Raw genomic sequence first — 144,179 nt, 5'->3', positions numbered from 1 at the left:
TTTGTTTTGGAAGTTAAAATTATCATTGTTTCCTAACTGCCCATTGCAACCAGAAAACATGGTACCAAAAAAGACTGGGACAGGCTGGCCCACTGGAATAGGTCCTCCTAGGCCCTGCTGCCTACCACCTTGATGACTGTCCATGTTCCCTCCAACTGCCACACTGAATCAGTTTCTGAATCAGTGGTAGGTTCTAAAAATATAGATGGCTGTGCATTCCAGTGTGAAAAGCACAACTATCTTTAGTTTTATGGAGGCATTTCAGTAATGAGGCGAGCAGCACAAACACCGTGGAAGACAGAAAGCTTTATGGTCATTTGCTTGTGTGGGTGGGTGAGTTAATGCTTTTGATTTATACATTTCCTCAAGTAATTCTGCAGTTAATATGTTCATTGTCCCTTTCCTGCAGTGATCTTGCTGGCATGTCTGGACTTAATGTGCTCATAAGTTTTTGTTATAGCGATCTTACTGGCATGTCTGAAGTTAATGTGCTAAACTCATTTCTGCGGTGATTTTCATTCCATGTCTGGGGTTAATGTGCTACTGGGTGCCCTGTGTTAATTGTGTGCTCATCCATTTCTGCTGAGATTTCACTGGCATGTCTTGGTTTGCTATGCTCATTATCCATTTTCTGCAGAGATCTTACTGGCATATCTGGGTGATTATGGTTAAAGAGAGTGGAACATTTTCTTGACAATTTGCACTGTGTGTGTGCATTTTTTTAAGCCTCAGACTTCGCTTTTGTCCTAGTTCCTTATTTTGTTAAGATAGTGCTGCTCATCCATGTATATCGGGGGGTGAGCGCCAAAAGTTATGGCAGCAACCACAGCATGCGGTGTCCTTATGTGTTTGGGGGACCCTTGGGGAAGGTTCACTGATGGGCCTCGGGTACACTGGCAACAACTACAATATATATGATCATGGTTCTACCCACGCCCCAACAAATCCACAAAATAATTTCTATATATAGGAATGTCATCAAAAGTAGACAATATTTATCTACCAATATTTGAATAAACTCCTTTTATAATATATAATATGAAGGATATTACATCTTCAAGTTTTATGCTTATAAAATTGAACAGCCAAGCTTCTCTGCAGTACATCTTTACTGTTTTGGAAACCAGTTTGAACAATTTTTCTGATATTTTTTTAAGCCTGATTATTGTATACTCACCTGCAGAATACTGTCCTGCAGCAAGCTATGTATACATACATATCACCTTTATTAATACATTATATACAAATGTACACAAGCAGCAAACCACAAGCCCTTTTGAAGCAACATATTCTGTGGAAAACACTGTCATTGTGTAAACAAATTTGGCTCAATAAGAGCACACTCCCAGTGTAATGTAATAAAATGTGGAGAGTTTGCTACAGGTCTAGTAACACACCGCAAACAAAGATAGTCTTTAACATTTAGTCAACATTTAGTTTATACATTTCTCAGTAGCATCTCTGGAGTATTATCAACTATTGTATCAATTCTAACAGCTGTCTGTAATGAAACCCAGGGATTCTGCTCAGCAGAGACAAAGATAAGAATGTATCAATTAAATGTATCAATTTAGAACAGTTTAGAACAGAGTCAGCGACCAACGTACCAGAGTTGCTTTGGAAGGTGAAAAATAAAACTTTACACTGTAATATTAGAAAAACGGACACATATAGAAAGTAATTGGAAAAAGTCTTTATTTCTGGTGAACAATCTGAAACCAACTGAACTGAAAAAGTTTTGAAGATTTGAATTCAGTGTCATTCTGTGGCCACTAAAACAAAGTTCTGTCTTGCATAAAAAAGAGCATAAGCTCAAGGGATGAAAACATAACTTTATAGGTCCCTGGTAAAGCCTCACCTGGCATATGGAATGCAGTTTTTTGCAGGGATCCAGTTCTTAAGAGAGATATAAATGGAGAGATGTGTAACTAAACTGGTTAGAATAATGGAAGACAAATTGTGAGGGTAGCCTAAAGGTTGGGGTTGTTTTCTCTGGAAAAAAGACACTTGAGAGGGGACATGATTACACTTTACATGTATATTCGAGGACATTCTAGACAAATTGCAGGGGTCCTTTTTAACCGTAAAGAGGATCACCGCACCACAGGACACCCCTTCAGACTAGAGGAAAAGAACTTTCATTTGAAGCGACATAGCTGGTTTTTCATAGTGAGGTTGTGGAATACACTGTCGGATGATGATGTGCCAATTCTGTTAATGCGTTAATGAGTGGTTTGGATGATGTCTCAGACAGACATAATATCAAAGGCTATTGTGATACTAAAATCTATTCACCCATGCTGTGTACCACAGAAGTTAAGGATTTATACATCAAGACCACATGATGAAGGAATCAATGCAATGAAATATTTAGTAAAAAAAAATTATCAATACACAAAATTATCTTTTTGTGTAATTGTCTTGAGCGGATATTGAAACAAAATTATTTCCATTTTGATTCTGAATACTGTCTATAAATCCAGGCTACCAGTGCTAAAATGGCTCCTGCATATGCCAACATTTTTAATTGAAAATGAGAACATCAACACTCAACTTATAAAGACTATATTGCATTAGGGAGATGTTATGTGGGTGACATGTTTCTGAATTGGACAGGCTCCCTTGAGGTATTATCTGATTTTCTTACATATTTGAACAACATACATGACACTACCAAATTTACTATATGTATTGGCCCACTAAGTGTTAATTACCTTGATTTTCAGATCACCTTTTCTGATGGTAGAGAGCAGGGATTTTTACTTTTTGCAGCTGTGGCCACTGTAGTAGCATTATAAAATAAAGAAGAAGGGACAAACAAAAGAAAGAAAAAAGAGACAGTCAGTGGCGTAACTAGATATTACTGTGCCCCACAGCAAATTATTTTTCAGGCCCCCACAATTTTTAGCAATAGACTTGTTTTACCAATATTTATTGAAACTGTATTATGAATTAGGGCCTCGTGGGGCCCATATACCTCCTGGGCCCCCCTGCAGGTGCAGGGTCTGCTTCCTCTATAGTTACGCCCCTGGAGACAGTGAAGAAAGGGACACTGCTAGCAAAGGTTTTGTGAACAACAGCATACCGTATCCCAGATAAGATGGCACATTTTTCAGAAGATCAAAGAACCAACAGGTAAGGATACTAAGGGGTATATGTATCAAAAAGTGAAGTTATTGATTGCCGCAGTCCTCTACAGTGAAATTCCATTATTCTCCATTCATTTCTATTAATTTATCAATGGGTAAAAGTGAAAGTTCATCCTTTGATAAATATGCCTTTCAAAATCCCATAGAATGAATGGGGAGTGGCGGAATTTCACTCTAGAGGACTGCGGCAATCTCTAAACAACTTTTCAATTGGCCTTCATTTCTTTCTTTTTTTTAAAGGTGAACAACCCCTTTAAATGTTGTGTATTATGATTGTACACCACATTTGCAGACTTCTCTCATTCCTGTTTGCAACCTTCTATTAGTCACAACTCACTCATATATTCTGCCTGTATTTGGAACCTTTGAGTGCCCCTCAGCTCTTACTGAATGTTGTGCTCCCTGTGCAATGAGCATACACATGTTGTGAAATACTGTCAGCAATGTGCCCAAATCAAATAAACATGTATAAAAATAAATACAAATGAGATTTTTAAAAATCTCATATATAATTTACGCATATGCCTTGAAATGGTAAACAAATATGTACAGGTATGGGACCTGTTACCCAGAATGCTCGGGACCTGGGGTTTTCCAGATACTGATCTTTCCATAATTTGGATCTTCATACCGTTAGTCTACTAGAAAATCATGTACACATTAAATAAACCCAATAGGCTGGTTTTGATTAAGGATTATCTTAGTTAATGTCACGGCCGGCACCCAATACCAGAACAAATGCCAAGTACCCTGGTCTCGGCTCGGCTTCACCAGTTGTGTGACCACCGTTGGGCTTTGGGAGGAACCCTCAGCTTACTTGGGTGCCACCTGGACTTAACGAGGGGTACAAGGCAAGATGTTCTGGCTAGCAAATGGGCACGGCTGGTAGCAGAGTCTTTTGGGCCGAGGGTCACGGTACAAAACAGGAAACAGAATCGTAGTCAGGCAACTTCGGGCGACTTCGGAAAACGAATCGCTGCGTGTGATTAGCGCAGGCGATTTTTCATTTTAGCCAGGCGCAGAGAGAGGGGAAGCATTCGGGGAGAAAAGTCGCTGCGATTAGTCGCCAGGCAACTAAATCTCCCCAAATCGCCCAGTGTGTCCCTACCCTCAGAGAGGTGACATCTGAAAATCACAGAGGTGTTAAGTCTGTGTAGTTACTGTGATAGGATTACCAGAAGCAGCAGAACGAAGCTCAGTATGTTTGTTACTAGATTTGTGCCTTAAACTGGCCATAGACGAAAAGATCCGATTGTACGAATCATCGAACAATCGAACTTTCCCATCTCCCGACCTGCCACTAACCATTCTGAACAAATAAAGTACAAAAGAATAGATCAGCCGATGTTCTGCCCCTGACAGCAATAGTGCGAAAGTTATATCCGACAAAAGCTAGGGACAGTCTCCCTCTGAAAATCGTACGATCGGAAATACATGCAGATATATTATCTGCAGCCGACAGAAATCTTTTAACCTGTCGGATCGACCAAATGACCGATCTCCGACGGATGAAATATCTCGGGACTCTCCACACACGGTCCGATCTTTGCGTTTATGGCCAGCTTTAACACCACATTCTTCCCTGGACCACCAGGGCAAGTAATATTCACTACAGTTAAGCTCAAGTACAAAGTACTGTTTTAGGATTACAGAGAAAAAAAGTAAATAATTGTTAAATATTTGTATTATTTGATTATAATGGGAGATGGCCTTTCCATAATTTGGAACTTTCTGGATAATGGTATAATTGTCAGATAACAGATCCCATACCTGTACACAATCCCATTAAATGCTAAATAAATAAATAATTATATATAGCTGTCCTTCCTGTTTAGATATGAACCCAAACACAGCAGACCATTAAGCTCTTTGAAAGGAAATGCAGAAAAGGCCAGACCAGATAAATCAACAAGAGTTAACACTGCTCCTGACAGAATTAAAGACAATAAATCATATGTTTTTTAAAACGATTTTAGCAATTCAAAGGGAGCCTAAAAATTTTGCTTGCAAATGGACATTTATGTGAATTGTGAATCTCTTCTTTGTTCAAGCCGATATAATTTTTAACCCTTGACTTGATACTGTTATTTTTGGAGCTATTTTAGGGGAAATTATCATAGAATGAATACCAATGAACTGCCTGCGTATCTATGGCAACATAGTGTTCAGTGGCCCATAGAGGTCGGAAGGTGCTCTGCATGATCAGTGTGTTAAAAGCCATTTGCAGCTCTACTATGGTTGACAGTCCTTTTGTTGTGATATGAGCCAAGGTCTTGCAATTCTGTCACATAAGAGAAAAGACTGGGAAGCTTTCAAAGCTCTTGGCTCCTGAAAAGATTGACATATACAGTCATAATGAGTTTTTTGTAATAAAGAAAAAGTAACATTCACTGGTATATTAAAATTTCTCCAACCTGATAAACTTTTGGGTATGTTTTAAAAGAATTGGGTATATTTTATTAGCATTACTGCCTTCCATTCCAAATCAGGTGCTGCTGCACCTATTGATGCAGGGGAACCCTGCCTGGAGCTACTGTCACCAGAAGAACAGGCAGTATCTCCAGGGTTCCTACAGTGCTCTGCGGCAAAAGAATAGGGTGCACTCGTACACCGAACCCCGGAATTGGCGTTTGACAGACTGTAAAAATATTTGGTGCAACTGTGCCTGATTTGCCATGATGACTGTGCTCAAATTGCACTTTGCTCACTGCACTTGCAGACTTAAAAGAACAGTAACAACAAAAAATGATAGTGTTTTAAAGTAGTGAAAATATAATGTACTGTTGTCCTGCATTGGTAAAACTGATTTGTTTGCTTCAGAAACACTACTATAGTTTATATAAACAAGCTGCTGTGTAGCAATGGCAGAAATTGAAAAAAGGTTAAATAGCACAAATCTACTTAAAGGAGAAACAATCCCTTTACCAAAAAAACCCCTACCTCCCTCCCCATTAAGACCCCCTCCCCGCCAGCCTAGCTGCCCCCCCTTCCGGGTCTTCGGTAAGCTGAGGAGACTGCTCCGAGGGGTAAGTAAAACGTTAGGTGCATTTCCCCGAGGGCAGCTAAGCTGGGGGGAGGAGGGAGTGGGGTCTACGTGGGGTGGGGGGTAGGGGTTTTTTGGAAAGGATTTGTTTCTCCTTAAAAAAATAGATAACAAATAATATTATGAGTTAGTCTCAAAGCATGACACATTTAAGTGGAATTGTTACCATTATTAGTTGGGACATAATTAGATACAGATAATATTGCAACATTTATAGTGAAATTGTTTCCCTTCTTTTGGAAAGGATATATATATATATATAGATATATATATATATATATAGTACTCAGAGTTGCCGGCACTCACTAAAAAACAGTTCAAGGGCATGCTATTATCCACACAGAAAAGGATCCGCACACACAGGTCTTAAAGGAAAAAAACAATTTTTTTTATTTAAGACCTGTGTGTGCGGATCCTTTCTGTTTGAGCTGTAGTTGCCTTCATAGCTAAATGAGTGTAGCAATTTGTATAGCATGCTTTTACATACCTCTCAGGGCCAACATTTTTTAATAACTTTGTCTCCTAGTAATTTTCTCTAAAAAAGAGGCAACATAATCAAGGATTATGTTGGTTTGGTGGCTTCCTTGTATAGCTGTTCTTTAAAGGACAAACCAACTTATTCTATATAATGGAGATTCAGTTTAGTTTTAGAATATTAAAAGCCAGTATCACAACATATATACCATTGGTTTCCATAAAGTCACGGTTGTAACTACAGAGGAAGCAGACCCTGCGGCTGCTGGGGGGGCCCCAGAGGCCCTTGTTAATGAGCAATTTCAACAATCATTGGTAAAACAGGGCAACCATGAGATATTTTGGGGCCCTACAATTAATTTGCTGTGGGGCCCAGTAACATATAGTTATGCCACTGCATACATTGATTGGGAGATTTGACCTTTCTGTCTTGATAGTTAGAGATTATCAGCCTGTAATTGTTGTGTTGTTGATTCAGGTCTGGTAGATAAGAATTCCATCCTAGTGGCAGTTCATAGTGACAAGATTTAGGGCAAATGTATAAATTGCTCCATAAACTGCCATATCCAGAGGATTTGTGTGACACTGCCCTAGCAAACAAGGAGGAAACATGCCTTGGGTGTATTAAAAAATTTTTTGGTGAACATACAGTAAATTTAAAAGGGCACCAGTCAAACTCAGGCATGGGCATTAGCTGGTTACTATGTTAAAACAAGTTGTTTTCTTTGTTCACTTTTCCAGTACAGTACTTTAAATTTAATTTGGCTAATTCTTGCTTTTTGGCAGGGACCAAAACCATCAGAGTTCTTTCTGTGAGACTCCTCGGCATGACACCCACTAGAATGTCTTGTCATACTGTTCTGTTGATTTATGACCAGCCTCCGACAGCTTTAAAATATTGACCAGCGAGTGAAATCAGCCTGCCAGTTGGCAGAACGCTAATTAGGAAATAAAAAATTCTGATTTGAGGGGACTTTGAATATGATTGGGATTGTTAAAACTTGTTCTTTCATTCAGATATGTTTCAGAGGATTAAGATGTATTTCCATATCCAAAACGGTAAAGATAGACGACGAAGAGTGATGATAAAGTAAGTGACCATGAACCAGTATAATGGGTTAATAATAATAAGAGAGTTTATGAGGCAATATTGACATACAACCACTGCCCGTTGTCCCTAATTTTTAGCAGCTTTTGACTGCCCCTGATTTATTTTTGTTCATGCAACCTGCTTCAATTTAGATGGGAATGCTGTATGCAACTAATCACGTCCCAGCTTTGTACAAAGCAAATACTGTGAAATAATAGTTGCTGTTTACCAAATTCTTAACATATTGTATCAACATAGATAAAAGAGTCTTTTTACTTCATGCTCATACAAGCACACTTACTAAGTAAGTATGTTAACATTAGCCCTATTTGTACCTACTTTGGTGGGACTGTCTAGTTTGGGAAAGTAGGCAAGGATTCAGCAGTATTGGGGACGGGCCATGACTTGTGAAGTTTAGAAGCACTTACTTAAATTATGGCAATGTTTCATTTTACTTTTTCATATGTATGCATCAGTCAGTACATTAAGGGAATATTGTATTTGTTCTTTAAAGAGTCAAGATATAAGGAACAGTACTGATTTTCAGGGCATGGAACAACTGCAATGTTCCCCCACGATACCTTACCTGATGGAACGTGTGTGACATAGTTGATAATATGACCAGCCATAGAGAAACCCAAAAGTTAAGGCAATGGTTAAACTGCATGTATCACATACCTAAATTTAAGGGAAGAAAGGTCAAATATTTATACATCTAATGTATAATAATTCCATTTGATACATACAACTTGAAAATAAGCAATGAAGGTATGGTGTTTCTTTAATTTTATATACTGTATGCTGTTATGAGAAATTGAGAAAAGAAGTTTTAAACCCAAATATACCCAAATAAAATGTTGCATAATAAAAGCAAATTATATAGGGAATATTGTACCCATATTGTAAAATATAAGGATATAAGTCACTGAGCTGTCCCATTGACTAGGGCCAATTCTGTTTTACAGTTCATGAAACTCATAGTTGATTTCTAATATACACATATTCTACAACAGAGGGAACATTATTTGTTACGCACAGTTTTAGTTAACACTCAACTCTATATGTAATAAAAGGCAGTAAGGCACTAAGTACCCGGTAGCAAAAGTGTAAAATAAATAAAACGCAGAAGCAAAATATAGTAAGAGGCAGCCAGTAGCAATTAATAAGACGTTTGCTATTAAACAAGTGACCAGTAAATTCTACCTGCTGATTGGTTGATAGGGGTTAATACTCCTGGGCACACTTGGGAGCCTATTTATCATGCTTTGTAAAAAGTAGAGCATGATTTTTGTTTTCTACCTGTTGAAATCTAATTGCTTGAACTTAAAGGGGTGATTCACGTTTAAGTTAACTTTTAGTATGTTATAGAATGACCAATTCTTAACTTTTTAATTGGTCTTTATTTTTTATTTGCTATAGTTTTTGAATGATTTGCTTTTTTCTTCTGACTCTTTCAAACGGGGATCACTGATCCCATCTACTGTAAAACAAATGCTCTGCAAGCATTGTTTACAAACGCATGATCCAGCATCTCACTCACAACTCCCTCCTCGACCCATTGCAATCTGGCTTCCACCCATCACACTCGACTGAAACTGCACTCACCAAAGTAACCAATGATCTTCTATTGGCAAAGTCTAAAGGTCATTATTCCATTCTAATCCTACTAGATCTCTCTGCAGCCTTTGACACAGTTTACCATACACTCCTCCTTGACATTCTACATTCAGCTGGCATTCGGGACACTGCTCTTTCATGGTTTACATCTTATATGTCTGACTGTTCCTTTAAAGTTTCCTTCTCTAACTCTACTTCTACTACTTTCCCACTCTCTGTTGGAGATCCTCAAGGCTCTGTTCTTGGCCCCTTGCTGTTCTCGCTCTATACAACTTCACTAGGAAAACTTATTCAGTCATTTGGACTTCAGTATCACCTTTATGCTGATGACACCCAACTCTACTTGTCTACTCCTGATCTTTCTAATTCTGTCCTTTCCCAAGTCACAGACTGTCTCTCTGCTGTCTCCTCCTGGATGTCACAACGCCACCTGAAACTGAACCTTTCTAAAACAAAACTCATAATATTTCCTCCAAGATCTTCCCCTGTCCCTCAGATATCACTCACCGTAAACAACACCACCTTTCATTCCACCACACAGGCACGCTGCCTAGGAGTCATCTTAGACTCTCATCTGTCTTTTTCACCACACATTCAAACACTTGCAAAATCTTGCCGTATTCAACTGCGCAACATTGCTCGAATACGACCCTATCTCAGTTCAGAATCAACTAAAACACTGATTCAGTCTCTCATCATCTCCCGCCTTGATTACTGCAACTTACTCCTCACAGGTATTCCAACAAGTCACCTTTCACAACTCCAATCTGTTCTAAACGCGGCTGCTTGACTCATTCATCTAGCTCGCCGCTCAACATCAGCTGCTCCCATATGTATGTCCCTTCACTGGCTCCCAATCTCTTCTAGAATCAAATTCAAATTACTTACACTCACATTCAAGGCCCTTAATAATGAAACCCCTCCCTATATTTCATCTCTAATCTCCAAATACACTCCTTCACGAAACATACGCTCTGCTTCTGATCTTCGCCTCACTTCTCCTCTGGTCACTTCTGCCCATTCTCGTCTACAAGACTTCTCTCGGGCTTCTGCTTTTCTCTGGAACTCTCTGCCACAAGCTGTCAGACTTTCTCCTTCTTTCCAAACTTTCAAGCGCTCCTTAAAGACCCATCTGTTTAAAGAGGCTTATTCGATGTACCTTAATTAATCATTGCTGTATCAAAAATGACAAAGTGTTTATATAATCCTAATGTCTCAATTGTACCCTAACCTTTTAGTTTGGAAACTAGGTCCTTCTAACCCTATTGTACTCTGTAATCCTTGTTTGTTATCCACCATTTATTCCCTGTTTGCTATTACTGCAGTAAAGCACTGCGTATCTTGACAGAGCTATATAAATAAATGATGATGATGATGAATGCTGATGACTGCAAATTTAATGTTATTGCTACTTTGTATTACTCATCTTTCTATTCAGACCCTCTCCTATTCCTATTCATATTCTAGTTACGTATTCAAATCAATGCATGGTTGCTAGGGTAAGTTGGACCCTAGCAACCAGATTGGTAAAACTACAAACTGAAGGGCTGCTGATTAAAAAGCTAAATAACTCAAAAACCACAAATAATAAAAAATGAAAATCAGTTACAGAATATCACTCTTTACATCATACTAAAAGTTAACTCAAAGGTGAACAACCCCTTTAACCCTTTGCCTGCCCAGCACTCCGTAGGTGCTGGAAGGCAAATGCTCAGGCTGCCAAGAATGTACCATGTACGTTCTTTAGCAACCGAACTGTTCTCTCTGCGTCGGCGGCTTCTGCCCCCTGGGCAACGAGGCTGGGGAGCAGTCACGTTGGACCTGCAACGACATTGTCGCAGGTCCGACTTCTTAGTAGCAGATGCGAGCACATTGCATGTCTGCTACTTCCCATACCTCTTCCTCCCTGCAGAGCCGCCCACGGTAAATACGCGGTTTTTACTCACTTACATATATGTACATACACTTACATTACATTTATACACTTAAAAACACATTTTAGTAAATATTGCTATTTTTTTTATTTCTTATTTTGCAGACTTGCTCCCTTTTGCACACTTATTTACATATATTTACACACTTTTAGAAGTACACAAACTCACAGACAGGTCTTTTTTTTTTTACTTATTCATTTTACTCTTTTCTTCTTATTTCATTGATTTACACAATTTTTGTGGTTTTATTGCAATTTTATCCCTGCATTATTGTTTCTTGTGTATCTTTAGTATAGTTTAATTGTTTGGTGCTTTCGTATAGAAAGATGTATTTTACCTTGTTTGATCCGTCAGAATATGTATTTTCCAAAAATATATGGTTTGCTGTGGGTCATTTTCCAGTTTGGGGGTCATACGGCACATAACGCACAGTCGTGGCTCTGTTTTCAGCAGCTGAGTTAGCCAGCGTGAAAATTCATATGCACGTTTTCCATTTGGGGTCTGAACACACCGCATACTTTGGTAAATTTATGCATATTGGGCATCAAACTATTCAGTAGACCTCTGATGTCCATATTTAGGGGGATTACATTTTGTACGTAAAACATTGTGTTAGATAAATGCGGCAAACTGCAACATTTTTAGGCGATTTTCAGCAATGCCTAAAAACCTCTATGTTTAGAAAAGCTTTGCAGTTTGGTAGTTTTGTGAAGAAAGACGCCTTGATCTTTGTTGGATTCGTGGGAATGTGTACTTTCCAAAAATATATGGTTTTGGGGGGTCTTTGTTATGTTAGGATGGTCTTGTGGCATGTAATACGTAGTCACGGGTCTTTAGTCACAGAAGGCAAATCGGCAGCAGAGAAAATTCATATGCAGTCTTTTTATTTGGGGTCCGTACATGCCAGCTGCTTTGGTTTATCTATGCATATTGGGCATCAAACTGTTCCGAAGACCCTTGGCATCCAATTGTATGTAAGAAATTCAGTGAGATAAATGCCGCCAATTGCAATATTTTTAGGGTGATTTTCAGAAATGTAAAAACTGCTGCCTTTATCGCCAAATTTAGGAAAGATTTGCAGCTTGATGCTTTGGAGTAGAAAGACATGCATACCCAATTTGAATTCAGGGGAATGTGTACTTTGCGAATGTATATGGTTTTCTGGGGTGAACGTTCTTTTTTCTACCTTTGCCCCCCCCGTAACTATGTAATTATGTTGATTTTGCAGTACCTGAAATGACAGACCATATGGGGGGTCTTAATTTTGGGGCCCCTATATGCCATGTGCTTAGTTAAACCTATACATATTAGGCATAAAACTGTTCAGAAGACCCCAGGCTTTAATACTTGGGGTGATTTGTCATGATACCTCAAAGTATATATGGAAATACGATGCTGCAGGGTGGAGATTTTGAGGTGATTTTTGGAAATATCACCAAAATCGCCAAATTTAGGAAAGGTGCTTTGGAGTAGAAAGACATGCAAATCCAATTTGGATTTGGGGGATTGTGTACTTCCCGGAAATATATGGTTTTCTTCGGTGAACGTAGTTTTTTCTACCTTTGCCCAAAATGATGTAAATGTGATTTTGCAGTATCTGAAATTACAGAACTGATAGCTCAAATGGGGATTCTACATTTTGGGGCCCCTATATGCCACATGTTTGGGTAAAGGTAAACCTATACATATTGGGCATCAAACTGTTCAATGGACTCCTGGCAATCTTATTTAGGGTGTTTTATATTGGTACCTAATGATGTGGGGGAGATATGAAACTGTAGATTGGAAGATTTAGGAGTTAAGAATTGCAACTTGGTAGTTTCCCGTACATAGATATAGTTACCCATTTTTGATTTGCCTGAATCTGCTCTTTCTAATAATCTGTAGTTTTCTAGGGTAAACCTACTGTTTATGGAGTGTTTGGCCTTGAAATCAGAAGTATGCAGTTTTATGGAGCAATGCTTTGGAAATTTGGTAGTGTACTGCCTGGAGATTTTGATCTGTACAAGTGAGAAATCTTTATAAAACTATATATATTTGGTATTTGCTCATTCAGGAGACATAGAACTTTCCAAATCGGCTGTGTTCTCGTACATAAAATAAATTATATTTCTGATACGTGATTGTACTATGTGAAACATGTTTTATTTTCATTTTATTGGACTCTTTTTACCAAAGTGGAATTACACCAAAATTCTATCATATTTTGAAAGCTCAGGTTGTCCTAAAAAAAACATATATTGTTTTTCAGGGTAAACTAAAAGACCCCCCAGGAAAGGCTCTTAAATTGAAATAGTACAACATGTCTAAAAACTGCTTGGCAGTAGATGTTCACATTTAGGACAAAATGGCTGGCAGGGAAAGGGTTAACTTTTTTTTTGTATTTATTATGAAAAGCAGCATTGTAGAAATGTACAAAAAAAACAATTCCCTAGAAAAGCTGCTGCTTGTGCCCTAATCATTAAAATGTCCTTTTATAAGGGATGTCTCTCCTTTTAAGCATTATTCCATTTAAAAACTTCCAAAACAAGGATTTTAACATGTAAGAAAGTAGGCCAGAGAAAAAAAAAGCTTTTGCACTCACATTTTTGTGAAAGTTGTTTTGTGCAAAGTACAGGGTTGTTGTTGTTTTTTTTTTTTGTTTTTTTTTTTTAAAAAAGTAAAAGGTAAACTCCCTCTCATAATTAGGGTTCTGTTTCATACACTCAACTTATCATGTCATCTTGACATGCTCTACTGCACTGGAAGTGAAAGAGCTTAAAAGGTTTCTCAAATTTATTCTTTTTAGCATTCTTAATAGCACCAGTCTACCGCCTGTATAGGTCCGTGAAAACTTTAGTTTTGTGTTCATTTTCTAAAATGTTTCTAAGCTGTTCTTGTTTACTATTTTATATTTTTTTAGTTTCAGTCCTGGAAAATCTCATTATTACATGGTCGTGCTACAAATGGGGTACATGTATTATATGGAAAAATATACAGAAATTAGATAAGGATGTCTCGATCTACAGAGCTTACAGTGATGGGAACACTGCCATTGCATTAAGTTTACTGACATTATTAAGCTTGATATATATATTATGGCCAGAGAGGATGATTGCTACGTGTTGGGTGGGTATATTGCAGGGGACCCAGTGGCTAACAGAGGGGTACTGTAGTTCAGACTAAACAGGACAAAAATTTAAGCCTTGCAAGTAATAAAGCTAATAATTAGGAGGAGTTCTGGATCATTGTCAAGAGAAGGCTCCAGATGCAGTAAAACAAACTCTACAGCCATTTAAAGCCAAAACCCGTGTCTCTCCTATGAGTATAAAGTGGTTCTACATCTGATATATTGTGACTTGTATATGACTTAAAGTGTTAAGCACTAGACAGGGGTCCCCAACCTTTTTTACCCGTGAGCCACATGCAAATGTAAAAAGAGTTGGGGAGCAACACAAGCATGTAAAAGTCCCGTGGCATGCCAAATAAAGGCTGTGATTGGCTATTTGGTAGCCCCTATGTGGACTGGAAGCCTACGGGTGGCTCTACTTGGCACTATACATAGTCTTTATGCAATTAAAACTTGCCTCCAAGCCAGAAATTCAAAAATAACCACCTGCTTTGAGGACACCGAGAGCAACATCCAAGGGTTCGGAGAGCAACATGTTGCTCGCGAGCTACTGGTTGGGGATCACTGCACTAGAGGTTCAATGATATTTTCTACTTTTATGTTGAAGGTAATGGTTGGTAAAGGCTTGGGTGTATTCTAGATTCTCACTACCTAATACCTTTTCTGGTATTTGTAGTGGTGGCAATCTCTCTGGTTACTTCATCTTTAATATGCCCGCCACTCCTTCAGATATACAGTATTTGTTGGGGGTGGCCATCCATTTGAGTAATTGATTCTTTGTACGTATTAGTATGGTTCTCAACTAAGCATGCAGGATATTCAATCTTTCCTTCCTTCAGTTTATTGGAAGAGTTACCAGCATACCAATACTGTTCATTCCCAATTTGGTAATAACTTCATATACCCTCACATCATTTACTGCCCAGGTCTTTCCTTTTCCGATTATTAGCAGTGGTTTTTTTCACCCTGGATGCAACTATTACTTTTTGGTCTGTCATGTACAGTACAATTATATCCTGTAAGGATTGGTTTGTATGGATATGTATTAAACACATAATGGGATGCTCCTTTTAGATTCTATTTTTCATGCTGCTGTACTGGAATGTATGTAATTAACTGTTGAAAATAAAAATAAATTAATAAAGAAAAAAAAAAGAAAAAAAAAAAGAAAAGAAAAGAGAAAAAAAAAAACATATAAGTGTTTAACACATTCACATTTGTAAATCATAAAGAGAGAGAGATATACATTAAGTAAAATCCTGGAAGCATTTCTCTCTGTGCTAGATTGCTACAAATTGGCTAGGTTGGTGGCAAGCCATCTTTATGGTTTGTATTGCCTGGCTCGACCAAACAGCATGTGGGATGAGATGCAGCTCTAGCTACCGTAAGTAGGAGGCCTGAAAGCTGCTGGATAGTACTAGAAATACATATCTCACTTAGAATTTTATACCTAAGCTTATCGAAATCTGGTCATTCGCATGTATTACATAGTCACCATGGCAACATAGTGACCACATTTTCTTCAGAGTAATAATTTTCTCTATGTGACATTCTAGATATTGTTTGCCATAAAGACATTTTTGAAAGCCCTGTATCTTACGTGTACACATTTAATGACTGAATAAATATAAACAATTTCACTGACAGACAATTTTAATACTAACTCTCGTGGCTGTGTTATGTCCCAAACATTTATCTTGTAAAGTAAATGAAACCATATGTACATCTGATACTAAGCAATGTTAATGTAATCTGAACCAGGCTGCCTTATTCTTTGTGTCTGTGCCCCCTAGTTTCATATATACATATAGCCCATTTGGGTTTAATAGGCTCCCTTAGAATCAGGGGTTTTAATAATTGTGGTTAATCACTCAACATAAGATTTACAAAGAGGAACAGTAGTTTCAACTCTTCAAGATGCTCTGGACAGACTTCTGTCTCCAGAAAGATTCAGGGCAGACTCTTGTCTCCAGCATTTTCTTATTTGAAACAGCACAATGGTACAAAATTTATTGTGTATTGCATATTAGAAATTTGGACTGAACATCCACTTTTGATTAAGGTAATCATTGTCAGATGCAACAGTACAGACAATATATTATACTGCTTGCTTTGTGCATCAATGTAGAATCTATGGATGCACCAAAACCTGTACCCTTGATTGTATATTCACAAATGTCCCCTGATTTAAAGGGGAAGGAAACCTCGTCGGCGCTAACCCCCCTCCCCCCCTCCCGTGTGTTACCCCCCCTCCCTCCTCCCCCCTGGCCTACCCCTCCCGCGGGGCAAATGCCCCTAACTTGTTACTTACCTTTCTGCGCAGGCAGTGTCGGACTGGCCCGGCGGGAAACCGGGAAAAAACCCGGTGGGCCCCGACCCTCGTGGGCCCCCGCCGGGCCAGAACCCGTCTCTAAATATTTCCAATCACGGGAAAAAAAAAAATTTCCGGCGATGCGCAGCGCGTCAAACGGCGCTGTTGCGCATGCGCCGAGCGGCGGTGTTGTTGGGCAGACGCAATTTTGTAGGGCTGCGGGGGGCCGGAGGGGGGCCCTTGGACAGCAGTCCCGGTGGGCCCCGGGCCCCCCAGTCCGACCCTGTGCGCAGGTCCAGTCCAGGGAGTTCACAGCCGACATCTTCTTCCACGCGATCTTCTTCCTTCTTTGACCGGCGTTTTGGCGCATGCGCAGTCGGAGCATTTCGCTGGTACGGATCTTCTGCGCATGCGCCAAAAGTCACGCGCATGCGCAGTAGATCGTACCGGCGAAATGATCCTACTGCGCATGCGCCGGTCAAAGGAGGAAGAAGATCGCGTGGAAGAAGATGTCGGCTGTGAACTCCCTGGACTGGACCTGCGCAGAAGGGTAAGTAACACGTTAGGGGCATTTGCCCAGCGGGAGGAGGGAGGGGGGGCAATACACGGGAGGGGGGGTGGGGGGTTAGCGCCGAGGAGGTTTCCTTCCCCTTTAAAGATTTACCCAAATATAAGTTTTGCAAAAAGTGGTGGGAATTGGCAGAATCCTAGGTTTAGTGCATCCCTGGTGGAATTAGAGACTAAAATGAGAGCTTTTGGAGCATATTTATAAAGGGACAAAAAATAAGTGGGAGAATTGCAACTGGAATATCGACAACGTCCCAGGATTTTCTGTTAGGATTTCTTGTTTGCGATGAGGCTGGTATATTTTCATTGGGAAAACAATTAGAACAGAGGGGACAGATCCAGCTTGATCTGAATAAATGACCTAAAATGATAGTGTGCAAATCTCTAATCTGCATTAAAGATTTGTATGCATATATATATATATATATATATATATATATATATATATATATATATATATACACATACACACAAACTCTGAAACGTGGTCAATTCAGCCTTTATAGATTACAATTATAAGGTTTACATTCTATTTCTCTAGTTTTTATTTTTACACTGAACTGTTCCTTTAAGAGCATTAGAATACATTCGATTTTACCACATTGTTTTTAAAAAAGCCGACCGCCACATAAAAACGCTAACCTAGTGTGCCATTGCCTAAGCTTAAAACCGCTTAGTGTATTTATGCAGCGGTAGGCTTTTGTGAACACGCTTCATGACGTGCACCTGGTCTGAGAATTGAACCGAAGAGTAAGTGTGGTTTAATTTGAATTGTGAATGAAAACAAAACCCACAGGCATCATAAAGTTAGTACAGAGGCTATGCTATAAAAGTTATTAAATAAAATTCTGCATATGTCCAGTACAATAATTCAGGGAGGGGGCTGACAAGAATGCACTCCATGAACATACTGGAAGGTCCTTTAATAAATATCACACGTGCTCAAAGGGCAAGTGAAACTACTTGAAAATACATGAACTGGAAATGCAATGAAAAGAAACGGCGGCTGCCAGAAAATGCAATATAGATATGGCTAAAATGAAAGCCTGTCTCCCATAGACTCCATTATAATCAAATAATAATGATTTCCTTTTTCTCTGCAATAATAAAACAGTACCTTTTACTTGATCCAAACTAATATAATATATATAATTAATCCCTATTGGAATCAAAACCAGCCTATTGGTTTTAATTAATATTTACATGATTTTTTAGTAGACTGTAATACAAATTACAGAAAGGTCCATTATCCGGAAAACCCAAGGTCCTGAGCAATCTGGATAACAGGTCCCATACCTGTACAATTATTTTGTGAGTTTTTAAAAATAAACACAGGGTTTTACATTTTATTATAGTTTAACCTGTTATATTTAACTTACCTGTTTAAATCATTATGTATTCTTACTTAGTGATGTCACATAGACAAAACATAGGGGGCTTCATGAAATTCTAGGAAAGGGTAATACACTGGGACATATCAATATGTTAAGCACCCCTTATTGTAAAAAAATGCACCCAGTCCTGACATCTTTCTGACTTTATGCCACCCAATTTTTAAAATTTACCAACTGTCATGGTGCAATTTTATTCTGAACAGGAGCACCAGTCTGAGGAAAAGGTTAGTAGTTTAATACACTGGAGAGTGGCTAACATTTTGTCAGCCCTAGTTTATTACCCATGCTTTGTCCTGTAATAGCTTATCTTTATTCCAGTGAGCTAGTGTTGCACATTATCATTGCCGCAAGCAGAAAAAAATATGCAAACTGCGTCCATGTGTTATAGACAAACCTACACACTCAGGGTTCTGAAAGAAGTATTGTTACGAGCATGAAGGTACTTTATTATTCTGACACCAGTCTTTTCCATTAAAAATCAAGTATAAACTGAAAGGGGACATGTTTGTGTTTCAGTTTAACATGTAAGCTGAACTTCCCCTGTGTATTGTGAATGAATTAGAAACTATTGGAAGTAGTCATATTGCATTTGGAACGATTCCTCCAAGATGACTATCCTGTGCAATCATGGCACGCGATTCCAGAAAAGCTTCCTTGTGCTTTTTATTCCTATAAATTATTAATATAAGTGTAGTCAGCCAAGGAATCAGAAACATTTTGACATATACACAAGTAGTTGTGTTAGCCTATGGAAAAAAATTTAGATCCTGCTAACTATATAAAACTTTATATGGGTGAAGGGGCAGACAATATATTAGGTTTATTCTAAGTAAAGGGCAGGTAGGCCAAGCATAACGACTCGATACATTTTTCACCTTTTCTCAGCAATGACTTCTGGTCTATGATGGTACCACTCCTAATTTATAGTGGATGAAGGTAGAATTGAGTATTGGGATGTAGGTTGTAGGTCCAAATGCTGGCTGTGGGTTGGTGGCGAGTCTACCCAGTCCAGGTAAATCGACCAGTGGAAGGGTAGATTTACGACACACAGCATTTTTTCTAGTAAACGATGGGCATCCCCTAAATATAACAGGTTGTTGTCAGCATAGAGAAAAAATGTAAGGTACAGCTTCACATTGTACTATGGTTATTGTGTGGCAAAATCAATACCTACAGTATAAATGGCACATGCAACATCACACTCCCAAAATGTCTGAACTTTATGTCTGTCTTTTATGTCACACAACATGCACTTTCATATCAACTTGGAAGTTCAGAATTTGTGCTGTTTAAATGCATTTGCATTGTATCAATGGCTTCTTACAGCACTAGCTTGTTTTAGAGTTGTTTTATGAATGTGAAACAACCCTGTCTGAGATGCAGAAATGCTTTGTTCTGTTACAAAATGTTATGCTGTGGGCCTTGTGACCGCTACTCATGTTGGATTAATGTCAGCAGCCCTCGAAGCACTTGAGCATAAGTGAACAGTGAAAGTCACAGGCAAAAGGTTAACATTGGGAAAGACAACAGAGCAGCGGCGAATGGATGCACAGCTGATGAAAACTGACCAATAACATTGAACCAGAGATTGTATGTGAATTTCAAAGGGTCTTAGATTAGATTACACTGCCGAAATACTGATAATTATTGACCTGTGTGCCTGCATGCTTGGTAGGGATTTTAGAAAGTAAATCTTTGGAAAAGTTACATGGTTTAAACATTTTTACATATATACTGTGTGTATATATATATATATATATATATATATATATATATATATATATATATATATATATATATATATATATATATATATATATATAGTGAAGGGAAAAACCGGCACTCACGAAAATGTCATCAATTATGCCTGGGTGCAGTCCTTGTTGAAGTTTGAATGTAAAGCTGGAAATGGAGATTGCACTCACAGGTCTTAGAAGTGTTTAAATGTCTTTATTCAGTGGACGATCGCTGACGTTTCGGCTGACACGACAGCCTTTCTCAAAGTGCCACTTTGAGAAAGGCTGTCGTGTCAGCCGAAACGTCAGCGATCGTCCACTGAATAAAGACATTTAAACACTTCTAAGACCTGTGAGTGCGATCTCCATTTCCAGCTTTATATATATATATATATATATATATATATATATATATATATATAGACTTTCCAAGGGAGAATGAGTGCACACTGGGAGCATTTAAATTAGTTTAAGACATATTTTTATTTAGTTAATTAAAAGCAGGCCGACGTTTCGGTCCGCGTCTAGGACCTTTATCAAGACGCGGACCGAAACGTCGGCCTGTTTTTAATTAACTAAATAAAAATATGTCTTAAACTAATTTAAATGCTCCCAGTGTGCACTCATTCTCCCTTGGAAAGTCTATTGTTATTTGCTTTTGAGTAGCACCTGGGTATGTTGCTTTGCTCAGTGGTGTGCGGAAACCACAAGTATTTTTTATATATATATATATATATATATATATATATATATATATATATATATATATATATATATATACACACAGTATATATAATAGAGCACTCAGTTTCTACACTGTAGTAGTAGCGAAGAATTAACATTTTTTTGTAATATGTACATACAGAATGGTCTTTTAAAAATGTTGGCAAAGTTAATGTAAAATTCTGCAAAATTAGATGGAGTATGTTCACTTTCAGGTAGGCTTTATTATTTAATCTTCTTGCCAGTGTTTTAATATCTGATATCATAATTCTGCATAGTTGGAGGGTACCTACATTGCCTAACATGTTTGAATTGTATGATGTAGTAAGTAGAAGGTGTTATAAGTTAGTTGATGCTAACTTTCTCTGACATTTATTTTGTATGAGTGGAGAGGAATTGTTCAGCATGGATAACTCATGATTGATTATATATAGTGTATAAGATTATTTTACATGATATTTGGAAGCAAATTTCTTCCCCCATGGGTAAATATCAAAGACATGATTTTAGAAATATTAAATATCATTGATTATAGACTGAGACAGTATTCACAATGTACATATATTTATAAGTATAAAAACCAAATTCAAACTTAATTTTTGTATCATTTTGTACATGCAGTGAAGCAGAGAAACCAACCTGGTTAGGGTGAGATGGGCTGAAAGGAGCTAAAAAGCCCTTAACATATAAGACAGGCAGTGTAACACCTTCTGAAAACTGAAGTTATTTACATGCACTATGCATACTACATACTAAAAAGGAGATTTAACTCTCCCATAAGGCATTATGGGTGGAGACATGCAAATCACTCACTGTCCCTGTGGCCAACTATGCATCCAGAACCGCTGGTTTTATAGCACAGATACAGCCTAATAGTTCAGTTAAAATCTAATATTTGGTATTAAGGCAGTATAGCATGAGGCATGTACATACTTTCTGTTTTCAGAAGGTTTTAGAATACATGCCGTGAGAAATTCTCTCTGTAATTAATAATGGTTTTAATAATTCTACTACAGCTATGCATGCTAGTGTTATCCCATATCAATTACATTTTCTATTTGTTCTGCAAAGTATGCCAGTGTGGAGAAAGATGGAGAGAATTACATGACACCATCAGACTTTGTGCGGAAATACCTTGGACTGCACACTGATCCACATTATAACCCTATGACTGTGGAGTTATTGGGAGGTATAGCTGATCCCACCAAAGATGGGTAAGTACATTACATGTCTCTAGAGTTCATTTCCATTTTACAAATGGGCAACATAATCCTTTGGTTATCTAGGAAACTGAAATGTTTAATCCTCTTTAGGTTCTGAGAACTTTTGGTGAACTTTTTCCAATTCCAAAGTTGATGTTGGCCAAAAACCACATCCTTGGAAATAACAATGTGTGTTTACAAAATGTAGCTGTCGCTTACTGCTTCCAAGACTAGAGATAGATGTTCCTACCAGAGGTGGCTCTGTCTCCAAATAAACCAAGAGAAGAATAAAGAAAATTTTTTATGCAGGTGTCCAGCTTTCCCCTCTTATGTTGAAATTTGTTTTTCAAAAGAGCCACATACTACAATTTGGAAAGTTTATGAAAATGGCTGTCAGCAGTAGAAGTTTGAAGTTCTCCATTGGAGTGCATGTAACTTTAGTAGCTGAACTTCTGAAGGAAGACCAAAAGTTGGAAGAATAAATAAACTTTATAGGGACCTGGGGTATTCTGGATAATTTGGATCTTCATACCTTAAAGGCGAAGGAAATTAATTTTTACTTGGGGGTGCCAAAAGTTAGGCACCCCCAAGTGATCGCATTTACTTACCTGACACCCAGGCTGTGGTTCCTCCAGCAAGCACCACATACTGATTGTGTTCTTTACTTCTTCTCTTTTCAAATTTCCCGGGGCAGATGCATGCACAGTAGAACGAAATAGCCAGCTTTATGGATAACGGGCAGCCGGATAACACATCCCATACCTGTATAGATATTTTTAAGATGTGAGATTTTGGGCACCATAAACCAGCCCTGATTTTCTTACTAAGTCACAAAGCATTAGTGTTCCAAGATATGTGGTTCCCAATCAGATAGGGCTTCCAACATAATGTTAAAAGAAAAAGCAAGAGCAGGGTTATTTGAGCCATATATTAGCTTTTCAGCTCCACTGCTTTGCCTTTTCACAACTCCCATCTGCTTAGAACTCTGTCAGCACTAAAACTTTGACACAAGATAACACACTACTATATGCATTAAGCAAAATGTGAATAGCAAAGATTACTGGCTAGATAATAATACTGTACTGGAGACATGTGCTGTGTATTGCCTTCTCTGATACCCTCACAGTGCATGTTATTTTGTTATCCGCAGGTTAATCTCCATTTAAGAGTTTTTGGCTTGTGAGTCAGTGTTGTGTGCCATGTTCATTGTTGCTTATCAGTTATTTGATAAGAGCGGCATTGCAGAAGTAACATTTGATAAGTATTGCTAATTGCTAGTATGGGAGGAAATTGCATTTGTAGTGTAGCATGGATGGATGGATGCATGTATGTAAAACTATATTATGATTGGTTGAATTCATTTTGGGAAGAGTATAAGTTTTTGCTCCTTAACATGGCGATTTTTCATTCATTAGTTCTTGATGATGAGTGTAAAGTCTTTGGTGCAAACAATATATACTGCACAAACAAATATACATATACTTAAAAAATGTATCTCCAGTTAAAATTTTCAGACAGAATCCGGCATGCAAACAATTTTGTGTTTTACGATTTTAGTGCTTCCTGGCACTTTTGACCTTAGTTCCTAATGAGGGCACGAGTTATCACAAAAATAAACACTTACCTTGCAAAAATATGATGCTTAACAACTTTTTACAAATCTTGTTTTTGAGCAATGACATTAACCCATTCACTAATTTGTAGATGGGTCACTCTGTTTTTTACATGCTAATGGTTGCTCATTTAATGTTGTTGGGATGTGCATACTTGGTGTGGTACCCAAGAACAAAAGACTATCAGCATATGCTCTTTTTATTTTCATCAATTAATTTTTTCCACCTCTAGAAACATTAAAGTGGACTGGTCACCTTAAGAAATCATTAAATATCCTACTTCAGGGCTGTCCAACTGGCGGGCCGCGGGTCTGTTCCAGACAGAATCACTCCCCAGCTCCCTTTTGGCAGCTGCTGGCACAGGTACATATTTGTGGGCAATATCTTGGCTGCTACTTGCACAGGTAAACAGATGATATGATGGATATTTGGCTGATGCTGGCACAAGTACATATATGGAGGCAATAGTGTGGATTTTTGGCTGATGCTGGCACAGGTTCAGATTGGGGGCAATATAAGGGATTGGCTGCTGCTGGCTCAGGTACATGGGGCAATATGGTGGCTGCTGGCACAGGTACACAGATGTTTGAGGGCAATATGATGGATTTTTGGCTACTGCTGGAACAGATGCAAATTGGGGCAATATGATGGATTCTTTTGGTTGCCGCTGGCATAGGTACAGATTGGGGGTAAAAATATGATGGATATTTTGGCTTATGCTGGCACAGGTACAGATTGGGGCCTAGGGGCAATCTGAGGGATTGACTGGCAATGGTATAGATACAATGGAGGCAATATGATAGGTGCTGGCACAGGTACAGGGGGCTATATGACTGGTAAGGTGGGAAATGATAATGCAGGACTGGGTGGGGGGGGCACTGATTGAAGCCTTTGCCTAGGGTGCAAAAATACCTTGGCCCGGCCCTGCCTCCCTGTGTGTGCTATTCTCTGCTTGCCCAGTGCTGCTTGCCCTACCCTACCTGTGGGATGTAAGCCTGTTAGCATTTGGAAATTGTTGTTAAGGACCTCTAAGGTGTTAAATCATGTGTTGGGGGGGTTGTTGTATTATCCACAAGGGAGGATGAGGCATATGGATTTAAGGGAATGTTTTTAACATGACTTCAATGTTTCACATATGAGTGATGAGGTATATGTCTGCAGTGAGCACCAACCATTTGGTTTTTTGGTGTGCTACCACCATTAATGTGGATACGATCTTAAAAGTTCTTGTGGTAATATGGCTGTCGTTTACAGTGGGTGTGGTTTAAAAGGGGGAGTGGCCAACACTGACTTCTATTATTGGCCCTCCTCCACATAGGCCAGTAAAATTTTGGCCCTCGATACCACAGAACTTGGACAGCACTGTCCTACTTTATGATGTTAGTCAAGCAAAATAAACTTCACTCATGGTATAAACATTATTTTAATCTTGTTTTTTTCACATGAAGCAGGAAAGAGTCATTTTGTGGACTCTATTACTGAGGCAAACTTTACATCATGCCAAAATCTTGTTTATGTGCCAGAATGGGGCACCTGATGCCAATTCCCATGCACTGGCTACACCATTAGATGGTGAGGAGAGAGAATGAATGTGGGGAGAGCAGTGACATCTAGGAGGTGCAGAATAGAAAGTGAAAGTAATTCCCTGCTCCGCCTCTATGCCTAAAGCTAGCCACAGACGCAAAGATCCGATCGTACGAATCAATGTATGATCGAACTTCCCCATCTCCCGACCTGCCAATTTGCTGATGGTGGCCCTGAGCAGAAGAGAGCCAAGATATGCTTCAGTGTAAAAATGTGCTGATTTATCAAATACAGAATTTGATGAATTCTGACTGATTCCTAGCAGTTCAATATTTTCTCTGAACTTTAGGAACATTTTCATGACAGTCAGAACTGTTTTTAACAAACTGATGCACATCTGTGGCTTATCTCTGGTATATCTGTGCCAGTTTGTCAGAATGGGATCTGCTACTTTCAATAGTCAAATGTCTAGGCGGTTGTGTTGGGCGGTTGTGCTTAGCAGTGCTCTGTGCTGCCTGAATCTATGATCCCCTACAGTATATATACACATATGGACAACTTGGATATTTGGATTTGGACAATTAATTTGATAACAAATTTTTACTTGTTAATAAACAAGTAGTGACTAAAATTAGCCCTGTAGTGTTGTATTTATTCATTGACATGAAACACCAAACACACATTTGTTATTGCTAGTATAATTGCCGCTCCGTTATTATAGGAGAATCTACCTTCCATTTAAAAAAATATTTTAAAAAGGGCAAGAAACCCCAAATTTATTGGGGATACCATTATGTTAGACACTCACCAATTCATTAATTTTTTCCCCAAGCTGGTAATAGTTTTTGGAAAAGGGATGTTCATCTTTAGGTTAACTTTTTGTATTTTATAAAATGACCAATTCTAATCAACATTTCAATTGGCAGTCATTGTTTTTTTTTGTAGTTTTTTTATTTGCCTTCTTCAGGCTCTTTCCAGCTTTCAAATGGGGGTCACTAACCCCATGCAGTGTCTGACTGGCCCACAGGGATACCAGGAAAACTCCCGGTGGGCCCAGGTGTCAGTGGGCCTCTTGCGTCTTACCATTTAGCCTGTTTCATGGTCATTCCCTATTTCTTTATGGGAAAAAAGAGGCTTAATGATGGAACAATAGAGTATAAATAATAAAGAGGTTAAGTGACGAGAATAAGAATAATAGTTTGGAGAGTGGGCCCACAGTCTAAGGTTTTCTGGTGGGTCCCTGGCATCCCAGTCCGATACTGACCCCATCTAATAACAAATGCTCTGTAAGGCTACACATTTATTATTTTTTCTACATGTTATTACTCATATTTTTATTCAGACCCTCCCCTATTCATATTCTAGTCTCTTATTGAAATCAGTAAATTGTTGCTAGGGTAATTTAGACCCTAGCAACCAGTTTGTTGAAAATGCAAACTGGGTAGCTGCTAAATAATTCAAAAAGCATAAATAAAAAATGAAAACCAATTGCAAATTGTCTCAGAATATCACTCTCTACATCATACTTAAGGTTAACTCAGACGTGAACCCGTAAACCAAACATTTTTTTTTAAAAAAAAAATTCTAATGAAAGAAAAGAAACATTTCAGTATATTTTTATTATATGTTTCAAAGTTATTTGTAAAATATATATGTGATTTTGAAAAAAAAATCTGTAATTTTCTGTTTGGTGATTCTGACTTTTGAAACAATGTAACAGAAGTCAGCGGATTTACAGCCCCGTAAAGAAGCCTTGATTTGCCCTACATTGTTTCAAGTAGAATCAGAAAAGTACTCTTTCGAATTACATTTACAAATAGCTGTAAAACCTCTGAACAATTTTAATGAAGTGTAATGGAAAGTTGCTTAAGATTACATGTTCTTTCATTAGGCAATATTTAATTTTTTGGTTAATATTGCCTTTAAACTCATTCTTCCTCACACATGTTGCTGCAGGTGTCACCTGTCACCCTTAACCAAGGTATTTGTTATTCATCTCCCATATCCCCCATAAACCTAAGGGTATCCTTGAAAGCAGTAAGAATGAATGGGTTAGGCAAATACTTTGGACTGAGTGGCAGAGCATAATTACAGAGGGTGAGATAATGATTCATCTGCTTATGCTCAACATCTACGTTATGGTTCACTACACTAGCCGTTACCTTGCCACAACTGGTCTGTCAAAATGATTGATCCACCACCAATCCATATAGTTGTGTTTAGGCAGGAAAACCTTGGCCTTTAAATTGTGCAGAACTGATCTGTATTGCAACTGGAGTGCCCGTGTTGCTCATTTCACCCTTCACCTTAGCATGAATGAGATCATTTATGTATCTCATTTAATGATTACCATCTTTCAGACGCTTATCTCCATGAGCTAGTGCTCAGCTCCATTTGTGGCTTATGAAAGCAAAGGCTTAGAAAGAATATACTGAACAGGTAATCAATTTGCTGCTGTATAGTTATTATGTGACTATATGTTTCATGACACATAGCCATTGTCTTTTTTTCCCTTTCAGAGGAATTTGGCCATGCTGCAAACAGATCACTCCACTGGAGATTGACTTCCTCTACCAGCTCTCTGATTTGTTCAATGCTACTGGGTGCAGTTTGGGAACAAAGGACACATGTAACCTAGCATGTCTATTTTGAGTACAGCTCCTCATATGAGCCAATCTGATGGACTGAAAGCTTAAAATGGCAGTGTTTCAATAAAGGATTATCTAATAGTTGATACTAATAGAAAAATATACCTATCGTGAAAAGTTATATATGTGAAAGTGATATGAAACAGTGTTATAAATATAGTCTTAGGGGCCGATTCACCAAGGGTCGAATATCGAGGGTTAATTAACCCTCGATATTCGACTGGGAATTAAAATCCTACGATTCGAAGTCGTAGTCGAAGGTCGAAGTAGCCCAAAAAACACTTCGAAATTCGAAGTTTTTTTTACTTCGAATCCTTCTCTCGAAGTTAGTGAATCGGCCACCCTTAGTGTTACATGATCTAATTTTATGGAGATCTACAATGTTCAGGGGTATAGTTTACCTTTAAGTAAAAAGTGTCCTTTTCAGGCAATACACAAAAGTGACATTACTTACATAAAAATGAAATAGAAAACAGAAAAAATAGGGGAGAATATTAATGATCATATCCCAAGGAATAAAAACGAAATATGTTTTGCCTTTATGGTTTTTGTTTAAAGAAGATTGATGCTGGCAGATATTGAAAGAATAGCACCTCTAGAGGAAGGGGCATTGCCATACGATCTTGCTGAACTCCAGAGACAGGTAAGTAGTCCGTTAAAGCAGCTATACTCTCAGTAACTCTGACACCTAGGCAGCCTTACAGATGTGTATTTAATTTTTTTTTTTTTTTAAGGCATAATAATGTAACCTAGAGTGTCAATTCTCAGGTAACTCACTGATGTTTTGTTATGGAGTAAAGAGGGGCAAGGGCCTGTAACACCAATGAGTGAATATTACTTAACTGCACTTACCTGTTCACTTAACAGGTAATTTCTAGAAAGTGTAATATTTATATATTATTATTTCTATTTAAAAGTACATGTAGGTACTATCTAAGGTTCCACTGAGTAAAATAGAGTTGGTAAGGCTTTGTTTAGATACCTGATACAAGATCAGATGAAAAAAAGTAGGGATGAGTTGGCACCTGAAGTTTAGGTGGAAGATTTCTAGCATTTGTTGCTTCAGAATTTTCTTGCTTCATGAAGGGGGGGGACAAAATGCTAGAAATCGGCAATAACTATTTTGCACCAGGCCCTGTCTAGACAGGTATATTTCCCCTGAGAATGTGTGGTCAGCCACCTCTCCTTGTGTATTACCAAACTAAATCCGTTGTCCCTTTCAGTATACCACTAAAAGATCAAAATGCAACAGCTGTCGGTAGAAAGATGTTAAGGCAGAATTGTCAGATACATAGTGATATGTAAGTCACAAAAACTATGACCGACACTACTCAACTCCGAGGAAACCCACACCCGCTCAAGCCCGTGGACCTTCATTTAAACTGAAGCTGCCCCTGCTGGTGATGTTTAAGAAAGGTAGGGGCCTGCTGCTTATAGCAGCAACAAGCAGGGCTTCTACTTGCCCTATCCCTCGCTAGTAACCTCACTGACCTGTAAGTATCAGATATACCCGCACATCACTAGTGTGCAACCACAACATGGTCAGGACTATAATATAATAGAATATAATTAAAAGTTGCTTAGAATTACATATTTATTTACCCTGTAAAAACAAAATTGTGTGGGACATTTTAGGACACCCTTCAATTCCTTTCCACCCATGTGTAAGACCTGAATCACTCTAAATATTCTGCAAATCTATTGTACATTTCCCCACACTTACCGATCAATATTTATCTCAGAGGTTGCTGCATCTGTGGAAACTTAACTTGATGATATGTAATCTTGTCTTTAAAAGTTACAACTGTTCACTAAAGTCTGCACTCTTCCTACATACCAGAGAAATAAAAGATTGTATCTTTTCTCCAATGTGTAACTGAAAGGCTAACAATAACAGTACCACATGAAGTGCAAATTTCTAACTCTCTGGCCACACTGGGGTCTCCCCGCTGAATTCTGTGAATCTGAAGGCACATACCTGCCAGGCCTGTTCTGCACAGTGTAAGTGTCCCGAACAGATGTTCAGGAAGTTTGTGTCTTTCTTATTTAGAAATTACTCAAACCTGTCGCTCCAGGCTGGTGAATGTCACAACTGTGAACTTCACCAGCCCACCAACAGAGACAGATGAAGCCCAGGAGAAGCTTTATTTTTTTAATTGATGTTCTAGTTAAAGGCAAGACATTTAGCTGAGTCATTTCGGGGCATGTTTTATTTCTTGAAGAGCTGAGTGAGCTTGTACCACAGAAGCTGGTTGTTCATGTTTTCCTTGACTAAATCTCTGCCTTTGCCTGTTTACTTTATTTATTTGTATTATTATTACACTGACAAGTCTTCTGACCACTGGTGTGTTGTATTCTGTTGGCAAATAATGAATATATTGTTTGTTTTAAAATCCACTGAACAATAAAATACTGTCATCAATAAATGTTTTAGTGTTAGCAATGTTGAGAACACAACTGTATTTATTTATTATAATTCATAACACTCACATTTTCATCTTCCACTGGGAAAAATATGTATTCTGTTTTTCACGGGTCTGTCTTTGCTTCCCTGATGTTGTGTCATGCTTTATGACTGTTTTTTAGAGTTTCACATAATTCACACAAACCCTAATGATCCAACATATCTGAAAGGTTTCTGGAGCTTGGAGAATCAATTCATTTTAAGTATACCCCTAATACGAGAATTCCCGATAGTAAAGTGTCCGGGGTTCAGCCTGTGGTCAGAAATTATTACTACAATTTTGTATACCATAAAGTGCAAGTCCTTTGTAATCTTAATATTCTGTAAAGCTGGCCATAAAAGAGCAGATATAAGATGCCAACACTACACTTTAGACAGATTCAGTGTAGTGATGTGCAGGCCGAGAAATACTCGATCTATCCCAGACACTAACCCAACCCCAGAGAACTTGCACCTGACCCTAACCTGCTGTGGGCTCCTATTTATATACCTGTGCCCACTCAGCTGTGACATCACAAAAGGCGTTGGACATGCCAGCACGCGAGTATATAAAAAGGTTGGTCTGCACATCACTAATTCGCCAGTTTATTGGCCTGTGTGTGTGTGTGTGCAGTCTCCCAACAGACTATCCAATCAATATCTGGCTGAAAATGGATCAGGTGAGGACCACATGTTGATGCAGTCCTTGCCCGATGGGTCTATGCCTGATATATAACCTGATTTTTCACCCTATTCAAATTCACACATCTGCTTAATTATATTTCACCTAGTAACTTACACAGCCGTGATTGTTGTTTATATTATATCAAATCTATAATTGTATATACTGCTGAAAATATCATACACACTGTACAGCTGAAGGGAAACATATTTCTAAGATCACATATGGATAAAGATCAGAGCAAATTGTCAAAAAGCATTTGTGACATCTAAAGTGTGTTGTCCCTGACCATACAAAGAGCAATATGAGGGAGACATCTGTTTCCAACCAGATTGCTTAACCATAGAAATCTTTCTGTGTGTTGGTAGATATAGGCTTTCCACATGGGTGGTCATAGAAAGTGGATTTGCTTATTAGTCTTTTTCTTTCTAATTTCTGTGGGTTTATGTTCAACTTAACCTAATTGCAAGCCCATTTGTTTGTATGTTAGGCTTATCGCTCAGGTTGGAGGTATACAGCTTTATTTTGACATGCGACGAGGAGACTGATAAAATGGTGTCACTTATGCCTCTCTGTGCCAATCTTCTCATTTTTTTTTCTGAAAAGATGTTTATAAAGCACCTGCTAGGTCAGTAAAATGAGTTAGTTCAGTAAACTGAAGCAAAGCAGTCTGATGATTCAATTTTTATAGAATGATTATGATCTGATTGTGTTCAGCAGCAGAGCATTTCTTTCTGCTTATTTCTATAAGGTTGATAAATCAGTATATTTGTGATTGGGATCCTTGTACATAGAGATTAACCCCAAGTTATTTCCGGTAAGTTGCTGTCATTGAGACCTTATAGCCTGTTTGCAATAATAATTTATGGAGCGCCTTCTGAGGTTTTCCCATAAGTGAGAACATTCTTTATCTTTTCTATCCATATCTATTGGTGCCGTTTTATTATCTATTTAAAGGAAAACTATACCCCCCAAACAATGTAGGTCTCTATTAAAAGATACTAAAACAGCTCATGTGTAAAACCCTTCTTCATGTAAATGAACCATTATCATAATAATATACTTTTTTAGTAGTATGTGCCATTGGGTAATCATAAATAGAAAATTGCCATTTTAAAAAATAAGGGCCGCCCCCTGAGATTGTACGATTCACTGTGTACTCATACAAACCACATGTAAGGTCACATGAGCCAATTAACAGACAGAGTTGTGTCTTTTGCTTCCTCACTTCTTCCTGTTACAGTTAGTGTTGTAGTATTTCTGGTCAGGTGATCTCTGAGACAGCACAGATAGAGTCACGAAATGGTGGTTCAAGGCAAGAGATGTAAAAGGGCAATATTTATGTAAATATATATTCCAGTTTGGTAAGATTCTTTAATATGTCATTCAATTTGATATAAACAATCTGTTGCGTAAGTATTCATTTTGGGGGTATAGTTTTCCTTTAAAATTGAGTCTTTTGGATAATGGGTTTCTGAATTAGGGATAGCATGCCTGTAGTATCATCCAACTTTTTTTGTTGTATATTAGGAAATTCGGTGCAGAATCCACGAATATTTAATGAACACTAATTTTAATATGCTAATTGATGTAAAGAAGGGTTTAAAAAAAAAGATAATTCCTTGTTAATGTGATGAAAAATAACATGATTTTAAGGATTCAAGCACTTGTATTCGGCTGAATCTAAAAAATGACAAAAAAGATCGAATCCCGAGCTGAATCCAGGATTCATAATAGATAATATAAAATACATACATAATAAGCTGTTGTCCTCCAGTTAGTTAATTTCATGGGTGGTAAGAGTTTTGCAAATCTGTACTTTTACTCGCCTTTTTTGTACCTGTCAGCACTCATTCTCACTTGTGTTTGATACAATTAATGTAAGACTGATGGCACATAGAGTGCTTTTCAGGAACCGAAAATCACACTTTATAGCCTCAAAATGCTGTTGTGAGCAGCCTGAGAATTGTATGAGCATTGTTGTATTATACAATAAAATGCTAAATGCATACTAAGAGGTAAGGTTATTGTATTTTCCAGCATATATATTAATAACCTTATATTCCTTACCTTGAAAGCCAAAATTATAAGGTGCTACGCTTGCGAATATAATCACCCCTTGGGTTTTTATATCAGAGGCATTTAGCTAAACCCTACGAACAGGATATTGCGTGCTACTCACTCCTATTTTATTGGACAAAGGAGAACGATCTTTTAGAGAAAATTACAGTATTTAACAGTACAAAAGTTTTAGGCTTGAAAATGTGCAAATGCTTTTAGATAAAGCATTGTGTAATCCTTTCTGATTTTGTGCATCTTCAGAAAGCTTACAGGGAAGGGAGCCGTCTTTTAATGGGATAAAGTTTAGCTGGTGCTTTTAAGACTGAGAATCCTAAACAGAGATAAAGGGACCAGAATGTCTGCTTTTCCCATCATCTCTCCCAGCTATTGTATATGTATAATCACACCATCAGGAGACAGGCATATTTATGGTGCATTTTTTGTCTGCACATTTTTATCTGTGTCCTTTTTGATCTCTAAAATACAAGTTGTTTGTAGGCTCTCTTTCTAACATTCTCAGATAATATCCATATGTACCTACAGAGTTCATCTGGCTGGAGGAAATAGCCTCTCCTATCCATATAATTTCCAACTTTGTAGCCTTTGCAAGGGTACATCCAACCCTCAGCTGCTAATAAACAATACTGGTATATGCAGCATCATATATTTCTACCTGATTTGCGTGATTTAAGGCTTTAAACATTTGTGATCTTTATAAGACTGATGTGTACGTTCATTTTTACTTAAAAGGGTTGTTCACATTTCAAACACTTTTTTCAGTTAAGTTGTTTTCAGATAGTTCACCATAAACAAAGACTTTTTTCAATTACTTTCCATCTTTTATTTTTTTATTTAATGTCTGGCAGCTCAGTGATCCAGGAACATCCTGAACTGTTACAATTTGCTACATTTAGTTGATACAATTAGTTGATACCTTTACCAGCAGGATATGTGGAATATTAGCAACTATTGTATCAATTCTAACAGCTGCTTTTAATAAAGCTCAGGGATTCTGCTCAGTAGGGATAAAGATAAAAAATGTATCAACTAAATGTATTAATTTAAAACAGTTAAAGAGCCGGCAACCTCCTTATCCAGAGCTGGTTTAGAAGGTGAAGAATGAAACTTTACACTATAATATTAGAAAAACGATCACAAATAGAAAGTAATAGGAAAAAGTATTTTATTTCTGGTGATCTATCTGAAACCAACTGAACTGAAAAAAGGGTTTGAAGGTGAACAACCCCTTTCATTGAAATGTCTAAAATACATGCTGTTAATATATAGAAGAGGAAGGTAGGTAATGCATTGATTTATAGATATAGTGCAGGTTTGCATACATAGTTATACAGTGTATATGTGTATTACTAATTATAAATGAGTAATGAAATAAAAGACAAAATGGTCATAGCCCAGTAATGGCAATGAGTCATGTTTTCTTTCATACAGCTGACCTGCAGAAGCTAAGTGCTTTGGGGTAATCTACACATTTTGCAATTGTTAAATATTACCCCTACCAGAGCATTCTGGTGGCATTAGGCGCAGAAACACCACTGACTCATACATAGACTGACATTGTCAGCTGAGATTGTGAATTTTAATCTAGTTGACAGTCTATCAGTCCTTGTATGGAGCCAAAACAGTACCCTCCTTAATCATTATTTGGCCAGGGTCTCTTTAAATTGGGCAGGCTTTTAAGTAACGATGGCTGAGTGAGGGCCAAGGATTTGGTCTTCTGTAGATGGTGCAGTTCCCTTTGCAATCAGGTACTTTGCTTGGAGGCTGAATGAACCATTAACTTGTATTTGTTTGTAATGGAGACAAAACTCCATTAATTTGGTGACCTGACTAAAGATGCTGACCTCCCTGTACATAACTAGCTTCATAGTAATTATGGTATACTGTGCAGTACTATTAGCCTAGGGCCAGACAATTGTGGATCTTGACCGGCAGAGAAATGCAAGCCAGAAAAGAGGAGAGCAGCAAGGCAGCAGATTCTTGCAGAGAACATGTATCATCTGGCCCTAGCCTAAGATCAGTCACATCAATGCCCCCCCCCACTCCAGTGTTGTTTACTCTATAATATTAGGTTGCTACTGTGAGTTGTGATTTAACAACAAATGACAGTTGGGCAACACAGATATATATACGTCTTACTGGGGTCATCTTACTATACCATCTCTATCTTGATCTGCTATTCCCCACCCTTTCTACCTTCAACTGCTACTCTATGAGACCCTAGGCAGTAGTCACTATTTGCGCCCTCTAGAGCTGCGAGGTGTTTTGCTGTGCTGAACGATTCCCTTTAGATTTAATGAATCTGAGATATCAGCATGAGATTTTGCTAGGAATAATAGGAATGGTTTTACTGCCTGTAAAATTAATGTGCAAATCTACATTTTCACATGGATTTTCTTTATATAGAATCTGAAACAAATGTTAATTAATTAATTTGCAAATTGTATGTGATAGTCGTCTTATTATTTTACCTTACTTTTTTAGCATTTGAATATAGAAATTAGTTAAATCATGTTTTTATCCTGAAAATTTTATAACTGTAAAATAAATACAGATAATCATTAGAAGCTATTATTAAAGCAAATATAACATTCATTATATGCAGTGAAAAGGTCTTAATAAAAAAAGCCTAAGAGGCACATTTACTGTGAATTTTTTCTTCACCTCACTTCGCCAGATGTATTTATTTTCACAACACATTTCCATATTTACAAAAAATCGTAAGTTCACTTTTTCAAGAGAAATGTTTTCTCCTGGTGTAAATTCTCTGAGAAAATGTGCCAGTATATTTCCCCATAGTATTGTCACTGGAAAATTTGTCATAGAAATGTCCAATATTTTTAAAAAAGTTTAAACTGGCTAACTGCACAAAAGTAATACAATCTTACAGGCCAGAAATATCAGATTTTAGTGTTTCCATTAGAGGAACAGTAACATAAAAAAAATTAAAGTAGTTTTAAAGTAAAAACACTACTTTGAGAAACACTACTAAACACACTAAACTGTTAAAATATAGAAGCACCTTTGAATGGGGACAGCCATTCAAAGGAGAAAAGGCTCAGGTTACACAGCAGATAGCAGATAAGCTCTGTAGAACATAATGGTGTTATCTGTTATCCACTATTTAACCTGTGCCATATAGCCTTTTTTCAATATCCGCCATTACTCCCCAGCAGCTTGTTAATATGAACTATAGTAGTGTTTCTGAAGCAATCAGATCAGTTTTACCAGTGCAGAGCAACAGTACACAATATTTTCATTACTTTAAAACTCTTTAATTTTTTTGGTGTTATTGTTCCTTTAATGTTATAACCTGAAAAGTGTTGCTTAAAACACAAGTGAATTGTTGTAATAATGAAAATTAGCCATGTTGCATATGGAATGTGACGGTGTAACTCATTATGACCCTTTTACATGGGCACTATTGCCCTGGATATGATTCTCTAGCTTACTATCCTCCAACTATACTATATTTCATGGAATCTAGTATCTGGAAACCTATTTCCCAGAGAGCTAAGAAACATGCCAGTGTCATTTCCCATAGTTTCCTATTCAAACCGTTTTTAAAATGTTGACTGCTTAAATACGGTTTTCTGGCAACTCAGCAATTGAGAGGTTAACTTTATTTGTTGCAAGGGGTTTTATTATTGGTGTGGGGGGGGTGGTAGGTTGACAACAGACTCTATAGTACATGTACTTCATGGGATGACGAGCTGTCAGCTCTGTACTGAGAAACAACGTGCACAGATTGTTGTTGTCATGACAACACGACATGCATTTTTTTTCTTTTACTTATTAAAGTGTGCCAGTAATGCTTTGGCCATGAATACTGTTAAATGATTAGTTCTTCGTTTAGGCCTAGAAAACATTGTGATTGTTTAGCCACTCAAAATGTTGTGCTCTATGGGAGCATTTTTATCATAGTCTAAAAAAAATTCTTCACAATTGTTATCAAAAAACTATACTAAGGAGCTTTCGAAGTAATGGGAGTTTTTTTTAACGCCCATATCTTCGGAATTCTAATTAAATTAATTAAAATTTAAATTTATTTTTCTGGGTGAATAGGTCCGTTTTCGATCGAATTTGGATTGTACAACTCGAAGTAACAGCGCATTCGATTGAATTTGATTCAAAGTTTTTCCCAAAAAAACCTTTGATTTTTTAAAGTCCACCAATTGACTCCAGATAGGTTCTAGGCAGTTGCCCATAGGCTAAAACAGCAATTTGGCAGGTTTTAGATGGCGAATGAACGAAGTCAAATTTTTAAAGAGACAGTACATGATAAATTTCGATATTCAAATTTTCTAATTTTTTTATAATTTGAATCGAATTTGGACTATTCCGTAGTGGAGGTACACAAAAATAAGCTTGAAATTTGATTTTTCACATCGACCTTTGATAAATCTGTCCCTAAATGTCAATGCAATGAGTTGGATTTTATAATATTTTATAGATAGTTTTTGGACTTGTTTTCACATTTTAAATACAAAGCAATGGTGCAATTTCATCTCACATTTGGAGGCACCATGCTTCTGATTTGTTCCCTACTCTGTAGGTGCAACAATGTGCATCTACAGTATTGGACCAACATACAAAGGGAGCCTTGCACATCCTCAAGTCAGGTGTTCACTACAGGGCTTCCTTCAGTTTTTGGCACAGAAGCTAAGTGCATGGCTTTTTAATGTGTTTAATTCTGCACCCATAATTGTTCCTTGTGCTGAGCCTACTGATCTCTTAAATCTGTTGTGGTACCCAGTTGTAGAATTTTTTATACATGTTATTGTAGTGCTTTGAATTTTTTATACATGTTATTGTAGTGCTTTGTTTTTGAACTGTGGGAGGAAACCAAAGTACTCAGAAGAAACCCATGCTGGCATAGGGAGAATATACAAACTCCCAGAGACATTTTGGCAGTCCATGAGGCAGTTTTTTTAGTGAGGCTACCCCTCATGTACCTCTTCTGCACTCCAACTGCAAACCTCTCAATGAAAAAAAATGCTCCAGGCCCCCTATGATCCCCCACCTATAATCTGTCCAAACCTTGCCACTTCTTATAGCCTTGTGCCTTTCAAGAGCCAAGATTTGCCCTTTTACATCTGTTTCAAGGGGCATGTATTTTTCACCCCATGATAAAATCTTTTTTCTTTTTTTTAAGAAAGGTCAACCAGTTGCTGGACATAGAAGGATAAAATAGCCCTTGGATGCTACTAATCACATTCTTGCAGATTCATTTTGATTGGTTGCTGGCTAAGGAACGCAAGCTACAAACTATACTGGAAGCCTGTAAATTGGATGTGGCCCTACAAAGATTTTTTTTTATTCCCTCCCCCCTCTGCTCTGCTCAGACGCTCATTGTATGACATCATCATTTTTTTTTTTTAACATCATAACCTTTATTAAAAGATAATAGGCATGACATGTATCGAAGAATGCAACATATGAGGGTTAATAGACAATGTAGGAGACGATATATCACATAAAATTCTCATACCAGTCATACAAAGTTATACAAAGTGGTAATTAAAAGAAAAGAAAAGAAAACAATAAGGGAAATAAAAAGAAAAGAAAAAAAAAAGAAAAAAACCAGAGAAAGTGCATATAGTCAACATTGTCCAGAAAAACAACAATATGATGATCGGTCAACAATAGTATATACGGATAAGATCTCCGAATGCAGTAAACAATTCTGTCCATTTGCAAGAATATACCTTACACACAATAGCTCAATCCAATCATCGTGCCTAAGGGGCTGGCCACGATCCCCAAATCTTATCAAATTTGTCAGAGGATCCCCTTTTAGTGTATAGGTAAGACAAACAGTTAATAAAACTAAGCATTTGTCCCATCCACATCTGGTGGGTTGGGGGATCAACATTCTCCCACTGTTGAGTTAGGCATTTGCGAGCATGGAATAGGCTCTGACGTATGACAACTAATTGATCCTTATTGAATTGGGAGTCATCACAGGCACCCAATATGGCTAATTCAAGGGAAGGGACTAGAGGGGTCCCCAGTACATTTGTTAAGGTAGCAAACACTTCCTCCCAGTACATCTGTAGTTTCCTACAATCCCAAAACATATGTTTGAGCGTTCCCATCTCTGAGGTACATCTAGTACAGGTAGGGGGGTTCTGGGAGTTCATTCTGTGTAATCTCACCGGGGTGAAATAGGCTCTATGCAGAATGTACCTCTGGATCATTTTGTGGTTGGCGTTGGGGGACACAAACCCAGGTGCCTCCAGGGCATCTAGCCATTCCTCATCTGTAAGTGAAGGGATGTCTAATTGCCAGGCCCTGAATAAGCTAGCGTTGGTTTTATCAAATTTACTGGATCGCAAAACCTTATATAAATTGGAAATAAGATGCTGGTTGTCCTGCAGTTCCAGTATTCTGCAAAAAGGGGGTTTCCCAATTTTAAAAGGGTCCTTAGAAAATGCATGCTGAACCTGCCTATAATGTAACCAGTGAGAGGCTGGTATAGCAAAGTCCCTTTGGAGGTGCTCAAATGGTATGATAGCATTAATATGAAATAGATGGTGCAACAACTTTATGCCTTTACTTTCCCATGCCCGACTCATCGGTAGCAATACAAATTCCTGAAGTTGTGGGTTATGTCAAATAGGAGTATCCGGATGTTTCAATTGATGAGTGCATACAGCTCGTGCTCGCTCCCACACTTTACGGGCTAAATGTATAAGGGGGCTACCTATGGGTTTTTTCCTATCTAGTGAGGGTCTCAAAAGCACGTGGAACAATGGATGCGCTAGATTGTGGACTGCCATCAACAATAGGGAGGAGGGGCACTGCACATCCAAACGAGCCCAAGGTTTGACATGGGCTAATTGGGCAGCTAAATAAAATAACTCAAAGTCCGGCAAAGCCGCTCCTCCACTATCGGTCGCTTTCTTAAGAGAGTCAAGTTTTAGCCGAGTCCTCCCAGACCCCCATATGAAAGGGCACATCAGCCTGTCCAGTTTTCGAAAAAAGGCCTTGGTGAGTACTATCGGTGCCTGCGTAAGTACATATAGGATTTTAGGGAGTAATGTCATTTTGATTAAACTAATGCGTCCCTGTGGAATAAGAGGCAACCCGGAGCATTGCCTAAACTTAGCTTCCACCATGTCTAGTAGAGGTAGAACATTTAAAGATGACATCATCATTTTAATTAAATTGTGCCCTCCAACATTCTGTGTGACATATAATCATTTTAATTTAATCTGGTCCTCCAAACATGCTGTATGAAAAATAATTGGCCCGCTACATGTACTAGGTTTGACAGCATTGATCTAGAACTAGTGTTCGGCCATGACTCCCAAGCAACCTGTGACAGCTTTCAGTTGATTGGGGAATAGCAGTCTGTCAACTAAGTCCACAGGCTGCACATTTCTCTTCCCATCTTATACATCCCAGTCTATGAATGCCTTTAGTTGCTAGGGTACTCATATGCATGGCAGCATAACTGTCAATCTCTTGCCTGTTGGGCTGTTTCCCTTTGCTAGAAGGGTTAACTCATCTCTCTAGCAAGCAAGCAATAAAAGGGCAAGCTTTGATGCTATCATCAGGAGAGTAAAAGTTTTAATCCCTCCCTGAAAACATAATTATAGGTAGCCTTTTGAACTTTGGCAATTATCTTTGTTGGTTAGCAAGTGCAGGAATAGGCTTTTCCCTTATTGGATCTATTCAGCTGGCAGCCTGTCTTTATTGAGTGAATTCCCTTACAGTTGAACCCCTGAAGCCTGACATAGAACCAGTCAGGCATAAGCAAAGGTGCTGTCATCACTCAGATCACCATGATAGAAAGTACAGTCAGGGAGAGCAAGCCTATAACTATGTACCCATTATACTTGCTCTCCTTCCCAAGCAGGGGGACAGATGTTTGACGTCTGCTGAGGAGTGATGCATTTATACAGTTATGCAGAAATATATTTCTTTGAATATTGTATATAGTGACATCTATTGTGTGCTATATCATGGCCGGGACTCACCCATCTAAAACACTACTTACTCACTTGTTTTATAAGCTGCAGAAAAATAACTATTGTTTATAAGCTTTTTTTGAGTAGTTATAGCTGATGCTTCATTAATTTGTAATGCTGAGGCTCATAGTGAGCAAAACTGGGCAAATTTCCACCTGAGAAATTGGCTATATCAGCCAATCAATGTTCAGCGAGCTGCAAATGGAACAATGGAAGTAAATATGGCTGGTGTGCATTACTGTACTAGTGCAGACCAGTGTTAACAAATTAGCCCCTGTATGTATATATCCCTAATATGTTTTTGCCCATTTGCACACCAGCACACAGCATATAAGGAGCATTGGAGTATATCTGCTAAGCTGGCACCATAAACATAAACATAGAGGTTTATGAAAAGGCAACTGTAGAGCATTAATGGTAGAATATAGCAGAGCAAGATTGCAAAGATATGGCAAGATCCAGATAGAAACACTTTATATCAGTTACTAAGTTTGTAGCTCCTTAATGTTGAAGTAGAACTCCCAGAACCCACTGACAGATGCAGGTTCATACTGGCAGCCCTTGCAGCTGTTGACTACACAATTACACATGGTTCAGTTCAGTACTAGGTCAGTGGGATTTTCCAGCCTTCCCAATTGACATCTGACACTGATCAGATATTGATAGGTAAGAACATGATTCTTGATCCAACAGGATGGCCACTTGGTGAGGAGTGTAAGAGTTGGTAGCTAGTATCTGCCCGTATATAGCCACATACATTGGAACTGAAGTAATCCCTTTGTTCTGTATACTGTATCTGATTCCTACTGTAGCCTTCCTTATGCAACAACATATTTGTTTTTCATTTCACAATCCACATAATATATTGCAGCATATGGAATTCTGTATTATCATCTAGCATTAAGGGCCTTTTTAGCCAAAAAAAGCAGGTTTGTATTGTTTGAAATTTTTGTTAAAATTCTATTAAACAATTTTATTGAACTGTGCATTTATGGTATTTTCATCTGCTGGTGTTACAGTCTCTATCAAAGCCTTGTATAACTGCATCTCAGTCCACCTCCTGTGAGTGCTGGAACGCCTCTTTTTGATATATAGTTAAAGAGGGCTTCCAGCACTCGACGAAAGATCAACATTTTGGTCTGTATCCCAGACCTTTATCAACATCTTTAAGAATTTTGATAAAGGTCTGAGATACAGAGCAAAACATCGATCTATCTTCAGTAAATAATCTTGAGAGCTTTTTTACAAATCCTGTGAATGCTGGAACTCTTCTTTTTGATGGCTTGTGTGTATATTTATAGCTTCATATACAGTGTATGTGTATATATATATATATATATATATATATATATATATATATATATATATATATATATATATATTATATACACAGTATATGGAGCTAGGTAATAATGCATAGGCTGTTTGGCACCTTTAACTTGTTTTTTTGCTCTGAAATGTTGGTTTTATTCCTTTTTCATAGCAATCTTACAGTGATGCATGGAGGGCTATCTGGCTCCAGGTTGCTGAGTCTGGTTACAGATTTACTTTGGGTTCAATTGCTGGAGGTGAGTGATATGTCGTGAGCTACATTCACTGTCAGCTTGGTGTAATACTATCTCTGGGCAGCAGAGATTGGCCATGGTGCGGTGCATTGTTCTGTAGAGCAGGAACCCGGAACTCCAAGGTTCCCTCAAATGCTTTATTCTCTTTTGGCAAAGATCAGAGACCAGCCAGCTTAGCAGTGGCACCGCTGGCTCCAGACAGTCTTCAGGGCAAAAACTTTAAGAATAAAGTAGAACTCACAGATCTCATTAATTATACTTAATGGGACTGAAACATGAAAAGTGCACAATAAAAAGTTGAGGGGAATAAAAGTTAAGATTTTATGGAATTTAAAAGAATATGGAAATAAATCAGTGTTTCATTGGTTCATTCTAACTGGCTGCTTTCTGATCAGCTGAATCCAGCACAATACCTGCTAACAAAGGAATGGTGAGCTGATTGTACTGAAAGTGTTAAAGTTCTTTTGTATTTGGGGACTGGACCATTTAACCAGTAAGCTACCAGAGGTGGAGTGATTATAGATTTGCACAGTAAATTGGATGGTAGGGATGGACTAAATTGTGCTAGTGTAATGCAACAGTTAAAAGCAGGGCTTTAATTATGCATACCATGTATTTAATACCCAGCTTTGTTGTTAGTCAAGCGAGACGCGACTTGTCCTTCCAACGAGTGTCTCCATGAAGCCATCAAACAGCATCATTCTGATACATGCCTCTTTGGGCAGGACTGGTCCCTTGTAATTGATATCCTGCTTCAGATATAATTACTATAAATTACTCCAGTTAACATCTTACTTAGAAGAAGGGTTGGCTGCAATCTAAAGAAGCCCCTCTGATGGAGAGTACAAGTCTGTTTTTACTGCTGGATGCTGTCATGTTCCTGCTCTCTGCATTCTGGTGGTGAAAAAGATCAATAAGCAAAAATACACAAACTTAACACAATCACGGTTTGGTAAAACAACAAAAGCTTGCCTTCATGCTGTTTTGAGGCCACTGAGAGCAACATCCAGTAGTTTGGTGAGAAGCATGTTGCTCATGAGCCACTGGTTGGGATCACTGCCAGTCTCCTTTTCTGTCTCTCTTCACTCTCATTTGTTTCGTTGTACACACTATTATCTGTTGCTTGTTGGTTTCTTACTGTTGTACTAAGCTAAGCTAAGACTTGTTTTGTTTTATATCTTGTTTGTCATGATACTTAAAATGGTGGTAACCCTAAAACAACTACCATTGTTGCAAGTCTGCAGTAACTGAATAACCATGTGACCCTCAGTCATGGAAACTGTGTACGTTTGCTTATTTGCTAAATTGGTCTGTCCCAAGGTCAAGGTGCCACTGAATGTTTAAACCTCTCTGTGACTTTGCTCTGAGATCCCCTGTGGTTCTGAAAGGGTTTATTTGCATTTAAAAGACAAGAAAGGAGTCTGCTGTTGCTTTGTGCTACTTCGTAGTATACAGTGGGTGTTCTTTTGGAACGGAACAGAGACCATGGTGGGAGTAACGCTTTCATTGTACTCTCTTCAACTCCCCTTGCATTTAATAACTACCTTTCTGCAACATAGAAGCTTTTTTAAATTCGAGACAGAGGTTTGGAAAGGAACACTGTTTCATTAGCTATTGGTTGGTTTCATTCGGGTGAATGTTAAAAGCGATGCATCATCCCTCTTATACGTTGGACATGGCACAGCAGACTTTTGTTATTTATGAACTTTTGGAGTGGGAAGAATTAAAAGAAAATGTTTAATGTCACCAAACAACCTTGCTACTCAAAACTGTAACTAATATGTGCTCAGTGTAATAATTAGAGCCATGAGGATGATTTACTAACACGCAGTGCATTAAAAGCCTACTCAGACCCTTAACAAGTTCACTCATTTACTGAAAAACAAATGCTACACTGAAATGGGTTCTCTGTAATTTCAAAGCACTCAAACTCATATTCATTTTTTATATGACACTTTTTAATATTAGAAAAATTCTTTAAATACATTTAAAAAACTAAATACAAGATAGAGATGATGTAACACAAACAAATAGAAAAGGAAAAGCTACAAACAAAGACACAAGTGGTGAGATGCTTGGTAGGGTGCAAGTAAAAAAAATATGTGGCCCTTCCTGTGCGCCCACAAATTTTACATTGAAATTCTAGCAGCTGTAGACGATTATTAAAGGCATTCTGTGATGGGAATATTTTTTTGGTTTTTTTTCAAAATGCATCAATTAATAGTGCTGCTTCAGAAGTGAAATCAGTTTTTCAAACAGATTTTTAATATTTCATTTCAAAACCAGATAACAGCTCCTTGACACAAAATAACAGTTCCCTGGTAGATATAACAGCTCTCAATAGTAAAAATCAATGTCCCACTGTGACCCCTTCAGTTACATTGAGTAAGAGAAACAACAGCCTGGCTGAAAGCACAGCCATCGTGAAGTGCTGGCTCGTTCTGAAAGCACAGGATCAGGCAAAATGACCTGAGATGGCTGCCTACACACCAATATTACAACTAAGAAAAATTATACTTGTTGGTTCAGGAATAACATTTTTCAAGGTAAAGGGAATTATTTGCAGGGTAAACAATGTAATTAAGAAATTAAAACTACAATAAAAATCATGACTGGATAATTTTAAAGGAATTCAGTAGTAGATTTACAGAGCAATGTTTTGATGGCTGGTGGGGTCAGACCCCCTTTTGAAAGCTGGACAGAGTCAGAAGAAGAAGGCAATCAACTAAAAATAAAAATGAAGATCAAATGAATAGTTGCTTAGAACTGGCCATCCTATTATTTAATGCAGTGATCCCCAACAAGTAGCTCGTGAGCAACATGTTGCTCTCCAACCCCTTGGATGTTGCTCCTAGTGGACTCAAAGCAGGTGATTATTTTTGAATTCCAGGCTTGGAGGCAAGTTTTGGTTGTATAAAAACCAGGTGTATTGCCAAACAGAGCCTCAATGTAGGTTGACAATCCACATAGGGGCTACTTAATGGCCAATCACAGCCCTTATTTGGCACCCCAGGAACATTTTTCATGCTAGGGTTGCTCCCCAACTCCTTTTACTTGTGAACGTTGCTCACAGGTTCTAAAGGTTGGGGATCCCTGATTTAATGTAAAGCTGAACCATCACAGTCTTCATGTGTCATTGTGCCTTTGCTCCTTTATATTGTTTCAGTAATATAACAGATTTGTTCCCTTCATTGCTCAGAGATATTTACCGCATTCCTTTTAATTGTGTTTGTAGAACTTGCAGTGACCACTGCATTGTTATGGGGAAAGCCTAGGATGTATAGATTTCACATTTTATATTCCATTTTTAATAACTACAAGCTAGTAGGAATCAGGATGAAGCTTCTTCACATATGGTAAAGCTCCCTTTCTACTGAACATCTGGGGACTAGATCACACAGGTTTTAAAATTAGTTGTGTCTTTGAAGAGTGTAAGCCTGACCCTATTTTTCATATTTTAAGAGAATGTTTGAACTTTTTTTTCCGTAACATATGTCTCTCTGATTTTTAATGCTCATGAATTATTTGTATAAGAAATGATTATGTGAGAGGCTAGTACTGAGAGATCATGATTATTGACTTTGCATAACACATGGGCAGGTATGTACTTTCAGTCAGATAAATGCCTTTTTAAAATAATGTTGCCAGTTTGTTCATTGGTACACAAAATGCCCAAATCGTGTCTATCTTGCCAGCTTTAACTCAATATCAGATGTGCCACATTTTGGAATGGCCAAGAGGAAGAAAATTATAGTCTGCACTACAAGTAGCATACCAACTTAGTACATACCATCCCTAATGACATGCCTTTGATCAGTGGTTTGTGGATTTTTATATCAAAACAAGATTATGTGTGAAAAAATCAAATAAAGCCATAGTTCCATGAATATCTAAAAAATGACTGATTACCCTAATTTCACTTGACATTCAAGTTACATTCTAATGAGTATCTTTGAGAATGAATAGGTCTTCTCCCCTGATGTCACCCTAACTAGACTTTAAATTGAACCCCCCTAGGGGATCTGCCCAACAGTTTGGGAAGCATCACAGTGTGGCACAAATGGCCGTACAGTTCTGCCCTTTTATTACTTTTTTCAACTTTCATTCTCACACCTTTCCATACTACACTTCACACAGATTCTAGTAATGTATGGAGCAACCTTCACACTTCCATATGAAAGTATTCAGCAGAATCTTTACAATGACAGTCACGTGTATTGTGGGCACAAAGTGATTCATAATTGTAAGTGGAGGGGGGTTTGGCAAATGTGTTTAAGTTATAAGAACAATGCAGTCACTAATGATAATGGTAAGTAGAATATAATAATGAAACAGTTGCAGGGGAAACATTAGCTGTGCAGGCATATGACAGGACGGGAACAGAAGGAGAGGGACTGTCCACACAATGGAGAATTGCCTGCCTAATCTGGTTGCTTTGGCATGTCTGCAGTGGGGAAATTCAGTCTTTTTGAAAGAACTGACTGGTTACTTTTATGTAGGGTACAAGAGGAGATATTCCATTTCAGAGCCACAATTTGTGACGTATGCATATGTTTCTAGTGACCCAGAAAACAAGTTTGGAACTGCGAAAAGAGCCTAGACAGAGCTGTATATAGATACCCATTCTGGCCTTAAATATATGAAAGCCTTTTGTACATGAACGTATTTGTTTTAAAATGGAACTGTGGCTGTGGGATAGTAGGGAGAGATGGTGCCTATAGTATAAGTGGGATAATAGCTGTGGGTTATCAGGTATAGTAGTGAGATATGATGACTATAGTAGCAGTGGTATAATAGTCTCCGGTAAAGGACTATGGCTGTGAGATAGCAGTTATAGTAGGGAGAAATGGTGCCTATAGTAGCAGTGGGAATAATAGTCTCTGGGAAGGGACTGTGGCTGTGGGACAGATGGGGCAGGTATAATAGGAAGATACGGGGGTAAATTCATCAAAGAGTGAAGTTCTGCCAATAAAGTGAAATTCTGCAGCTCTCCATTCATTTCTATGGGATTTTGAAAGGCGTATTTATCAATGGGCGAAGTGAAATTTCACCCTTTGATAAATACGCCTTTAAAAACCCCATAGAAATGAATGGGAAGTGCCGGAATTTCACTCTAGTGACGGAACTTCACTATTAACGTCACTCTTTGATAAATATACCCCATGGTACCTATTAGTGATTTCCGAGCCGGCCCAAAAGCCATGGGACCTGTGGGATTCCCAGGCTCGGGCTGGCTCCTGCACAAAATCTTCAGGTTGCGGGCAGGTCTGAGGTCCAGCTCTGACCTAGCACTGCCAGCTTCCAGTGCTTAAATGTATTATTAGTGACTAGCACCTGCCCCTTTTGGGCATGCACAGGTCTTTAAATAGCAGGGCAATGGCGGCCGGGGGCGAGTCAGGGTTGAGAATTTCTCGACCCACGCACCATTAGTGCTTATAGTAGCAGTGGGGATATTAGCCTCTGGGAAGGGACTGTGGTTGTGGGACAGCAGGTATAGTAGGGAGAGATGGTGCCTATAGTAGCAGTGGGATAATAGTCTCTAGGAAGGGAGTGTGGCTGTGGGATAGCAGGTATAGTAGGGAGAGATGGTGCCTATAGTAGCAGTGAGATAATAGTCTCTGGGCCTCTGAACATTTGACTCATGACAAATCTACACTCAACATCCTTTTTCACTTTGTAATTTTTGATACAGACTTACAAAGACAGGGGATGTAATAAATAATTTTATTTTCACAGTATGCTGATCTATCTATCAATCTATCAGCTGATATTTATACATTATATATATATATATATATATATATATATATATATCATATGAAAAAAAAGTTTGGGAACACCTCTCAGCCTGCATAATAATTTACTCCACTTTCAACAAAAAAGATAACAGTGGTATGTCTTTCATTTCCCTGGAACATCTGAGTACTGGGGTGCTTTCTAAACAAAGATTTTTAGTGAAGCAGTATTCAGTTGTATGAAATTAAATCAAATGTGAAAAACCGGCTGAAAAAATGTGGGTACCCTTGTAATTTTGCTAATTGTAATGCATGTAACTGCTCAATACTGATTACTGGCAACACCAAATTGGGGCAAATTAGCTCTTTAAGCCTTGAACTTCATAGACAGGTGTGTCCAATCATGAGAAAAGGTTTGTAGGTGGGCAATTGCAAGTTGTGCTTCTTTAAGCACTTTAAAGGAGAAGGAAAACTAGTTGGGGAAAAACCCACCCCCCCTCCCGTGTGTTGCCCACCCTCCCTCCTCCCCCCTGGCCTACCCGTCCCGCTGGGCAAATGCCCCTAACTTGTTACTTACCCTTCTGCGCAGGTCCAGTCCAGGGAGTTCACAGACGACATCTTCTTCCACGCGATCTTCTTCCTGCTTTGAACGGCGTTTTGGCGCAGTAGGAGCATTTCGCCGGTACGATCTACTGCCCATGCGCCAAAAGTACATCGTGACTTTTGGCGCATGCGCAGTAGATCCGTACCGGCGAAATACTCCTACTGCGCATGCGCCAAAACGCCGTTCAAAGCAGGAAGAAGATCGCGTGGAAGAAGATGTCGTCTGTGAACTCCCTGGACTGGACCTGCGCAGAAGGGTAAGTAACAAGTTAGGGGCATTTGCCCAGCGGGACGGGTAGGCCAGGGGGGAGGAGGGAGGGTGGGCAACACACGGGGGGGGGAGGGTTTTTGCGCCAACTAGGTTTCCTTCCCCTTTAAGCACCAGAGATGGATCTATGCATCATGAGGTGTGCCCCTTTATTTGGTGTCCCTTGTTTTCAGTTACAGCCTTATGTCCTGCTCTGTTATACAGATTCTCAGACTTTCCTGAAATGTCCATTTTACTGTAGGCTTATAAATCCTTCCCATAAGTTTCATTGTATACTATTTCACTTGCAATACCAGATACTGTTAACTCCAACATATCATTTCCTTTCTTGAATGTGTACTATAGATGTGTTCGTTTTCACATACAAACTTTAATGAGTTCCAGTTGAGTGAGGCTGACAAGCCTAGAGTCTAAAAAAAAAGAAAGCTCCTTGCTTGGCAGGGAACTCGGGTCAGGGAGGTTAATGACCCCTGCTGGCTTTTAATTCAGAGACAAATCCCTTTAGGGCCTCCGAAGGAGGCTGTTTCTAGTTCTCTCTGATTGGATCTGGCAGCCTTGTGCATACCTAGACCTTCACCTGTCACCACACAAGGTTTGCTTTCAAGACTATCTAAGAAAGAAGCTGCTCTGTTTATCAAGTGAAAGTAATCAGCAAAAATAATATATTCCATTGGCACAGACTCTAAAGATGTGTGTTTTTCCATCATCACCCAGGGCATCTGTTTAACAATTACAGGTAAATGTTTTTTTGTCTGAAATCCGTCTAAGGTTATTCTTTTAAATTCTTAAAAAAAACGAAAGAATCACAAAATAATAATTTGTATTTTAACAATATCACTAATGGGCAATTGTGAATCTGCAGTGTCCATATGTACTTAAAAATCATTGTAGGGTGACACAACTCAATCACTCATTAAGTTCTGGGACAGGTTCCTGTATCAAATACTTAATTCTGTCTTGTGTTGTGTTGTCAAAGTATGACTCAGCTTAGAGTTTTTCCTTGCCTACGGTTCCATTAGCTCAAACTAACTGACCAAAACCTTCCTTATAATTTTCTACAGCATTTGTAGCATTTATAGTCCCTTAGAAACAGCTACATGGGGCCAAGCAGAGATAAGATATAATTTGGGGACATGCCCAACATGGCAGGACTGTAATTGGTTAGGGGCAAATCTCTAAGTTTCACTGAACTGAGATACCCTTTAAAATACAAGTTCTGTCACACACTCTTGGCCTGATAAATGCTTTATATAGAGCTTTGATAAAATCAGTATAACAATATAATCAGTATATCATAGGTTTAAAATGTCAGAAATACTGCGCATTAGTTTTTCTGCAGAGTTAGGTTGCTGTGGCCAGGGGTACAAGTACACTTTCTTTTTTTATGGAAAATAAACAAACTAAACTGTACATTCATACAGGGAAATGTAATAACAGCCATAAACACAGTTTAAATGTACAAAATAAATTCTAAAAACCTGCATTCTTAGTAGTGAATCTCAGTCTCTAAGAGATCATAAGGGCTGCATGGATTACAACCTGATTGGGTTTGAATAAAAAGCAGCCAGTGCTGCCCTTCTGAAAGGACTTTCTAGGAGCTCCCTAATTTTTTATGTGATGCCTTCTGGTAACTGCAGCTTACTGCTTTTTAAAGGGATACTGTCATCGGAAAACATGTTTTTTTTCAAAACACATCAGTTAATAGTGCTACTCCAGCAGAATTCTGCACTGAAATCCATTTCTCAAAAGAGCAAACAGATTTTTTTATGTTCAATTTTGAAATATGACATGGGGCTAGACATTTTGTCAATTTCCCAGCTGCCCCCAGTCATGTGACTTGTGCCTGCACTTTAGGAGAGAAATGCTTTTTGGCAGGCTGCTGTTTTTCCTTCTCAATGTGACTGAAGGAGTCTCAGTGGGACATGGGTTTTTACTTAGATGGTAAATCTAGAGTGTTGTTCTTAGATTTACCAGGCAGCTGTTATCTTGTGTTAGGGAGCTGCTATCTCGTTACCTTCCCATTGTTCTTTTGTTTGGCTGCTGAGGGGAAAAAGGGAGGGGGTGATATCACTCTAACTTGCAGTACAGCAGTAAAGAGTGATTTAAAGGGATACTGTCATGGGAAAAAACATTTTTTTTCAAAATGAATCAGTTAATAGTGCTGCTCCAGCAGAATTCTGCACTGAAATTCATTTCTCAAAAGAGCAAACAGATTTTTTTATATTCAATTTTGAAATCTGACATGGGGCAAGACATTTTGTCAATTTCCCAGCAGCCCCAAGTCATGTGACTTGTGCTCTGATAAACTTCAATCACTCTTTACTGCTGTACTGCAAGTAGGAGTGATATCACCCCCATCCCTTTCCCCCCCAGCAGCCAAACAAAAGAACAATGGGAAGATAACCAGATAACAGCTCCCTAACACAAGATAACAACTGCCTGGTAGATCTAAGAACAACACTCAATAGTAAAAACCCATGTCCCACTGAGACACATTCAGTTACATTGAGAAGGAAAAACAGAAGCCTGCCAGAAAGCATTTCTCTCCTAAAGTGCAGGCACAAGTCACATGACATGGGGCAGCTGGGAAATTGACAAAATGTCTATCCCCATGTCAGATTTCAAAATTGAATATAAAAAAAATCTGTTTGCTCTTTTGAGTAATGGATTTCAGTGTAGAATTCTGCTGGAGTAGCACTATTAACTGGTGCGTTTTGAAAAAAACATGTTTTCCGATGACAGGATCCCTTTAAGTTTATCAGAGCACAAGTCACATGACTTGGGGCAGCTGGGAAATTGACAGATTTCAAAATTGAATATAAAAAAATCTGTTTGCTCTTTTGAGAAATGGATTTCAGTGAAGAATTCTGCTGGAGCAGCACTATTAACTGATTCATTTTGAAAAAATGACATGACAGTATCCCTTTAAGGACCTTCATGAAGGTGGCATTTTCTTTGCTAGCAGTTGAATTTCAAAATGCTTTGGACTTCTGGAACATGTTTAAGGGTTGTCCACCTTTGCACCAACTTTTAATATGATGTATCAATGCTATTCTGAGTCAATTTGCAAAAAAAAAAATCTAATTTGATTTTTGATAACTCTGCTCCTTAGTGTTTACCTTTAATATCAGTGCAGAAAAAGGAAATTGCTGTATAGTTTTTACTTTTCTTCCCTTTTAATTAAAAAATTGCCAGAACCCCCGAGAAAGTTCATTGGATAGATTGGAAAGTTCAAACCTCCGTTATCCTATCCCAAGCATGGGGGCAGCGTTTCAAGATGGAAAAAGGAGAAAGGCACAGGATACACAGCAGATAACAGATAAAAATCTGTAGTATACAATGGGATTAAATTGACTTTATCTGTTATCTATTGTGTTACACAGCAGCTTGTTTATATACATTATAGTAGAGTTTCTGAAGCAAACACACCAGAGGGCAACAGTACTTTATATTTCTATTACTTTTAAACACTTTCATTTTTTTGGTGTTACTGTTCCTTTAACAAAAATGCTCACACAAGCAGATTACTATAATAAGAATAGTCATATCACCTAAAATTATCATATCAAGTTTTGAGCCACAACATCAGTACAGCATTATATTTCTCAGCCATTTGTAAGAACTAACAGCAGCCCTTTTAGGAAATGTTTGTTCTTTGTTCATAAGTATTGCTATGCAGCAAATGGGACATTAGAGGGCACCCTCTATAGAAGGCCAGATAGTATCATATGCATTAGGGATGATGCAGCCATGTCGAGCAGAGCTGGCAACTTTTCATCTTTGTTAAAGGACAATAAACTTTGTTTTATTGGTTCAGTAATGTGACTGACTGGATTGCTTCACAGAATGAATATTTTATCAGTTTTGTGAAACTGAGTTTTTATTTTGTTGATAGAATTAATTTAGTGCTATAAAATCTTGCTTTCTCTCACAAGCATCTATTTTGTCATTAAAATCTAGCTTGGTATGTGCTATTTAGTTGCACCATTATATATTCTGTCCAAGTTTTTTTTTACATAATTCATTCTGTAAGTAATTGTACACATAACTGCATTTGTTAAATTGCTTGTTAAAATTTACAGAATGGAATTTGTAATATAATGATATTCTTTGTGAATAAACCAGATTTGATTCATTCATTCTTTAAAAGAAATAAGTATTTTGTATTTTTTATGTGTATTTAGGGTCACAAATACTTATGTACCCTGAGAGACATTCATTCTATGTATTTCGGATATTTTTGGGACAAATGGCACCCCAAGGCCACATACAGTTTTGTTACAAATAACTAATTGGGAGCTATATTCATTTATATTTGTTTTCAATATGAGTAAAACTAACAACTGGGATTTCTTTTAAGATTAAACCTTTGTAGCAGACACTCAAAATGAAGGCATTCTTCCACCAGGCATTTGTAATAAAGTAGAAAACTATATTTTGTCCACAGCCTTACATGTTTCTCCTATGACTTAGCGTTGGCCTATGACTATGGGGGTTATTTACTTAACTCACGAATTTTTCAGAATTTACTAAACCCCGAGGATGGAAAAGTCTGAATCTGAAAATCCGCAATCTCAGACCTGTCAAGGTTGCATATAAGTCAATGGGAGAAGTCCCAATGATTTTTTGATGTGTTCTGGGTTTCGGGCAATACTCCAAAGTTTTCGGTTGAAAATTATGAAAAAATCATGAAAATCGGATGAAAAAGTCTGAAAAATTCGTGAAAATCAAATTTTTACCGCAAAGCAAATTTTTGGGAAAATCTAATAATAAATAAGCGTAAAAAACCCGAGGGGATTTGATCGGAGTTTGAAGCAGAAAATATTGAGATGAATTCAGACTTTGATAAATAATCCCCTAAGTGTTTGTAATAAGAAACGCTTAAAGGTATGTGATCTCTTAATAGATCCCATAGGCACATTGGGAAAAAGTGCAAACAAAGGCTTTGCAAAGGTGGACATACAAGATTACAAGATTGCTTTATTTGTCAATACAGACCATATACAGTTATACAGCGTATCGAAATCACGTTTCACTCAGCCCCCCCCCAATTGGTGCTTTTGCATAAAGAAAGAGCATTTGTGGATACATGTAAGGTGACAGGTGCAGGGAACAGTTTGTTTTTCAATATTATCGTGTTAAGGGCTCTGATTACTTGTGGGAAAAAGCTTTTGCAGTGTCTAGTAGTTTTAGTTTGAATACTGTGGAACCTTCTTCCAGATGGAAAGAGAGTGAACAGAGAATGAGATGGTTGGGAGATGTCTTTTACTAAGATATTTACTCGCTGTATAATGTGTTTCCTGTAGAGTTGGGAGATGGGTGGGAGAGGTTCTCCTATGATCTGGACACTATGGGGCCGATTCACTAACTTCGAGTGAAGGATTCGAAGTAAAAAAACTTCGAATTTTTGTGCTCCTCGACTATCGAATTGGCGTAAATTCGCCTGAGTAGAATGATTCGAAAAGATCGAGCGCAAAAACGCTGCGACTATTCACCATTCGATAGTCGAAGTACTGGATCGAGCGCAAAAACGCTGCTACTATTCGCCCATTCAATAGTCGAAGTACTGTCTCTTTTAAAAATACTTCGACTGCCTACTTCGCCACCTAAAACCTACCGAATTGCTTTAAAAGCCTATGGGAAAGTCCCATAGGCTTGTTTTCCAAGTTTTTGATCGAATAAAAAGGCATTCGATCGAATGAAAATCCTTCGAGCGAATATTCGATTGAGCGCCTATTCGCCTGGCGAATAGTCGCCAATTCGACTATTCGCCAGCGCGTAAATTCACCCGAATTGTCTATTCGATTCTATTCCCCAGTCGAATTTCAAGGGATTTAACCCCTCGAAATTCGACCCTTGATGAATTTGCCCCTATGTTCGGATAACTCTACATAAAATCATATAATTTTTCCCCTAATTTGCAATTATAAGTTAAAAAGAAAGTTTCTTCTATCTGTATATTAATTTATACTTTAGGTAATTTTTTACCAATTACCAATATTATATTTATTTGTACTGTAGGTCATTTTTCATTTCTTCCCCACAATTGCAGATTACACTGAATTTTATGACAGGTTTGCAGAATAGGGATGTCGCGGACTGTTCGCTGGCGAACTTGTTCGCGCGAACATCGACCGTTCGCGTCCGCCGAATGTTCGCGAACGTAACGCGACGTTCGCCAATTTGGGTTCGCCTTAGCTGCCGCTTTTTTTTGCCATTTCTCCCCCAGACCAGCAGATACATGGCAGCCAATCAGGAAGCTCTCCCTCCTGGACCACCCCCACACCCCCTGGACCACTCCCCTTCCATATATAAACTGAAGCCCTGCAGCGTTTTTTCATTCTGCCTGTGTGTGCTTGGAAGAGCTAGTGTAGGGAGAGAGCTGTTAGTGATTTGAGGGACAGTTGATAGTAACTTTGCTGGCTAGTAATCTACTTGATACTGCTCTGTATTGTAGGGACAGAACTCTGCAGGGATTTGAGGGACATTTTAGGTTAGGTAGCTTTGCTGGCTAGTAATCTACCTTCTACTGCAGTGCTCTGTATGTAGCTGCTGTGGGCAGCTGTCTGTCCTGCTGCTGATCTCTCATCTGCATCTGTTCTTCAAACCACTGCCACCTAGCTGTGTGGGCTTTTTCACATTCTGTCTAAATATCAATAATAATACCGTCTCCAGAAACACCACCTGAGTGACGTAGTGTGATTTCTGCCCTTTACAGCACAAAACGCAGCGCTGTGTCAACAATGGATTTTTTAGAAACATATTTGCCCTTGATCCCCCTCTGGCATGCCACTGTCCAGGTCGTTGCACCCTTTAAACAACTTTAAAATCATTTTTCTGGCCAGAAATGTCTTTTCTAGCTTTTAAAATTCGCCTTCCCATTGAAGTCTATGGGGTTCGCAACGTTCGCGAACATGTTCGCGTTTTTGTCCGGACGTTCTCGAACATGTTCGCGAACATTTTTTACGACGTTCGCTACATCCCTATTGCAGAAGATCAATATAGCAAGATCACAAATTTTTGGTTGAATTATACTAAACATTTGGATTATTTATAAAAATGCTGTTCTATTCAAAATGCTTTATTGTGTATGCTTTTCCATTTTGACCGCTTAATTCCATCCTATTAAGAACTTCATTGGTTGTTCCAGCCAAGTTTTCATTTTCTTCTTCAGAGCTAAGGCTGGGAGGAGGCAAAATAAAGTTGAAACTGTAAAGTAATGGGATTTTACTAACCGTTTACTGCAGTGCATTTTCCATTTTGATTTTGTATTCGCTTGTTACCTACGGAACCCTCTTTCAGTGCCTTATAAATTCATTTATATCAATAAAAAGCATAAAAAGTACAGTTTTATTTTGTACTATCTTAACCCTTTATTAATGAATAAAAGGATTAATGAAGCCATATATACATTTTTAATTTTTTAAGTTTACTTTAGACTGGGTGCAAGATGGACATGCAGTCTGTTGTAACTTGTCCCGTTAAACTTTTTAAAAATCACCCACCTTTTTTTTTCTATTTTAAGGAAATAGTCAACTAGTGTTTTGTGTTTTAGCCCAGATGTTTATTGTGGAAGATGGGAGCTCAGCCTGTGCCTTTTAGTGGGCATATTCATATTTAGAGGATTTGCCTTGGGTGGAATGGGAAAGGGCAAAAGGTCTGACGCATGAGGTCACATGTTTATTCCCTGAAGCAGCGCAAGTGGCATAGGGTGCTGTCTGCCGGATCTTAGTGTGCATATTTTTTCTTTACCCAGTTCTGTCAGTTATTCCTTCAGTTAATTGTTCATTGTGCTCTTTTTCTATTTGTGTGACATAAAGGTTAAACAGATGACTTCTCCTATTCACACTGATGCTCTGGATAATGAGTTTAAATTTACAGTCTAATTTGTCAACAGATTTGTAGGTATATGTTAGGATGTTACGGAAGGCTTTGCCAAGTTAAGCTACAACTAAAAATAAATAGGATTGTTTATCTGTTTTGTTATCATTTGTCCCTAAAATTAAATTTCTTAATAATTAAATATTTGAACCCAAAATAAAGTTAAAGTAGTACAAGAAACAATAAAAAAGTATTAGTATAGATGAAATCCCAGGCAAGTTATATGTACAGTAACACATAAAGGAAAAAATCAGATGCAAAATGAAATAAGGTTTTAATTTTTTGCTTTTACTTTTTTTATAAACATTATATATATTATATAATATATTATTATTATTATTATTATATATCTTATGGCCTGCCTTTTATATTTTGAGTTGTAGTAAGACTAATTTAGTCTCACTGACCACACTGAGGGGCATATGTATTTACTGGCAAGCACTTTGGCTCGATATAATCAACTGCAGAAAATGTGCTTATATTGTGTTTTCTGCATTTCATTGCTTTATTTCCTTATTTCTCTTAATTTTTATTCTTTTTATTATTTGCATGGTCTTTTTTTTCTTTATTTAAATAGGGAACTGATTGCAGAGACTGTGAGCAAGTTAAGGAGATTTACATTTTCTACAATAGATAATGCTGAACCAGATGCTTGACAAGTAATAAATATGCCCCTTAGTATATTACCCCCATTAGGGTACAGTTAATAGCTCTAAAGCAACAAATATAATCATTTATGTACTTTATAAAGTATTAAACATAGACCTAGTTCATCCAAACAAAAAACAAATACATATTAACTTCCGTATTGGTGAATGAAAATCTCAGCACATCAGCTATAATTGGTATCTTTTTCTGAGTGTGACCGACACACTTGAGAAGGAATTTGGAAGATGTTAGTATTCGGAGCTGCTGCTAAGCCTTGCAGAGTACTGACCCAGGAAAAATGAATGTTTACAAGCATGCGTTCGTCTTGATAATTGTTTCACTTAATTAATACTTTTGTGATTTGCCAAAATTTTGCCGCCAGTCCGAAATATATGGTTTACAGTTTTTTGACCACGCCCATTTTTGTCCACACCCCCTAATTACCATGTTCAGTTTACAAAAGTTGGAAGGTTATGAAAGTTTGAACATATTTTTTTCAGTTATTACAATTTTGCTAATGAAGGTGAATTGCCCTTTAAGCTGTGAGTCTAACTTCACCCAAGGAACCTGTTATCTTATATTGTTACAATTACTTATTTGCTTATTTCAAAATTGTTACAAAGTATCTTATCTGAACCTCATGGCTGTTCTGGGCTCTCTGCCAAAAGCCAATTAACTTTGAAGCATTGTATCGTTTTTTTGCTGTTCGGTGCAGAGAAAATTGGGACTTTCCAGTACAAATCTGTGACTGCGGGTTAAGCTGTCAAAAGAGGGACTGTCCCGCTGAAAACGGGACAGTTGGGAGGTATGCATTTTTGTGTAAATCATGCCCTTTGTGTAGTGTATAGTTTTTTCTCAAGAATCGAAATGCACCTTCATTCTGGTTGATGTCCTGAATTCTTCTGCAATGTAAAATGCGATTTTATAGCTGTGCTGGGTACTGAAAAACCAAGAAAATAAGACAGACAGACAGACAGACAGAGCGCAAAATTGCCCTAAGAAGTTCTTTGCTTTCAGATTGCTGTAGGGAAAGTTCTTTTGTGAGAAGCTATAGAAAAGTTATTGTATTCCTAATGGCAGCTTGAAAAGATTTTCCTGTGATTGAATTTAGCGGCCTTGTAGTGAAAGTCCTGTGCTGAAAAGTTTTAATATAAGAGGTGGTGAATTACAATTCGTATAGATAAACACAGAACAATGGATCCTCTGTATATTGTAGGGGGTTGGCGACAGTACTTTGCCCTGGAGGTGAGAGGTCACATTGTATCTGCTCATCCCTTTACCACTGGAGCTGATGATACTGTATATAAATTGACTAGACCGCTGAAGATACAATTTGCCCAACTGGGAGGAACAGTATTGAGGCCTTTGTTTTACCACTGTACCCGGCCTGTATTGTTCCAGTGTTGTTGCTCAGCTAGACACCCTATCAACAGAGCAGTCTTTAATTTAATTGTCTTCTGGATTTTCCATGGGCATCAAGCAACTATAATTTGGGGTATATTAGATTATTTCAGGGGTTGTATACAATTTTACTGCCAGGTCACTGGGCCATTATAAAGGTCAATGCTCTTATGTTGTGCAGACAGGCTAGCAGCTACGTTGGTTGATAAACTAATAATAAACATTCAAGCATGTAACTTATTAAGGTGTTTTTCATTGTAGCACATATAAGAAACCTTTTCCCCCTACATTTTAGCCACATTGATTTCTTTCTATGCAGTTCCGAGATTGGAAACACAGCTATGGAAAGTATTTGTTTCTATAACATTGCTAAACTATTTTTTTAACCTTCAGAACTCATAAATGATATGATCTAAGTCTAATACAAACTGTTGTTATTGGCACTCGAAGCTAGCAGTATTTTAAATGTCATCTAATTGCTCTCTGTCAGTGTACTTTTTTGTTTAACACCATAAAATGAAGTATTTATTTTACGTATAAAGGTTGTATCTGACCAGCAGCTGCAAATAAAATATTTTTTGGCTACTGGTTGTATTTTATGGGGGAAAACATTTCACCCTTTATCTGAGTACTAAAACTACTGTATTTCAAACGTCAAGGAAATGAATGGCACGCCCATGGATATATAGCTACCTATCTATAGTAAAGCTTCTATTACCTTTTTGGAATCAAAGTGCTTAATATTTAGAGTAATAGCACACAGGGCACTTTGTCACGTACAGAAAATCTTTCCCCCCACCCCAGGGGATTATACAATAAAAATTATCCAAGCCACTATGTCATCTGCCAGGGGGCGGGATTATGGGTTTAGAAGCAGGATTTCTCAATTGTGCCCCAAATCTCATTACTTTAAATGCATCCAAATGGCTTTGGTGATACATGTCCTTGAATCAGATGCAAATGTTGTTGCACTATGAACGTCATGTAAATCAGAATGCAGGGTGCAAAGTACAAATAAATTCAGCAATTTTTTTGGACTTTGCACACTACATTCAACATAGTATAACTTGCTGCAAGGGGTGGTCAGGGGGAGGCACATAGGACAGCATCTCCTGGCAATGATCCCTGCAGATTATTGATTTGGTGCTCAGAGCATTCCCTGGGGTGCAGGTGCTTGGTAAATGCTTTAGTGCTCTAGCATTTGCCCCTGGGGGAGAAAAAAATAATCCCTTGAGTGTTTTTAAAGAGAGAAATTGAGCTGTGCATCATGTATCTGACTAATTAGTAGATTGAGTAGTAAATCATATCCTGAAGGATCAATGTTTATTTCACATCACTGGGGATTATATATGTATGACAACAATAGACACACTCTTGGACTACATGATGAGGTGATATATTTTATTGTCAACGTTTCAGTTCCAGTTGGAACCTTTATCAAGACATGATAATCTCATGAAGTCCAGGAGTGCGTCTTTTGTTGTGATACATGTCTAAGCTTTTTATGACAGCACTTTTGGCATGAACTGATTTGATACAGTTGTGTTCAGAGTAATGGCAGTCCAATGTCACTAACCTGATTGATCACTGTTTTTGGAAGAAATTATATTTCTACGTTTCAATAATTTGCTAGTAGGTGTAAGTTGTGTAATAGAAACCCAACAGTCATGACATGCATGCTGCTGATTCTGTTTAGTTCAATCATTAATTGAGGCTTGTTCCAAATAATAGCAGTGTGGAGATCAATTAGTGAGGTCATTCATTTTGTGAAAAAACAGGTGTCAATTACGGCCCTTATTTAAGGAAGGAAGGCAGCAAATGTTGTGTATACTGGTTATAGTGCATTTCTCTCTGAAAATCGGAGTAAAATGGGTTGTTCCAGACATTGTTAAGATCAGTATACTTTGATTAAAACATTGATTGGAGAGGGGAAAATATATGAGTGCAGAAAATGAGAGGCTGTTCAGCTAAAATGATCTCAAATGCTTTAAAAGGATAACCAAACCTGACAGACATGGAAGAAAAGGGAAAGCTACCTTTCGAATGGATAGAAGAATAGCCAAAATAGCAAAGACTCTGCCAATGATCCAGGAAGATTAAAGAAGGTCTAAAGTTACCTGTGAGTACTGTTACAATTATAAGATGAACGTGTGAAGCCAAGATATCTGCAAGAAGCTAAGGAGCTTACAATTTGCCAAAGAACACATTGACTGGCCTAAAGAGATATGGCACAATATTTTGTGGACTGATGAAAGCAAGATTGTTGTTTTTTTGGGTCTAGTGGCCGAGACAATTTGTCAGATGACCCCCAGACACCAAATTAAAGCCACCGTACAATGTGAAGACAGTGAAGCATGGTGATGCAAGAATCATGATATGGGGATGTTTCTCATTCTATGGTGTTGGGCCTATTTATCACACACCAGGGATCATGGGTCAGTTTCAATACATCAAAATACTTGAAGAGGTCATGTTGCCTTATGCCAAAGAGGAAATGCCCTTGAAATGGATGTTTCAACAAGACAATGACCCCAAGCACACCAGTAAAGTAGCAATAGCTTTGCTTATTAGCTCATTATCATTGTGGAGTGGCCAGCCCAATCCCTGGATCTTAATCCAATAGAAAATTTGTGGGGTGACATCAAAAATGCTGTTTCTGAGGTAAAACCAAGAAATGCAGAAGAATTGTGGAATGTAACAGGTGCCAGAAGTTGGTTGACTCCATGCAACAGAGATGTGCAGCAGAAACACTGCTTATACAACTAAATATTAGTTCAGTGATTCAAAGGAAAGCAAAATCTTAAACAGGTTATATACAGTGAATGTTAGAGTTTGTAAAGAAGAATGCAGAATAACACAAATTTAATCATTTTTTTCTAGGGATTATGTGACCTGCAGCTCTTTGCTTTATGATAATGGTTTATGTGATTTAAGCTCCTGTAATAAATGTATATATTAATTGGAGCTTTTTTTATATACAGATATGGGATATACTATCTGGAATGCTGGACACCTGGATAATAGATCCCACCTGTGTAACTCAGCTTGAAGCCCATATTTAAAGTAATTTTGCTGTTGGAACGTATTTCTATTAAAAAACAAAAAAGTAAACATTTTTTAAAAAGCTTTTTTTTCTGACTGAAATATTCAACCATTGCTGTTCCTTGCTGTGGAAGCTCATAAAGCAGTCACCTGATAGTTTTCCTTGATAACTTTTACCAATGAAGGGATTTATAGAGCGTACCAAATATTTTTTTTTTAAATAAATACATCTTCCTGCACATTTTCTGATAAGCTTCTTCTGTGCAAATTAAATGTATGGCCTTAAATCACCTTCTAAAATAGATGATAGAAATGTCTATTTGATTGCAGGCAGGAGGCTCCCAAGTAATTTTCACGAACCCGCTGGAGATTGTAAAGATTCACTTACAGGTCGCAGGAGAGATTGCGACGGGGCCAGTGCCCTTACAGTGCTGCACGATTTGGGATTATTTGGTCTCTATAAAGTGAGTGCTGCAGGCAGGGCCGCCATTAGAAATCACGGGGCCCCGTACAACAAAATTTTTGGGGCCCCCTGGGCCCCGCCCACACTGACGACCAAGCTCCGCCCCATATCCTGCCCACATCGCAGTTAAAAGACCACACAGACATCAGCGCTAAAAAAGTAACCCCCCCCCCCACACAAGTTGTAAAAAGCTATTGATGGTCAGGGCCCCCTTATAAAAAAAATTGGGGCCCCAAAAAAAAAAAAATTAAAATTTTTTCTTTTTTTAAAAACATTGGTGGCAGGGGCCCCCTGTTAAAAAAAACTTGGGGCCCCAACAAAAAAAAATGTAAAAAAAACTAAAAAATAAACAAACATTGGTGGCAGGGGCCCCCTTCTAAGTTAAAAACAAATTGGGGCCCCAAAAAAAATTTGAAAAAAAATTAATTTTTTTTTGAAAAAAAAAAAAAACATTGGCGGCAGGGGCCCCCTTATAAGTTAAAAACAAATTGGGGCCCCAAAAAAAAATTTGAAAAAAAATTAATTTTTTTTGAAAAAAAAAAAAACATTGGCGGCAGGGGCCCCCTTATAAGTTAAAAACAAATTGGGGCCCCAAAAAAAAAATTTGGAGAAAAAAAAATTTTTTTGAAAAAAAAAAAAATGGTGGCAGGGGCCCCCTTACAAGTTAAAAACAAATTGGGGCCCCAAAAAAAATTTAAAAAAAAAATAATTTTTTTTTGAAAAAAAAAAAAACTGGTGGCAGGGGCCCCCTTACAAGTTAAAAAAATTTGGGGCCACCAAAAAGAAAATTAATTTTTTTTTTTTAAAAAAAACCCAAAAAAAAACAATGGTGGCAACGGGGCCCCTTACGAGTTAAAAAAAATTGGGGCCCCAAAAACAAAAGTTTTAAAAAAAAGATTGGTGGCAGGGGCCTATAGAATATTAAAATAATACATTGGTGGCCAGGGGATTAAAAAAAAAAAAAAACACAAACTGGTGTTCAGTAGAATTGAACTCATGGCTTCAGTACTTCAACTTCGCCTCCTTTCGTGACTTCGGGTCTTTTCACCGCTTCAGGACTTCGGCTTCGGCTGTTTTCGTGACTTCGGGTCTTTTCGGCGCTTCGTGACTTCGGCTTTTTCCGTGACTTCGGGTCTTTTCGTCGCATCGGCTTCGGCTTTTCGGCACTTCCGCATTCGGCACTGAAGAGGCAAGACGTACGGCTCGGGCGCTCATAAGGGGGGCCCGGATCTTCAAAAAAATGCAGCGCTGCCGGGCCCCCCTTCATGCCCGGGCCCGGTACGCTTGTCCCCCCTGTCCCCCCCTGATGGCGGCCCTGGCTGCAGGTATCAGTTTCTTGGCATGTCTGTGTAAATGTGCTGCTCATTGTGGGAAAGAGGCCCTTAGTGGGGCCGAATGAAGTTAGGCTGGGGCCCCCTCCCCCTGGTTTGTACGGGTTGAGGCACTCCTCACTCCTACCCCTCCCACCCCCCTTTTGGCTAGAACAATGGGGCAGTAAGTTTCGGCGGGAAAAAGGGGGGCGGGAGGAGGGAGCTGAGGGGAGTGCCGTGGGGGTGGTTTAGGGGTTAAAAGGAAAAGCAGAGCAGGAGAGCGGGCATTAACTGTTGTTTTTTGTCTCCCACCCTCCCACCCTAGGAGAAGATGGAAGCGAAATATGGTACTCCAGGGTTCTTGGAACCGATCGCCTTAGAGGGGTCAGGAAGGAATTTTTCATCAGGATGCAAATTGGCTATAAGCTCCTGAGTTTTTTGCCTTCCTCTGGAATGCCATTATCTGTGTAGGTCAAAGATAGTTTTTCCCCTGACGCAGCTGCGGTTCCATATTGGGCGTCAGCACGGCTCCGGAAATGGTGAGATTTACAGTGCAGGCCTACCCTTGGAGAGTCACTAGCGTGGATCAGACTGAGACTGCACGGTCTTGTCTGAGTTCAGCTGAGAGGCTGGGTTAGCGCCACTATTGCACATGATAGGGAGCAAGAGGATGGGTAACCGTAGGTCACAGAGTGCGTTTTGCCCTGAATCTCTGCTCCCTGTAAGTCGGTAAAGGTATGGGCGGAGGCCCAGAGGTAATGATAGGAGCCGCAGCTGTGGGTCAGGGGTGCCTAGTCCTTTGTGAATTTGTAAATAAAGAACGTGACCTCCACAGATTTTGCCACTATTCATGTGTTTGTGTTTTTATTTAATTGAAATGTTATGATTCAGTTAAGGTAAAGTTAAAAGAAGGGAGTAGGGGGATCCTTAGCCTAATTCTACCCTCTCATCATTCCTGTACAACTTGCTTTTTCCTCATTAACCAGCTTCCAGAAAAAATCTCAAATGGATTGTTTTTCTTCCATCTTGAAAAAAAAACTCATTAGAAATTAGGTAAATCCAGTGATTATTAATTGGTGAATATATTACCTGGATTACGTCTTCTTACTGCTGTATTTTTCTCTTTTTAGTGTGTTGTCCAATTAAACGGCTAACGTACTAAAGACATATCTACATATCATTAGTTTGAATAACAAAATAATTCTTTCAGAATTTGTTGCAATAGAGATTTTTAACTCATCTAGCCACATTCCATAATGGTATGAGTATAATGCTATTTGTTAGGTAGTTCAAAGCAGCTGAGCATATACAGTTTTGATATAAGAAAATTTTATTCAAAAGCAGGGTTCTGTTTGGGTTTTTTCTTGCAGAGGTTTCACTTTAAGTAAATACTGTAATGGCAGTACAGAAGCAAAGAAAGACATTGTAATGGGGCTGCAGTAGCATTCTGTCTCCTTTTGGCTCACAGGGATCTTTACATCTAGATTCCTAGTCTCAAGCAAGTGTAAAGGTAGCAGCAAACCTTTTGTGTGTTAGTACTGCAGTACTTGGCCTGCTCTTTAAATTTCATGGAAAGATCTTGATCTGAGAGTGACAACCAGAGTGCTAAATCTTCTCATTCCTTCTTGCCTTTACTGTCAATGAAATTGGGAATTGGAGCTGAGGAAGACCAACATTGTTGCCCATGCCACTATATATACCACGTACAGTGGGAGCAGCATTGTGCAGCCTCTCGACTCCCATAAAACTGAAGTGGAGATCAAAGAGCTGCCTTTGTCTTCTGTCACTCATGTTAGCCAAGACTTGGTGGTCAGCATCGCCTTCTTTTAGTAAAGTGCTATCCAGCCTTTTCCATGTGTGTGCTTGTTGTGAACATACAGTATTTTTGGGAACCTGAGAATATGTATTTATACATGCTGTTTGAGCCGGCCCTATAGAAAATGAATAATACTGAAATCTACTACCATGTGACCACTTCTTCACAATGTTTTTTGTAGGTAAGTGTGATCCAAGATTGATTTGACACTTTTCCCTGAAAGGACCTCAACTGGAATCATGTTATTTTCTCATTGAAGGGTGCCAAAGTCTGCTTTCTCCGTGACATCCCATTCTTCACCATCTACGTTCCTGTTTATGCGCACTCCAAAACCATGTTGGCAGATGAGCATAGGCACATTAGCGCACTTCAGCTTCTGACAGCTGGCGCTGTTGCAGGTATAATTCTATTTTAAAAAGCCCCCCCTCCCCATTCCTTCAGTGAGATTAGTCTATGTTGTTGTTAATAGAGAACATGAAAATTGTCCTCATCAGACCGTTTATACAAAAGCAGTATCAGTCACCACGGAGGTGCGGTAAATATAAGCTCTCAGTGGGCGATATCGTTGGTTTAATGAGAGATAATTACATTAGCATAACTGATGTAAACAGCGTAATGGCATTCAGCAAGTCTGAGAAATCTATCTGTCCATCTGTATCAGGCTTCTGTCAGCAGCTCGCTCTGAGGCTTTCCATCAGCCAGAAATATAATCAGAAAAGGGAAAAATATCACTTGTAGAGCAGCCGTCATTGTATGGACGTATATCGGATTCTAGGAGACCAGTTTTAACGCACGTAGTTTTTTAATATGAAAAAGGCAGGTATAACTTACTGATATGTTAATTGATGGTTGTAATTTGATTATTGCAATCTAGAGAAGTTGTTATTAATATGTATGATACCCTTGAACTCATTTTCCCTGCGTTCCTCCAGCTGAATTTACTGGAATTCAAGGAAATTGAGTCAAATATTGTGCAATTTTGTTATCCATAATCATGGCCATAGATCCCTGATCTGTTCATTTGCCAAACAAATAGATCTGAGAGGAAGATGTGGTCCCTATTACTTCCATATCTTCTAGTCGTACATCTACACATGGCAAGAAAGGACAACAGCAGTTGAAATGTTAGACAGAACAGCTCCGATCCAACAGAGAGATTTGTCTGTTTGAACTGCCCTAGGTGTCATAGGTTCTTGGATTTTCAGCCAAAATGTCTAGCTAAATCTGTATCTATATGGCCAATTTTACACTCCAAGTTTTCTGCTAAATCTGCTTCTGATTTAACAGCATTTAAGCAGGTCTGAAGCATTGTGGGCATGTGAAGGTATTATGACTCTGCAACCTTAGCCTGGCTTTGTTAACTGGAGTTAAACTGGTGAAGAGTAATCAGTTCAAACAGTAATATGTGCATCACCTGTTATTGGATATGTTGGTTTTGTTTATATCTATCCCACTGCTCCACTACAGTCTCCAGAATCCCATTGGCTGTCACTGTGAGAGTCGCAGGTTGAAGATGATTGTCCCTGCCCCCACTTCAACCCCCAGCCTTGCACCCCCCCCCCCAAGGATGATGCTGAGATTTAAGGCTAAAAGAGGCAGTGGCACTCTTGGTCAGAATAAAGATGTATACTGTGCTAAGTCTACGTAATAGTGTAATATAAGATACTTCCAACTCAAAGTCATTTACACATATTGCTTTGCCCTAATGGGTTGAATGAAGTAGGTGTTGGACTCTGCAGACATGTGTCTATCCTCCTACACAAAAGACATTGTCCTCTGGCCATGGAACATCCTGACTTACAGCTAATGCAGGGCAAAAGCCACCTCGTGCCCAAGGCAAGTTTTTTTTTGGCTCTTGCAGAATGTAGTGGATCTGCTTCCTGTTGACCAGTAATAAAGGTGGCATTGTGACTGGCTGCTAAACAGCCTATTCATCTGGCTTTCAGTAGTAACATAGAATTCAGGCTCTTGAGCTTTTAGCTTCATTATAGATGAATCCATGTTATTAGTGTTCCACAAGCAAAGGCAAATCCTCTGAAAGGAGATTGTTTATTCACATTAGCAGTGCCTGGCCATTTCTGCATGTACCAGGGGTGAAGGATATGTTGAGGTTTCTGGGCCTGAAGAATAAAAATCTATTTACCTTACATACCAAACATTCAGAATTAGTTCCAAGCTAAATATTGGCAGTGATGGAGTCTGCAAAACCAAAATGTTTGTATAATTCTTGGATACCCCATAGACCACTTAGCTGTCCTAATGCTTCTTGACCTAATTAAACTTTAAAGTGCATGTTTTGTTTGCTGTATAAAGTAGTCTAGTGTTCTATATCAGTTATCTACCTCAGTTTAAACATCTACCCAAGTGGAAAAAATCTTAATTGATCAGGCATACTTATTAAGGATTTGATCCTGTTTATGCCAAAAACAGGATTATAAAATATTAATTTACATTTCAGAGTTTTATTCTCAACCTTTTTCTCATTTGTTGGCCTGTTTTTGGAGTGTGGGAGAAAACCAGAACCACTAGGGTTGCCACCTGTCCTGATTTCACCTGGGGTGCTTGGGTGAAAAGTTCCTGTCTGGATTTCCAAATTAGGAAATCTGAACAGGACATTGAAGTGAATAACATGGCAATCAGCCAATCGCTGATCGTCACGTCATCAGTCCTGCCCCTGACATCACTCCCCAACGTCACCCACCCACCATTGTCGCCGCCCCACCAGTGCTGGGGGTGAGAAAGAGAACTAAAAGTCGGGGAGAGCGAGGATCGGACATGGGGTAGGCGGCAGAGAGAAGGTACATGGCAGGCGCCCCCCCAGCTTTGCACCCTAGACACTTGCCTACTCTGCCTGCCCCTAGTTCCAGCCCTGCCCACCCCATGTTGCCAGCCTGCCGCCTGGCCATTTTTGGGGGGTAAAAAAGGTGGCAACCCTAAGTACTACTGTACTGCAAATCTTTCTTGGAGGTCTGACTGTTTCCTAAATCTACACCTATGTTGACAAACTCTTGTGTTCAGCATTTATTCTGTCTTTGGGCACAGTCAGTATGTCAGAAAAATATTTCAAGGATTTGTGCAGGTGATACTACTCAGTATTCTTCTTGAGCTGCAGTGAGCACTAACAACCAATAGATTAGAATTGTCAGGGGCGTAACTATAGAGGAAGCAGACCCTGCGGTTGCAGGGGGGCCCAGGAGTGTAGGGGGCCCAGTGAGACCCTAATTAATTAGCAATTTTAATATATCTCGGTAAAATAGGCCAACTTATAAATATTTTGGGGCCCTAAATTGAATTTGCTATGGGGCCCAGTAATAACTAGTTACGCCACTGAGAATTGTGGTTCACAGCTCAAAATTCTCCTTTCTAAAATACCACAAATTTCCTCAATCAACAAGTTGACAAATGCTTGTTTTGTGTAGTCATTTTTTTACCAATGGGCACAAGCAGTATGTCAGAAATAAGGGTTTGGAGAGATGATAGTTCTCAGTGTTGCTGTTAAGCAGCACCGAGGTCTAACCCAATAAATAGATTAGAATGTTGGTTAAAGCTGGCCAAAGATCCAATTTGAATCCATCGGGCTTTCCCATCTCCTGACCTGCCACTAACCATTCAGATCAAATAAAGCAGTAAAAGAACAGATCAGCAATGTTCTGCCCCTGACAGCAATCATACGATAGTTATGTCCGACCAAAGCTAGTGATAGTCTCCCACTGAAAATCGTACGATCGGCAATACACGCAGAGATAATATCAGCAGCCGACAGAAATCTTTTAACCTGTCCAAATTGACCAAACGACCGATCTCTGTGGGATGAAAATTGTCGCGACTCTCCGCACACCGTCCGAAAATCGTACCAATCCTCAATTCATACGAATTGCGTCTATGGCCAGCTTAACTGCTCAAAGCAGTAGAACATATTCTCAATCTGCTTCTCTTTTGTTGGCAAACTTTTGTTTTCTGAAGCCATTTTGTACCATTGGGCACACGCTATATGCCAGAAGCAAGGGCTTGGATAGATGATAATGGATGATGTGGTTTTTTCGGCGCCACTTTTCCCGCCATTTTTATGAATTACTCGTAAACTCATTTTTTTTACCGACAATTTTTCAGACACTTTAGGCTCTCCAAAATGAAAATGTCAGACAAATTGTCATTTAGAAAGTCTTGGTAAATGTCGTTTGTACGATGAAAAGATATACGACATTTTAGAAAATTGTCAGACTTACGAGACATTCAGAGATGGTAACATCTGCCTTTGTGAATTTGCCGTTTATACAACATTTTACAAATTTGTCGACCGCCACTTCTGGGTTACTTTTTTTACCGACACTTTTGTGAATTCCCCCCATTGTGACAAAATAAGACAGGAATCTGGTTTGATAAATGCGTTACTTGAAAAAAAGCAGTGATTGGGCCTGAAACTTTGTTTTTCTGACATCTGAGCCATGAATCCAATAAAGGCTTTTTAAATTATATTCAAGGGTGGTGCTGTGACTCCAATTACCATTGCACAAGATAGTTGAAGTGGAGAACTCTACATGGGCACCTGCTTATTTGTTTATTCGTTTTGGTGAGTGCTGACCTGCCGACCAATTGCATTGTTTTGATAAATGTGTTAAAAGGGAAAGGGATGAAAGAATAATGCAGCATTGACCCCCCAAAAACAAAATGTGCAATAAACCTCTTTATTTATGGTGGTCCATTCAAATGAATTCACAACAGCTTATACCACCCATGCCAGTCAGCTCCTGAAGAAAGTGAAGTTATTCACTGCTATTTTAAGTGTGACACAGCCATGTTAATGGATTTACATCTTCATTAGGAGCACTGTGTTTAATGTTTGATGTGTGTAGGAATGCTGACAAGCATGTAATTTGGTATACAAAAAGACATCTGCAAGACAAATGGAAAGTTATTTGGTGGAAAATAAGCTGCGCCGCCCAACATAAAGCATGAGATTGATTAATACTTTGTTACGGTGATTCTGGAGAGAAGGTTGATCGCATGTAGCCTTTTAAATATAATTACAGTTTATGGTAAAGTTTCTCATATTGTCCAAATGAAAGACACGTAAATAGAATGGGAAATAGAATGCTCGGTTGTTTAATGCAGAATCACATTACTTTAAAGTCTGCAGTTTGCACCACTGCACTTACCCAACCAGTTAGGCTTTTATTCAGCGCTGCACAATATGTTGGCGCTCTAAAAATACTAGGTAATAATTATAATAATAATTTTCTGGCTTGCAGTAGACAAATTAAAACTTATTGTTGATTGGTTGCTATTGGTAACTTAAAGGAGTTGTTCACCTTTCAGTTAACTTTTAGTATGATGTAGAAGAAGGCAACTAATTTGAAAACTATAAAAAAGAAATAATGAAGACCAATTAGTGAATCAGCCCCAGTGATAAAATAACGAATTTCCAATATTATGGAAAGATCAGTTATTCTGAGTCCAAAGCATTCTAACAGGTCCCATACCTGTATAAACACCAGAACAATATACACTCACAGGATGAGTTTCCCCGAAAATCATTTATGATGAAGAGGAGCCCCAGCTTAGGATAGGCAGTAAGCATCTGGCAACACTGGGGTACCTAACAAAATGGCACCCCAATGATTGTATCTTTCCTCCTCAATTAATTAGATTATTGTTCAAAATGGATTTACTGTATATTATATTTTTACAGCCATAGAATTCTAGTTGTCCATTATATATAGATACATACACATGCACACACTCCATGCATATAGTAGGGAAGAGCTGGATAAAGTGCAAGCAGGGCAGTCGGTATCCATGTCTCAGCCTGTGATTAATACAGAACAAGTACCTTTTTCCTACTCCTGTTACTTTGGGTGATTTCACTCCAGACATGACAGGAGAAGTGAGTCCTTGAGAATCTGGGTCCCTGCAGAATGAGATCAATTTAAAGAAAGTAATTTCACTGAGAACATTTTAGATTGAAGCCTGGGCCGCTAGAGAAAGGCTATCCTTCCACTGTACTACTTACCAGAGGAGGTTATTTCTCAGGCCAAATGATCATTTCTAACAGGTGGAAAGTATATAAAAAGAAACAGATTGGAGCCAATTTTCCTGCCAGTAAAGGGGTTACTGGGGAATTCAGAACACTGCTAATAACCCATATGTTATGTGTAATGTTTAATAAAGTACATAAGTACTGGTAAAAAAATGGTTAACAGTTTGATAATTCTAGGAACTTTTACTTGAATAGTACAGTGTAGTTGTAGTAACCTGGGGCTGTGTCTTTCCTTGCACAAAAACAGCAACAATAGTCACTTTATGATTTAGAGGCTAGCTATTTGTATAAAGGGATGTTCTATCACAGGCATCACAGATACTATCTGAACCCAATTGGTTATAGCACTGTACCCTAGAGGGCTGTCACTCATTGGGCTTTCTGACCAGCACATGGGCCTTGTGGAGAACAGCAGTAGTAGTAGTACCCATGGCCCATCACTGCTTTATCCTTTGCTGTGTAAGGGAAACACTCTATGGCAAATATTACTGGATTTTAGGGTTAAAAAGAACTAAGGGTTTTCTCTATGGGGCAACAGGAACACCTATAGGCTTGTTATTCCCAAGAAGGGGCAGTTGTAATAATTTGGGACAGTTAGCTGGTTGTCATGGGAATCCCCCTTCCATTCATATCTCACACATTTCGTTCTGCTTATGATTTCTTTTGTTCTGTGCATGTTTACAGCTTTCATCTTTTTCTCCCATACTTTCCATCTGTTGTTTCTGTTTATCTCTCCCTCCTTCTCGCTTTCATTGTCTCTTTTACCCCTTCCCCATTCGCGCTTCACTTCTCCCTCTGTTGTCTTACTCCTCAGTTATCTCCCATTTTACTTTATAGCTTTTTCTCCCCCCTCATTTGTGGAATTTCGCTCCTTGTTGTGGTCTTTCCAACTCAGTACTAGATGTAAGATTTAGTGAACAGTGTTACATATACTCTCCCAAAGTCTTTCACTGACATTGCCAGCATAAAACCAGATTAAAGGCCAGATTTACATAGCGGGCGCCCCTAGGCCCACTGCCATTCGTCACGTGTTTATTCATGCAAATCTTCATAATCGGGACCTGAGCAATGTGGATTGGGCATGGGAAATTTACAAAATAATTGTATCTTCTGCACATCCCCAGTGTTTTTGAACCAATGTGGGTGTGGTTGGGCAGCATGCTGCCCCCTAAAATCCTAGGCCCGGGCATAGGTGGCCTTTCCACAAATCTGGGCCTGGCCAGATTTTAACTTGCTTCCCTAGAACAACAGGGCAACAGAATGTTTGTACATATTTATAGGAATCACTAGAGCAGGGTTGTCCAACTGGAGGCCCATGGGCTGCATGTGGCCCTCCAAAGGATTTTGTGGCTCCCGGTCTGCTCAAAGGCTCCATAAACTTCACTGTGTGACATCATCATTTTAATTAAAATTGGCCCTCGAACATGTTGTAGGACTAGGAGAAAAAAATCAGATCAGTACAATGAGGCAGCACACATGCTTCATTCTTAACTATTAATTGTATGCTAACAAATGTCTGGAACCTCTTGCTAAAGGGAAGTGCATCATGGAATTATCTATTATTTTGATTCTGTCAAGTAAAAAGAAATATGATTTAATCCTGCTGTTAATGAGCACTAGCAGTTATCCGTGTATATATACCCTAAACGGAAACAAACAGTAAACACCCTTGCTTGGAGGAAGCCTCTTATTTCATAACATTAACTCTGTCTGTTGAACATAAATAGAATTTTCAGAACAGACATTACTGTATGTAAAACTGGAATTTACTCTTCCCCTGGGACTTGTTTATGAAAAGAGCCTTTTAATGTGCTGGTAGCAGAGAGTGTCTGCGGCTCTCTTTATCCTTTACAACTGTCTGGGCCAATCAAAGAATACTAATTCTGATAGATCCCTACTAAAATACTTGGGGGGACAAATAATACGGTCTGTGAGCTGAAGAGTTTGAGTTAAATAAAATCTTGTATGTCACAGTCAGCCCCATATAGTATCCAGTCACACAACACATTAAAACTTTGTTCTTTAGTAAATGTTTTTCTGTATTTCCCTTTCCAGCAAACTGGAAGCCGGCGCTGAGCCTTCTCCAAAGACCAGAATCTCTGACCTTCCTCCAGCCAATCCAGACCATATTGGTGGTTAGAGACTGGCAACCGCAACATTTGCTGAAATAGAGAACAAGTTTGGCCTTTACCTGCCTAAGTTTAGGTCTCCCGGTATGGAAACAGCACAGCCCAAGCCTGTATAACGCGTCATCAATGGGTGCAATCTGAGCAATATTTCAAGAAGCAACACTAAGGTATATGTCTGGTCAATGCATGTGGGTTTAAGGGAACCGCTTGTCCAGGTCACACCTTGTTTCAGTATAGTCATTTGTTGATGCACAAAAAATCTTGTTTGCACAAAAGAGATTGAAGCTTCATTTCAGCAGCCTTATTTCAGCAAAAGGAATGAGGATAATAATATCACGTGGCTCTCAGAGCCCTCTGATTGGCTAGTTTGGCCGAGGCACAGTATCTATACACCCCATGTACAATGTGTTCTATTTTCCTTCAGAGGAAGGCCTTGTTTCTCATAAATGTTACTTTACTCAGCTTTGTTCTCCATTACTGTACATATTGTACATCTGTACAGAGACATCATGGCACATACTCTGTTACTCTGTCTATAAGGAGTGGCAGCAAATGTACAGGAAACCTTGAAAGTGTTTTATTACAAACAAGGGGGCAATATATTGCATTCAATTCTATTTCAGTTCACATATTGTTTTCTCATATTGACATATTTTATGGAAATACGCCGTCAAAGTCTGATTTGTCATCAGAGCTTGTGCAGAGTCTTGTGCATTTATTTTCCATACTGATAGAAGTCCTGCAGCCCACTTAAATGGAACATAAATCCTCCACCAACCCCTTTCCTTTGCATTCTCTTAGTGCTCCAAAGTAAACAGCCTAGTCTTAAAGTGGACCTGCCACCCAGACATAAAAATCTTCCTTTTTAAATTAAACATGAAATCCAAATTCTTTTTTTTATTAAAGGATTCATAGCTGTTGTAAATGAAATTATAAATCTCAACTGTCAATCAAATATTGCCTGCCCCTCCTCTATGCCTCTATATCAGCTGTCAATCAAATTTTGCCTGCCCCTCCAAAATGCCTTAGGCAAGATTTTGAGATGATGCAAGGCTTGCTTTCATAACTGTGTCCATCTTGATTGGAGCTTTGTTTTGAATCTCTAATAAAGTGCGGTGTACATAAGAATTTCCCTTACTGAAAACCAGGGGCGTAACTACAGAAGAAACAGACCCTGCTGCTGTACAGGGGACCAGGAGGTATAGGGGCCCTATGAAGCCCTAAATAATGAGAAATTCCAATATATATTGGTAAAAAAGGACAACCTCTGGTTATGTTGGGGTCCCTAAAATTAATTTGTTGTGGGGCCCAGTAAAATCTAGTTATGCCACTGCTGAAATTCATATATAGAGAGCACATTTTGCTTTGGTCTTATTCTAGTTAGCAGCTGACTGTGACACACTTCAGATTGGCAGTTTGAATATAAGAACAGGAGCCATAAGCAACTTATCCAGTTCAGGCTTCCAGTTCCACATATATTTCAAGAACATAACCTTCCTCCCATTGGGTTTAACCCCAGTATTCTGGCACAGAGGACATATTATAAACTGTTATTGAAGTCTACAGACGAGGTAGTACACTGATCCTGAGTTCACCTATACTCCTTTATCCAATAATATCCCACTGCCTCTTTATTACATTGAAAAGCTCATTATTACTTGAATTATTTGGTTGGTGATGTTCCGACTCCACTGACTGACTGTGTGCATCTGATACTGGAGCACCAGGTTAGTTTTTACAGTGCTCATTTAGTACAGGGCTCCAGAGTGGACCCTCATCTGACCAATAATTGAAACTCAGAACCATCCAACAGCCACAAACAAGCCTGTTACCCAGTTTCTGCCAGCAGCCAGGGAGTGATATGACTGAGGAGCAAAGGAAAGATTCAAATAAAGGAAATTGTTGATTTAAGAGCTAAAGTTACAGTAGCAGAATGTTCCCAGGAGCACAGGTAAATATATTCATATCCTACCAACACCCAACCTAAGAGATCATGCATCTTACATGGGCTTTTTCTCACTGATAGTCACCATGCTGCAGGGCTTTAACAACTGTAAAGGGCACCAAACTGACTATCTTCCTATAGTAATATCCACTGAGATATATTCAATATGAGCATGATGGTATGTACTCTATTTTCTTTTGCACTGAGGACCATTTACCCTAATGTCAATCCTCCAGGGGTCCTAAACCTGTTTAGAACTGCCTATCTAGTCCATGAATTTCCAAATCTCTCCCCAAACTTGTGCTGAACTCCCAGTATCAGCCAACGTTCTTGACCAATTGGAAGTGCTTGATACGGCAGATTTCTAGTATGACATTATTTATAGTAACGTTGCTTTGTTTAACCATTTAAGTCCTCATACTCACCGGCTTATGCAAGCCCCATTTACCCTGATTAGGAACATGCTGGGACCTTACGTTCTGAGAGTAATTAAATTTGACATTATGAGCACATCATCATTACAGCAATTGTTTTCATCAGATCTTTACATAATTGGATGTATAGCTTTGAATCTTTCTCTGAAGCACATTGCATTAATAACCTTTAAGCTCAATCAGCCAAGGAGAGCTCCTTGAGAGTATAGGAATGAGCTTCCCCCAGTGACCTGCGTTATCTGCTGCATCCAACTCCGCTTTGCCTTGCTATTCCCTGTCAGCTCCATTAGGGAATGAGTTCCTGCTGGGATCCAAGGCCTAGCAGAAGTAATAAAATAACGGGAGTTCATGGATTGCCTTTCATTTCCGAGGGATTTCACATTTTTGCTTGAGCGGAATTCAATGAGCTGTCTCTGGGATGGAATCCTGAAAGAGCAGTTTCATCAGGGAAATAGGACAAAGACAATTTTGATAAATAACTGCCTGATCACTTACAGACGCTTCCATTATCTGTGAATTCTAAGCTCAAAGCAGAATGAATTGTTTCATGCCAAACAGATGGAGAAAAGAGACGCTGGTAAAATAATTCTGTTGTTGTTACATTGAAATGGAGGAATGTCACCGGAAATGGGATACTTTGGCTCTGAGAATGACACAAGAAAGCAAATGAAACAATATAGTCAGGTTGCATCAACATATATACAGAATATTTTATATTTATAGTACTTTATATATGTTGCCGCCCCAGCAGAGCTTATAATCTAGTTTGGACTTTTGTACCAGCCTAAACTCACTGCAGCCTTTAGCAATGAAGATCTGGGACACTGTATATGCCCAATAGCTCCCCATGTTCTGTTCTTTCGGTTCACAACACATTCTCTGTGCTGCTGTCACTTACCTGAACTTAAAGGGGAACTATTATGAAAATGTAATATAAGCTTCATACTGAAACAAGAAACGTAAATACAATCAATTAAATATTCAGCATGCCTTCTGAAATAATCAAGTTTATCTTCACTATTCCTCTCTCAGCATCTGTTTCTCTTCATTCTGTCTTCATGCAGCAGTTTGGGTGTCAGATATTCATTGACAGTTAGATCCAATATATCTTATAGGTGGAGCTTCCTTTCCTAGAAGATGTATTAGAGCTCATTCAAATAACCGATTCCAGTACTAACAAACAAAATCTAACAAAATAACTGCATTTTATCCAAATCCTGCATCTAGAGAGACATGATGTCTGGTGATTTTAATCAATATTTGGAAACCCGTTATCCAGAAAGCTCCAAATTACAGAAAAGAAAGGTTGTCTCCCAAGGAAATCCATTATAATCAAATAATTCACATTTTTAAAGTTGATTTCCTTTTTCTCTATAATAATAATAAAACAGTACCTTGTAATTGATCCAAACTAAGATATAATTATTCTCAATTGTATGCAAAACAATCCTATTGGGTTTAATAAATGTTTAAAAGATGTTTTAGCATACTAAAGGTATGAAGATCCAAATTATGGAAGGATCCCTTATCCGGAAAACCTGAGGATTCTGGATATCAGGTCCCATACCTGTATTGGATCTAACTGTCAATGAACATCACCTGACTCCAGAATGAAGAATGAGGAGAAACAGATGATGAGAAAGGAATAGTGAAGATAAACTTGTTTATTTCAGAAACGGTACAGAATTTTTAATTGACTGTCTTTAGAAAGTTTCTTATTTCAGTATGATGAAGCTTATATTAATTTTTTATTTTCATGATAGTTCTCCTTTAAGGACTGACACAATATACTGTATACATAAAATAGAAAAGTCATGATACAAAGTTGATTAGTAGTTAATACACATTACATGGCAGCTCTGAACCAGTGCAATTATCATTAGAATAGAATATTCAGCCTTTTAGCATCGGCTTCTAAGACAAATGAAATCTTTTTGCTGCTGGTTGATGATTTCCCACAAACTCTAAGCTTAACCCAACAGCAGCCGGGAGCCCACTGAGCATGCGCAGTGCCACTGACACACAAAAAAGGCCTAACAAGATAAAATAAGCCCAGGAACTGCTGTTTTTAAAACTCTGCCTTGGGCTGGTACAGTATGTTCAGTATAGAAAATACATTTCCAGTAATATCCTTTTCTAGGTTTTAGTTCTCCTTTAAGTTACTGGTCTCTGATTTGGGGAATTTCTTGTGACCCTGAGCAAGTTGTATGACCTCCCCATTTCTTGGGTGCCAAAATGTTATAAACTCATTTTATATTAGTAGTATAATTAATATTAACCAGGTAGTACATAGACCAATGATTGATTTGAGTATAACAAACATGTAGTTGGCATTACATCTATACACTATAGGAGACCAGAAATCTGGTTTAGCTGTAGCTTTTTTTTTTTTGCAAACAATATATTTAATTTAAGCAGGAATAATGGAGTGAAAGGGAAAGACAACACGCAAAGCGAATGGCAAACTGTACAGTGTGATTTGGGGCTGGAAAGAAAGGGATTGTTGTGGTGAGAGAGGTTTTTGGAACGGCTGAAGGTAAAGCTCTGCTCAGCTATTCAATAAGTCTTACCTCCTCCTGAAGTCTCAGCTCTGATTATGTGATCCAGGCTCTGTGACATTCTCCTAATGGAATGCTAATGATTGCACTGCTTTACCTTAATGGTCTGCATATTGTTCAGTAAGGCTAAGGGCACACTAGGCGATAGCGCCGCGATTTGACTCGCGGCGACTTTTCGCCGCGTCTTTTAATCTGCAATCGCTGGGGAAACTTTGGCGCTGGCGTCTATGGGGAATCGCGTCAAATCGCCAGCGTAAAAACACACGCGGCGATCTTTTTTCTATTGTCGCTCGAAATCGCCTAGCGAGGCGATTTCGAGCGACAATAGAAAAAAGATCGCCGCGTGTGTTTTTACGCTCGCGATTCCCCATAGACGCCAGCGCAAAAGTTTCCACAGCGATTGCGGATTAAAAGTCGCGGCGAAAAGTCGCCGCGAGTCAAATCGCGGCGCTATTGCCTAGTGTGCCCTTAGCCTTAAACACAAACGGACTTCTTTGGGATTTCAATTTAACATCTCCGTATTTTTGTTGTCGACCATTAAATTCATTGGCTCTTTATATAGTGAATAAAGTACCCCCTCTTGTAAAATATAAGGATATTATAAGTTACCGAGGAGTTTCATGACCATATAAAAACACGAGGCCGAAGGCCAAGTGTTTTTATACAGGTCATGGAACTCCGAGGTAACTTCTAATATCCTCATATTTTGCAACTGGGGGTACTTTATTTATTATAATACACAAATTTTAGTGAGTCATGTGACAGAAATGACATCAGAACTCACCGTTTATAACTGATGACATCAGAACTCACCGTTTATAAGGATATAATTTACAGGATATTCATGGCTTTTGTGTATTATAATAATATATATATATATGTATGTAGGTGTGTGGAATTAGTTTCACCTGCAAGTTGCTATACTAGGGTCTAAACCTCCATCTTTCCCAATATTTGTCTCAGTAAAAAAAAAAAAGCTTAGCCCTTGTATAAATGCTCAGTAATATTTTGGAAGTGTAAATGAATCAAGGGTAAGTGCACACCTGGCCACACTGTGGATGTCTTATACAGAACAGTAAAGGGCTTCTCCACATTCCAAACACTTTTTTTCAGTTCAGTTATTTTCAGATTGTTCACCAGAAGTAAAGACCTTATCCAATTACTTTCCATAGTTCCATTACAGTTTTTTCAGAATTGATGTTTAAAGTTGAATGTTCTTGTCTCTAGTGATTCAGAATTCTGAACTGTTACAATTTGCTACATTTAGTTGCTATATTTAGTTAATACCTTTCTCAGCAGTATCTGTGGAATATTAGTAACTATTGTATCAATTATAACAGCTGCCTTTAAAGGGGAACTCCACAAAAACACAAGTTTTTTTTTTAAATTAAACATATGTAAAGTATAAACATGTAAAGTAACTTTGCAATATACATCAATTAAAAAATATGCAGACTTTTCACGATGTGTAATGGTTTGTAACAATTCCCTAAGCATAGCCCCCTGCTGATCTGTCTGACTACTTTGCTGATCTGTCTGACTACTGTTACTGCTACTGTTGACAGATATCAACAGACATCTGTCCTCAGCCTGTATCTTCCAAACCCCACAATTCCCTGCACACGTGATTTCAATAAGGAACGGAACATCATAGTGCAATGCATTGTGGGTTATGTAGTTCCTGCATCCTGTATCTAAGCTGTGGAAAAGTTGTTACAATTTATAACATCAGTGTTTAGTCCCTCCTTCCCTGCCAGGATTTCAAATGATACAGAAAGAGAAAACTGTTAAACAACTGGATTTCAGCACAGAAAATGGCATTTATTCATACTTTTTGAAGAAATATGTAACTGTGATTGGTATATTGGGGGTTTCTCTGTTATGTGGGCCTCTTTATCAAATGGTGGTTTGGAAGCCGGAGTTCCCCTTCAATAAAACTCAAGGATTTTGCTCAGTAGGGACAAATATAACAAATGTATCAACTAAATGTATCAATTTAGAACAGGTGACCCCCTCCCAGAACTGCTCTCTTTGTTTTCTGAAGTCGCCCAAAGATTCCTCGTGAGGCAACTTCGGAAAACGAGTGCCATGCCGCAGGCTATTTCTCATTCTAGCAGGGGGAAGACAGGGGGAAGCAGTTCGGGGAGATTAGTCGCCCCCAAAGAAGAGGCGATTAATCGCTGGGCAACTAAATCTCCCCGAATCTCCCAGTGTGACCTTACCCTTAAAGGACAAGTAAATGGAAATTTAATGGGGTCCAATACACACACGTACCTTAGATCTTCATATTTTAGAGTTTTTGTTTTAAATTATTTACCGTCTTTTTCTGACTATTTCCAACATCATTATAGGTCACTGACCCCAGCAGACAAAAAATGATTGCTCTGTGAGGCTACATTTTCCTTTCTGTATCAAGGCCCTCTCCTACTCATTTTCCTGTCTCTCATTCAAACCACTGTCTGGTTGCTAGAGTGAACTGGACCCTAGCAACAAGAAAGTGTCTGAAATCCCAGTATGGAGAGAGCTGTGAAACAAAATGCTTAATAATAAAAACCCACAACTAATAAAAAAATAAGATCAACTGCAAATAGTCTCAGAATATCACTATCTACATCATACTAAAAAGTTTATTTATAGGTGAACAATCACTTTTTTTATAAGCTGAACTGAAGAAGCCGCTTGGAGGAGAAACATTTTTAAGATTATTAAACCCAATAAAAATGTTGAAAAAAAATAAAAATTATTCAGCTCGTTCAGTTGCTTTAGACTCTACTACATACCCTTACAGCTTCTTGTGTTTTCTCTGCTATAGTTTATTTGTAGAGAAATTACCAAAACTTGTACTTTTTGGTTCAGTTTCTGGGGTTGAAAGGATTTTCCAGATAACAGGCCTTTCCATAATTTGCATCTCCATACCTTAAGTCTACTAGAAAATATTAAATCAACCCAATAGGTTGATTTTGCTTCCACTGAGGATTTATTATAGCTAAGTTTGGATCAAGTACAAGCTACTGTTTTATTATTACAGAGAGAAAGGAAATAATTTTTAAAAACTTGGACTATTTAGATAAAATTGGGTCTATAAAAACAGCCTTTCTGTAATTCAGAACTTTCTGGATAACAGGTTTCCAGATAATGGATCCCATGCCTATATAGCTCTGGTTTGAATGGCTTGGACAGATAACTGTCAGGGTAGCAAACTATCAGTCAACTGCATGAACAAAAAGTTACATTTTAAAATTAACCTTTACACCTTGTTAGAGCCAGGCCTAGTAGGATTTTTTTTCATTTTTCAATTGGTCTTGCTTTATGATTTTTAATCCTGGTCACCCCGCCAGCATTTAAAACACTAAATGGATGTCGAGGTCATTGACCCTGGCAACCACGAAATATTTTTTGCTCCCATTCATCTTCCATTATGACTTCCAAATCACTGCATGATCATAAGGGATCTTAGCATCTGGATAGCTAAGCTAAAAAAGTAGAATCATTAAGAATTTAAAAAAATAAAACAGTGTGAGAATTGCCTTAGAATGTCACTGCTAAAAGGTATTTTTAAGGTTGACGGTCCCCTTAAAGAATGATGCATTTTGACCATTATGGTGTAGCAGTACAGGACTAAAGTGAGAAATAGAAGTAAACGAAAGTATCACTAGATGACAGTTTTAACCACTGGAATGTTGCACTGATGGTATCACCCTGGTGCTGCTCCTATTGGCTGGCAGGGAAGCCATTGGAGGGACAGGCAGGAGTTCTGTTAAGGGGCCCCAGACAATCTAGAAGGAGGAGGGGCTTCCCACGAATGGGGCAGGTCAAAGGCCTTGGCCAAGCAGGTATAGAAAAGCTAAACACATACATTTGCTATACTGGCATGATGTGACTCAGTGGTCAATATTGGGCAATAGACAACATTCCAAGCACTTTCCCACTGGCTGTACATACAATGAAGGCAGCAGTGACGGTTTCATTTCACAAACGTACACAAATTCTGAATACACTGGACACAATAAAAGGACCACTGGACTGGGTTTACAATGTTCAGTTAAAAAGTTTACTTTTAATAAAATGTCAGTCTAGTTATGCAGTTGCTTAACAAAAAAGCCAATAAGTGGTTTAATGAGATTACAGAAAATGGCAGTTGCATGCAGGTGGAATAGTTCGTCAAGAAGGCAGAAAAATCAGCAATCGTTTTTCTTTTGGAATCTAATGCGACTGTTTTACCCTGAGGAGATGGGATTTCATTACAAAAAAATAAGATTTATATTAGTAAGTTAACCGGTTTGTAAAAAGTGGGAGGAGACTGAATAGCTCCTCCCACAACAAAGATATGTGCATATAGGAAGTATTGCGTGTCAGGCCACATTGTACTTATACAAAGGAGGCCACAGGACATAGGTACATCCATAAATAAGAAAAAAGAGACACTGCATTGGTTTACAATGAGGTTTATAAAGTGTTGGAGTCCACAGATCAAATCCACATTTCTTCTTAAATTATCTTTAGATCAGTTACACGCCAGCGCTCTGTGGGGTAGTATTAGGGAAAGGCTGGGATTTTTGGTGTCGCATCCACAATCTCAACCAGGTATGCGGTTTGCTGCTTCCTCCTCAGCATCGGCCCTGTTGGCGTTGATCTCAGCAAGGGTTCTGGCGAAACGGGTCCACTCGTCATTACGAGGTACTGCAATTTGCTGTTACGAAAAAAAAAACATCAAATATAATTAAAATAAAAGTAATCCATAGTCGTTTGGGTGGGTCATTATTTGGACAATTGGTAACGGTACAAAAACTGGAGCAAAACTGCACATACACAATTACCCATAATAACCAATCAGCAATTGATCAGTATACTGCCAGAAAGCAAAGCAATCTGATTGGATGATATGGGCCACTGCACTGCTGCAATTGAGCATCTGTCTCCGAAAAAAACTCAGAAAAAAGAACAAACAATTCAAATCTAAGCAACTGTCCAATATATATTCATTAAAAATACTCCTTAGTTTAAGAAGTGAAAATGTAATCAGTAATGAAAGTCTGCCCCTTGCTATTAACTGCACTGGCGGTCCTGGCTATTGTAACAGTGTAGCAAAAAACAGCTGATTATCAGACATGGGAGAGAACTGAATTTTGCTAAACTGATCAAGAGTCAGAACCAGTGCAAAGAACAGAAATGGGCAAATACTCAACTGCAATTACATTTACAAATAACTTTACAACCACTATAAAATGTTACTGAATGAATACTGTAAAGTTGCTAAGAATGTAATTTTATTAGGAAGGATTATATTTTTGGTTTATCGTCCCCCTTGTAAAGAAACGTAAATTTTAAAGGAGAAGGAAAGTCTTGGTGCACTTGGGGGTGCCAAATGTTAGGCACCCCCAGGTGATTGTATTGACTTACCTGAAATCCCAGGCCGGTGCTTCTATCAGCAGAAAACTGCACTGGCCCAGGGTTATACCAGTGAGCATCGCACTTCTCTATCGTCTTCTGCTTTCTTCATGCGGCTGCGCATGCGCAGTAGCATGAAAAGCCGAACTTTATAACTAAAAAGTCGGCTATTTCGTTCAACTGTGTCTGCGTTTGCCCCGGGAAATTTGAAGAAAGAAGAAGATGGAAGAGGATCGCTCCGTGGTGCTCACTGGTATAACCCCGGGCCGGTGCAGTTTTCTGCTGATAGGATTTCCCGTGTTTCAGGTAAGTCAATACAATCACTTGGGGTGCCTAACATTTAGCATCCCCAAATGCACAAAGCCTTTCCTTCTCCTTTAATTACAGTCATGTTTTCTTTTGCAGTGATAGAACGAAACCAATTGGTCAAATGGAAATGAATAGTGTGTGAAATCATTAGTCAGTAATTTTACCCCCAGCACATTGCAGCTAAATGAGATGCCAAATCAGGTAACTTTCTGAACAACTTACCTCTCCCACGTCGTAGATAAAGATTTCTCCTTCTGAATTTCCGACAGCAATCTCTCTCCCAGAGTGAGTCCATCGCACACGATTTAGGGCAGGGTTTCCATCTACTGTAATGCTGGCTGTGGGAACCTATAAAGAGAATAATATGTAGATGTTGCCCAACAGTACTAAATATATCGTTTGTACTAATACAGTTACGGCTTTTGTCCAGCACAGCATCATGGGGTGTTGGGGATCATGACAGACTCACTCACCTCTGTGTCATTGTTCAGATTCCACAAGTCAAGTCTCCCCACTCCATCGACACAAGCAAAAAGGGCAGGATGAGTAGGAGACCACATAACATCATAGACATAATCAGAGTTGTCTTCGAATGAATAGAGAGGCTTACTATTCTGGAGACAGATGAAACAGAGTTAAATTCTATAAACACTGACACTATTCTATTTAAAGGTTACATGTGTTTGGACATAAGCTGGAAAGCAACAACCTATTTTATATGCTAAAGGTTTTCATCCTATATGTATGGAGGGAGCCGTGAATGGCATTTAACTCATTACATACACTATGACTTATCTGGAATGGAAAGGTGGACACTGCGGCCAATAGTGGCACCTGAATAAAGGTTTGGGAGAAACTACCTTAGTTGTCCAAAGTTTCACTGTCCAATCAAAAGAAGAAGTGACAAACAAATGAGAAAAGTCGATAGCTCCAACGGCAGAATGGCAATGTATTCCTGTGATTGGTCCTTGGTGGCCTTCAAACATTTCACTGATTCCAGCTTTGCTATAGGAACAAAGAGCAACACAGTCAGAATTAAACGCCAAACATTTACACAATTTGCCACTCAGTATTTTAGGGAAAAGTAATTACCAGGTAAAGCAATAGGTCAAGAACATATGTAAATATTAAGGCAAGTAGAATACCCAAAAAAGTTAACATTTCTCCCTCACTGCTAAGATTAAAAATACTTTTTTTATTCTTTGTACGTTTAAAATTGTTCCAAATGATATAAACCTGTATTCGATTTTTATGGGCCGTTACAGTATATTGAATTTACTGTATATACAAAACTTGGTGGCTCGTCACAATCTATTTGCATTCACGCTGGGGTCCTGCTAAAAGTTACATTCACATTCACTAATGGCTTGGAGTACTTTAGATATACTGTTGTTTCTCTACAAACTTTGTGCCATTAATAGGAACAACTATAGGAAATAACTTCCCATCATGGCAAATGTGAGCCATGAAAGACACACAGCGTCTTTGTCCTCGGCTTTTAACGTTTGGGGGGGAAACAAAAAAGTCCCCAGAACAATGCAAAAGGGAAGGAAGATCATTTTGTTCACAAAGAAGTTTCTTTTCGTCCCCGTTTAATGGGGCAATTTCCATCTAATATTTGATTGCAAAGTTCTTGCAATATGTCTTACTAAGTGCCATTAGGAAAGCATCTTCCCTGTCAGCTCTGTGAATCAGAGAAAGAGATTCAGCTTCTCATTGTACCTGCCGTGGCGGCATGCTGTGTACACAGAACCTTCCTCGCTTCCCACCACAAAGTTATTGACATCTCCCACTGGGAAGGACATACAGGTGACAGCTACTGCCTTAGACTGCTTGTGAACCAACTCCATGCTGTCCTGCAGAGAAGGAGGGGGAAGATATAAAGTCTGTCTCACAGTCTCATTCATTACAATGTGCCCAGGATTATATTTTGCGAAGGGCGAGATTAATGCAAGTTACAATTAAAGGGCCACTGTGAATTTGAAGGAAACCCAATTATATATGGTAGAACTTTCCAAAGGTCTTCTTCCCAAACCCCCTAGCACCTCCCCACCTACCTGTTAATTAAATTGAATTAAATGCAAATTCGCAGAGCAGTGTTGGCCGCCACTAACTATGGCTGCTTGATATCTCTTCCCCAGATGGTTGACAGGAGCAGGTACAGTTGAAGTCAGGATCAGATCTGCTTCACCGTTCCGCTCCTGGAAACTCTGGGGGGGGGTTACCTTATATAAATGGGTTTCCTTGCCCTTTAATTAAAAAAAGACTGGTTTCCTATATATAGACTAAAAGATAGCAGTTATATACACATACCTGCGGCTGAGAAAGCATGTCCAGGCTCCAAGAACAGATCTTGCCATCAGTAGAGATGCTAATCAAATTGTGGGCATTTTGGGTGCCAACCACATTCACACAATACACAGGATGCTTAAATAGAAGACACAAACACTTTCTAAGGTTATGATCACAAAAACGATTGCTTCAGTAATGTATAAATGATATTTTTATTAGAAGGTGATGTTCAGCATTTACAGTGCAGGGATGTTAGACTCAGTGTGTTTGAGGTGCTGCGAACTATTGAAAAATAGCAGCAGACAAAAATCAAATGTCCCAATTTGTAATGTTTTATCATGATTCACAAAGAGCAACAATAAAAAAAAATAATAAAAAGGCTTCCATTCTGCAGTTTTAAAATAGATAGTAGTGGCAGACAAAATGTGCCTTAAGTCTTAAAGGGCCACTTTAAACTCACATTGAGCTTTACTGGTGTACCTGGCACATAGGAATATCTACTGTCGGTTTCATGCTCTCTCTCTTTTTCATTCAGATCATAGACACTGCATGTAAGCTGAACCCATTACCCATTTTTACAGTTTCACAATTACAATGCACTGGTGTTTAGAATCCAGGACTCTCATTGGTACAATCAAAACCTGCTCCTAAGAGATTCCTCCTTACTGTGTGAGCAGCAGCTGAAAGCGGAGTCCTCTGAACAGGGGTCCTCTTGTTGCTTCGATTGTCCCACAGAACTATTTGCCCAGAGTAGGTTCCCCCCACGACGAGGTTGGGATGAAATCTTGCGAAAGCAGCAGACGTAACCGCAGACTAAAAAAGAAAAAAAAAAGAGAGACAGAATATTATGAATGGCATTCCAACCCTTTGAGAGTTTAGTACAGCACAGAGCTTACTGGTAGATATAGTTAATCTAATACAGTTGGGTTTCTCCTCCATTGTTGGTCATTCTCTGACCACTATGCCTGATGAGGTTGCCAAAAATGTAGTTCTTTGCCTGATTTTTCAACACATAAGTGAAACCCATGTAGACCCTTTATAAAAAAAAAAGAACCACATCAGTGGCCTGGGGCCTCCTAGCACCTCAGGATTCTTACACCCGCCCAACGGATATCTGGCAATCTCTTGGCAACTTACACCGGCCCATGGTCTAGACCGCAGCTACTGTCGGCACAACAATTGCTAGTTTTAAAAGGGAAATATCAATTTGATGAAAACAATCCAAAATGTAGTGTGTGGTTTTTAAAATAATCCATTATTTGACCCTTTATTAATGAGCAACTCAGCGATGCTTTTACTGTCAGACTGATAGCAGGAGTCGGGTAACACAGTGATAGGGAAGAGCAATGATTTAGACAATGTTCTGGAAAATTCTATTCATTAAAAATGTCAGCAATTCTTCTGTGTACAGCTGCCTTAATATTTAATCTTGATGGTCCTCCATTTTGGCTGTATTGAAGAAAAATCTTGAGTAGTTTAATGTTTATCAAGGTCAGTCAAAGAAATGTTTATGGCTTCTTAAATCCCAGCATTCCATGCAGTCCCCATTTATTTGAGTAGTCAGGTAACATCTTAACACTGTAATTTTTGAGAAAAAACCTAAATATCATATTTCCATTCATTCAACAGAGTTTGATTCAGGGAAGATTTGGAATCGTGAAAACCCAAATCAGTTAGCAACTCATTCTAAATTAAAAGGGAAAACTCTGCTCACTAGCATTAGCCTTATTAAACAAAAATCTCTGACCATGGCCTTTATTAAGTCTGCACTTTAGTGAGATAGGGCAAAGTGCAGGTTTATTGTAAAGCATGAGCAAATCTGACATGATCCCACTTGCAGCCACTAGACTCGTGTCAATATCCCCATTTTGGGACACCTCAGGGCACTACAATGCAGCATTGTTCCTCCAAGCAATGCTGAGAAGGTAACCATGGTTTCCTTTAATGGGCAAAACGGCAAATACATTCCATCTACAACTGAACAGGTAATGCTTTAGAAAAGGGGTCCCCAGTCATTTAAATGTTAAAAAGAGTTGGAGAGCAACATAATCATGTTGCAAATTATAGTCTGTAATTGTCTATTGGTAGCACCTATAGGAGGCTCTGTTTGGCAGGGCACCTGTTTTTTATGCAACCTGAACGTGCCTCCAAGCCGCCATGAATTTAAGAAATAAACACCTGCTTCGAGGCCACTGGGAGCAACATCCAAGGGTTTGGAGAGGAATATGTTGCTCACGAGCCATTGGTTGGGGATCACTGCTTTAGACAAATGAACCAATAGCTGACTGTAGACAAGGAACCTGAGATAGATAGAGGTATGAATAGGTGCATAAAACAAGATTAGCGGAAAAACTCAGAATAAAGCACAATAACACTACATCATGTTCAAATCTTTTTCCTGACATGATTTCAGGCAAGCCATCTATATTCCTTTTGGAAAGAAGCTGCTGCACAGAAACACACAATCTCCTTGCACTTGTTTTTCTTTAAACCATTTCTTAAGGGGTTTCATCATAGTTTCTAATCGGTCCGATCTCTTTACAGGAAAATCAACATTTGTCGGTCTTCAAGACTGTTGCCTGACAGTAATCTGACAGCACTGGATTACACGCTACATTTAATCCATCAAAATAAACTCTGCAAAGTTTGACATTCAGAAAAGAGAAGTGGCTCGCTTGTTGGCAAACACATTCAAAGTATTCTCTTGACTTACAATTTACATCCCATTGTAAGCATGTGTTTTCACTTAAACAAGTCTGTTCCCATTTCCTCCGGCCAACCTCTCCTCGTTTATTTAATGGCCCCAAACTCCTTGTCTGGCATGTGAAACCGCTGAGAATCACCCTCTTTGAGGAAATGGAGGGCTTGCTTTAATACAAGTCACAAGGGAAGCAGCAGGCAGATTTCTGGCACATACTAAGCTTACAAATGATCTGAGCAAGTCCAACATGATAACTATATCCCCCCCCACTGCCTACCCCCGTCCCCATAACTGATGAAGAGCTCAGTCAACATCTGTTTGCACACATACATATGGTTTCAATGAGAAGAATGGAATAGCTCTGCTATTTGGGCTACAAAGGCAGGCATCCGGATGATTAGCATAAATGCCATGGAGGGGAACTGATTGTTCCTAACGTACCTGGCAGTGAAACACATACTCCGGGGTAGTCTTCTTATATTTCATGTTCCACACGAGAGCCACACCATCAGGTTCATGAGGAGCATCCTCATTGTTGTTATAAGATGCAACAAGCAATTCTGGGTACTGTCAGAAGAAAGAAACAAAAGTGGCTGAGCAACAACAATGGATCATATTGCTTATGGCTACACATGCTGAATCATTGCATTATTACTAGTTGGCAGTAACACATTGTAAGGTAAAAGTGTGTTGTTTTGGACAATAAGCCTTATTTTCAATCAAATGAAATGGTCTTGACAGCTCTGGATACACTGCAACTGTTTGCCTAAGGCTACTTAGTTTAACAGTGAAATGGGCATCATCTGTAGGGCCTATCTGCCATGTTACTTCCTCTACCTAAGGGCTTAAGCGTGAGTTTAAAAAACCTTGTCAGATACACAGGCAGTAAATCACTGGTGAGAGTAAAAGAGGCAACGGATGATCATTGTGGGAAATACAGGAGGATTCTGATCTAAGGGTGCTACACCATGTCATGGTCACCTTCCCCATCCAACCAACTGCAATGTACTAGGGTTGGATTCCCTTTGGGTTTGAATAAATACAAAGCTGGTGGATTCAGGGTATCCCTACATGAGAATTAAAAGTAACTGCACTTGTAAAAATGGTTGTGAGGATTCAGATGCACTTTAATGGAGATTCTTTTCCATAGGTCTGAGACATACCAAGAATTATGCTTTTAAAGAACATCACAGATGAAAAAACACAAATTAAGTTCTATCCAAACGGGGCAGATTTAAGAGCGGATTGTGGTTTTTTTGGCAAAAAATTACCAAAACAACAATTCGCAGTGCATCATCAATTTACTAAAAGGCGAATAAGACACTTCACTAGCAGAAAAACTCAGCACTGGAGAACTTTCTCAAGGCACATTTTCGCTTAGGCAAATGATCGTTAATCCACTTTATCAAAATGTAAAAGTTTCTCTTCATTACCCTTTTCGCCAAAGTCTATTTCGCCAGGTTGTGCCTGGTGAATTAATAAGCCGAAGCTTCATCCTCAACTTTCAAAGTTGCTTGATATGCGGGCACAGCTTGCGCCAGAAAAAAACGTTAGTATCCATTTCCCAACTTTATGTCCTTAATAAAGTGTCAATACTCAATACCTCTGGATATAGGAACAGATACTCCATAAATAATGGAGCAGCACAGTTTCTGCATTGGAGTATCTCGTCCTCAACATTATTATGTCGATAACATCATATCCTATACTCAAAAAAAAGACTGGCATTGTTTCATATTTATAAAGTGGGATTATGTAAATGTTTACATGTTTTTTTAACATTTTAAGCTCACGTCACATTTGTTTTAGGCAGACTATTGGGCTATTTCTCTATGGTCTTGATTTTGCTTCCTTGGACAATTATTATAAAAAGTGGCCACTTCTAGCAAATTCACCAACATCACTAATAAATACAAACATGTGACCTTTTTACACCCACTTGAATTTACATTGACATAAGCATCAGTAAATTATGAAAGTTTTGCTAGGAAGAAAGTAACTCTAGTGAAAAATCGCTAAGAAAAATTTCGTGCTAACCAATTTTCGCTGACGAACGTAAGCCATCGTTCTTTTGCAGACAAAATTACGTATTTTGATGAATACACGTAGTTGGCACGAAAGAACATCTGACATAGTTGCGCAAAGTATGGCGAGGATTTCAAGTGTAAATTTGCATGATGGGTTAAGAATCTAGTCCAACTATAGCAACATGCAATAAATATGTCTAAATGTTTCTGCACAAAGCAAACCAAGCAGGTCAAAAGAATGACATGCCTCTGTAACTTGACAGCTTTTTATCTCTATGCAGCCACTGTGCATTACTTTGCCTTAAAATGAGACTAATTTGTCTGAAAACTCATACCCACAAGAGCCACAAAGCAGTATTTGAGGAAATGTTCTGTTTATATCCAACATTTCTGTACAGGGCATTACATGGCTAATTCATGTAACAGCTGTTTTGATCGGTCTCCCAGAATCCTCAGCCAGATAATGAGTGTTGCGGGTTAGAATAATCCGTGACATCCATAAAAAACTAAACAGCAAATCAGGCAGTTATTGGCATTAACTTTATATTCCCCCGGTCTAAAACAGTCACATATAAAAACAGATGGAGAAACGTTAAATCAACCAAATAAATACACTTTTGGTTCAAGTTACACAAGACTGACATGATTTAGGGAGAAATGGAACATCCAGCAAAAAGGTTTCAATTGTGAAGGCTGCGATGCCTTTAAATAACGTTAGACCTCAAATACGCTTCATATCTGAGAGTCAATGATTCCATTATTAGAAGGTTTCCAGAAAAATGTTTTCGAAGGTATTTGCCATTGGCAGGTTCTGCGCTGCACCAAAAGAAAACATTTCCTGTACAAGACGTCATACCTGAGACGACCAGTCCAAGCAGCTGACAACACGATGCTTTGACCAACGCTCATCAAAAAACTGTCTGTTAAAAGACAGCTTTGCACCTGCTTGTATTTCTCTGGAAAAAAAAAGTTTAAATTTAAAAGGATAGAAAAAAACTGACAAAAATCTATTGGAATTGCTGTAAATAACTAACCCCTCTTTCTCTTCCAGGTCCCGGCCACTGTAATCAAAGAAAATGTTGACCTGTTCCGAAAGGGCCCGTTCCAAAATCCTTGTGCTGTGGTCAAAGAAACTTACAAACTCCTCAGAGTGAAGGATCTGTTGCTTCTCTTCTTCTGTGAGCTCATGAGGTGGAGCTGAAGACAAAAAGGTCATTTCTGTAAATCACACTATTATGTGGCACATTCTCTGCCATTGTTGTGTGCACAGGTCACTTGGCTGCCTTTACGGCTCAGGCACACACGCTGTATTCTAGAGGCACTTGGCTGTGAAGTCTGTTTGTTTTAATGGAGACTATACGATGCAATGGGTCAGTAAGGTTGAGGAACGGGGCTCTGTGGAGGTAGAGGAGTAAGGCGAGTCTTTCAGGCAAGAACTGGCTGTGCCCTGGGACATGGACAGGAAAAGATCAGGACCAGGTTGGCGAGGGTGTAGTGTCTGTCAAGGTGTAACGGGTGCAGAATGAAACAGGACAGAGAGGTCGAAGATCAGGACAGGACAGAGCAGGCAAAGATCCAGAGAGGACAGATTGGGCGAAGATCAGGACAGGACAGAGCGGGCAAAGATCGAAAAGTACAGATCGGGCGAAGATCAGAACAGGACAGAGCGGGCATAGATCAGGACAGGGCAGGAGGACGGTCAGACAAGGCAGGGCAAGTTCAAAGGCAAGGTTAAGGCAGAACAAGGCAAGGTTAAAGCAAGTCAAGGTCAAGCCAGGACAAGGCAGAGTAAGGCTCAAGGCTGGGTAGGAAACCTAGCTAAGGGCAATGCCGCAGTGCTAAGGTGTGCCAAAAGTGCCAAATTGTGACGTCAACATCTTGAAGAAGTTTACATTTTGAGACCTGGTACCCCATTGATTTTAACTCCCTTTAGGGTTTTAAAGGCAGTTTCTCTTACTATCATTGCCCAGACTGGCTTCTGTTTAAGGTAGGGATGCACTGAATCCAGGAATCGGTTTGGGCAGGATTCTGCCTTTTTCAGCAGGATTCGGCCAAATCCTTCTGTCCTGCCAAACCGAATCCTAATTTGCATGTGCAAATTAGGGGCAGGGAGTTATGTCACAAAACAAGGAAGTAAAAAAGGATATGCAAATTAGGATTCGGTTCTGTATTCGGCCGAATCATTCTCGCAGGATTTGGGGGTTCGGCCGAATTCAAAATAGTGCATTCGGTGAATCCCTAGTTTAAAGATCCTGCCTAAGCCTTTAGATAATATGATTTTCTGATTTTTCACCTTTGATCCTTGCCACCTGTCTTGACCTCTACTATGAAATAGTCTCTTCCTTGTCTGTACTTAGCGTTACTGCACTATCTCTGGAGTGCTCAGGTTGCCCATTGGTTCAACTGCAGCCTTACATGCAACCCAGTGGCTTTGATACACAACACTTGCCTTGGTGCTTATCACAATGATTGCAGAGATAGTTAAGGTGAGCAAATGATATGCTATATTCTAATTGAAGAATAAAAAAAGTGTAAATGGTTTGGGTTGGTATACCCACATGATCCAAGTTGCTGAATTTGTTCCCATGATCTCCTATGGTGCATGTATATTAAATATTTCTAAGAAGCATAGCAGCTAATCCACATATTACATCTCTTTAAAGGTCTGGGTTTGGCAAATACCAAGAGAATGCTACCTGCCTGAATGTGCATTGCCAACTGTAGGTAGAATATGGTCTGGGGCTGTTCTTTGTGTTTTGCTCTAGGGCCCATGGTTCCAGTAAAAACAAATGTTGAGGTTACAGCATACAATGACATTCTTGGTTATTACATGCCAACTTTCTGTCTGACAACAGTCTGGGGAAGGCCCTTTCTGGTTTCAACACAAAGCAAGTGGATTTGCTGATATGGGAGTGTGCAAGAACTTGAACCTGACTTCAACCCAACTAGGATGAATTAGAATATGTGGGATGAATTTGAATGCAGACAGCAGGTCACACTTGATCCCCAATATTAGTGTCCAACCTTACTAATGCTTTTTACTGAATGGTCATTAAAATGCTAACATCTAATGAAAAGCTTGTAGCCACAATAAGAGAACCAAATTCATTTTTATACCTTTGATTTTGGAAAGAGATGCTGGAAAGGCAGGTGTCTGGATAGTTTTGGCCACCTAGTGTATCTATATATGCCACATGAATAACTAACATTGTACAGCCTACAAGATAAGACATAGAGGAGAGCAGACCTTCAGTGTTTTCCTCTTTCTTCTCTGGTTTGTCTTCCTCTTGAACTGCTACTGCTTTAGGTGCAACTGTTTCCTCTTCATCTTCATCACCTGGAAAAAAAACAACTTTTTGTTAAAATGGCAGTCCCTCCTGCTCTCATCCCAATAAAGACAGAAAAAAATATGTTGTCAAATGTAGTGGTGAAACGAGACTTCTACTGAGCATTTCAGGAACAAACCCCCACTCCTGCTCCTCAATTTGGCCTGCTCCTCCTGTATTTCATGATAAAAGGCTTGACTGTTTTTTATCTAGTGGCAAATTGCTGGCCAGGACCATAAGCAGTAGAAACCAATATTGTCCTGGTTTGAAATGAACATGTTGCCAGGGAGAGGAAGTCAAGTGTCCAATGATGGAGATGATCAACCCTGCTGTGCTGCTTAGTCCTTTAATATGAGGTATGGGGGAGCAGGGCCCCATTTGGTTGCATACGTGGTGCAGTTTGGTAGGAAGGCCTCTGCAGGGAACCATAGTGGTATAAAGATGTTTTGTTCTTCTTTTGGTGATAAAACTGGTACTTTTATTGGAGCAAGACATGTTCACTTAAGGTAAGGTATAAAAAAACCTTCAGAACCCAAAGACTACTGCAAAATAATACTGCTTCCTATTTATCCAGCATGTATCAAAAGACGATACTAGTTCCAGGAGATAAAAGCGCCTATCCACGGTGCTGTATTAATGCAAAGGAGCGTTGCCAGGCATTTCTGTAGCTGCACTGTAAATATATTCAGCAGATTGAAATATTACACTGGAGTTTAAAAAAAAAGGGATGTTTCCCTGCCAGTTCTAATCAGTAAAAACAGCTGCATGAATGTTGCAGCAATCAAAAGACAATGGAGCTACTCAAGGAGTTTTAAATAAGAATGAAGGGCGCCACGAGGAAACGAGCAGTCACGGGAGGCTTCCTAATAAGTGTACCGAATACTTGATCAAAGAAATCATTTCAGCATTTTTGCAAATGCTCCACACATATGGGATGTATAAAAAACATGCAGGTTACAACTACTGGTAAACACGCGGAAATATTCATGACAGAAACATGGACTCAGGCACCTCTACAGTTCCGCCGTGGAAGGGAAATCCCTATATTCTTTGAGCATCATCCATAAAAGTACAAATAAAGAGCAACTAAAGCCCCAATAAAATTTGGTTGATTTATGATATTTCTGCATTATTTTCTATAATGATTTCTCCTAGTGCTTTTCAGTCGATGTCCACTATTTACTGCTTTTTTGAGAAGTCTGTCTACTATAGACTCTATTTCAGTTTTCTCTGTAATAATAAAACAGTACCCTATACTTGATCCAAAGAAGATAACTAAAAACAAGATTGGGCTTGTTAAAATATTTTTTAGCAGACTTAAGGTATGGAGATCCATAATACGGAAAAATGTGTTATCCAGAATACCCCAGTTCCAGACAATTCTGAATTACAGGTCCCATACAGTGTGTGTACAGTGTTGCCTATCTAAGCTGGTGAAACAAGGAACAAACTGCTTATTTTCAGAGGCAGCCAGTTTGATGAGCAATCCTAAGTAAATGTAAACACATGTGGCATATTAATACCTTCCTATGAACCCTTCTGTTTGAGTATCTGGTAAATAGATGGGTCCTTGCAGTGCAAATAGAATAATAGCATGCCCCAAATAATCATGAAGTGCTGCTGGATAGCAGTCAAGATGCAATACCAGCCCAGACTTGCAAGGTGCTGAAACCAACTCATATCATGTAATTCTCGTACTGTCCAGCTTGAAAGGACTTACAGTTCTGTAACCAATGTGCTGCCATCAGTTAAGTCATATCAGGGCTGCACTGTATTAGGTTTCCCCTGGGTAGTAGAGAGAGCCTGGTGTGCAACAGTTGTGTGTCTCTACCAGTGTCCCAGGCCTGTGTGTTTGCACTGCAGGTGCCACACTTCCATACATTCAAAGTACAATCCACACCAGGGGTGCATTCATGGGGTATTCATCAATTCCTTCCAGTAACTTATTTAAAAGAACACAGACACTTGTTTATGTAATGTCACTATTTTTGATCAAATGTTTTAGAGAAAGAGAGGCTTTTAACTTGTTTTCCCTTGAAAGCCCCAGCAAAAATGAAGGGAGGGAGGTTCTGGTGGCTAGGAGCGTGTCAGTTTCCACTGGTGTCTGGGCTGCTAGTGGCTCTCTGACCATGATTTGTCAAGGATACAATATTCACAATAATGACAAATACACCTGTAGCTGATTGCCATTACGTGTGTTCAAGCTGCTTGAAATGTTTAATAAAGTCTAACACAATTTAATGACGCTTTACTTGTTAGGCGAATGTATACAATGTATACCTTTAAGTCATTCTCAAACCATCCTTTCTATTGGAGACAAGATGATTTCACAGGCTGGCCCCCGGGACACTCATAAGGAAGCTGATAGCCCTTGCTAAATAGCCCTGTTCAGCTGAACACCCAGACTTGGGAATATTACAGGGGCCACTGCTGCTGGGCCCACAATCCCTGTTTCTATCAAGAAGAAAAGAAAGGGACAATTTCTCTTCACTAAAGCAGAACAGATGACTTTAAAAACAAATCTTTGACCAATTAACATGTAAAGTCTTTTCTACATTTCTAAAGACCTTTTCTGTTCTATGAAAATGCTATTAGGGGTTGTAAGCAGGACATTTTACATGCAAAATGGTGGTTCAGATATCTAATAACTGGTTCTGAGCCCAAGGGTATTACATACAATTGTGCCAAACAGCTGCATGGTGTAAACTACAGTAAAACACAGACCGAGCTGGAAGCCCCCAATGCAAATGACTGCAAAATAAATGTTATTATGCAAAAGCAAACAAAACAATACACTCTGAATATTTATAGGTAAAATAATGTCAGAGTAACACTGGCATATAAATAAATGTCAGAATGGAGTGGCCTGCAAAGCAGGGCTGGAGCTCATCCCATTAATAAGGGCCTAGTGCTCGGCACAAAGGATGCCTTTCATTAGCTTTCTGAGACAGACTCTAACTCGGCACAATAGGTAGGCTGCATTTTCATCCGCTGTAATCGTGGATGCAAGTCTCATTTGGCACGTAGTATCATGCCTGACAATGAGATTTTAAAACCAAAATGTATTTCCTAATTTCCATGAATAATGTAAAAGACTAATACTCCATGCCGGGAGACTCTGCTTGGTAGGATGGTGTGACAACTGCTTTGCATAATCACTATATACCCAACTGGAGTTAAAGGGGAAAGGATAATAAGAACTTGCTTTAATGCAGATGAAGCATTTCCTATTGCGCTTTTTCCCTTCTCTTTGCCTCCCACCATAAAGACTTAATGGTCAGACAGTAGGAGAATAGAAGGTGCTTTATCTCTGGTAATGAGCTGGGTTCTCGTGTTTGCTTAGTTATGTCTTTGACCCATGTTCAAAGTTACCCAAAGCAATGGTGGGGGTGGAAGAGAAGGGATAAAAGTGGTCAATAGACAGAGAACAGCTGCAAAGCACTGGTCCCAAGCAGCCAGGCCAGCTGACAAGATAGCAGCAACCAGATGGTACTGCTGGAGATTGTCTCTTTCTGCTATGGAGGTGGCGATGGGATGGCATAGCATTTTTCTGCTTGGCTGCTTCCAATCATGGCTTTCCCCATTGGTAAGAATGTGCAATTACTGGCACTGCAGGCGGTCCCCACAGACAAGCCTGTGCCCCCTGCAACACAACAATGATACAAAATCTTTAACCAGCTGCTAAGCCACACACATTGCTAGGGGTCTGCACTGAGGGGACAGGTCACCCATTTTTAAACAGGTCAAAAATCTAATCTGAGCTTCTACAAGAAGGTTTACCCAAAGGAAAATACAACTGTGTGCTGGGTATATAAATCTATTTTCCTTGCAGCTTAAATATATATAGGAATGGTCAGCCTGCTAAAGCATTGGTTAGGCCTTGGCTTAGGGATTGCAAATGCCTGGAAAATACTAGCAGGGACAGAGAATTTAGGGGAGGAACCCTGGTTGCATTGTTTATTTTTTTTATGAAAGACGGGTGCTTTAAGCCCAATGGTATGGACACGTGTCAGTCCGACATTACCTGAAATGGAGTGATTTGTGCGTCCTGACAAGTTTACAGAACTCAGATAAATGGCATGAATGATTTCAATATATGCTCATACATTTGAACCAAAATGGTGAAGGTTAAAATCTTTCCTTTCAAGGGCCTCAATCAGCCACAAAGGAAAACAGTAATCACTGTCTTTTCAGCCGGCCCAACCGGATTTATCAGCCCTTTCTCCGTCAATGCAGCCTGAGCAATCAACCTGCCAAGCATTCAGAATGGAAAAACAATCTGAAAATACAGGGTATAATGCACCTGCCAGTGAAAATGGCCATTTCAAGAAAAGCTAGTGATCTCAGTGACCCTGCTGAGGAGGCGGTGGTGCAAAGGGGAAGGAGTGTTTCAGAGAATCTGTATGGATCTGAGCTCACGATCACACGGACGCCTCTTTACAAAGCTGGCCTCTTTGTGCTTTGGGGCTTCTCAAATAAGACAGAAAGCTTTTTTGGGGCACAGAAATCATGAAATGGTGGCACTGATGGGGCGTTATGTCCACAGAGCTTTGAAAGTATTTTCGTAATTCAGCAAATGGCTAAGCATCAATAGATTTCATTACAGCGCTTTGCTGGGGGGGGCGGAAATATTTATGTCTCCGTTACAAGAATTATTCAGAATGTTGAAGTTAAATAAATGCCTTAAAATACCAATAAAAAATACCAATATTAGAATGTGATTTGGGAATTACAATTTGAAAAAAAAATTAATGATGTGTAATGTATGGTGGGTTAGAAAGTGCAAAATTGTAGGTACCATGTCAATTTAAGGACTAATGAATTCTGTTTAGGTGGAAGAGGGCCCTTGCAATGCAAAAGCCTGGAACCATGTGGGTAGGGTTGCCACCTTTTCTGGAAAAAAAAATACCAGCCTTCCTATATATTTATCTTTTTTCCCTTTTAATAATATTGGGAACAACCATCACTTTTACCAGCCAGGTCGGTTATTTTATTATATCCCTGACATGTGGGGGATAGAATAAAATAACTAGGGACGTTCAACCTGCTGCCAATTTGCACATAATATGGTTAATCTTATCAGGAGCTAGTGAATCTTCCTGTATATTTTTCGGGTTTAGAAAAACTCCATGCGTATGCCACAGCTGGAATCAGGACCCCAAAAATGCTACCCACTGCAGCACTGATTTTGTTAGACAAAGTCAATTAGAGGGGCCAGGAATGGTCATACACACATGTAGCCACACAAACAATTATGGAGGTTGAATGTATTGTTATAAACTATAACTCCCAGCTTCTAGCATGTTCAAGTTATAATAGTTGGCGCAATAAATGTTCCCTATAACTTCCTTATGCAGTTTTTGTGCATAATGCATACACAAGAAGCAGGGGTCCCCAACCTCCTTTAACTGTGAGCAACATTCAGATGTAGCAACACAAGCATGAAACATGTTCCTGCTTGGTGCAAATAACTTCTGTAAATAGCCATTTGGTACCCCCTATGTAGACTAGCAGCATACAGAAGGCTCTGTTTGGCAGTACACCTGGTTTTTATACAACCACAACTTGCCTCCAAGCCAGTGATTCAAAAATGAGCATCTGCTTTTAGGTCACTGGAAGCACCATCCAAGGGGTTGGTGAGTAATCTGTTGGGGATCACTGCATAGGGAGAATGACATCTACAGTTTCCTGGTGGTCAGGGAGGCCATTACAACTACAAGCCCCGTAAAGCAATATGGCTGCTTTCACAATGTTTAAAACTCAGATGACTTTTGTGTTTCTTAGTTAAAAAAAGATCCCATGTTAATGCGAGTATTTCCCATACACCTAGATAGAGGAATTTCACTTAACGTGCACTTCCTGTACACAGGGACCACTGCATGTCAAATCAGCCCATAAATGAATATTCATTGCCCTTAGCGAAGTGGCTAACTCCACGCTATAGCCCGACATGAGAGCTTACGTTACAAGCAGAATTGCAAGAATGCCAGTTTCCTTGGGAAATGACAAACCTAGTCAATGGCTGCTAAAAACTGGTTTAATGAAGCAGGGAATTTTTACTTTGAGATAACATCAAAATTGTGATGTATTTTGGTTGAGATGGAAAGCAAAGAACAGTTCCGTAAATTGGGCTGCAGCTGGAAATAACACTATAGAGCAGAATCCCAGTTGTCTGAATAATCTCTTGCTGCCGAGCAGGTTAATCAAAGTGAAATCAGCTGTGAAATGGGTGTCTTTTGTTAAGCTCAAGGTGTCTTCATATCAACATTTCTAGCAGGATTTTACCCGAGATTTGGGGCATGGCCAAACGAGAATGCTGAGAAGGAAGGGGGGCATGTTGCATGCATAAACAAGGACACTAAAATATGGATATTTATGGTACGCCTGCTTGTCAGGAAAATGCAGGAAGGCGAAATCCTCTGATAACCCATTCTTTATGCATTTAATCGTCGACATTTTGCCTGTTCAGACTCTGAATTTACATTTGTTCAGGAAAACAAATGCTTAATGTGTTTCAATTAACAGGACCCTTCCATAACAAAATATGTTCATGTCAATAAAGGTCACAGATCAGAAAAAAATGCCTATAGCAATACTGCATTAAAGACCCCAATTGGTAGACCAGAACTCCCAACATCTGCTCCTGCTTTCATCGGTCAGTGGGGTGCTAGGGTTTGCGGTTCAACCAAATATACATTAAAAGTGCAGTAATGGTGGACTACAAGCAGTCTAATTATGAAACTAATGACATGTAATGCTCAAAAACATAATTTTTTCCTAATTTGCCATTGTACAGGTCAGGTATAACAGTAATACTTCCTTGCACTTCTTCCTACTGTGCTTGCCAAATAATTTCTATCATAATTATTTCCCCAGCTTGCACAAACTGCATCTCAATAGGGTTCCGCCATGATCACAAAAGCCATAAATAACATGTAAAATATTATCCTTAGAATCAGAGCTATTAGCTGTTTTTAAATAATGCTTAGTGATGTTATATGACTCTGAAAACTACAGTATTTAAAGAAAGAGTGTCTCTCCTACTTTACATAAAAGGGTATTAGAAGTCAGTTCAAAATTGCTATTCTAGAACATCTAACAAACATCTGATCTTTAGCCTTGCACCTATTGTGATGCTGATGACTTCTTATATACTTAAAATACACAAGAACCATGAATATTCTGTAAATTATGACCTTATAAACGGTGCTTAGTGAGGCCATCAGTCATAATTAACTGAAACCCTGTTGTAAAAAGAAGATCAGAAGTCACCTCAGAATTTCATGACCTGTATAAAATTTCCTCTGCCAATCGGCCATGTTGGCCAGTACATGGTGCACCGGCAGATGATGAAAATTGGCAAGACTTTATGTTGCCTCTCATACCCCCCTTACGTTCATTTAGCCAGTGGGCTGACTGGTAGAACAGTGTTGGGTTTGCCCCATGTATGGTGTAAACATGCAAATACGTGTTTAGATTCAGTTCAGGGTTCAACTAAATCTTGTGTGAAGGATACAGTATAGATATCGCGCATCCATAGGTTTTTATGCCAATAAGCCCATCTGTGGCAGCCCCATAACGTGGTCTTTACACCGACAAAAGAATGTAGTTGTATTCAGTTGCTTCCTTATTCTGTGTGTTACTTGCAAACAACTGCCACTAGCATGCTTATAATTGATATATTAGGAAAAGCTGCAAGAACAGACTCCAAGCCTCACCTATCAGCACTTGTATGTGGCTCTCTAACAACGCTATTTGTAGGCAATTTTATTACTATTTAATGTTTATTTATATTATGTTTGAATGCTCTCCAAGCTTGAAGAATGTGCTGGCAACTGTGAATCGTTTGAGCCCTACTGACAGACAAACATTACAAAAAGAAACATTATTAATACTATTATATTCCTGTAGGGTATAAATAAAAGGTATTTTGCAAACGCCATCGCACAGCAGCTTTTTGCTGTGCTCTATGGTTGTGGTATAAATATACTTGTCTTTTATACAAAAAGGCCCATTTATATATTTTGAGCACTAATCAACTATCCTCCTCCCCAGTTCCTTGAAGGATGATTTCTTGTGCCTGTCAAACACTTATTTACAGATGCATTTAAAGGATAAAAGAAGGGAAAAAAATCTATGTTCGTTTATGTAACAGGACTCTGGCGCTTTCACGCAGCAATTCTTGAGAGCTGTCGACGAAACTCAACATAAGGTGATTTTATCTCTTCAGATTTCAACAGATTTTAAAAGCAAATGAATACATACATATATAATGTGTGACTCATGTCAAATGTGACATTAACTTTCATTTTACAGCTTGTTTTTCCATCAGCTTGAAGAGTATGGTGTTGCTTATTTGGGATAGCAGCACCAAAACGTAGTGTGCTCTGGTTTGGAGACGGGTGGGGGAGATAGTCAGCTCAGCTAGGTCTATCACACAGAAAGAACTAAAGGAAGTTCTCACTATAGAAAATAACCTAACTCGTCCATGACCTACAGGCTGCTTAGTGGTTGTTGGCTATTGAAGACAACATTATGGACTAATTTATCACTGTTCAAATGACAGGAAAAAAAAAATTGTACAAGTCAAGAAGGGAGTTTAAGAGAGAACAAAAATGGCATGCTGGTAGAGACATTGGAGCTGGAAAATGTTATCTCCTGGGTTTCCAGATATAAATGTTCTGCCCCATGTACTTTCAAGGAAAGCAAAATGGAAGCAGCTTCAATTGATTGATTGTAGCTGTATTGGGCAGCCCTTGGATTCCCCCATATAGTCACTATGGGTCAAAGCTGACCTCTGAACCAGCTAAAATCCAAATGTGCAGTTATACCTAAGAATGCTTGCCTCACTGGTCAAGAACTATGGAGAGAAGTCCTCAACAGATATACAGTAATTCCAATCCAGGGTGGTAACTAGGAATGCACCGAATCCAGGATTCAGTTTGGTATTCGGCCTTCTTCAGCAGGATTCAGCCGAATCCTTCTGCCCAGCCGAACCGAATCCTAATTTGCATATGCAAATTAGGGGTGGGGAGGAAAATCATGTGACTTTTTGTCACAAAACAAGGAAGTACAAAATATTTCCCCTTCCCACCACTAATTTGCATATGGAAATTAGGATTCGGATCGGTATGCGGGTGAATCTTTCACAAAGGATTCGGCCGAATCCAAAACAGTGGATTTGGTGCATCCCTAGTGGTAAACCTACTAAAGTATATCTGAAAATCATATGTAATTGATATCTATGTATACATTATTACCACAAAGGTGGACATTATCTGACCAATTGGCCAATCAGTGACCCTACACAGTATAGCCAGCTTTCTATTGCAAACTGTGTTAGAATACTGTTGTCTAAGGGGCACTAAAAGTTGAGTTTAAGGTGAACTACCCCTGTAAGTTTCCTGCTAGAAAGTAAACAAAACAAAAGCACAAGGCCTTTGTGTTGTGGAGCTGCAATAACCATCACTTCATAAGAAATCCGTGAGACATAGAATATAAACAGATGAATGTCCCATAATAAACACACATTGGTATCCCCTCATTCTCTATCCATCTGTAACAGACTGGGTACGGTGGGCAGAAATATTTTAATACCCAGCAACAAGACCCATTCACAATCATCAAATCAAGCAAGCAACCCATCCTGAATGTCATCAGCGAATGCTAAAGGAATTTGCTGTATTTCAAATTTCTGTTCATAATGAACTCAATTTTAATCAAGAGCTCTTGATATATATATATATATAGATGAGCTAGAGCTGGGTGGGGAAGCACCTGATGGAATCAGTCTTACTATGGAAGGTGATTAGGATATACATACACATCTATCTGCCAAGAGCACTAAAGTGATCTTGCAATTTGTGTTATTAAAATGAGGAATAATATACTAATCTTATATATATATATTTATATATATACACACACACACTAAACAACAGGCCTGTTTATAGCTTTATTGTGCTTTAGGTACTACAGGAAAAGGTTATAAACTAGCCCCCAAAAAATACCAATACAAGCTTGTGGATATACAATCCCATTTTTGAAACAAGATTGTTTTCAAGTCACTACAGAGACAAAGCAAGTAAAGATATGTTTGATGTTTGATAGATGATACAAATGGAACTGGGGCTTCTTGGATATGCTCTGCAAAAGTTAATGAATTGTGTGGGGTACAAAAGGAAGTTAGACAAATTTATACAGAGTCACTTACCCTCATTATCCTTGGTTAGGAATGGGGTCTGAGTTTCCTTCGTATAGCTGACAGTTTCTCTGGGAGGGAAATCCACTTGAGAGACCTTGGACATGGCAAGTTTCATGGGACCTCGTCTGTTTGGGAAAAAGGGTATCATTAAAGTGCTAGCAGTATGCACAAAATGCAGAGGATAATGTAATAAATGGTATTTTCTAGTAACCCACAGCAACCAATCATTTATTGGGCAGATGCTTGAAAATAAACACAGTGGTTGCTTTCGATGACTAAATATTGACAAACCAAAGACTTTCTGTTACATTACCCCATCAAGCTGTACTGTGGCTCCATATGGAGAATGTATTTTGTTGTTTAGCATCATTTGGGTAAAATCTTTATTTTACTTTACGCAACATATGTTCTCGTAAGGCAGCAACAGATGCAGCATATATTATACACAGAGAATAAAGTAATAAACAGTTGAAATACCCCATATCGGAATCAGAGTGAAGCTGTAGAACAGACGGATCAGTATCCCAGTGCAGAGTCCTGATTGGTTGCCAGAGAACCATGTAGCATTAGCAGAAAAGGTCATATTGTTAGTTAAGCAAATACTCTCTAAATCATTAATCTATCCTGCAGACACAAAAGTTATATTGCTTTCAAATCACAATTAAAGGGTATCTGGTTAATTCACATTCATGCAATTAGTAAGCCATTTTAGAAAAATCACATATTTAACTAGAGAATGAATTTGATTTAGACATGCTTAGATTCTGCATTTTCTAAAATTAAACATTTCTCACAAGTTATACCACCAACAGAATTATCTTCAGATTTCTGGGCCACCACCCAAACCTAAACACCAGAAGTAATTGAAAAGAAGAAAGTGGTTCCAGTAGATTGGTTTAAGCCACAGGCTATAGTACGGTTATCTCCCATATGTTGCAGGAACTCTCCTCTTCTGTATTTAGGGGCAGATTTATTAAGGTTCGAATGGTAAATTCTAATTCTTGAATTTTTTTTTGATCAAAACTCAAAATTTCAAATTTTAAACCACCAACTCGAATTTGAATTCGATTGTGAGATTTATCACACCTAGACCATGGAAACAGTTCTAATTCAATACTTTGCCACATAAAGTGGCAGAGAATCTAATTTGCTTACTTTATGCCTAATTTAGATAAAATTAAAAAGAAGAAAGTGTTTCCAGTAGATTGGTTTATGCCACAGACTATAGTACAGTTATTTCCCATATGTTGCAGGAACTCGTTCCTATTCGATTGAAAGTTAGACATTCAAGTTTTTTTTTCATAAATAACATCCCATTCAAGTTGTGAGTACATTCAAATTTATTATAGTTAAAAAAAAATTCACATAACTTCAAAATTCGACGTTTGATAAATAATCCCCTTATTGACTACAATACAAGTGCACATTTCTGGGGTCTGCACTTTGAGAAATGTTGCTGTTTAGTGGTTTATTTGATCAGATCCCACTGTTGCAACTAAATACCTTAAGCAGATACATTTCCTTTGACTGGAATGTCATTGCTAACATTAACTTTTCAAAGGTTTGAAGCAAGTTCATTTTATAATTGTCTACAGATGCTCAACTGACAACAGCAGCCAAATGTCCTCACGCATGCATGAGTGCAGGGAAACGTGACATAAGGGCTAATGTGTTCTTTTCAGCTGTATTTACTGCATGCCAGTACTGGGAAGCAGTGAACTGTAACAAGGAGTGTGAAAACTACAAGTGTCAGCACTTTTGCATAATCATGGCCTTATTTTGAGATATCAATAATTTACCAGAGCAAAGGCCTTTCCCACTCAACAGCATATGGAGTATTCCCGGGAATGAACACTTTAGGAATCTTACAAAATACCTTAACATACAGAAGGAGAAATGAGCACTGCTTTCAGTTGGAACATGACAACAAGCCTAATATCCAGTTATGGCTGTTGGAAACCTGGTCACAAAAATTTACTCATGACATGTTTATAAAAGATATAAAACTAAAACTAGAAAATGTAGTTCTTGGCACCGTGAAGGACAAGATAATTGTACTGAAAGGTCTTTATTGGGTACAGAACTATGTTTCAGTGGCAAAGGGCTCATGCATCAGAGGTGAAGGAATTCTATGTCTAGGAAAGATGAATTTGGGACAGGGATAAACATTAGTCCACGTGCGATTTCCCTGGGGATAAGGTGATACAGAGGCCACACAGAATATTATAAGGATCACAGAGAATATTTACAGAAGCATAAGGGCTTTATGTTGTATATGTTGCAGGTATTTTTGCAGGCAAAGTTAGCTTGCCAGCAATACAGTTATTTCAGCAGGGAAAGCTGAATTACCAGATCATACATATAAAAAGAGCTTTTTTCAAGAAGTAGCTCATATATCAATAATGATATTCTCAGCTTTGGAGAAATTCCAATGCAAAGAAATGCTTTTAAATTCACTTTGAACCCTGTTACAGCTTTGATAGCAGCCAATATATTTGCACTTCCAGGAAATGACTGCCAGGTAAAAGGCAAAATCATTCAGAGAGCTCTAAACTATTTTATGACATTTTTGCATTTTAATGATTTTTGGTTGTGAAAGTCAGAAGTGTCTCATTCCAGGCAAATATTCAGCAGTATACCAAAGAATTAAGGTGCTACGGGAATGTATTTGCCTGTTTCCGATGCAATCCCGAGCCCTCTACAACATGAGACCTTAAGCAGGGCTTGTATGTGTTTGTGTGAGTGATCAGTATCTTGTAACATTGCCCACAGCAGAAAACATGTGCAGGAAATGGTGATATTGGTACAGGAAAAGGGAGAACACATCAGCTCCTTGCCAAGGAAGTAATCTGCATTTCCACTGGGATGTGGAACTGATAGGGTCTCCAAGATGTGACATTGTTGTAATTATAGGTTAAGCACAGCCTTAGGCATTCTGAGACCTACCATACGTCTATTACAGAATTGAACAGAAAAAACTAAACCCAGATGCTCAAAATGTATGGTGGTGATAGTTTCTCAGTAAAAGTTGAGCCCTCTGCCTGGAACACCTATACATTCATAGATTCCTGTATACAGTCATTAATGGTGGCCATACACAGGGATCTCTCCCTGATATGCCCACAGTGAAGTGGGCGATATCGGGCTGATCTGATTGTAGGCCCCAGGGCTCATCGATCATTAGAATGGAGTCCAAACGAGCGGTCGGATCCTAGGACTGCATCGACGAAAAGATGCAGCGGATTTTTTTACTCTGCCTGATCGACATCTGGCCAACTTTCAGCCAGATATCGATCGGGAGAGCCGGTCGGAGGGCTCTACACACATGCCAATAAGCTGTCGACTTGGTCTGTAGCCAGCTTTTATCGGCCTGTGTATGGGGGCCTTTAGAATATAATTGAATGTTGCATTGTCCAACATGATGTGCTGTAGTTGGGCAGCATAGACTAATGTTACCAGAATAGGAAAAAAAAAAAAAAAAAAAGGATTTGCATGTCTTCGCCCATAATGCCTTATGTGAGAGATAAACTCTCATTTTTGGTATAAAGGCAGTACTATGTGTGTAGCATGAGGCATGTTAATACCTTCTCACCCGAACCAGGCTGGTTTTTCTGCTTTGATACTATAAGTGTTTAACACTTGCTGTATGTGATAGGTTCACCAATAAAATATTTTAACTGCTCCTGACTGGCACTAAGCAACCACACTAGCTTGATGCTGGACTATATACAGAGTCATAGACTGATCACAACCTGCAAATCAGTCTGCATAGTCTGGCCATTCAGTAAATTATGCACCAAGCAGTGATACAGCAAATAAATGCAATTCTACAGCTGAATGGTAATTTAAACTTACTTTTTAGAGACAATTAATGCTTAACTCTAAATGGTTAGTGGATGCTGGTTCTGCAAGGTGATTAAAGGATACACATATCTTTGTGACCACATGGAAACAAGCATTTGTTTGAGCTGCAAATGATTGAACATAAGTAAAACTGACAAGAGCAAGTTTATCCAAGTAAAGAAATAAAAGATATATGCTTTACTTTGAGGTAACTGCAGTCCTGGCACTGTAAAAGAAGCACATGCAGCAGGTTAATGTGTATCACGAGAGATTGTTGTTAAAGGCACACATACTACTCCACTGATGTGTTAACAGTTTGCATTAGAAGTCTTAAAACTTTCCATAAGCTGCCAACATCCATTTCCTATTGGAAAGTACTTTTTGTGATGAATGAAGGGACATTATGCAACTTAACAGTTACCCAGTCACACTGCCAAAGGATACTGTCTTTGTAGTTTAGGAATCTCATAGAAACTCTGTGGAACACAAATTATTGCAGTAAGTACGTCAAATAGCCAAATAATTAAATTGGTGTAAAATCCAGGCCGATAAAAGCTACACAAAGTAGGCCAAGTCATTCTGCTTGTCATCAAGTACTTTCATAGCATGTGCATTACTTGAATCAGCAACTGGGGGAGAAAGGAAGAAATGTCAGCTTCCAGCTTGGAAATCGTTATTACTTTAATGCAAACATCTAAACACATTAGTGGACGGTGCTTTGAAAAGAAAGCTAAAAGCTAAAGCAATTATACTAATTATTACACTGAAGGATTCAACATGGCATCATCAAGTCAAAATATATTAAATTACAAAATATGAATGAAAAAAATAAAATATCCAGATACTGTAGGTTTGTTATATCACTGTTGGCAAATAGACAGGAAGGATCCTGTGTTTCATATAAATTAGCCATTTTTTTAAATTTATATTACATTTTAAGTCCATGCAAGAAGCGTGATTTGTGTACAGTTATTTGCTACTCTCAGAGAATCTCTTCCAGGTATTGCAAGTCTGTAAAACTTGTCCCTTGACACCCAATGTGAAGAGAATAAGATGGCCACACACACAGTGGAATTATTGGCCAAGTTGGGCAATCTGTCGGTGTTGGATGAGACCTCAACCAACCTTTCTGAATGACTGATAATTGATCTGATTCGTTTTATTATCTGATCTGAGGAGTTTGTTGCCGGATATTCCCACTGGGGGAGTGAATGGCCAAATGAAATGCTAGCTTTAAGTTATGGATATGGCCATGGAAATTACATTGGACAACAGCCTGTGTGTGGCCAGCTTTGTCAGAGGAAAACTCAAAAGTGAAGATAATTAAAAAAGAATAGATGTTCCCAGCCTGTCCAACACTTATTACATATTAATAATATAAGTTTGTATACTATAGCAATATTACACTGGGGGTTGACTACTTTTTGTTCCAGTGATCAAAACCCCATGTCACTTTTCCTTTACCTCAATGTTATGCAATGAAGTTCGGCCTTCAACCATAATTATTACCCAAAGAGGCATAATTTTGCCAAGGAATAATCTACTGTGCTTCCCCTTGATGTCAATGTGAAAAACATGCAGTATGTAGCAGAGGGGCTCTGAACAAAACTTTATGATCCTTTAAGGTTAATGCCACACAAGTTACTTTGACCCATGTCGGCAGGGAAAAGTGCCTCTGTCAGTAGCTGAAAAAAAGCAGTGAATAGGACAGTGGATGCTTTCTGGCTAAATGCAGAAGCAATCAAAGCACCCAATTATGACAGTAAGCGTAAGGCAACAAGACATGTATCAGACTTATCTGCATACAGGGCAAATACCGCAAAAGGGTGCATGCATGGCATCCATAGCAGATAGATATTACACTTCTCTAGTGATCTTTAGCTTGAAATAAACGTACTGAAAATGTATCTGTAAAGCTGGCCATAGACTCAAAGATCCGCTCGTTTGGCGACATCGCCAAACAAACGGATCTTTCCCCGATATGCCACTAACTGCACGGCTATATCGGGGGTAATTAGAACATTCGGCCGTATGGCCGAACGATCGAATGACGATGCGCCAAGGGGCTCCGACGGGTCGGTCGGTTAAAAATCAAACCTTCCCGATCGATATCGTGGCCAGATATCGTTTGGGAAAACCCGTCGGAAGCCCCCATACACGGGCAGATAAGCTGTCAAATCGTTCCAAACGACCGATATCGGCAGCTTTATCTGCCCGTGTATGGCCACCTTTAATGTATTAGTCTTAATAAAACTACAAAACTAGTCTCAAAGATGACACCTAGCAAAATCCAGATTTCTTTACCTTTATTGAAAAACTTTTTTTGATAACCTGATACATTCAGTTATCCTGGCCTATATTTGTATATTCAAAATGAAATATCACTCTGTAAACAATTGCAATTTCAGGGCACCTTCATCCTGCACCACTTCATTAATAATTCTATATTTCACACGGTTTGCTTAAGTCAAAAATCTACCATCCAAATGAATGCAGTGCCAAATGTTTTCTATTCCTTAGATTGCAGCCCTCGTAGAACAAGCCACACAGGAACTGAAAGGCTCAGCTACAAATGAATATCGTTAACCATTTAAATGATAGTAATAATGGCAAGGCAACACTTTGGTGGCACTGGATTGTGTTTTTACTACTAGCAATTGCATGGCAGCATTTAAAATTTAACATACAACAAGGAAATTGCAGTACAACACAACAATTCCAATATTTTAACATCTAACCAGTGTACACACAGGTCAGCCAAATATCTATCTGTTCTTATATGCTTCCAGTAGAAAGCAAATTTCCAGTCAGCATGATGGGAAATGATAAATAATTAGCATGAACAAATTAAGAGAGTAAGACACTATATCTGCCCCATCATTTCTTTCCGGTGACTGATGAAAGATCTATATTAGCATATGCAAACTTGACCTATAGTAAATGCAACTAAATAGACATATGATCTTCCTGTGCATGGACCACAACTACACATGTGGCTTTTTGGGAACATTGTTTAAGATACAACAAATTCTTAAAGGGGTGGTTCACCTTTATGTTAACATTTAGTTATAGAATGGCTAATTCAACTGACCTTCATTTTTTCTTTATCAATTTTCAATAATTTGCCTCTCAAATGGGGGCCACTAACCTATTCTAAATACAAATATTCTGTAAGGCCACAGATTTATTGCTGTTGCTAGTTTTGCTTTTTTCATTAGTCATCTTTCTATTCAGGCCCTCTCCTATTCATATTCCAGCCTCTCATTAGGAGGTTGCTAAGGTAATTTTAACGCTAGCACCAGATAAAACTGCAAACTGTAGAGCTGAAATTGCAAACCGGAGAGAGAACCTGAATAATAAATTAAATAACTCAGAAACCACTAACTATAAGAAATGAAAACCAATTACAAACGGTCTCAAAATATCACCTCTACATCAGGTATACCCAACCTTTTGAACCCGTGAGCAACATTCAGAAGTAAAAGAAGTTCGAGAGCAACACTATCATGTGGATTGTCAACCTACATTAAGGCTCTGTTTGGTAGTGCACCTGGTTTTTATGCAACCAAAATCTGCCTCCTGCTTTGAGACCACTGGGAGCAACATCCAAGGGGTTGGAGAGCAACATGTTGCTCACAAGCTACTTGTTGGGGATCACTGCTCTACATCATAGGACAAGTTAAAGTTGAGCAACTCCTTTAACATCTTACGGATGCTTCTGAGATGCCATGTGTGTTCTACCAGAACAATGTTGCAGTGCAAGACCGAATGCATCCATGAGTAAACTTTTTATTTATTAGACCAGCGCTGTCCAACTGGAGGAATACAAGCCAGAAGTAGCCTACAATACGGTCCAGAGTTTCATAGTCTTCTTTGAATAACTCATAATTTTAACATAACCTAGCCCCTAAATAGCTGCACCACTAATGCTGGGCAGAACTGTTTTAGACGAGTGATCTGTAATCTGTGGCCCTCCAGTTGTTACAGAACAACATCCTACAGGTGTCCCAAAAAGATAAGCAACTGTTTGAGGGGGACTATAAAGAATTGTGTTCTATCAAGGTGTCTTTTATTGCACCCTACCCTTTCTGTGCAATACCGTGTGAAACAGGTAAGAGACTGATAAAGGTTTTGTTTGCAAACATGTCACATACCTTGCACCGCCTGTACCGTCTCCAGAATCCTGGCTTCCAGCCTCACTTGGGGTGCTCACGGATTTAGAGGAAGGAGATGTTGGAGGAGGGACTAAATAGTGAAACAGACACGTATCCTCTGTTACTATTCGCAGGGGTTGGACCGCTTAGGATGTTTCCAAAGCAATTTAAAGTGAAGGGTAGCAAGAACAGAAGATAGGGATAACAAAACCAAAAGGATGGCAAACCAAAACATATGTGGATGGAGATGAAAGATGAGAAAAAGAAAAGAAAGGGAAGAGAGAATTACCAATCACATGCTGGATTATTCATGCAGTTGCATTGGCATATAACATGGAGACTCACAAGGAAGAGGAATGGAAAGTGATGGGATAGTCTGGAGATCATTCCTTTTTATGACAAAGATGCATTGAGATAAAATCATTTCATTTTCATAAATTGTCAGGATTTGTTTTTTTCCATACAGGTAAAACTACATAAAGTCAGGTTGGCAACTATCACTACAGTCACTTGCGCATGTTACAAAATACAAGCAAACATCAGATTGGTATCTATGGGCAACATCACAGGTGATAATTATCTCTAATATTAGTAAACATGCCCCAATTTTCTCTAAGAAAGTTGATGAAAAGTTTATAAGACGTGTGTTATAGTCTGAAAATGTGGACATTTATATTTCCCTTCTGAATTGGGCACCACTGTCACCACAGTCAACTGCTGAAGATGTCAATGTTTTATAGCACCTACTCTTTAAAGCTCCAATAGATGTGTAGGTGTGTATATATTTGCCATGGTGGTTATGACATTTATTTAGTGTGTTTGTATGCTGAGAACCTCTTTAAACATCAATAATCAAAGAAGACTTTCAGATTTGCTCCTCATTATTGATCCACTCTGTACATGTTCTCAGTGATTGCAAAGGGCCAAAACAAGAAGTGGTTTCACTCATGCAGCGCTCAAAATGTTAACAAAAAAGTGTATTGTTAAATAGACTGAGTAGAAGCAAAATTACCAGGAATTACATTTGTAATCCTGATTTCCCCTTTGAAAGCCAAGTGCTGCTTGTATCAATAAGATGTTCCAAGTTCTCCTACAGCTGCTGACATGTTACATCGGATTTACAAAAACCATTCACATTTAAATCCCTTTCCCACTCCTCCTCTTTTTAAGCTTGTAATTTGAACAAGAGCAAATGCCTAGTGCAAACATAATGAGGCATGAGAAGATTAGGTCTGTCCCCACCATGGGCTCCAACATAAAGGCTGAAGGACCCTAATTGCAAGTGATTCTTTGCAGTTAAACAGGTGACAGTGGTTGAGCTCTGGCCCAATGCCTTGGCTATAGAAGGCAGTCTTTTATCTTGCCTAAAGGATGCGTGTAGGGATCATTCACATTATGCAGAAAAGATGGCCCACATGTTGTGTTTCAGGTATCAGCACAGCCTGTATATTCCTGACTGTGATGCATCTCCCCCATGACTTAACACCACAAATGTAGAATTACCAACACATATTCATTAAGAACTACAGACATTAATAGGCTAATTTAATAGAAGTTACAACGTTTCCACCTGGTCTAGCAACCCACAGCACCAATCGGATGTTTGCTTTCAAACTATGAATGCAATGAAACAATAAAATTAGTTCGAATCATATGCAAAACATTTGTTTGAATCTGGATCAAATCTGTATTCTAATAAGGGAAAAATTTATAAAGCGCATTAAATGTGAACAAAAATTAGTTGAGTTTAGTCATCCAGAGCCAGTAATCAGAATCCTCCAAAAACTGCTAAGCTTCAGTCAAATTCCAAAACCTGAATTTGTTGCATCCCTATTTCTAACAGATAATGGGAAAATGCTACCTGCTGAGGGTTACAAAATCTGGTGCAAACTTTGAGACTTAGAACATTAACCAAAGCATTCAGAGTTCTATTAATACACATTGCAGGAAAACTTGATTCTTATTCTGAGATCAGCTAAATCCCATTAGTTTAAACCATTTCAAAGACACCATGTATTTTTTTTGAAGTATTGGACAATTTCAGCGTATATTTGTTACGTTGCGCTGCCCATAGAAAATTATAATTTTGTCTACCTCAGGGGTGGCGGATCACATTAAATCATGAATATTTTGATTCAGAAGTTCTTTATAAACAGGCTGGAATGATCACAATATGTTTATAAATAGCTGGAATTGAACAATATGAAGAAATAAGAATATCAGAACGCTATATAGATGCACAACAGGTCTGTGTGCAAACCTACATCAACATTGGGTATGAAGAGCTAGAATAACTTTTAAATCTATGCATTAAATAATGGCAGATAATAATGTGGCACCAAATGAAAATATTTGTAATCATAACAATATCTTAGTTTTAATGGATTCCTCCAAAGACTCTAGAGAATCAGGGCTATTTGGTCCCTTCCAGTTATTCCATTGTTTAAGAGAACAGGCTCGGCTGACTTGTGAATATAGGTCATCTCAAGAGGAGATAGATTAGCAGTGGGGTGAATAGGAGTTTTGCTGGACCCCAGCACCAGACATAGAAAAACTCTAAGCATTGCCCATTGCCCATTGCCTTTTAATCCCTTGATTAGACTACAAGGGGGATGAGTGGTGGCCACCTGCAGGGCTCACTTCAGGCTGTGTGTCCATTCACTTGCCTGAGACTTCTTGCCCACAGCAGCTCACAAACCAATTACTACACATTCTAAGGGAAGCACCTGGCAAATAGTATCTAAGCACAACTCAGCACTACACAAAGGGTATGTAATAAAGATTTGTGCCAGCTTATATACAATACATAAATATAATAAATCATTAACTGGAATCAAAAGAGAAACATGTACAACTAAGCAATAGTTTTCACTATTTGCTTCCTTTAGGCACTATTCAGCTCTCAAATATTGGCCAGAATCACGGGCAATCACAAAAAGCATGTCCCCCTGGCACCTCACTTAACATGCCAATGATAAAACATACAAAAATATAGACGGGAGTATAACTTGCAATATAGCAGGGAGAAAAGGGATCCATCAGTGTAATGTTAAATTAAATGGTACAATGTTTGCCCAGGTCCAGTAACCCAAAACACTGAATCGGATGTTTGTTTTTGAACACTAAATGCTATGTGTTGACTGGTTGTTATTGGTGATTAGAGCAGTAGCAAACTTGTTACATTTTACTACATAACTCCCTATAACCCTATACATACATACAACTGGAAGGCAATATACCAAACATTTCCCTTTTCCTGGCTATTAGTACGCTATTAATTTTACCTTACTTCTCTTTAAAGTGTTGGGATACACAACTACCTGCTCAAAAAAGGACTATCAAATAGGGAGGTACCAAATTGATAACTTTTTTTTAATTTAACTGAATGTTAAAAAATTGCCTAATCCTGAACATAACCAACTCATATTTTGCATATTTAATATTGTACAATATCTAAAAAATGTTGCCTTCTTCAATTGCCTCGTTCTTCAGATAAACATGCTGTTGTGTAACAGTGGGGGGACGATTCAACCTGAAACAGGGCTATAGGAAACACTGTCTGTAACATAGCAGATAAACTTTGTAAATTCGTTTTTACAAAGATAAACAGGATTGATTTCCATTTATGGCTCTCTAAAGAACTATAGAAAACCTCTCTCATGTAAAATAGGACATTGGCTGCTAAGAAATAATTTATATGCAAGCGCTGGGTGAGCAGATTTGTTTATTTATTCTGTAAAAAGCTCACCCTGGGTTAAACATAACGGTTGTAATGACATCACTATAAGTATCAGTATAACCCTCATGTGCTGACTGTCTTCACAGTATCTGGAGTTATTTAGCTATTGCGGAAACTGCATCTTATCTTTAAAGGCTGGGTGCCACAGAGGTCACCTTAAAGGCCTCCTGGCTCTTTAGAATAACAGGCAAAAGAGTCTTCAGCCTTATAAACTTGTAAGCCATATGAAAGCATGGTGACTTGCCTGCATCCTACACAAGCAGTGGCAATAGAAGCAAGCATACATGCATGAGGGGTATTCCAACATGCACTTCAGATCCTTACCCATAGGGGGCTCTGCAGTAATCCCCATGCTCTGCAGCAATGCTTCAGCTTCTCGTCTTTTTTTATCCAAGTCTGACTCTTCCTGTGCGGGTACAGCATCCTTTTTCTGATCTGTCTGCAAATAAAATAAATAACACATTTCCAGCACACCTGACAACTGGAAAACAATATACACTGTGCCTACATAACAAGGCTATTTCTGGGAATAGCAACAGTGAAAGAGTAAAAATGAAAATCCCCTGCTGGACAGAAATGATATTTTAATACAATAAAATATGTATAAAAAAATATTATGATTTTACTTTTAAGGTTAAGTTATAAATTAGTCATAACCCTCTACCTCTATAATAGCTCAAACACAATTTTTAACATGAAGAATGTAAAGCAGAAAGTAGCTGGGCAGTATATAAACAAAGACAGACATTTGGCGACCTCTGCTGTCAGCAGTTCATTATTGCAATAGTCAGGAAATCAGCAATCATTATAACAATGTTATTGATAGTAATTTTCTTTGTATAAATTCATTTATTTTTATAAAAAAAACTAACATATTAAAACACTGCTGTTTGACACACATAAGAGACCCCAGTGTGATTAAGACGAATGGGGCTGATTTATGAACATAGGTTATAAATTGCACAAGTGCAGCTGTCAATACCAACCAAACTGCAGTAGAAATTCCAAAGCAAAGACCCAATTGGTTGCTATTGCCAACTGTGATTGTGCAATTAGCGCCTACATTCTTAAAGGGGATCTATCGCGAAAATGAAAATTGAATATAAGCTTCAGCATACTGAAATAAGAAACTAAATACAATCAATTAAAATTCTGTGCTGTTTCTGAAATAATCAAGTTCATTTTCGCTATTCCTTTCTCAGCACCTGTTTCTCTTCATTCTGTCTTCATGCAGGAGTTTAATTGATTGTTTTTAGGACGTTTCTTATTTCAATATGATGAATGTTATATTAAAATTACAATATTATATTGAACCATTACAAAACTATTTCCTCACTCTTCAGCAACTGATATGAGGGCTACAACCTGCCTATGGTATCAGACGTGGCACAGGTCAACATTATGCCATAAAACTGGTTTCTCACTTTAGACACTGACTGAAACAGCATTATGTAATTTGACTTTATTACTGGTCTTTGACCACTAGGTGTTTCTTTTATTAATATAATTGTGACAGCTGTGAGGGTAGAACCCAATACACCGCCATCTTTGGTGCACAAAATAGTTATTACAAGCACATTGCTGCCCCCTGGTGGACGCCATCTTCATTCAAGCACCAAAGAAATCCCTTATATGTTACAGCAAACTTTTAAAAACATAAGAGCATCTCTTTCATCAATAGTATAATGCACACAATCATACATTTATAAAGCTGTGCAATATTTTCAACTTGTTTTCCCCTTCAAGGCCTCACATGCTTGTCACATGTTATTTTTCATACTCCACATATCGAACACATCAAAGAGTTAGGGATGCATGCCATTGCATTATTTTCTCTTATGTAAATATTTGCATTGAGCATGGACTAAGTTATAAGCACACCCTTTATGTCTGAGTTTATTTTAGAAATGATAGGTGCTCTTTATGTTTTCATATCCAATGATTTCAAATGGACAGGTCTCCTCAGTTCCACAGTATAACCGGCTCATGTTGTTTTAATACTGTACTTGCATATCTTCCAAGACCAATAGCTTTTGAAAAATCCCAGTAACTCCCAGTGTTGTCTGTCATTTAGGATGTATAGAAGAGACCTTTGAAAAGGTGTATATTTGGGCCACAGACACAAACATTTTGAGCATTTTCAGGCTGAAAATTACCTGTGAACATTTAAACGACAAGTGGTACATGGGGGCATGGCTGAAATATGCAAGTAGAAGAATATTACATGCCCTTGGCTTAATTACTCTGCACCTCTGTCTCGCCTACTGTCTCGCCACTTCAAACAGACCTAAGAATTAACAACCAACACGAAAAAAGCAGTTTCAGCCCATCTATAGTAGGTTTGTTACTATTAAGAGAAGATGACTTGCACATCACACACCAGAATATAAAATAATAAACAACTTACTTCTTTCTTTTTCTTTTCTTCTTCCTTTCTCTTTTTCTCCTCCCTAATCTGAGCCAAGCGCTGCTTCTTGCGCTCCAATTCTGCCTTCAGCTCACTTTTGTCAGACATGATAGTAGCCCTGGAAGAAAAATAAATGGGGAGTAGTTTATGTTCCTTTACATGAAAATACTTCAGAATAGAAATGCTTTACTTTTTTTTAAAGGGAAACTATCACAAAAATAAAAATTTAACATAAGTTTCAGCATACTGAAATAAGAAAATTTCTAGATACAATCAATTTAAAAATTCTGTGCCGTTTCTGAAATAATCAAGTTTATCTTCACTATTCCTCTCTTAGCATCTGTTTCTCCTCATTCTGTCTTCATTCAGGAGTTGGGTGTCAGATGAAGGATCCAATATATCTTATAGGGGGGCTCATTTTACCTAGATGATGTATTAGAGCTCATTCTATTAAAATCACCAGAAATCCTGTCTCTCTACATGCAGAATTTATGTACAAGGCAGTTATTTTGTTAGATTTTGATTGCACTGGAATCAGTTATATGAGTGAGCTCTAATACATCTGCTAGGAAAGGGAGCCCCCTATAAGATATAGTGGATCATTCATCTGACACCCAAGAGCTGCATAAAGACAGAATGTAGAGAAACAGATGCTGAGAGTGGAATAGTGAACTTGATTATTTCAGAAACAATGCAGAATTTTTAATTGATTATATTTAGAAAGTTTCTTCAGTTCTTCAGTATGAGGAAGTTTATATTGAATTATAATTTTTCCGATAGTTCCCCTTTAAAATGTGCAAAGTTAAGTAAATAAGTTTTGTTTTGGGGACAGAAATGTTACTCACTGGCACTAACTCTTAAATAGAACTGAATCGCCATTTAGGGAATTTGGGACCCTAGCAACCAGACTGTCAAAACAGCAAACTGGAGAGATGCTGAATAAGAAGCTAAGTAACGCAAAAACACAAATAATAAAAAATTAAAACCAGTTGCAAACTGTGTCAGAATATCATACTCTGCATCATACTAAAAGTTTAAATGCAGGGGGGTATTTCCGAAAACTTATTTGAAATGAAGCCGCTTGTATGAGTGATGAAACATTTAAAAAAAACTTGGAAAGTCCAGTTATTTTAGACATATTTGTACTATGCCCTAGAGCACTACTCTAGCTAGGAGCAAGCAGATATATTGCGTAAGAGTTTTCTCATAATGTGTATCATACAGCCCCTTGATAAATCAAAATATTCAATAGATTATTATTTGACCTGGTGCATATGACTTTAAAGGGGTGGTTCACTTTCAATTAACTTTTAGTATGTTATAGAATGGCCAGTTCTAAGCAACTTTTCAATTGGTCTTTATGACATTTTTCTAATAGTTTTTTTTTTAATATTTGCCATTTTCTTCTGACTTTTTGCAACTTTCAAATAAGGGTCACTGAGCCCATCTAAAAAATAAATGCTCTGTAATGCTACAAATGTATTGATATGGTTACTTTTACTACCGATCTTTCTATTCAGACCCTCTCCTATTCATATTCCAGTCTCTTATTCAAATCAGCGCATGATTGCTAGGATAACTTGGATCGTAGCAACAAGATTGCTGAAACTGCAAAATGGAGAGTTGCTGAATGCCAAGCTAAACAAAAAACACAAATAATAAAAAACTATTGCAAATTGTTTCAGAATACCATTCTCTACATTATGCTAAAAGTTATCTCAAAGGTGAACAAGCCCTTTAATATTTTTGGTTGTTTGAAGTTCTTTTTTAAGGTTAACAAGCATTTAAGAATGCCAAGAAAAAACAAAGGGATATCGAGAGTATGTATTAACGACAACTGAGTCATTCTAGAGGAGACAGTTGTTATCTACAATCTAATTCAAAGTCCAGTCAGTAGAAATTCACTTGTTAGTTTCAACCTCAAATTCAAGTGCTATATGACAGGGAACCCTTTTCAGAAAACATCTTGCAATTAAGAGCAGAGCCAAATACTTTTTAATGTATAACAGATTCTACAAAGAGAAAACGAGGGTGTCCTTTCAGTTGCCCAACTATTTCCTACAACAGATCAAAGTATCTGCCAGAGACACAATATTGTTCTGTTAAAGCTCTATATCAGCATCAAAGATGCTGGCATTTTATGGTTTATGATAAAGGCCTCTTGCAGGCAGACATATCGGAAGGCGAATCTTCAAAAGGAAGCCTCCCTGGACCCAGACTATAATTAGAGACGGAAGTGCCAGCCCTATATGAAAAACAGGAAAATATTAAAGGACATAATTAAAGTAAGAGCTGCTGAGTTTCACAACTATACCATAATATCCAATTTTCTACATAATAAATGTAAATAGAAATTCTAATTTAAGGAGGCTTAAATAGGATGTACAACCAAATTGCAATTCTAAGCAATATTCCAGTAAACATTAATTTTATATTTTCAGTAGTCTTTAAGTTATTTGTGAGTATACAACTGCTACTAAAAGCAGTGTCTGTCTGTCCATTTATATTCTTAACCCAGGTTATTAAAGGGGTCGTTCACCTTCCAAACACTTTTTTCAGTTGAGTTGTTTCCAGATTGTTCACCATAAACAAAGACTTTTTCAATTGTTTTCCATCTTTTATTTTTGTCAGTCTGGCAGCTAAGTGATCCAGGGGCATTCTGAAATGTTACAATTTGCTACATTTAGTTGATACAATAAGTTGATACATTTCTCAGCAGTGTCTGTGGAATATTAGCATGTATCAACTAAATGTATCAATATAGAACAGTTAAAGGGTCTGCGACCCCCCCCCCCCTTCAGAGGGTGAAAAATGAAGCTGGACACTTCCATATTAGAAAAGCAGTAACAAATAAAAAATACAGTAGAAAGCAATTAGAAAAAGTCTTTATTTCTGGTGATCAATCTGACCAATGGAACTGAAAAAGTGTTTGAAGGTGAACTACCCCTTTAACAGATATTTGAAGAAGCATGCAAGACTGACTTCTGCCCCAGTGTTTCAAGATACAGAACCAACAATGCAGAAAGGGTTAGAAAGTAGAGATGCACCGAATCCACTATTTTGGATTTGGCTAAACCCACGAATCCTTCGCAAAAGATTCGGCCGAATACCATATTGAATCCTAGTGGGAAGGGGAAAACATTTTTTACTTCCTGAAAAAGGCCGAATCCTGGATTCAGTGCATCCCTATCAGAAAGACACTGCTTTCAGTTGCTATTACAGTTGCTTTAACGCCATTGAAAAGGTTGATGAATTCACATTGGACAGAGGCAAAGAACTGCATATTCTTTGATAAAATTCTTTTAGATAAAAATGCATTTTTGAGTTTACATTCACTTATATTTAAAAGTCTATGAGAAGTCACAGTAGTATTCAGCAGGATGAATGCTTGTATACAGGTAACAGAACTCCGAGGTGACTTCTGTCTTTTCAGTAGGGGGTAAATTATCCTTTATGATTTATAAGTATTAATACATGCTTTAATATTAGTTATATGGTATTTAAATGTATGATGCACTTGCACATCTATTCAACTCTTCAATTACTTCTGTATAATATACATCTCTCAGCTCCTACCCATCAGAAAAAGTAAATTTTATCAGTATGCTTTTCTATGCCACATATTTAATCAGTGTCCATGTTCTGGGACACTTGCTCGGTATCTACATGCTTGAGCCAATGCACAGTTGCCTACACAGAGACAGAGACTGAGCCTCAGGAACAGAAGGACACACAGTGGATTGTGACAGTTTGTGAACCCTTTACCGTTAAAAAGTCCTAAAAGCACATGAAGAAAACCTAATTAAACAAATGAAACAAAAAATATTATTTTTGCTTTGACAAAGATAAAATGTCATGACATTTTCCTTTAGAATTATCTGGTATAGTTCAGAATTCATTGTTCAATCAATGATAGCAAGACATCCAGGCCCAGGTGCAGCAAAACAGGCCCAAACCAGAACACTCCCAAATCATGTTTCACAGATGGGATAAGGTTCTTATGCTGGAATGCAGTGTTTTTCTTTCTCCAAATTTAATGCTCATTTAAGCCAAAAAGATATATTTTGGTTTCATCCCTCCATAAAACATCCTTCCAATATCCTGGTTTGTCTACATGATCTTTAGCAAATTGTAGCAATATTTTGGGGGAGAGCAGTTTCTGTCTTCTTTATTTTTTCATTACATACATGAACAAATATAATACTTTTTGTTTCATTTGTTTAACTATGTTTTCTTTAGCTACTTTTAAGACTTCCTTGAACGCAAGATGATGTTTTAGCTAACAGTCTTATAAAAATATAGAAAATGTTAAAGGGATCACAAACCAAGCACCATTGTAGTGGGTGTGCTTCTTGCCAGAAATGTGATGGTTTCCCTCATCCCTTTCTATTCTCTGCCGCCCTGATGGCTCAGACTATTGATATAATGTAAGACAAGGAAGTTGATTAAAAGACCTGTCTTTGCTGGGGATCTAAGGCTTATACAACATTGATTAAAAAGCAACAACCAGAAGTTAGGCAAATGCTGCTTTCAATAGCAATAGTTTTTACAAATAATTCTAAAAGCACTGAAATGTTTTAATAAATATATATATTGGAAAGTTGCTAAGAATTATGCTTATTTTTTTTTTACGGAAATTTGTATTTTGGGGTTGACTTGCCTTTTAAGTGGGGCAGCTATATAAAATAGAAATGTCAAAAAACTATAATATGTAGCTGCCAAGGTGGGCTGAGTTGCCTCCCCCTATATGCTCACCTGATACGTCTGTATGGATCTGTTCACCAGACTGCTGCTGAACACTTTGGAAAGAACTTACTTTCAGATTACAGCTTTGAATGTCTGACTATGAGGTCCCCAAAGTCCTTACTAGTTAAAATTAATCCAAGAACTAGAAGAGCTACATGGTGCGCTCACATACGAATAAATGAATCCAATATGTCTCACTAGCTCCCTAAAAATTAAACACAGCTGCTGTCCCTGTAGTTAAAATATACTATATCTTTTAGGTAGAGGCAGTACCAAAGATCTGTCTTCCTCCACAGAATAACAGTATAAGAAGCTGTGTGCACATACCTGTATAGCAAACTAGCAAAACCCAGGGTCTGACAAGAAAACAACAATTTTCCAAAACCTGGAGAACTCCCAATAAAGTAGTTCACTGTATCCACCAGTCACATAATTTTCACAGTCACATAATTTTCAGTTTAAGGGGCAGCCCTTCACATTAGATTACAGTTTTCCTGCCCAGGAAGCATAACTGCAAGGCAATGCAGGACACCTTCCCTCTGGTCTGCCCTAAGGTGATAAAAGAACCAAACGGACTGCCATTGTATGAAAAAGTTGCAACTGACAAAAGATAAGCACTGTAACTGTTCTCCTGTGAAGCATTATTGCATTGCTAATGCATATGCCGTGACCCAGCAGCACCTGACTTAAAGTGGGGAAGAGTTTTCAGCATCATCTTACTGTACTATGTGCTCGTACAAGAAATCCACTATTAGAATCCATTCTCAGTCAAAAGACTGGCATTATAAAACATGAGCTCGTAAATACACATCAACACTGGCCAAATTGTTGCCTTCATTGTTCTTCTTGCAGCTAGCTTTAAAAAGTTTATAACTAATTGGTTGCTATAGGTAACTGCCCATGGGCAAATTTGGCCAGTGTTGATAAATGAGCCCCAGATCCCTACTCACAGTTTACTCATTTAGATTTAACAGACACGTATAGTCGATTACACAGAAATGCTGGCCACACATTGGTCACGTTTTCCCCATATCTGCCCAATTGTCCATACGCAGATGAAAAAATTACACCACCACAACAAACCAATAGATTAATTAATCTCTTTGAAGGGGGGGGGGCAACCCATTTGCCTTAAAGTAGGGAAGTACAAGCACAGAATATTATATGGGCTGGTCTGAACTGGACTGAACAAAGTTTTGCGCATGTGGCCATCCTTCAAGGAAGATAAAGGAGAGTATGTGTGTGTGTGTGTGTGAGAGATACTGTAACTGATAATCAGGATTCAAACCAATGCATGTTGTGATTGTCATGCAACTAGGGCTCATATCTTAACACAGAGATAATCTGTTTCAGTGCAGAACAAACAAGAAGATCAGAGATTATGGCTGGCAACATACCTTGGCAGCCAAGCCAAACAAGCCTCTCTCTGTCTTTATCTCTCATGTGATGAGTGAAAATGCGCCTACAGAGACTCGTCGGCACAGAGAGCATAGAAGCCATCCATGTATAATGGCATTTTTAAACCTGCTCTATACATATCTGGCCAATTAGTTAGTTATCAATCAGTGAGGCATGAAGGAGGCTCCTGACTGGCCTGCCTACTGATACATGCCAGGTTTAAAAATCCCACTGGACGAGGAGCACATCTGCACAATGATGCAGTTCTCATCTGACAGGTCCCCATAGGTCCCAATGAATGATTTGATTGTTGGCCCTAGGGCCAACAGTATGTGGGTGGCCAGACAAGCCACAGAGTCAGTGGTATGTGGGTAGCCAAATATGGCAGTGTATGGCCACCTTTCTCCCAGGTACGATTATTACAGCAGACTAACTAAAGCTAAAACCCCACTTGCTGCTAAGGGTATCTGCATATGGGCAAACCTGATTACATGGTATCTGTCACCCATCAAAAAACCAATGCATTCTGCCTGCATTCAAATACACTGTAACATAGCATAATAGCAGTGCCAGTATCACAAAAAGTAATTTTAGCACAGAAGAAGCCAACTGATTGTTTACAACGTGTGGGCTTTATTTAACAATAAGTATAAGTCCTCACTCTTGTGCCATATGGAATTGTACCAGGCAGACTAAATAGTTGGCAAATGCTCAGCCATTACATGCCATTAAGGCAAAAGGCAGTCCGCGGCATGCATATAAATTGCTAATTAGTATATAGAATGAAGAGTTTGCTAGTGTATAGAAGTAAGTTTGCTGGTGCCCTTGGGGACTTTTAAGAGCTATGGCACAAATGCAGGGTACAGTAGTCTCAACATCTGGGGGCCCAATGGTATGGCTGTCCCTTTTTTTAAAAAAAAAAAAAAAAAAATACACAGGCTTTCCTATCAATAATATTGGCATTAAGTAACATCTCTAGCAGCCAAGTAGAAACCATAACTTCAGGTTGCCTCACATATCTGCCAGAGATCTCCACCTATGGATGAAATTGTCTCCCATCACACACTGAAAGCCTAAGACATGACAATCAGCTTCCTGCTCCATCTGCAGTGGTACCATCCATGCCATGTCAGCACCCACCTGAGCAGCTAGAGGCCTGGAATGGTAAACCTAACCTATAATATAACTCCAGTCTCGCTGAGCATGACGGGAAGTATAGTCCTTGACAGATGGTTAAGCATTGACAAGTCAAATCTATTATAAAAACATATTAAACACCATAAGCAGGCCCTTCCCGTGTACCCACATCACCCCTCCCTGAGCTATTGTATCCCTCCGCCCCAGCAGAGGACCAGGAGATCACAATGACAGACAGGGGGTGTCCCTGGCTGCTGTGTCACGCTCCTAGCCCTTTTTTATTCTCCTTTGCTTTGCACCGTCAGTAGCCAGCTCCACCAACCTTTAAAGCGTTTCCCCTCCAGTGGGTCCAAGTCTTCTTTTTTTTTTAACGCCCAGTGCTCTTTCCCGAACCCCGCCCGCTGCCGGACACATACAGTGGGAGATGATTTGATCTCCGGTGACGTCACTCTTACGGGACGCGCGGCATCGTTGTCACGTGGTACATATATGACAACTACAAACGGAAGTTCATTCAGCGCAGCCGCTTATTTTTATTACAGCTCTCTGTTGTGATTAGGCAGGCGCTGTAGGAAATGCTGCTTTACTGAGGTGTGTGCTGAGATTTGGTAACACTTTCAGAATCAGTATAGGGGCCCCTAGTTATGTGTATTATGATATGTGGGGGTGACAGTGTGCAGGGCCCTTTGGTATGTGTATTATACGTAGGCTGGCAGTGTGCAGGGCCCCTAGGTTTATGTATGAGTGTCTGGGCTTGTGTTTAGGGCCCCTAGTTATATGTCTGACTGTGAGGTGGAGGAGGAGGGATTGGGTCACTGTATGTAGTCCCTAGGTATGTGTATGATTGGCAGGGAGGATCTAGGTATATATGGCTGACAGTTGGGAGGTGAGGGCACTTTGTCATCAATCTATATAAGTTTATAGCTGCAAGGGCTTTGGGACACCTCAATGTATCACTCAAGTATTTAACCCCTTCTCTGTGAAGCCCCCTGCTATAGTGGCAATGATCAGATTCAGCCTGCTGGAGTCAGGCAAAGTACACAAAGGCACAGGCGCTATCAGGGGATTCTTTAATGTTTTTTTAAAAATTGATGTAATAAACTAAACTTTTTTACTTACAAGCATGCTCTGGAAAATGATTTAAGTATATATGGTTGTACCTCTGTTTGGTCACTAGAGGACTCCAGCATGCTACCATAATGTTTACTAGACTCTACTTCCAAGTTCACTAATATCGTTTCCAAAGTACACAAAGGGGCCTATTTATCATGCTGTGTTCAGGGCCGGATTTACATAGCGGGCACCCCTAGGCCCACTGCCGTTCATTCACCCCCTTTTCCCTTTAATTCGCTCAAATTTTAATCATCAGGACCAGAGCAATGTCCGTCCTGTGCATCCCCAGTGTTTCTGAACTAATGTGAGTGTGTTTGGGCAGCGTGCCGCCCCCTAAAATTCTGCCACCCTAGGTCTGGGCCTTGGTGGCCTCTCCACAAATCTGGGCCTGGTGAAAAGAAATTTCATATAGGCTAGCTATACTTTCTTTATATACACCTGCGGGCTTGGAACAGGCTGGGATTTATTGCAATTATTTGGCGGTTGTTAAATTAAGAGTAATCACAGGTCCCTAATATTGCCTGTTAATGAATGGGAGGGAGGCAGTGTTAATATTGTGGCAAATACCCCCTGCCAGTATGTCTGGAGCTGGCTGCAATCCCACATGTGTATAAGAGTGCTTGGGGCCAAGTCACACCTGTTGCAATTGGGAAATGTTGCTGAGTTAATTCTATGAAGTTTAACAGGGGTGCAGTGTGCTGTGTGGATTATGTATTACTTTTTTATCGGCACTGGAGGGACAAATCTTTGTGCGTCAAGGGCATCCAAGCCATTCATCTTCTGTTAAAGGGGTGGTTCACCTTTAAGGTAAATTTTTAGTATGTTATAGAATGCCCAATTCTAAGCAACTTTTCAATTGGTCTTCATTATTTTTTCTAGGTTTATAATTATTTGCCTTTTTCTTCTGACATTTTGCAGCTTGCAAATGGGCATCGCTGACCCCTTCTAAAAAGCAAATGCTCTGTAAGGCTACACATTTCTCATTAGTGCTAATTTGTATTACTCTTTTTATTCAGGCCCGCTCCTATTTATATTCCAGTGTCTTATTCAGATTGATGCATGGTTGCTAGGGTAATTTGGACCATAGCAACCAGATGGCTGAAATTGACAAGTGGAGAGCTGCTGAATAAAAAGCTAAATAACTCAAACAACACAAATAATAAAAAATGAAAACTAATTGCAAATTGTCTCAGAATATCACTCTCTGCATCATACTAAAAGGTGAACAACCCCTTTAAAGGTGTTGTTCACCTTCAAACACATTTTCCATTTCAGTTGGTTTCAAATTGTTCACCAGAAATAGACTTTTTCCAGTTACTCCAGTTACTTTCTATTCGAGACCATTTTTCTAAAATTGAAGTGTAAAGTTTAATTTTTCACTTTCTAAAGCAGCTCTTGGAGGGGGGGGGGTCGCAGACTCTTAAACTGTTTTAAATTGATACATTTAGTGGATACATTTGTTATCTTTAGCTCTGCTGAGCCGAATCCCTGAATTTCATTAAAGGCAGCTGTTAGAATTGATACAATAGTTGTTAATATTTCAGATACTGCTGAGAAATGTATGAACTAAATGTAGCAAAATGTAATGGTTCAGAATTGTTCTGAATCTCTAAGCTACCAGACTGAAACACTAGAGACAGAAACATTAAACTTAAGTTTTGGGAAAACGGTAAAAAATAAAAGATGGAAAGCAATTGGAAAAAAGGCTTTGTTTGGTGAACAATCTTAAAACAACTGAACTGAAAAAAAGTGTTTGGAAGGTGAACAACTCTTTTAAAGCTAGGATTTCAGTATGACACTTATTTCTAATTCATATGTACAGCAGTTCAGATGTGTAGAACATAGGTAAATTGGAACTAATTTCATTTTGAACTGGCATACAGCATTGAGGGAGAGAGTAAATTTGCTCCATAAATCAGCCTCTGGTACCAAAAAACATGCTGATGTTAAATAACCCCTTGAAAAATGACAAATACAATATTAAAACAAACTCTAGGGCAAAATGATGGTGGCACTCACTATTCAGGCAACTATATGAGAACTTTATTTTGATATTAAATAAATATGCTCTTCTGTGCCCATGTGGGTGAATAAAAAAAGCTGCCTGCCAAAAGGGGTCTGGTTGGTGTGTGAGCAGAAGAATACACTAGCTATAAACAGGGCTGCTAAAACAGAGATCAATGCTCATGGGTACAAGCAGCCAGAATACAAAGCAATGTTACAAGCCCTTTGCACTCCTGAACAGTGTGATACTGGGAGAAGATTTCTTGGAGTACACTGCTGTTAATGCACAGATAAAATTGCATAAAAGAAAAAGCAACTTTCTAATTTACACTAATTAATGTGGGGCAGATAGCCCTTTCATATGTAATGTACCTATTGTATATAAGACATGGACTGCCTATCCAGAATCCTAAGTGAAAGCACATGCTACAAAAAAATGAATGAAATCAATATAATTCAAAAACACATTAGCAGTCTTTTATATGTAGGGAAGATGCAATGTGCCAAAAACAAGTTCAATTCCCTTGTGATCACAACTGCGTATTGCAGAATAGTTTTAAATTAATTTAAGGTAAAACCAACCAGGAAGCAGTTCTGAACTAAAGATAGAAGATGAACAGTTGAATGCCTGAAAATAAATATATGCTATAACAAAACATGAATAACAATAAATATTAAGGTGCACAATCAGGGGCACATGCATACAAGTTTCCGAAAGCTAATATTCGAAATTTACAAAGCTCAAAAAAACTTGAATATAAAACATCGGCATGGAGAAGCTTGCTGATTCATGTAAAAGGCAATGGAAGCGGTATTTTCAAAAATAAAGCTATATTTAAAAAATGTGACATTTGATGTCTGCCTTCTTGTCTTTTGTATAGAATGCTAAACGATTTATAGTTATCTGGGGGCTAAATCTATAAATGTAGCTGTGGTTTTGTGTTGTATATGCAGATAGGATTGCCTTGTTGTCTGTTTCTGTTGGTTGCTGGGGTCAGTCATCTTGACAACCAGGCAGATTTTTCAGTTTTCTATTAGAAGAGGACAAATTGTAAGGCTAATAATTCAAAAGACATTGAAAAGAAAATAATGAATACAAGCTGAAAAGTTTGGAACATTATAAAAATAAAAGTAAAGGTGTGCTTCCCCTTTAACTGGAATAAAAACAAGAATTTCTTATTCAGACTGTGAAGTTTCATGACTTCTAGCCAAAAAGCAGCCTCTGCTGAAGTCAAGAAGGTGAGTGGAGGGATGGAGCGAGTGGTTCTGTAAAGGCCCCTTTGTTTCTGAGCTAGAATGGAACTATTGATGTGCAGGAAATAACAGCACTGCTGCTCTCTCTAAACTCGCCTCAGCCTGCGACTCAGACATTCAGAGGTCAACTATTAGTGTTTTATTATATGACATAAATTTCCTATAGGCAGTGTGAGTGCTGAATTTGCTAAAAGTGACACAAATGAATGGCAATGGTAGAATGAGCACTACATCTGCTATACCCACATACACACCACATCAACACTGTGTAAAGTACAGTGCCAGCATATTCAGCAGACAAAAGAATAAGCATTGTTTTTTCTCCTTAATTTCAGTGTAACATCAGCTACAATGTAGGTTGCTTTGGTCCATCGATAAATCAAAACAAGAGACAACTGCATTTTGACTTTAGCTCTCATACATACAAGCAGTTTTCCCTGCACTCCCCTGCTTCCGGTTTTAATATTTAAGTTTGGTTAAGGGCTCTCACAGACGAGCGTTTTTATCTGCACACCCCTGTGTTCCGTTTTTCTGCGTTCAGCCGCAGGGGAGCGCAGGAATAGGCGCATTACATTTTTTCCAATGGGGCTGTACTCACACAGGCGCGTGTAGGCGCCGAACGCAGGAAAGATGCAGCATGTTGCATCTCAACCTGCGTTCGTCGCCTACACGCGCCTGTGTGAGTACAGCCCCATTGGAAAAAATGTAATGCGTCTATTCCTGCGCTCCCCTGCGGCTGAACGCAGAAAAACGGAACGCAGGGGAGCGCAGGTAAAAACGGTAGTCAGTAAGAGCCCTAAAAATGACCAAAATCCATCATGTTCAGCCTCTCCAAATGAGACCAAGCCCACATACTTACACATACACACACTTACTGAAATTATATATGTTGTGTTAAAAATAATAGCAGTCCAACATCACTAACCTGATCAATCTGTTTTTGGCAGAAATTATATTTCTACATGCAAATAATTTACTAGTAGTTGTAGTAGAGTAATAGAAAACCAACAGTCATGACATGCATGCTACTGATTCTGTGTAATTGAATCATTAATTGAGGCTTGTTCCAAATAATAGCAGTGTGGAGTTCAATTAGTGAGGTCTTCATTCTGTGAATCACCTTCCTTCTCTTAGAACCCAGCTTTCCTACCACTAATATCAGACTAACCAGCCTATAGTTTTGAGGCTGAATTGAATCCCTTTTTGAATAGCGGTACCACATTAGCAATTCACCAGTCACTCTGCACCATGACCTCAATGAATCCTGAAAAATTAAGTAAAGACGTTTGTCAATCACAGAGCTAAGCTTGTTTCGCCACAGGGGAGGGCAAGAAGTAAACACATTCTATAGATTTAAAGTGGAAGATACTCACACAGGTGCAAGTAAGTGCCTAACACAGGTGGAATGCAACATGCTGCATTCCTAATGTGTTTGGTGCTTATGTGCACCTGTGTCAGAACAGCAAATTTTGGTGAAATTCATTTAAACTGAATGCAGGGGAGCACAGGGAGAAATTGGGTTGTGTCTTCCATCCTTAGAATGGGGGTTGAAACCATGTTTGCATCCAGATCATTGAGTGTTAATCTGTACCTATTCATGAAACCCACTATGGAAATTTGGAGCTACTGCCAGGTCTAGGGAAAATGTTAGCTCCAAGGTTCCCTCGTGCCAGTAGCACAGTTGCACATTTTTCATCAGCAGAGGCAAGATGGATGCATTGGAAAGTGTAGGAGTGCCGGAGAGCGTTTGGTACTTCAATGAACTGCACCAATATGTGCTCTCTATTGTGTCCATTTCACTGCACCCACATTTGTGAGTGTATATATGACCCCTACTATTGCCCACATAGAGTATCTTTTCACTGATCCCCATATAAATGGTTTGGAAAGTGTTTTTCTAGCTCACTTACCTGTAGCAACCAGTTTTGCAGTCAATATGCATCTGTGTGTGGGGCCCTTATCTGGCTTTGCAGTGATTAAACTTTATCTCTGATTAAATTGCTATTGCAGTGTTGCCGAACTGTGCCAGTCTTATTATATGAGAATATACATTACATATACCTCCCAGTTGCCTTTACTCTATATAATAATATATTAATATCCAACATATTAATGTCACTGTCGAAAATAATAGAGAACCCACAATAGAAATTTGCATTTTTTATTTAAAGGTGAGAATATTTTCAAAATAATTCAGTACCAGCATACCTTTTGCTTATCAAATACAATGTTTTCTACTGAGATATACCAGATTTATGCACATAGGAGACATATAAAAATAGAAAACTCTCACCAAGCAGATTCCCAAGCCAATATTTACAGGTTAGCAACCTTTTTGCACAGGCCTGCTAATAACATTGTATACACATAATTGACCTGTTTATATAATTAGGTCAGAGCTTTAAATATATCACTTTTGCTTTCATTTTATGTTTACTTATGTTTCTCCCTCTGCCCCTGACTATGTAGCGATATCACAACTAGTGACATTGGTCCCAATTGAACAGTATATTGTGTGATATCCCTTGTATTGAGCTACACACTATGGTACATCACCAGTGAGTTTCATGCAAAATGTGAGTGCACATGAGCCCAAAATGTTTTGGTCTGTATGTATACAACTATAAAGGAAGTGGGGAAGAACCCATCTATCACCAATAAAGGCATTAGAATATTCAAATGTTAAAGTCCCAAACAAACAGCAATACAACTTGTGTAAAAGCTCTTTTGTGAAGCAGTTATTTTTCCCATATCTGTCTCTCGGCTGTTATATATATATATATTATGGCCACTGTCTCTCTGATTACGTCCAGCGTATAGAGACTGTAATTATTGGCACAAGATATGTTTAAAGCTTTTAATACATAGATATATGTGTAAGTGTGAGCCCCTGGAAACTATAGAAAATACGTTACGGTTTGTGAGTTTCTTTTTGTTTGAATATACAAAGAATGATACTGTTGTGTTGGCTCCTGTCAGATAATACAGTGAAACCTCGATTTTAAGTCCCCTGATTTTAAGTTTTCCCACATTTTACATTTTTTTTATGTGGTCCCGCCAATTTATAATGCATTTCAATGGGTGCATTTTCCTTATTTTAAGTAATGTTTTCCCAGATTTAACATCAAAATTTTGTCCTGATGTACCCAAAAACTGCCTTTTTTCCTCTATGAATGTTATTATTTGTGAAATAAAGAGGTTACAAATACTGACCAGATATATATTTTGCCATGGTCCTGCCTGTAAATGGTCAATTCCAATTAGTCTGCCCCTTATACAGTCCTGAACCAATCACTTATTGCTTTAGGTTGTGTTTGTGACTGACAGAGAGGCCTTGCACCCACTACTTTGTATCCTTTTCATCTCTATTTCAGACACATGGTTTATTTTAGCACTTTGAAGGGTTTGAATGCCCTGGCACAATTTGGATTTTCACAGAATTTTTGCTGTTTTAAATAACATTTTTCCATGCAATATTGTGTGATTGTTTTTAAAGTTTTTTTTTAAAAAAACTTTTTTTCACATGCTATTAAGTGATTGGTCGAGAGCCTTGCCTTTCAAACTGAATGTTGGTAATTTTGTATGCTAATTAATTTAATTGGTCACTCTTTATATTGTTTGCGCTATGGTCAGTATCAGAGCCGGGCCTACCCGGCCAGGCGCCCTAGGCAACCTGGCGGGCACGTCGCCGGCTCAGTGTGCGCAAAACTGCGCATGCGCAAAACTACGCTCCAGCGCGCATGCGCCAAGCTTCGCTACAGCGCACATGAGCGACATGGTGTTCGCGCAGAGACACATTTTCGTGAAAGACACTCGGCAGTCTGAGAGAGAAGGGACCGGACACGGGGTAGGCAACAGAGCAGGTGCGTGCCTGGTGCCCCCCCAGCTTTGCGCCCTAGGCACGTGCCTACTCTGCCTACCCCTAGTTCCAGCCCTGGTCAGTATGTATGCTTGATAAAGGGGGTCACCCCGAAACGTTGCACGTCTGCACAAGAGATAAAAAGCATGGGGAAACCCTGCATTTCACTTGCCTTGAGTGCCAGAGTTTTTCTATTTCTACCCCCATAGTGTAATATTAACGCTGTAATGCTTAAAAGACCAGTAACATAAAAAAAAAACAATTTTTGTAGATTTTGTTTCGAAAAAAAACCAAGACAGTTTAAACTTTTAAATCGAAAAGCTTTTATCAAGAAATTACTTACCGATTCTCTGCATGTGCTCCTCTTCAGAAACTGAAGATTCCCTGATTTTAAATTTTACATAATTTTTTCCTGGTTTCCTGAAAAATGTAAAATGGGGGTTCTACTGTATACATAATATCATAACTGCAAAGTACTTAGTAGCTTCTCTAGTAAGGAACAACTGTCTATGGTGATCTCTCTCTCCTTTCTCTATATATGAATGACACTATTATAGACACCAAGAGTTATTTGTATGTATACACATAATATACATACACACACATAGAACTTGTATTTGTATCAAGGCTAAAGTAGCTAAGGGCTTATATACATATATATATATATATATCAGATTATAACATATTTGGCTAAATAACATGGTGTGTGGATCAGAAAGGAGACGTGGGCCCCGCCTTTAGTATCTGCTGATACCGCCATCTATAGGCCGATGGGAAACACCAGTAAATAAGGCCATCTGACAGACACTGACTGGGATTTGATTAGATGTCAGGGCAGTCTATCAAAACAGACCCCTACATTGGCCAGTACATACAATAATGTCAGTTAGCTGAAATCAGATAAATGGGCAATTGCTTGTGTGTGCATCAGACACTCTCTGTTAATTCCCAGCATCCCAAAACAATGTCATTGCGTGTCATTAACCTTTCACGTGTTCGTGTTGTCACGTATATAGTGACTTTAGGGGGTAAAATCTATTACAGTAATATTAAATATGTGTTGTTTCATTTGTTACCATAACAATTTTTTGATCAAATTTTTCCTCCAAAAACAATTCTATTTTTCACCAGTAGAATGAGACTATGGTGCTGCTATGACTAGCCCACCGTAGGTGTGACTGAGAACTATTTCCAATAAAATGCATCATGCCTTTCCTATTTATTATTCTTGGCAGGACAAACTATATAAAGTGTAGTTTACCTTTTTCACTTTAACATTTACCAGGTTAGTGAAGCAGTCGTAATGCTACAGAATCCCTAAAATAATCTAAAATCATCTGTGTGGTGCAAGAATTTCTGTGGGGTGTTATACATTCTTATAGCAAATACAAAGCAGCAATAGCTTATGGCCTGCAATTTAAATTAACTGATACCCCATGCTGGTGCTCCTGTCAAATGAAAACTGCACCGGCCCCAAGTAGAAGGTCATCCACTACGAACATGACACCCCACATCAATTATATGATTTGTTCTCCTTTAAAGCTAACATCTGATTGGTTGCTATGCGCTACAAGATCTGGAGCATACCTGTTGAAAACATCCACTGTTACACAGTTTATAGAGCCGATTTAGTAAACCCTCAAAACAAATTAATATAAAATTTCTCAGAGCAACATCACAAGACTTCGCTCAGTAATTTAATGTTCTGCCGACTGTGGGTGGCACACAGAACTGAACAGCAGATGGCGCTGTTGTTTCAAATGAATTGTATCAGTCACAAGCAATTCAGCATTCATTTGTTTCAAGGGTTTACATCTTTTAACACAGGCAATATCAATCACTTAGCCTACTACAAGTTACAAAATGGAAGCAACAGGTACCACAATCTATCACCTATGTTATTAAATTAGCCTGAACGCATTCAGTCCCTGTCTGGCTTGTATTCCTGTGTATAAACACTGAGTAACCTTGCGTTGTTTTGCAGGAATAATGTTGGAATTCCCAAATAATATTTTCCAGGAATGAAGCAAAATCCACAGTAACAGGGCCTAAACCTGTTCACATTGTTGACCTTTGTCCTGCTTCATCCAGCTTCAGGATTCTCTTCCTGGCCGCTTCACTATTTAACTCCACATCAGACTTCTCTGTGACAGTGGAACCTTCCTCTGTTCTCTCTGGAGAAAATACAGTAGGGCTTAAGGTTTTTATGTCCTGCTCCCGAGGGCGCTTCCAGGCTGGTGTAGTGACCATCCAAACAACCAGGCCGCCAAATACCAGGATAAGGAGACCGAAAGTGTTGACAAATATGGCCTCAGGGGGCATTTTACTGTATGGTGGTTCCTTCCTTTGGGGTGAAAACATTAAAAAAGAATTATTTTTTACATTTTCTAGCACAGAAATATAAATTCTGAAACATAAAAAGGCTGTCTGTCTCCTTTGCTGGTGTTGGACCTACAGAGTTTACAAACAGAGATTTTGGGAAGATGGCTTATCGGGCAATTTACTTTAAAGAAATTGTTCAGTATAAGACTAAAAACTGGGTAAATAGATAGGCTGTGCAAAATAAAAAATGTTTCTAGTTAGCCAGAAATGTATTGTATTAAGGCTGGCGTGACTGGATATATATAACAGAACAGAACCCAACTTCCTGCTTTTCAGGTCTCTTGGTTTCCACTGATTTGTTACCAGACAGTAACCAATCAGTGACTTGAGGGGGGGGGCACATGGGTCATAACTGTTTTCTTTAGAATCTGAGCTGCATGCTAAGGATCAATTGCAAAATTTACTGAACAGCTATGTCCCATGTGCCCTCCCTTCAAGTCACTGACTAACTAGCTGAAAAGCAGGAAGTTGTGTTCTGTTATGTTATGTTAGACATCCAGTCACTCCAGTAGTCAGCCAGCTCAGCAAAATAGTCAGACAGATCAGCAGGAGAGCAGGGGGCTAGGCTTAGGGAACTGTTCCAAACCATTAAAAATCATGAAAATTCTGCATATTTTTTAATACTGCAAAGTTGCTTGAAACTATGTTTACTTTTCAAAAAGCTCAAGTGGAGTTCCCCTTTAAGTTAGTTCCTTTATAACCCTTGAAATTTCCATGGGCTTGACCTACAAAAACATATGGCCATAATTCCAAAAAAGACATTATTACACCCTATCATATTGCTTATTATTTTTCCAAATCGTCCATACTTACAGGGAGAAGATTAGTTTCTCTGTGATTCCCATTAGAGCAGTGGCTATCACTGTAGTAAAGATTAACAAACCAGAGTAAACGTGAATGGGCATGAGGACAGCTCGCAGAGTGTTTGGGGCGAAAGGAAGCAGGTAGACTGAAACACCTAGAACAAGCTGAGGAAACATAAAAGAAAATTTAGAACCAATTCAGTGCAGACCCTTAATAATGACAATACTAGTGATTTATAGAGGATAACTCTCTACCAATCACTGACTACTGAACTGCGAGCTACAGCTTGCAAGCTTCTTTCTCCTCATTGTGTGTTGTAAGAGCAGCTACTAAGCACTTACTTGGAACTACAAATCCCACAGTTCTGTGCAGCCAGCAGGAAATGTTGTGGGGGGTTGCTCTGAGAATTTGCTGGTTGATAGAAATAAGCATTTGGTCAGCCTTAATTTCTAACAGAGGAACCCAGTATATTTTGAAATAAATTATTAAATTAGTTCTATGGAATATACATACATTTTTACCAGAAGTCCAACTGACTAAATGTATATTTCCCCCTTGATTTTTAAAAACCCATAGGGTATAAATGTTTTGTTATGTAGATTTTTGTGCCTGGTGCTGCCACCCCCCCCCCCATAAGAGTGTGAGATCCAGCCATTAAAAGCCCATCTGTAGCTGTTGATCCAGAAGTTCCTAGCAAGTAGTCAGTAGAGTTCTGAGGGACAGTGTTGCTTATAGGAGTTCACTATACTATTTATATAGTGTAAGTAGCCTAAATTACGTGGGAAATGTTGAAGCTTTCACAGAAAAGTAAAGCTCATGCTGGGCTTTTTACTTTTAGATGAAAAATAATACCTTCCAAAAAAAAGAATAATAAATTCATATGTCCAGTATTGTAATGGTCAGGGTGTAAATTAAAGCCACAGCGAGGCCAAACAGTGTTTAACAGTAAGTAAATATATCCTGCTCTTAATCACATCTGTATTTTCTTGTATTATTCCTGAAATCAAGATAAAAACAGGCCAAAATGCATTTGTTGCACATTTACTATTATACATGTGGGCTCTCATATTGCTTGTCTCAGAAAAGACATAATCCATAGTCCTATAAGTCCTGACCAGATTTTCCCTCAACTGTGAGTGAGTACATAAGTATTATGCATACATGTGTTCCCCTTAGTGATCTTTCTAAAATCTAAAGGGATCATTTATTACCCCGGGGGGTGCAAGTTAGGGGATGGTAGGGGTTTGTAGGGGAGATCTATCTAAATGCCTGCACCGTACTCCTCAATACACTGCCAAATGTGGGGTAATGCAGGTTTCTGTGCTTTATTTTAGAGTACAGAAACCTGCAGAAATGTTGTATTATGTAGTACAAAAATAGAATAAACCACATCTTTAAAACAAGCCACTTGGCTTGAATTAGGATTCTGCAGGAGATAGCAAGATGCTCTTTTTAGCTTTTGCATAACTACAATTCTCAGAATCCTGTGTCAGCCCTATGGATTTGAATTGGTCTTGGACACTGAGTAAGTGCATGAATAAGGGATACTAACCTGTAAGGCATACAGGATGACAACAGTCAGTCCAATCCAGCTGTGCAGACTGTACATGTTTGGGATGTTTTTGGCATTGTGAAAATCAAACACGGCCACCAGAGCCACAATGGTGAAGACTAATGCTGTGAGATGAAGCCCGGAGTGAATAAATTTCATCAGCAGCTTACTGCATTTCCAGGTCCATGGCAATCTGTACACTATGATAGCTGGGAAGAGGAAAGAGAAGGGCAAGTTAATGACTTGGAGCTGCCAAGAGAGAACTTTTTCCTTTTCATTTCCAATAATAGAGTCTGTATTTCTGGGTTGCGATGGTTTATTAGATAAGCATTTACATGTGCACACTGTAGCAGACATATTGCTTGTACTGAGTAGGGGCAACTGCATTCTCCACCATCTAGTAATCATAAATAGATCATATTGCCCCCTTTGTGGGAATTTAGGGAGCAGTAGCAGGTGGTACTCAACCTGAATTTGTTGTATTTTTATGAATTTGCAGTCCTAGATATTCTTGGAACTGTGTCCAAATGATTAATTAATACAGTAATATTGTCCTATATCTATACACATTTAAAAAACTAAGAGGGGCCTTGGCCAAAAGCTGGACCTTCAAGGGGTGCTGGAAATGAAAAGGTTTCACAACCACTGAAATGTGGCCTTAGGCTGAGGCTACAGGGACTAAGTTGCCTAGTGTGGATTTTGCGATAGATACAGTAGAACCCCCATTTTACGTTTTTCAGGGGACCAGAAAAAATTTGTATAATCCAGGAAAATGTAAAATCAAGGGAATGCATAATATATACAGTAACTGGGACCACAAAACAACAATGTAAAACGAGGGGAAACTTAAAATCAGCAGATGTAAAATTTAGGTTTCACTGTAATGTGACCTCCAGAGCTAAAGAGAGAAAATGCAGCATTAAACAAGAGGGAAAATAAGAAAGCTGGTATAGAGCGATAGCGATTTCTGCACTAGGGGCACTGAATTTTGGAAATTTGGCTCTTACAGTTACAGGAGGAAGCGGCCCTGTCCCCTCTAGAGACACACACACACCTGTATCAGCAATGGTGGCTGTTGCTTCTATCATCAAAAAAAAAGTTTCCTCCACAGGAGGTGTGTCATAATATTCAAGCACTGCGCTCCAGTTGGGGGAAACACATTTTGAAAGATCCCTCCCCCTGATCACTAATTGACTCAACAGGAGCTCCCTCCCAGTTCTTGATGGTTATGCTCTTGATCTGCATGGTGACAGTAGCCAAAACCAATAAGTAAAAGGGGTGTCTATATCTGGCCATACAGTGTCGTTGACCCCTAGTTCATGTCAAACACAGGCCACTGTTAGGGTTGGGCAATGTTCCAAAAGGAACTAGTAAATGAGATAATGGCAAGTGTTCCAATTTCAGTGTAAAGCATACACAAGTTATTAAAGTAAATAAGTATTCAGTCACAAAGGTTCGGTAGAATCAAAGACCAAGGAAGCTCCGATGAAAGCAAAGCATACAAAGAAGAAGAAGCTGAGGACCTATTTGTGATGAGCTTTACTTGTCCTGCCTCAGTGTCTGCACTTTTATTTATTTTAATCATCTTCCTTTGTTTTAATCTCTATTTTGTGTTTTTAATGTCATTATTGAGTCATGACAAACACTTGATTGCTTTGTCTGGTTATATTGCCTGGCACTGGGTCTCATGCAAAATGATGTCCTCAGCTCTGGTTAACATGTGCAGTGCGAAGCATTCATACTTGCATGGCCATTATTAAAGGGGACATATAGGATAATCTAAAACTGAACTAAAATTTAGCAGGCAGTTATGTATAAAGTATGGTGTTGGTTTCACATTGTGCTAAAAATTAATATTATCTTTAAAAATAGCCCTTTTATTAGAGCTCCCTATAGATGTTCACTGTTCCCTGTACATGTTGCAAATAAAGGGTGGGCGTGTCCTAACTGTCCCTGCCAGAAGCACAGTAGGAGGGGGACAGCTAATCACAGCCTTGCAGTCACACAAGCAAAGCCAGGCTTCAGTTCCCTATCAGGTCCTCCGATCCTAACCAAAAAAATACAACTTTTTCGAGCTTTAGATATTTCTTCTATATCTAAAAAGAGTAAAATGTACTGGTATATTCTTGTTTTTTACATAAATAGTCTCCTTTAAGGATCTGCACTGAATTAACACTAAATTGCCCCTTTAGGTGCAATTGTACAGTCATGCAGAGTTTAGCCTCACTGGCCATTGTTTATGAAAGAAAGTCACGTCTGTCTGGTAGGCCCATCTAATCACAGGAGGGGTCACTTCTGTTACACCAAAGTTTGCAAAGTGCAAAAAAAGCCAGTAATCTGCAGCATACCCCTTGATTTGAGCACTGCCTGCATTACACAGCACTCAATAAAAGAGGGGTAAGTGATGGCAATCAAGTGCCATTTCCATGTCAATCAAAACATCAGGTAGGCAGTAAGGACAGGGCTAGCTATGCTTCCTGATGTTGCTCTGTGCTCCTTGTGCAGGATTTTTCTGGTGCGTGGAGCAAAGTGCAGCTTACCCTGAGACACAAGTGCTTGTTAAGAAAGCACTAGGGGTGTGACCTTGTTCTACTTAGTTCTCTAGCACACCTGCGTAAAGTAAATAACCCCTAGTAAGTCTGTCCAGGCAGAAAATCTTAAAAGGAATTGCTCAGTATAAAATAAAAACTGGGTAAATAGATAGGCTGTGCAAAATCATCATCATCATCATCATTTATTTATATAGCGCTGTCAAGATACGCAGTGCTTTATAACAAATGTTTCTAATATAGTTAGTTAGCCAAAAATGTAATTTATAAAGGATGGAGTGACTGGATGTCTAACATAAAAGCCAGAACACTACTTCCTGCTTTTCAGCTCTCTTGGTTTCCACTGATTGGTTACCAAGCATTAACCAATAAGGGACTTGAAAGGATCTGAGCTGCATGCTAAGGATCAATTGCAAACTCACTGAAAAGTTGCTGACTAACTCAGAGTTAGAGAGCTGTAAAGCAGGAAGTAGTGCTCTGGCTATTATGTTAGTCATCCAGTCACTCCAGCCTTTATACATTACATTTTTGGCTAACTAACTATATTGGAAAAAATGTTTTTTAATTTGCACATTCTATCTATTTACCAAGTTTTTATTTTTACACTGAACTGTTCCTTTAAGGCACTGGTCAGACAAGGTGAAGACCCATTGCAGTACATCTTAATGAAGGAATAAAAAACAACATTGAAAACAGTGCCTTGCGGGTGCATTGACTAGGAATTATGTATTAAGATAAAAATAGACGTATGCTCAGTGGAGATAAAGCAGGAGGTTCAAAATCAGCCAGGGATTTTGGTTGGCAGTGTTTTCTGTTCCCCCAAATTCCCCTATATTGCCAAACACGATGGGTTCACAGCCAGAGGATAAATGCAGGTCAAGGATCAGCCCCTACTCCTAACAGTTTTCTGCCAGCTTCATAAGCAACGGCTTTGGCCACGGTGCAGGTACATGGAGTGGATTTTGGTGCTGAAACGTGCAAGTATAAATTTTGATGCATAACCTGTGAGCTGATACAATTGTGGCTGTCTTTTAGGGTTGCCACCTTTGCCAGTAGCTAAACCCGAACAAAGTGAGCAGGGCAGATAGCACTGGGTGTGGAGCAGTGATGTTGGGGTGGGCATGATGACATCATAGACATACACAATGATATCAGTGGAGTTATGATGCCAGCACAAGGTTATTTCATCACTTAGACATAACTGGCTGGATTTCTGTACAGTTTTCTCAATGTGTTAAGCCGGACAGGAAGTATTGAATAGGCAGTCCTTTAAAAAACTAACATTTCCAGTTCAAAACCACATGGATGGCAATGCTATATTTATCTACAGTATATTCTGCCTGATTAGTAAATTCAATCCTTTAATTACAATGATGGGATCGATTTTACAGAAATGAGTTACCCATAAAGCTCTAAAATACTAATTTAGAAAAACTATTTCTTATTTTTGATTGATTTGCTTTTTTAAGTTTCTGTAATAAAAACAAATGCATTGCACTTGATAATCACTAATCCATTTTGAGGAATCTTAGTACGGAAATGTCTTTCATTTTTGTTGGCCTGATTATTGTTCAGGTTTCACAAGGCTGCAAACTGTACAGAAAGTACAGACCCAAACAGGCCTTAGAAAAACTGAACTGTTTGGGTCAAAACCAAACAGGTGGCAACCCTGCTGCCTTTATTGTGACTTTATTTGGCCACACACAGTGAGATAAATTCAAATTAAGCAGAGTAAACCAACATTTGCTTTACTTTGGGTGGACATGGGTAAAAAAAGATGCTGCCAAATTTGTCAGGATATTTTAAATCAATGACTGGACAGTCTTTCCTCCTTTATCACCA

At 38.7% G+C, this 144,179-nt stretch overlaps 2 protein-coding genes and 1 long non-coding RNA gene across 8 annotated transcripts in view; 1 reads left to right on the top strand and 2 right to left on the bottom strand.

The window, feature by feature from the left end:
• The first annotated feature begins 62,398 nt into the window (after positions 1 to 62,398).
• LOC121399063 lies at positions 62,399 to 75,413 on the top strand. The gene is made up of 4 exons (XR_005964722.1): positions 62,399 to 62,478; positions 62,788 to 62,921; positions 66,228 to 66,444; positions 74,139 to 75,413. It is a non-coding gene; the product is annotated as an uncharacterized LOC121399063 (long non-coding RNA).
• A 7,773-nt stretch (positions 75,414 to 83,186) lies between these two features.
• Positions 83,187 to 127,299, bottom strand: dync1i2.S (dynein, cytoplasmic 1, intermediate chain 2 S homeolog). 6 transcript variants are annotated; one of them, XM_041577728.1, is made up of 18 exons: positions 127,143 to 127,299; positions 119,540 to 119,657; positions 117,457 to 117,571; positions 113,394 to 113,538; positions 109,442 to 109,465; positions 105,874 to 105,933; positions 105,406 to 105,521; positions 95,114 to 95,203; positions 92,901 to 93,063; positions 92,723 to 92,822; positions 90,281 to 90,406; positions 87,805 to 87,951; positions 87,160 to 87,273; positions 86,569 to 86,702; positions 85,707 to 85,851; positions 85,320 to 85,460; positions 85,069 to 85,194; positions 83,187 to 83,839 (listed from the first exon to the last, which is right to left on the bottom strand). In XM_041577728.1, exons 2-18 carry the CDS (start codon positions 119,645 to 119,647, stop codon positions 83,726 to 83,728), a joined length of 1,968 nt encoding a protein of 655 aa, XP_041433662.1. In that variant the 5' UTR covers positions 119,648 to 119,657; positions 127,143 to 127,299; the 3' UTR covers positions 83,187 to 83,725.
• Positions 127,300 to 135,430: 8,131 nt separating this feature from the next.
• Positions 135,431 to 144,179, bottom strand: part of cybrd1.S (cytochrome b reductase 1 S homeolog) — a 13,728-nt gene continuing 4,979 nt past the window's right edge. Inside the window, exons 2-4 of the mRNA XM_018238854.2 lie at positions 139,789 to 139,997; positions 138,246 to 138,400; positions 135,431 to 137,394 (exon numbers count right to left, since the gene is read on the bottom strand). Of these exons, the coding sequence (XP_018094343.1) occupies positions 137,109 to 137,394; positions 138,246 to 138,400; positions 139,789 to 139,997 (650 nt within the window). The 3' untranslated portion in view covers positions 135,431 to 137,108. The remainder of the gene's footprint in view (positions 137,395 to 138,245; positions 138,401 to 139,788; positions 139,998 to 144,179) is intronic.

Source organism: Xenopus laevis, chromosome 9_10S (assembly GCF_017654675.1).
Source record: "Xenopus laevis strain J_2021 chromosome 9_10S, Xenopus_laevis_v10.1, whole genome shotgun sequence".
Taxonomy (NCBI): Eukaryota; Metazoa; Chordata; class Amphibia; order Anura; family Pipidae; genus Xenopus; species Xenopus laevis.
The sequence above is the reverse complement of the archived record's forward strand: the minus strand, read 5'-3'. Positions and strand labels throughout refer to the sequence as shown.

Excerpts from the sequence above, each read along its gene's own strand:
- dync1i2.S (XM_041577728.1), bottom strand. The coding sequence starts at position 119,647 with ATGTCTGACAAAAGTGAGCTGAAGGCAGAATTGGAGCGCAAGAAGCAG. Across the intron at positions 109,466-113,393 it reads GACGGTACAGGCGGTGCAAG|TGCCAGGACTGCAGTTACCT; the intron begins GTATGTGACATG and ends CTTCTTTTACAG. Across the intron at positions 85,852-86,568 it reads ACAGCATGCCGCCACGGCAG|CAAAGCTGGAATCAGTGAAA; the intron begins GTACAATGAGAA and ends TTGTTCCTATAG.